At 37.3% G+C, this 130,923-nt stretch overlaps 9 protein-coding genes, 1 non-coding gene and 2 pseudogenes across 15 annotated transcripts; 5 read left to right on the plus strand and 7 right to left on the minus strand.

Annotated features, from left to right (window-relative positions):
- Positions 1-14,703: 14,703 nt before the first annotated feature.
- LOC103934545 (cyclin-D2-1-like) lies at positions 14,704-17,414 on the minus strand. Its single transcript, XM_009344296.3, has 6 exons — positions 16,951-17,414; positions 16,404-16,490; positions 16,191-16,289; positions 15,847-16,048; positions 15,622-15,752; positions 14,704-15,297 (listed from the first exon to the last, which is right to left on the minus strand). The coding sequence occupies exons 1-6, from the start codon at positions 17,248-17,250 to the stop codon at positions 15,058-15,060; spliced, it is 1,059 nt and encodes a 352-aa protein (XP_009342571.2). The 5' UTR covers positions 17,251-17,414; the 3' UTR covers positions 14,704-15,057.
- Positions 17,415-27,148: 9,734 nt separating this feature from the next.
- LOC103934544 (protein CutA, chloroplastic) lies at positions 27,149-30,044 on the plus strand. Its single transcript, XM_009344295.3, has 6 exons — positions 27,149-27,357; positions 27,440-27,552; positions 28,302-28,364; positions 29,178-29,209; positions 29,408-29,502; positions 29,742-30,044. Exons 1-6 carry the CDS (start codon positions 27,164-27,166, stop codon positions 29,821-29,823), a joined length of 579 nt encoding a protein of 192 aa, XP_009342570.2. The 5' UTR covers positions 27,149-27,163; the 3' UTR covers positions 29,824-30,044.
- Positions 30,045-34,657: 4,613 nt separating this feature from the next.
- Positions 34,658-37,352, minus strand: LOC103962739 (chaperone protein DnaJ). The gene is made up of 5 exons (XM_009375510.3): positions 37,123-37,352; positions 36,944-37,021; positions 36,743-36,818; positions 35,204-35,277; positions 34,658-35,095 (listed from the first exon to the last, which is right to left on the minus strand). The coding sequence occupies exons 1-5, from the start codon at positions 37,243-37,245 to the stop codon at positions 35,024-35,026; spliced, it is 423 nt and encodes a 140-aa protein (XP_009373785.1). The 5' UTR covers positions 37,246-37,352; the 3' UTR covers positions 34,658-35,023.
- A 14,800-nt stretch (positions 37,353-52,152) lies between these two features.
- Positions 52,153-58,443, plus strand: LOC103962764 (glucose-6-phosphate isomerase 1, chloroplastic). Its single transcript, XM_048583137.1, has 14 exons — positions 52,153-52,781; positions 52,905-53,027; positions 53,272-53,370; positions 53,785-53,868; positions 54,676-54,819; positions 54,903-54,968; positions 55,655-55,723; positions 55,838-55,945; positions 56,555-56,607; positions 56,689-56,827; positions 56,967-57,123; positions 57,325-57,403; positions 57,868-57,934; positions 58,037-58,443. Exons 1-14 carry the CDS (start codon positions 52,248-52,250, stop codon positions 58,169-58,171), a joined length of 1,857 nt encoding a protein of 618 aa, XP_048439094.1. The 5' UTR covers positions 52,153-52,247; the 3' UTR covers positions 58,172-58,443.
- Positions 58,444-62,744: 4,301 nt separating this feature from the next.
- Positions 62,745-72,438, plus strand: LOC103962778. The gene is made up of 23 exons (XM_009375553.3): positions 62,745-62,976; positions 63,066-63,135; positions 63,371-63,904; positions 64,224-64,447; positions 64,649-64,714; positions 64,811-64,945; positions 65,358-65,476; positions 65,560-65,865; positions 66,438-66,525; positions 66,602-66,707; positions 66,801-66,908; positions 67,623-67,786; positions 67,923-68,043; positions 68,168-68,392; positions 68,479-68,669; positions 69,474-69,641; positions 69,733-69,838; positions 70,031-70,168; positions 70,736-70,897; positions 70,988-71,188; positions 71,615-71,809; positions 71,897-71,968; positions 72,064-72,438. The coding sequence occupies exons 2-23, from the start codon at positions 63,088-63,090 to the stop codon at positions 72,214-72,216; spliced, it is 3,630 nt and encodes a 1,209-aa protein (XP_009373828.2). The 5' UTR covers positions 62,745-62,976; positions 63,066-63,087; the 3' UTR covers positions 72,217-72,438.
- A 449-nt stretch (positions 72,439-72,887) lies between these two features.
- On the minus strand, positions 72,888-75,253 carry LOC103934539 (phosphoribosylformylglycinamidine cyclo-ligase, chloroplastic/mitochondrial-like). Its single transcript, XM_009344288.3, has 8 exons — positions 74,778-75,253; positions 74,566-74,660; positions 74,377-74,478; positions 74,222-74,281; positions 73,795-73,967; positions 73,593-73,695; positions 73,332-73,490; positions 72,888-73,207 (listed from the first exon to the last, which is right to left on the minus strand). Exons 1-8 carry the CDS (start codon positions 75,121-75,123, stop codon positions 73,037-73,039), a joined length of 1,209 nt encoding a protein of 402 aa, XP_009342563.2. The 5' UTR covers positions 75,124-75,253; the 3' UTR covers positions 72,888-73,036.
- Positions 75,254-76,252: 999 nt separating this feature from the next.
- Positions 76,253-78,607, minus strand: LOC103962799 (annotated as a pseudogene).
- A 2,511-nt stretch (positions 78,608-81,118) lies between these two features.
- On the minus strand, positions 81,119-84,677 carry LOC103962825. 2 transcript variants are annotated; one of them, XM_009375598.3, is made up of 6 exons: positions 84,191-84,677; positions 83,455-83,545; positions 83,211-83,374; positions 81,937-81,964; positions 81,666-81,774; positions 81,119-81,456 (listed from the first exon to the last, which is right to left on the minus strand). In XM_009375598.3, exons 1-6 carry the CDS (start codon positions 84,482-84,484, stop codon positions 81,375-81,377), a joined length of 768 nt encoding a protein of 255 aa, XP_009373873.2. In that variant the 5' UTR covers positions 84,485-84,677; the 3' UTR covers positions 81,119-81,374. The 2 variants fall into 2 exon arrangements, with proteins under 2 accessions (XP_009373873.2, XP_009373880.2); XM_009375605.3 differs by having other exon boundaries at positions 83,211-83,371; positions 84,191-84,673.
- Positions 84,678-88,095: 3,418 nt separating this feature from the next.
- Positions 88,096-90,297, plus strand: LOC103934553 (annotated as a pseudogene).
- A 3,208-nt stretch (positions 90,298-93,505) lies between these two features.
- On the plus strand, positions 93,506-103,698 carry LOC103934536 (rho GTPase-activating protein REN1). 5 transcript variants are annotated; one of them, XM_048582943.1, is made up of 23 exons: positions 93,506-93,637; positions 94,048-94,136; positions 94,304-94,387; positions 94,850-94,963; positions 95,085-95,152; positions 95,242-95,320; positions 96,043-96,190; positions 96,709-96,828; positions 97,282-97,359; positions 97,709-97,764; positions 97,861-97,939; positions 98,857-98,941; positions 99,390-99,633; positions 99,894-100,100; positions 100,330-100,644; positions 100,828-100,883; positions 101,173-101,233; positions 101,358-101,441; positions 101,599-101,712; positions 101,801-101,970; positions 102,167-102,233; positions 102,599-102,763; positions 103,056-103,698. In XM_048582943.1, exons 2-23 carry the CDS (start codon positions 94,107-94,109, stop codon positions 103,389-103,391), a joined length of 2,760 nt encoding a protein of 919 aa, XP_048438900.1. In that variant the 5' UTR covers positions 93,506-93,637; positions 94,048-94,106; the 3' UTR covers positions 103,392-103,698. The 5 variants fall into 5 exon arrangements, with proteins under 5 accessions (XP_048438900.1, XP_048438901.1, XP_048438902.1 ...); XM_048582944.1 differs by lacking the exon at positions 93,506-93,637 and adding an exon at positions 93,657-93,877 and having other exon boundaries at positions 103,116-103,698; XM_048582945.1 differs by lacking the exon at positions 93,506-93,637 and adding an exon at positions 93,657-93,877 and having other exon boundaries at positions 103,008-103,077.
- A 544-nt stretch (positions 103,699-104,242) lies between these two features.
- Positions 104,243-105,531, minus strand: LOC103962858 (mitochondrial uncoupling protein 5-like). Its single transcript, XM_048583185.1, has one exon. The coding sequence runs from the start codon at positions 105,302-105,304 to the stop codon at positions 104,351-104,353; it is 954 nt and encodes a 317-aa protein (XP_048439142.1). The 5' UTR covers positions 105,305-105,531; the 3' UTR covers positions 104,243-104,350.
- A 14,409-nt stretch (positions 105,532-119,940) lies between these two features.
- Positions 119,941-120,022, minus strand: TRNAS-GCU. Its single transcript has one exon. It is a non-coding gene; the product is annotated as a tRNA-Ser (tRNA).
- Positions 120,023-130,923: the final 10,901 nt, after the last annotated feature.

Raw genomic sequence — 130,923 nt, forward strand, 5'->3', positions numbered from 1 at the left:
CTAGAGAAACCCCAAGAAAATATGATGATAGATACAAATCCCTTCCCAGATGCCCTAATAAACCTGATCAATCTGAATTGGGCTGAGAAATGGAAGGTTACCTAGGAAGTGAAAGGAGAAAGAAAACAAGTTGCAAGACCTATAAAAGGAGTTAGAGGGTTGCTCGACAGACCACAAGCAGCTATGGTTAGGGGAGTAGTTTTATACAATAAGTGCTAATGTGAATGTGAGTTGGAGGTGCCAGCATAAAAAACAATCATTAATCAAGAGTTAATAAATAAAAAATAATAAAAAAGAACAAGATGCCCGCAGAAGTGTTATGCGGGCAGTAGAGAAGGAAACCTCCAAGAATGTATTCCAAAGGTTGGGTGGAGACTCTGAACCTAGAGGCTTATCTAAGATATTCATGAACTATGAAGTCTCTGAATAAGCTGAGGATAAGGAAGTCAAGATGCTAAAATGGGTAGAAGTTAGACCACCCCAACCAAGTTATCATAGCAGTTCAAGGCAATGATGGAGAAAAAAAGTCCAGGAACTCAATTCCCCCAGTTACTAAGAAGGATTTAGCCCGACTTGGTCGTAAGTGGTATATAGTGGGAAAGATAGCAATCCTGTTAGAGAAATGGGAGCATCTATGATCAAGAGGTTCCAAAGGTAGCATAGGGCTCATATGAACTCATTAAAGATCTCCACCATTTCATAAGCCTCCGAAAATGTCAAGTTTGAAAATGCTACGCAAGGTGGACAGTTCTAATAGAGGAGTAATAAAAAGATAGAGAGGGCTAATTATAAGATGGAGGGAAAATGAGATCATGTACCTCAGAATCCCCATCCAGGAAAATACAGAGTGCTGAGAAGAGCTCAAGAAAATGTAGTGATGATGCCTACACCAGGTTGGAGGCTAGAACTTCTTTGTTTTGAGACTATCTCCCCTGATAGGGGGGATACCCCTACCTCTACTGAAAGATACACCTTGTCAAATGCCCAGACAATTACTCAACTTTGACACAGTAGAGGAAGATATGCCTGAGTTAATGTTGCCAGAACATGCACAGGCATGGATGAATGAGTTTGTATGTCAAATTGGAGGAAATAAAGACAAAGCACTTGGACCCAACAACTTCCACGTACACATGACTTATGTTTTATCTGCCATGTTTTACGCCGAACCAGATTAACCTACCACGATGGAGGGTGATTACTTGGTGACAGAACCAATGATGACACTTATTAGTGTTAATGAAGCTGAAAGGGAAGGAGAAACAGGCATGACATATTTGCCCGAACCCACAAGGAAGGAGCCTGAGAAGATATATTCAGACCAAATAGTGTTCAAAAGACCAAGCTTGGCCTTGGCCAACCATTTCAAACCCATATATGTAACTGCTTATTTGGAAGAAGTACCATTCAAAAGGGTTTTGATAGATGGTGGAGCAGTGGTCAATGTTCTCCCAATCAAACAAATGAAGAAATTGTGTAAAAGTGAGGAGGACCTTATCCCTAATGACCTTACAGTTTCCAATTTTTCTGGAACTATCACCATAACCTATGGGATATTGCCCTTAGAGGTTGACTTGGGGTCCAAGCAAATTATGTTAGCTTTCTTTGTGGTGGATATTAGCTCTACTTATGGAACATTTCTTGGTAGAGAATGGATCCATCAAAGTCTGTATATACTGTCCACTCTACACCAACAAGTTGATGTCTACCACGAGTCCAGATGCGAGAAACTAGGATTTTGGGAGATGGTGCAGGCCAAGTCACGACCATTTCTCCCCACAACCAATGTTGCAGAGGCGAACTTCTACAACACCAGTATTGGGATATTGCAGTGTTTAGAAGCTAATGAGAACGGTCGCCCGATAGGTGACGACCCAAAAGCTTCTAGAACAATAATTGTCTCTCACTCAGGAAGAATAGGATAGGCCTTATATTGTCTCAGCTCCCCAACACCAATGATGTTAGAGAAAATGAAGAAAAACCAAGTAGTTGTACTCAGGTCCTTAATCAAAAGACTATTAGTGTATAAGAAAGAGAGAGAAAAAAAGAAGTAAGAGAGAGCTCGGCCAGAGAAGAAGCAGAGTGGGAGAAAGAGGTTTCTAGCAGCCAGAACAAAGTAGAAAAAGAGTTTTTTGGAGTGGAGATAGAAGCAGCCATACATATGGCTGAGTGTATATATATAACTTGGACTAGCCAGATTATGTGCCCTAGAGTCCAGAATCAGTTGAATTTTTATGCAGAGCCTGATAAGCCAGCACCAGAGGTACAAAACCCTTTAGAAACCATTAATTGGGAACTGAGGAGGATCCAAGGCCCATACAACTCAGTGGCTTATTAAAAGCTGGTGTTCAGCAAAGATAGTGAGCCTTTTGCATAAGTTTAAAGATTATTTTGCTTGGCATTGCACTGAGATGCCATGTTTAGATTCCACCTTAGTAGAACACAGAATGCCTATTAAGAAGGGATATAAACATGTGAAGCAAGCTTCCAGAAGAATGTCAAATGAGATAGAAGAGATTGCGAGGGTGATGAAAGCTGGATTTATTAGGCCTGCCAAATATGTTTTGGCCAACATTGCACCCGTATTAAAAACTATAACTAATGCAGTTCGATGTTGTGCTGACTATAGAAACATTAATGAAGCCACGCCTAAAGATGAATACCCTTTGCCCATGGCTGACCTATCCATAGATGCAGTTGCAAAACACAAAGTTTTATCTTTCATGGATGGGAATGTTGGTTCTAATCAGATAAAAATGACTAAAAAAGATATACATAAGACAGCTTTTAGGTGCCCAGGACATGTAGGAGTGTATGAATATATAGTCATGCCATTCGGGCTCAAAAATGATAGTGCAACCTATCAGAAAGCAATAAATGTTATTTTTCATGACTTAATAGACCATAGCATGGAAGTGTACATTGATAACATTGTGGTGAAGTCTAAAACTGAAGAGCAACATTTAGAAGACCTCAGACAAGCCTTAGCAAGAATGAGGACCCATAAGTTGAAAATGAATCCTAAAAAATGTGCTTTTGGGGTAAGATCAGGTAACTTTTTGGGATTCCTTGTTCATCAAAGAAAGGTGGAGGTAGACAAAAACAAAGCTTGGGCAATAATGGAGTCAACATCCTCTACCAACAAAGTGCAGTTGCAAAGGTAAGATCAACTTCTTAAGGAGATTTATTGCTAACTTGAGGGGGGCAAGATTCAACCGTTGACTCTCTATTAAGGTTGAAAAACCAGGAAGAATTCGAGTGGGGCCCACAACACCAGGAGGCTTTTAACAAAGTAAAGGCTTACTTGGCCTCTCCACTAATGCTCATGCCACCTTAGAGAATGAAACCTTTAAAGCTTTATAGTTCTGCCTCTAAAAAGTCAATAGGAAGCTTATTAGTGCAAAACAATGAAGGTAGGAAAGAGCAAGCAATATACTACCTCAGTAGAATCCTTATTGAGGTAGAAACAAGATATACCCCAGTGGAGAAGCTATGTTTAGCTTTGTATTTCACTACCTGTAAGTTAAGGCATTACATGTTGCCTTACCATATCCATATCATTGCCAAGATTGATGTGATCAAATATATGCTGTCAAAACCAATGCTAAATGGGAGAATTGAAAAATGGATTTTAGCACTTTCAGAGTTCAATTTTCAATATGTGCTTCATATAGCAATAAAAGAGCAAGCAATTACAGATTTCTTGACCGAGCACCAAAAATCTCAGGATGAACTCGCCAACATTCCAGGCACTTGGAAGGTGGCCAGCATTTGGATCCCACCAAGTAGTACTCTCTCAAGCAAGGAGGAATGGATTCAGCAAAAGGTAAAGAGAATAAGCAACCTCTGGATCACTCATTGGAGGTTGTATTTTGATGGATCTTGTACTCAACATGTTGCTAGGGCCGGGATTGTCATTATTGATCCCAAGGGTGTTCAACACTGTTATTCATTCCTTCTAGATTATCAAGATACCACCAACAATTGGGTAGAGTATGAAGCATTAATAATCGACTTGGAAATCCTAATAGAGTTGGGGGTAACTGAAGTTAAGGTGTTTGGTGACTCAGAGTTAGTAATCAATCAATTAAATAGAGACTACAAGTGCAGACACATCATTATGGCTGGTTATTATTTAGTAGTTACTCAACTGTTGAGTTATTGGACTACTGACATTTCAATCAATCATATTCCTAGATAATCAAATTTGATTTCCAATGAGATGGCACAAATGGCTTCTAGAGCACCAATCCTAGAAAGAAGGTTTGAGGTGGATGTGGAGGTACAAAGGAGAAATCTCTCTTCTATCTTTGAAAGAAGGTTCAGCCTAGATATAATAACCAAAGAACCTGAGATAGAAGACTGGAGAACACCCATCATTCAGTACTTGAATGATCCTTCTTTCCCCACAAGTAATAAGATTAGGCAGCAAGCAACCAAGTTTGTCATGTGGGATAAAGCACACCAAGCTGGAACCAAGATGAGGTGGTTGTTGAGAATATATGGCTACTTCTGGCCCGACATAGAATAAGATTGTAAAGCTTATACCCAAGGCTGTGAGAAATGTCAAAGACATAAGCCCCTCCAACATGTACATTCAGTACCTTTGAATCTAGTAGTGAACCCTTGGCCTTTTAGAGGTGGGCAATGGATTTCATCGGGCAAATTTATCCAACTTCTAGCAAGGGGCATACCTTTATAATTGTGGCAACAAACTATTTTACCAAGTGGGTAGAAGCTTTGGATGTAGCCCGAATTGAAGCCTTAAACAAAATTCAAGAAGGGACAAAGGTTGTTGCTTGAGCTTATAACAAGAAAGTAAAGTTGAAAACCTTCAAGGAAGGAGAATTAGTGTGGAAGATAATTATGCCCTTGGGAGCTTAAGTGAGAGGTTTTAGGAAGTGGAGTGCTACTTAGGAAGGTCTTTTCATCGTTAACCAAGTATTAGACAGAGGAGGTTATTACTTGATTGATTTAGAATGGAACTTGGAAGAGCATCCTGTCAATACGAAGTTTTTAAAGAAGTATCACCCAATTCTGTGGGATGTTAAAGACTGTTATATTGAGGATGCTTGAATCATGGCAAAAGTATTGGGTACTTATTACTTGGGGTTTGTAAAAGTAAATGGATAAGTCACAGTGCAGAAAAATGATCTTTTATTTCATGAATAGGGAAAATTACAAAACTCTAACCCAAGAAGTCTACATCCCTAACTAGTGCAACTATCCTAGAGTGATAGTCTTCATGGTAGTGAAAATTCGGCCAGGTTCCTCAAGGACCATGTTGCTGTTAGCTAGTTGGGCCTCAGAATCCTTCACTTCTCAATTGACTCTCTTCACCTCTTCGATCATTTGGTATAATTTGCTCGAGAGGGTCATTTGCTTGGCTTTTAAGGCTAAGAGCTGCTCCTCTAACTTTTGAATCTCAAAGGCTACCACTATGATCCTGTCCTCCATGGCCGATACCTCATCCACTAGCTGCTTCAGAAAGGCTGAAGTTCTAGAGTGTTTCTCCTTATAGCACATGAGTCTGTTGAACCCCCTCTCTACCCACTGGCGTTAATCCATCAGCGCCCGCAGGTTCTCAAAGAAGTTGAGAAATGACTCGTACTGGACCTTTGATACTTGTTGAGCCTTGTACAGCTCAGTCAAGGCCTTCTTAGCATCTTGGAATCCCTTAAGGCTGAATGAGGCATTATAATCCCTTTGCACCCTTTCACTAAAGATCTAGCACTGATCTTGAAGATGTTAGGGCTCGAAAGGGTGCCTTAGAAACCTTAGCTTAGTCCAGATTTACCCGAACTCTCTGACAAGCTCGAGCAAAAAGGTCGTTGCAAAAATGGATGTAAGGGGTAGAGGCATTACTCCAACACCTCCAGAAGCAGCAGCTGAGGAGATAGCTTCAGATAAAATTGAGGGAGAATGCCTAGAGGTGGAAGTAGCAGAAAAAATGATCTTTTTCGGCCGAGGGATAGGGATCCCTATAACCCCAAAAGCCTAGAGAGGCGTAGAAAGAGCTGTTTTGCAAGCCACATGCGGAGGAGACATGCCTGAACCATCACCAAGAGCCTATTTAGCCAAGATAAAGTGAATTCGGTGGATGGTTTGCAATTAAAATTAAAGAAAAACAGAGAAAAGAAAAAATGGTATACCTGAGTTGAGCTTGGAGCTTTAGAAAGAAGTGGAGGTAGTGATGTGGCCTTGGATGGTTGAGGAAGGTTAACCTTGCTTGCTAAAAGGGGAGGAAAGTTGCCCGAGCCCTCACCAGAAGCCTGTTTTACAGGGAAAAAACGAAGTTAGAATCTCAGTTCATACTTAAACTAAAGAAAAGACAAAAGTAAGAATACTTCTATACCTGTGATGGAACTTAAGTACGAGGAGAAGGCACATTTGTGGTTGCAGTGGCCTTGGAAGAAGCTGGTAGGCTAGCCCAAGAAACAGCCTGAGGAGCCCTCAGGCTAGTCGTATATGAAACCACAGGGATCTCAAAGACTATGGGCTCCCCAAAGTTAGTTGGTGGCTAACGAGTGGCTTCATGCACTGGAGAAGACTGACACAAGAAATGCACAGGTTCTATGTTAGTAAAGAAACTTGAAAGAAAGATGAAAAGAAGATAATAAGAAAAAGAATGTTATTGAGCACTGTCATCTTCCACTTAGTGTAGCATCTCCCTAGTCTTTGGGTTAAACTGGGAAGTGGGAGTCACTACCATAGGAGAAAGGAGAGTAAAAGAGGTAGGGATTGAACTTTGCCCGACTGCAAGGACATATGTTCTAGCCTTTGACTACAAAGAAAGGAAAATGACTGTTAATCTTAAAACCTGAGAATTCACAACTTAACCAAGAATGGGGAAGAAGTATACCTTTGAGGGCTTGGCCCGAGGAGGAGAAAGTTGTGATGCTCGGGTTGGAGGAGATGAAGCCTTGGGCTGAGCAGTCTCTTCACCTATAGTATCCTGTTTCAAAACACAAGTTAAGAATCAGTGTAAGCATTAAAGAAAATGAATTTGAAGAATAGCTAAAGACTTAGAGAATGAGAGTTATACCTTCAACTCCTCGAGAATGGTATCAAGGACTACCTTGTCCTCGGGTTGGATTTTGGCGCCCGACTACCCTTCTTTGGGAATGGGGGCAGGCTTTTTGGTTACTGAAAGCCTTGGTTACAAGAAAAAAAGAGAGAGTGAGTTCATGCCTCGAGAAGGATGAGAACTGTAACTGAAGGAAAAAGACTAAGACTAGAAGTACTTACTACAAGATTTCTGCTTCTTTCTGCCCACTTCAGCTGAAGGAGCAGTGGAGGATTTAGAGGCCTTGGAGGTTTATGAGCTGGTCTTCTTCCTTGTATAAGTCGCTCTCGAGCTAGGCAGAGCAAACCGAGGCTGAGGTCGCTCATTGGGCTTGGACTCGAAAGACCCCACCATTGTCGCTTTATCCTTCAAGGTGCCCGAGTCTCCTCTTCAGGCTCAGCCTCTTCCTCAAAATCCCTAAATAGCTCGGAGATGTCCCCAGCATCTCTGGCAGCATGGCTGGACCCAACCTCTTGCCTCGCAACCTCTTGGAGAACAAGTGCATCTACAGCTTCCTCTTCGGACCCGACATCCACTTCTTCAGTGTTGCCTTGGGTTACAAAGTTATAAAAATCAAAATAAGTGTTAATAAGTGACAATTCATAAGGGCAATACTAAGAGAAGTAAGAAAAGAAGCAAAAGGCAATAAGAATACCTATTAGAAAGAGGCGGTCATGGGCATCTCTGATGTCCCCTTCATACTTCTTCGACCACTTGGCCTCCCACCAAGTGGCAAATGATGAAGTGTACTCAAAGTTCAACGCCACAGGCTTGTGGATGATGCGGCTCATCACTTCCAGGTTGCATCGAGCTGTCCAAAATGTTACATCAGAAGGAAAGCGGAAGTGGTAGGAGGTTCCATAGTGCATGAAATCAAAGAAAATCACTGAATGGCTTGTCTGAACCCAGTTGTCAACCTTAGAAGTTGGGGTGGTAGACCTCTAGCCCACGCTCATATCCTGTGCGATCGTTGCGCACTCCTCATGCCAGATCTCTTTGTTGGAAGTAACTGATGAACTTTTCCTTGCAAAGGCTGTTAGCATTTTCTCCATGGATATCTCCACATAATAGAGGCACTCCATTCCAAATCTGCCCGAGTTTGACAAACTCTAAAGAAGTAAAGGCAGGCAAATGTCTAGTGGTTGATGGGAGACGCCTAGGCCAAAATGGGAGCAGGAGCCACTCCTTTGGGGAACTCCAAGTTAGGTGCCCGAAACTCAGGGAAGTACCATTAAAGCCATAACTGGACCATCCAGGTTAGCCTATTGAGATTGATCTCGAACGGTTCACCTTTGGTCATTTCATATAAGAAGTGGTAAAGGCGTATAAGGAGGAATGGCCTTGTGGCCACATCATCGAAGGAATGGCCCTGTGGCCACATCATCGAATGAATGGAAGGCTTCCACCAAGGGATCCACTCCAGCTTCACTCTTTTGGATTTGTTGGGGAAGACGTGCTTGTGAGCTAGTACATAAGAAAGTACATGTGTTGTTGATCCCTATTGGTAGTGGCAGAAGGCAGGCTGAAAATACTATTAGCAAATAAGATAAAACTCTTGAATGACGTCCCATAGCTCTTGAAAGTTGAAGGATTGTACTTCAACCAAATGATAAAGTCAGATGTGCCTAAGTCTTTAATGGTCGGACAAGAAGGCGAAAAAAAATTGTAAGGTACTTCCACGCATCTGCCTGAGAGCCTTAGCTCGAAGACTTGGGCTATGTTAAGGATTATTGGAGACATGTGACCGTTCGAAAGTCAAACGTATTGGTCCCAGTGTTCCAGAAAATAAGAGCTAAGGTCATGAACTAAGGCTTAGCAATCACTGTGACCTTGAAAAGCATAATGAGCTCATAAATTCCATTGCTCATCCACTTCTTCTTCTATATAGGCTTGAGCTCGTCTACCCATTATGACCAGGCCTCATCTTTCATCAATGGGAAACCTCTACAATGAGTTGACCATTTGGAGGCTGAAATGCTAGCTTCGGCAGAGTATGGGTTGGGGCTGAACCAATTTAAAGTGGGCATGTTGTTCTCCACCGCAATTGGGACCTTGGTGGTCCAGGCAGGTCCCAAAGAATGAATATCTCCTTCTTCAAAGAAAATGGAAGAGTTTAGGCTTGCCCGAATGTGATAAAGGTCGTTGAGTCAGCGACGCATGGTGGCAATGCCCTCATTAAACTCACATGCAGGGTGAGTTTTAGGTGTCATTGATGATCTCTGGGTAAGAATTGAAGAAATCGAGGATGGAAAGCAAATTAAAGCTGCGAAGGGAAGAGAATTATGGAAAATCTGGGAATTCTGGAAACTCGAAGAATAAAAATTGCTAAGGTATTTGACCGAGAGGTTTAAGTGGAGGTTATATAGTAATCAGTTAGTTAACATTGGAAATCGTGGGTTATTGCAAAGGTTTATACGAAAACGGTTGTTTAAGTGGAGCAAGTCCCGAGTAAAAGTAGGCGGCTGATGTTTAATCATTATTAATGTCTCGGTTTGCAAACTGAACAATGATTAAAAGGGGCACTGTTTGATTTGATATTTAAACATTGGGCCTTGTATAAGGGAAAGCCCAAAGGCGCCAAAACAAATTGAACTTGCCTGAAGCCCAGCATTGAAGCCTGAAACAAATTGAAGCCTTATCAGCCAAGGCATAGGCCATGTGCCTATGATTAAAGTGACAAATGACAGAGACCAGCTCACTACCAACCAAAAAGCACTTTCTGATGGCACAAACGTGTAAATACAAGATAACTCACTGCCTTCCAAGAGCTTTCGAACAAGAACAAAGCCTAGACAGTCGGGCCAAATCGCCTATAAAAGGAGAAAGAGACAATAGAGAAAGGACACTCAACCAATCAAACAAACAACATACAAACTCTGCTTTCAAGCCAGATTTGCATCCAGAAAGCTGAAACTTACCTAGATTCAATCCTTTTAGCAATAATGCCCTTAGAAAAGTCATTTTTTGTCTAGAGTAAAAGCTCTGTTACCTTCCCTAGTGTTGTGGTATCGATCTCCTCTTGTAAAACCTGTTTTCCCTTTTTAGCATACAACCTCTGTAAACTCAAAGAGAAGTGGCTGCAAGAAGTTCAATCTTGCAAGATGAAATCTTGCCCGAGTCTCATTGTTTGTACTTTAGTTTAGTAGATCTATTACTTCATGTACTTTTCATCGTATATTCAAGTTATTTCTAGCTGTTTTCTACCTAGTAGTCCTATGTGCAATCGAATCTGGTTAATTTAATAAGCTTCTTTCCATTAAGAACTAACTGGAATCAAGGAAATGGGTTAAAGGGCCCTGAACTCCCTTCATTTCGAACATACAAGATTATGAACTAAAAGTCCTTGTTCACAAGGCAAGAAAAAGAACTCGATGCAAACTTAACCCCTCTGTGACAATCCTTTAATAACAAGAAGTTTAAGTAACTTGGAGCGCAAGTAATTGACTTAAAACACACTTGTTCTACATTTGTTACACTGAGATAGTAGTGGCACGCCTAGCACATTGTTAGTTTTGATTGCGAGCCTCAAGGCCTACACCTAAGACCCCCACAAATGCACCTTTCAAACTTATCTTGCAGCACATCAAGCAACAAGAGCTTGCTCGACTACTAGACCCAAAGTGCCATCCACCCTTGGGGAGCTGTGCGAGGCCATCCATCTTTGCCTCGAACACCTTCAATAGTAAATTATTATTGAATTTTTTGTCTAATCAATGAACTTAATTTTTTGAACTGCTCAACAGTTTGTGTGAAGCAACAATAGCAGTCGCACGCTACTTTTCAGACACCCCAAGATTCTATGATGTGTCCATTCCGGCCTTGAACAAATAAATTGATGAGGTTGAAAACGTACATTACACAAACCATTTATGTTATCAACCTAATACTCAAACGAATTCATGAGACATAAGTTCCCATTCTACCAAAAAACCAAAGAATGAGACACCATATTCTTCTCTAAAACAAAAAATCGACAATACTGAGTTGGCTCAAGTGGTGAGAGAAGATGGAAAAATGAGTGACAAATTTTGTACGACAACAATTTTGGACTGATGAGCCCGAGACGCTGGATTTGACAGGGCATATATGAATGATGGGCTTCAGCCCAAAACTAGGCCCTATGGTGCCACACTAAAACTTGGGCCAATCCACCAAGCTCATAAATTTATGGGACCAAATAACAGGGACATAATGGTAATTTAAGTAGCCAGATCAGATGGTCACCACCCACCGCCATCCTCTTGAAATCAAACCACAACCAGTCCCTCCCTTTCTCCCGCTATTTAAGTTCCACCGCCATTTCCAGCTCACGTCCACCTCTGAGCGCCGCCGCGAGAGAGAGAGGTAGCCACCGGGAGCTTCCTATTCTTCGATCGATGGAGGTCAGTATGCAGATTAAGTTCATCGGATTTACAATATGAATCGAACTAATGGGAAAGAAATTTTCAATTCAATCGAAAGATTTCATTCCAGAAAAATAAATAAATAAATAAAAAATTAGGGAAACGAAATTGATGCGAGCATCATATGCGTGCTCGGATTCATCCGATTCAGTGCGGAATTCAATTGTATCGATACTGGAGGAATTGGCATTAATAGGAAAATCAAATTTTAATATGTTCGTGTAAATACTCTCTTCTGTGATCTATCTTTTGATTATATGTATAGGATGCCCTACATGATTATTCTTAGGTTCCAAAGCCCAAATATGTGTAGTATAGGCCAAAAGATTTTAAGAACCCCAGATATATTTTTGAGAATAGGGAAAGGCTAGTATCAGTCAGCATTTGCTCGGACTCGCGTGCTCATGTGCTACTAATTCAATAAATACGTGATATTTTTTGATTGGGTCAAATAAAAAAATGAGTATATATGGTACTCACTAATGAATACCTAAGTATTATCCTATTAACTTTAGGATTATCTTTAACTTTATTGCTTTTGTTTTCGTTTAGTAAGTCTTTAACTTGCTTTCACATGGATAAATCGATTATATAGTGAACTGAATTATTTCGAAATTTATGTACAAAAGTTCATTTGCTATGATTCATTCTCTGTGCCAATTCACTGTACTTGTTAACGATTTCATGGCCTAATATTCTTTTATTTATTCATTTGCACGTCTTAGTAACAATCTTTTCTTTTAAGAAAAATTCACAAGTTGAGCTATGGTCTGATTGTCGATAAGAACTTTAATGTCTCGGAGCCTTATACCCCTCTTTCTCTTCTTAAATTTTCACATATGTCATGAGTAGTGTACCTCTTTTTTTTTATCTATCTATATATCTCTTCACATGTCTATTATCTCTGTACATGTGACTTATCATAGACAAGCTCCTTTCCTGAAAGGATGACTTTTGACCCACTACTTTAAGGCTATAAGCCCCATGACCCCTCTCAGCCTGCTCTTTTATGTGATAGTTTATCAGAAGTGACAATTCAGCCCGCTCCTTGTTCCTTGAGTTTCTTGACAAATCATTGTTTATCACCGGCCTGTTGCAGCTTCATGAAACTGGAAAAATCACTTTGGGTTGGGAATTTGGACCTTAGGTTAAATCTCTCATTTGCCACCTGGTTGGTGGGGTAAAGCACTACTGTGAATGGTCATGTATTTTCTCTTTACCAAATGTTTAGGATAACTCATTTTTTCTTTAATCAATGCCTACATCTCACCTGAGAAGTTTCTCCCAGAAAAGTCACAAATTGACATTAGATATTTTTGCTGTTCTGCATCATTTCGAACTGTCTTTTCATCTTAAATGGTTGTCCGAGCCATTGACCCATCCCAGTATAAATGACCTACTTACATCTTCTGTACATCACAGTAGCATATTTCAAATCTATCACACGTCGTGATCTGTATTAACTTCTTCACATAGTGTTACATTATTAATAAAGGACATCGTCATTTTGACTTTTCTATATCATGTAAGTGGTTCTCGGTTTCATTGATCACTCAAATGTTTTGACATTGGTAATTGTTTGAGTGTGGCTTGTTGACTATGGCTTTTAGGGTTTGATTTGGAGGGACTGTTCCCTTAGAGGAATCCGGATTTTTTATGGATCCTCTTTGTCAGGATCTTAGAAATTCGTGAATCGTATCCATTCATCATACATCGTGCAGTTGAAAATTATTTTAAATATTTTTATTTAAAATTAAATACAAACAAAAATTGATCGTACGATATACGATGAACGAACACGATTTACGAATCTCCATAATCCTCACTAGAAAGGATCCGGAGAGGATCTGTTGGCCTTTACAGGATTCTCTGGTATTAGTGTTGTAAAAGATTCTATAAACAAATAAAAATGGAATTGCTTAGTGGATAACAAATGTTTCTTCTCACTTAATTGATCACTACTATCTTATTCTTTTTTCTTTCTTTTTTCTTTTTTTGTCAATCAAGTACCATCTTAATTAGTGTGACTTTTATTTCTTATGTTAATATTGATTGTACTTAAACCTCTTGATTATCACCCTCATAATGCAATATTTATTGATTTGATTTACCACCATCTTGTTTAATTGAAACCCTAGCCGACTTACCATAATACAATTGATTCTCTATGGAGAATATTCCACCAATTTCCTTAGTAAAACTTGATGTGCCTTTGAGGATTGTCAGTAAAATTAACTTTGCAAAATCTGGATGCACATGACATTATTCCTGCAGTTTTTGTTGATTAAGCTTTCTGTTGTTGTGATAAACTATTCCTTTGGGAGTTGTCACGTGTCATCTATGTAAAAAATTAGGCACTTCCCACTCTAGGTCTTATTGTCGTATGGAAAATTTATTACGTTAGCAAATTACATGATAAGTGTTGTAGATACAAAATGATTCAATCTCGTTTGTAGACTGATTATCAATACGTATTTATGGTAATTTTTAGTATACACTAGTTGGGTTTCATAATTTTTTGTTGTAGTCACTGTTATTGCTACTTTTTGATTCCTCCTTTTGAGCACTATTGCTTTTGCTTTTGAGTCACAGGACCATTCCTGAAAGTGGCCAAGCTTATTCTCATTTGCATATAGGGCACCTTAATGTATCTTTAAACCAGACAACTACATAAAATACATTGTATACTTAGACGACAATCAAACGGTTGATGCATGTAGAATTTAATGTAGACGTTAATGTATTTTTAGTTATTTCCGGTTGTGTATCCCATAAACACATGGCGATAAACATAGAAGAAGAAAACATACAACCAAGACATAGTCCCTTGGGCTTTACAAATTAGGGCACGAATAAATGTCACTGAAGGGTAATAAACGTAAGTGTTGCTTTTGGATAGCATGTTGAGTCTGCAAGTAGATGGACAAACAAGGTGTAGGTGGAGAAATAAAATAGGTGCTTCAGCTTGTTCTGACAGAGATATCACCGTCTCTTGTGTTAAATTTTTCATGGTAGGCTGTTGGGGGCAGGATTAAGATATTCAATATCGTCTTCCCAAAGTTCCCCTCCCCGTATCAACAAAGCAAAATTGCAGACACCCCCATCACCCCCACGGTCCGATTCGACAAACAGTCAAACACAAACAGGTCACTGCACAAAGTTTCCCCACTACCCCTCACAAATTATTAAACTAATCTTACTTGCATGTAATCAAAATTAATTAAGACTGCCAAAGACACTTAAGAACATATATAAATATTCCTGCAATCATATATTACTTTTCAGATTTCCTGTTTTTGTTCTCTTGTAACCAAATAAATTAACAGAACTCCAAACCCTAAACACAAACTGTATCTCACAAAACCGAACACGGCTTAAGAGTGCGAAAATCGCCACCCTTTTTTCTCAGTTTCTCCGCTCGGGAGTCTCTGGCTGCTAAGAAGTCTAATATTTAACAGCTGGAGAGGTTTTTCCTTTTCCTCATGCCATTCCTCCTCTCCCATCATTTTCCACATTTTTTTTCTTTAAAAAAACTTGATAAAACACACCAAAATCCTACTTATGTAACAAAGTGACACATTTAGGTCTCTACAACTCCACCTCAGAGGGTCTGTTTAGCTTCCTTCTTTTAGAATCTGAGCTATCGTGGAAGGAATTTGCACATGACCCAACTGTGGTTTCATCACTTTTATAGCTGAAGCATCCGGCATCCAATACCCCTATTGGACTCTGGGGCACGCTCTGGGCTGACCCGCTAGCTTCCCTCATGGGGGCCCCACTCATCAATGCCATATCATGAATCATATTTACACACTTTGCCACTCTCTCCTGCAAAACCAAGCCAAAATATAAACAGTCAATACAGTTGTAACATGTCTAGTTTAATCATATTACATTTGTATTGTTTGTAGAATTTAATCTCAAATTGCTATTGACACTTTAAAAAAATCGTTCGCACTTTTTTTTATCCCTTAGATGTTCGGGATGCAAGATAACTTTTTTAAAGTACTAATTCCGTATATTGCTATTGTAATTTGCAATCAACTCAAAATGATAAGAGCAAAAGCAAAAATCATCATCATCATTTATCTCTTTCTCTCTCTCTCTTTTTTATGGGACTTGGACCACCAACCAAACCAAATTATGATATACCTTTACTAAGTGTACATGTTGAATGAGCATAGAGATTGCTTTCTCATTGTCTAATGTTTTGGCCTCTCCCGCCACAGAAATTGCTACTGCCGCTGCCACCTCTGAAGGCCTGTATTCCAACAAGTCAATTCCTGCATTCAATTCCCACCGAACATTAAGCTGCTTTTTCACCATGATTGGTACAATTTCAGACACATGTTATGACTTGTAGCACAAGAACAGTACCCTTGGCAGTGGTCACAATCAGGTGCGATGATCTCAAGATTGAAGCTTTGAGATTGGTTTGATCATCATTGATCATGAGAAGGAAAGAATCTATGAATGTGAAAGGGGTAACTGCTTGCATTCTCCATCTTAATGTGCTCAACACCAAAAGCTCCATCCTTTGAATTGTTCTTGCCTCAAACACAAATTTTGACTCTGCCACCTGTTTCGAAAAAACTCACATCTTTAGGACATCCTCAAACACATAATTCAAGACCCGGTTCAAATTCCGTCACAGAAAACTCAAGAATGATCAAAGTAAAAAGACTTGAGTATACAGAGGATGTGAGAGGTTGGATCCAAACCTGTAAATCAAGAGAGAGTGGGACATCAATCTCCTCCATTTTTGCAGCAAGGGACAAGCATGCCACAGCCAACAATTGCATGGTCCAAGCCTTGCCATTCTGCAGATGGTTTATGCAGAAATAACAGATGCAAAATCAGCAATGGAAGGACTTGGATGCAATTAAACACACAATCTGTAAGTCGTGTTTTCGATTTATTGATCAAAGACTTACAGGAAATTCATAGGCAGAAAGGAACCGATCCAAGTAGTTTATGGATAGGTATTGACACAGAGGTCCAAAACTAAAATGTGCATTTGCCTGATTAGCCAAAAAACACAATGTTAGCAAGATTTATTAAGAAGTTAATTAATCAGAGAAAATATAATCAGACTTTTCCGCTTTTTCTGGGTTGGTCTTTGACTCTTTGGCATGTTCAGCTTACAACAGGGGAAAGTGTAAAAACATAAATCCAATTTTTCTGTTTCCCATAAAGCAAACCAGAATAGATTCTCCACCATACCAAACCAAAAACAACCCCAAACCCATTTTTCATAAAACTCCCCAAACATAAAAAAATAAAATAAAATAAAAATAAAAATAAATCAATTTAAGGTGAAAAAAAAAAGACATAAAATTTGTCTCTGAATCCATTAACCAAACGAAAAGAAAAGCTCTTTCTGATTGGAGAAATGCAACAACCATCAAATTAAAAAGAACCCCAAAAACAAAGAAAAATTGAAAAAAAGAAAGAAAGAAAGAAAGAGAGTAAATAAATGACCTTTCCAATCCAATCAACAGCCTGTTGTCTAGCAGCAAGGTCCAAGTCCCCACTTTGCAACCTCACCAAGTAATCAGATGCAGGCAAGTGCTGAAATTCCTTTTCTACCATTGAACTCAAATACTCATCACTCTGACTCTGCAATGGCAGACCTTCCTCACCATCATCCCAAAACCCTCCCTTTGGACTGTTGTTTCGATGATTTCTATGAACCTCCTCAGACCCAAAATCGTCATTATCAAAAATGTTTTCCTCTGCGCAGAGCAGGCTTGAAAACGCGCAGTCAAAACTGGGTGCCATTGCAAAAACAACAACAAACTCTCTCTCCTCACTTTCTCTCACTAGGAATTCCAAAGTTTCATCAACTATGAAACAAAAATGAATAAAGACTCAAACTTTGTTTTTGGTTTTATATATTTAGTATGTGTACATATTTATTTTCTGAGTTTTTTTTTTCAGATTTCTGGGAACGATGACGATTGAGCTTTTAGGAATCAAAGAATAGAAAACGAAGAAGAAGAACAAATATGATGAAGGAAAGAAAATAAAACCCAATAAAATGAATAGTGTATTTGGAGTGAAGTCTCTCTCTCTCTCTCTCCCCCTCTCTCTCAAGGTTGGCTGAAAAGACTGCAGCTTGAGAGCAGCTTATGAAGGAATGAGTGGGTCTTTCTAGGGCAGATAGAGAGAGATGAGAGGGAGAGAGAAAGGGCACCAATAGGGAATCAGAAGAAAACGAGATTGAGAAAATATACACAGCTGGAGACCAGAAGGGTAATTGCCAGATTTTGTGTGATAGAGAGAGAGAGAGAGAGAGAGAGAGAAATTGTGTTGAGGGTGTGCATGGCAAGAACATTTACTAGAATTTTAATTTTGGATATTTTCCATCTCAATGATAAATCGATTAATAAATTCGCTTAACCACCATATGCCATGGCTACCTACTCTCTTTTATCTCCTTGTTCTCCCGGCCCCCCTTTTTTCTCAAAAAAAATAAAATTAATATTCACGTAATTCAATTTTTTTGTTCTCCTAAATGTGAATTAGTTTGTTTAATGTCAATTTTTATGACATTGTACCAATATTGTTTTTCTTATTTTAGGTTTGTTAATATTGAAAAAAAAATCTCAACCATATGTGCTTTTTTTCTAAATTTCTTTATATAATTTTTACTTGCATTGTATCAATTATCATTAGTTATGTTGTTTCGAACATTTGTTCGGTAGGTAACATTCTAATATGAGACAACGTTGCAGTACGAGATACTCGTGTACCAAATATTCAGATAAAAAGCAATTTAATTAATAATCAAAATTAACAATCTTGCAGCATACCATTTATAGTGTTAAACTGTTGACAACGCGCATGAGTTATGTCAGTTTAGTTATTTTTTTAATTTATAAAAATTGTTTTTGTTTTTCTTGTGAAGAAAAAAGAATAATTACTTTTAGGAAATTCACCAAAAAGACACAAATAAAAAGACAATTTTGGGCTAGTAATAAGGCTCAACCAACAAGGGTAGAAATGTAAATGCGGATGATGAAGACGGAGCAATGGGGTATGAGGATGTCTTTTCGCTCCCATTGTGACGCGTGTACTCTGGTACTAGCAGGGACCTGTGTATGAAAAAGCACTTTTGAAATAGAACCGTATGACTGATACGTACTCTTATGAAAAGCAAGTATATCCTGATGATATACGTTTCCAACCATAATTTTTTAATATCTTATCATTTTTACCTTTGAGTTTTTCACTAAACTAGAATCATAACAACCTTGTGAGTTGTAAAATCAACGTAACAACATCACACATCACGGGGAAAAGATTGCACTCTGATGATTTTACAATTGTCAGCAAAGAAGCACTGCTACGAATCATCTTCAATAAATGTCTAGCTTCCTTCTCATGGTGCTTTAATATGCACACAAACCAAAAGAAAAACAAAAACCAACCTTAACCTGAACAATAGTCATCACTTAAAGATCTAAGTTTGATAGCCGTCACAAAGGCTCTTCTCAACAGAGTAAGAGAGCAACCACAATCACGAACACTGTTATCGCCCCCAAACAAAAAGAGCTATCATAACTAGGAGAAAAAAAACACGAAAGAAAATAGAGTTTTTAACTCATATAATAATATGCTAACGAATCTTTGTTAGGAAAATATTGACATTTGCTCAGCACTCAAATATGTCCTTCGACAACGATGTGTTGTTAAGTAATGCATATGATTGTGGTTGATAAGATAAATTCTTTTACTCTTTTAGAGAAGCCATCCATTTTAAACAAACAATAGAGTGAAAATCTAATAAATTCCTGAACAAAAATATATTAAAAAAATAAATTTGATAAGACAGAAAATAATTGAAATTATGGCATGTTTAGTTTTGCCTAATCAAACAAAAGTTAACAATAAAATCTAAATTTAGTATAAATGAAAATGGCTTCTTATAACAATTTTTTAATAATAAAAAAACGGCTAACAAAATTTTATTAATAATAAAGACAAAAACAAGGGAGCAATGAAAATATTATAAATAAGTTGAAGTTTGGAAGTGCTGGTAGTATCATAATTAAGTTAAAGTTTGGTTGTACTTGCAACTATTTCTTCATAAATTATCGGTTATGAAGAAATAGTTGTTGGAGCCACCAAACTTTAACTTATTACGATACAATCATTGAGCTCAAAATTCAACTTATTTACAATCCTGCAACGGCTTCTTTGTTCTTATGATTCAAGAAAATTCATTACGTGTTTTTGAGAACAAAATATTTGTACAATTTTTTCATTAGTTTTCTATAAAGATTAACCATGTTTTAAATTTCATTGATACCAAACCTAAAAGAACTACACAGAGACAGAGATTAATATTTTTCATTTGGTTAAAAATCTTAAACTAATTGGTTGCCCATGCTTATCCGATTGGGGAATACATTCAAGCAGCGAATGTTATCGTGGAAATGACCAAATTAAGAACAACATAACATGCTTTTGGCCATAAAAATCAAAGAGAAGAAGGAAAACACTCGAGTCTGATATAATTCGTGCCCTAAATAACAAGAAATGGTGTTGCGTTTACCGATTTGCCCGTTGCCTCCATACATATCCACCAATTTGATAAGTATTATGATTAAATCTTACAAAGCAAAGAATTTTTCTTTTGCGGTTTGATCGTAATTCGGTCATATGTGTGTGATTAGGTTACATGTTACATCAGTTTTGTTTTCTTTGACCACATAGTTCAAAGAAATGGTGGTACCACTAATTGTTCACTTTTAATTTAACGGCAAATGACTATTTGATTTTTGTTGTTGTATATTTCTCTCAACAATTGAATTGAAATCGAACGGTGAATGATCATTTCTTTAGACCATAGAACCTAAGAAAATGAGACTTCATGTTATATATAGAAGTACATAACAAAGTGTATGCTTTAAGGTATATTATTAACAAATAAAACACGAATTATAATATATATATATATATATATATATATTAGTAACATCACATAACAGAGTTTCAGATCATTTCTAACCACCAAGGGAATGTAGATATACTCACTTGTAGTAGCCATTTTATTCAGCCTAAAAACGTAATGTAAACCGGCAAAGAATACATACATATATATTCCCAGTTATTACGCTTTTACCTGCATGCAAATCATGCCCATCGTTACCGTACGCACCAAAAGCTATGTTGGAAAAAAAATAAACAAAAGGGTTGTCTTTATAGTGACCAAAAAATCCCGAAAAGAGATGTGCTTTTGCTTTTTTTTCCCACTTTTAGGAGCGTTATTTACTTTTTGGAATGTGTCAAATTCTGGATTATCTATAAGTACAATTTTTCCATAACATTCAGCAATAATGACTGCTAATCCTGTTAGATTAAGACAGTTAATTAGGAAACTTACCAGGTAGTCCAATGAGTGCATATATATAATGACAAATTCAGAGAAGGAAAAAAAAAGAATTTAGATTCAACTGAGTCAATAAGCCTAGCTACATGAAGTTACCAAATATGCTATTAATCCCTCAGTCAATGTAACATTATATCTTTCTCCTTGATTAAAACTTGGGGGACATAAATCATGAAAATTTAAAACTTTAGGGTTAAAAAGTTGGTCCATTTTCTATGGTCCTTCACTCAGATGCTTCTCGACTAGGTCTTGATATTGAATTTGTGCAGAATGTATGGTTTTGGACTTTGGTTACTGCAGCATGGTTGAAACTCGAAATTCAAGCTTTCAGTTTCTTCAGGTACAATTCAAAGTATTATTTAGGGTAGTTTCTTTCTCTTCCTATAATTTTTTATATTTATAACATGCATATTATATGGATTTTGAATGCAATACATATTGTTGTGTGATGTACTAATAACATCACTAAATTTATAAAATCACCTAACAGGAACAATGTTTGGCGACTTAAAGATGAGTAGGAACTCTTACTCAAAACTCATCGTGTTCAAATCACAAAGTTTTGTACTTATGATCAGAACCGATCACATTATGAATGACTGTAAAGATTATTTTTGCATAAAATGAATTTAAACTAAGGTCGTTTAATCAATCAATTCTAGCAAATATATAGACGGTTCAAAATGCTTTAACCAACTCTGTTCATTTGTGTTTATGCAATTTGACGACTAAACAACTTTAGTTTTGATATTCTTGTAAAGACGATATTTATAGAGTAATTTATAATATGAACGGTTCTAATTATAAACACGAAGTTCTATAAATCGTTGACGAACAATTTTGATTAAGAACTCCTACTTTCTTTTTAAGTAGCCAAGTATTATTTACCTGACGATATAACAATTACACTTGATAAAATTCATCAAATTGATGGGACTTAGTGGTACAAATTATGCTTAAGAAAATTATATTTCAGTCAAACTATATATTATGTAGTTTGTCACTGCATGGCATAAATTTTTGCACTTGGTTGAATTTTCCTCAAACCATTTGATTCCAAGGGACAAGGCCAAGACACTTAATGATGACAAATGTTATGTAATATATGCAGGCAAGTCCATAAACTATCATTTCATGACTTAAAAAAAATTAGTACTTAAATGGGCTCCCATTTGTTTGATTATTTTGACCATGATGAAGACTATCAAATTCAAAACGCATTGGTAAAAATTCTAATTAGGGTTCTTGACCACTTATTAGGGTAACTAAGTGTTTTAACCTTGGATACTTGTTCCTTGGATTCAATATTAAGACATGCCTACATATAATAGATCCAAAAGAGACTTTAATCTTTAGGGACACAAATTTCTAACCCTTTTTTCTCCTCCTGCGTCTGGCTTCTTTGAAATGCTCCTTTTTCTACTATTTGGAATTCACCTTTTCTCCTTTCACAGTTTCACACTCAGTTTCGTCTTTTCCTTTTTTTATTGAACCCTAATTTTAAACACTTGTTCCATGTCAGATCTTTTGCTAATATCAAAGACAATATCCATCTTTATTTCAATAAGAGATGGGGACTCAGGACCAAGTGAGGGAGGAGTCAGCAGGCCCCCTCTTCCTCCTCCTAAGACCTTTTCTTTTCGTATATATGTATGAATATGAGAGAGAGAGAGAGAGAGAGAGAGAGAGAGGGTCTTCTTCTTGGTTGAGATCCGAGCTATACAGAGTGTCACTCAGACCACTACGTTTTTTAAACTCGTGCATTCGGTTTATATATACACATGTATAGTTATTCTTTTTCACTGCTAGAAGTTCAGAGACGGAGAACAATGACTCATTGAACCTATGGATATATTTATTCACCTTTATGACTCTTTAACTCTTTAAGCATGCATGCATGCATGGCAAATTCATGGGAAGGGATGGAGATAGAATCGTTGTTTATAAACAATAGTATTCATGTTCCGTCTTTAATTTGAATCATTGTTTATAAACAAATGTAATTGACTAATTAAGTAGTTCTAAGTATAAGTGAGAATCTACCTTGTAACTGATTGTATATCATTATGTACTTTATACGACGAGAAAGATAATCGAGAGATAATTAAAAATCTCCTATAATACTCTGATTACTAATTAATTATCTTAATTTTGTGACAATTAACCTTGTAAACTAGTCGTGTATCTCTTTATGTCTTGAGTAAATATGGAAATTGACACAGATAGGTATACAACCGAAAATAATAGTAATCTTCCATCAAACTCGGCATAAAATTGCATTTAGTCGAGCTAGGTGCTAAACGTTGAACTTAACCTAAGCCCTTGAGATTCACCACTTCATTGATTAATTTAACTTGCAAGTTACATCCTTTGACCGACAAAACCAACTGGAAAGAGTTTTCTAACAAAACCTAAGTGTGAAAGTAAGCTGAAATTTATTAACTAAATGTAAGAACACAAAAAATGAGAAGAAAAAAAAAAGCTGAAAAAACCAGAAGGCTAACATTGAGTTGATAACCTTTTGATTTTGGTCATACGAATCCAAGCCATGTGCAGAAGCAGCAGCAACGCCGTGGTCCGCCATCCATCGAATCCAGAACATCCGCCGTGTCTTCCGTGGCCAGAGCCATCGATTAAAAACAAGAATTCTACGTGGCAAAGGATCGGGGTCCACGCGTCCTCCCTTTTCGTGCCTCTCGTGCAATTCTATCTTATCTTTTGAATTTTTCATTTGGCCCCCATTAGCAATAACATTCTAAATAAATCATTTTCTGAACTAGAATGAGCTGGCAGGCAAGCCTCACTCTCTCTTTAAACTCATATGGGCTATATGGACTTTTGCAGATATTTAAAACGATCATATTTTTTTTCACCAGGTTAGCTGATCACACAGTGAGATGGTTGATACCCACACAAGCATCACGTTGAATACGCATTTGAGAGATATTCATGGTTTACTTAAGTAAGTCTATAAACTCGGATTTCGCTTAGAACTCAAATTTTTGGATCCCTTCCATAAAGTGAGGGCTAAGAATATTGAAATCTCATTTTGATTGAATTAGTATTTCTGGACGTCGTACGAGTTCAAAATAATTAACTAATAAATCAACCGTTATGTTATGTGGTCAACCAATGTCGTCACAAAATTACGGTTGCTTCAACATTTTCATAAGGTGCATTGCTTCGCTTTATATGTCTTGGGGACTCTTGTTTTCTAGGTTGGGGCCATATGTTTGGGAGAAGGGAAAATGGTTGAATTGGGAATCCCAGTACATGATTTGTGTTAGGTAATTCATATGCACTCTCACTGTCTAAATGTGGAGATGCCAAAAATCATTTAACAAAATGTCATAGCATGCAACAAAACCTCACACTTCTTGATGAAGTAGTACCTCTTATTACTGCTCCTTGCTAGGACCAGTTAACCACTTTTTGTAGTATTCACACTTGTTTATTTAGTCATGTCTTTGTTTGGCTTGTCATCACATCTTTTCATTTTTAATCCTTTATACATATTATATAAATTTTTATAGGACTTTACTGGTTGTAATTGGGGTATTTTTTGTTGAAAAATATTAATATTTAGGATTCTTTTATTGTTTGGATGTTAGGCTCAACCCGTTAGAATTAAGTTTTCGTTTAAAGGTTAGGGTTTAGTTTATTATAAAAGTTCAATTTGAAGCCTAATTAGATTATAAATAACTGCTATTACATTGCTTAAGAACAAGCACTATGGAAATGATTTTAGTAGGTGTTAGAGAAAATCAATATTTTTGTGAGTTGTGTAAAACAAGCAGTATGTATCCCACAAAGAGAAAAGAAAACAATACCGAATTATGGTCAATATCTTCAACCTTTGATTCAAGATAGGCATGGATAAAAGAAACCTGCAAAATTTGATTCCACGGGATCCCATTTCCAAGGGTATATATGTAAACATTGAAATTTCGGTGAAATAAATGTTGACCAACGCATTAAAATTTCGATGAACTAGAGCATATGTGGCATGCGCCATGTGTCTCACAAATTGTACACACGGTGCATGACTCAACAAAATCGAACGAATCATCAAGAGGACATGTGTCAGAAAGGGATTATTTGATGTTAATATAAATTAAACAAATTAATTAATTTAAATGAATTGACTTATTTATTTTATATTTATTTAAATCAAATATTAATTGATGGAGTAAAGTCACAAATCACGAACCAACACACAAATCAAGTCATGGTTGTTTCGTAGGCAAAGCTTTGAAAGTCTATAAATAGGAGGCTCCAAGAGAAAGAAAAGGGTTTCAAAAATCATTTCACGTCCAGATGCTGAAGCTTTGAAATTTTAAAGCTCTTAAGCATCCACATTCCCAAACTCACACCATCAAACACTCTGAAGAATTCAGAAAGCCCTCTACGTTCTTCACCAAAACCCTTGAAGAATCATCAACCACCACCACACGTGCCAGTTCTTGATTCGCTACAGACCAAATCCTTGAGGCAATCGTTCATCCAAGATCAAGTTATCGCGACTCTTAGATTAACAACCCCAACATCACACATCTACACATTTAGGAGATTGAATCAGATGATCAAGTTGTAAAGAGATTATAACCCTAAATTACATTAATACAAATATTGTTTGTACACGTGTTCTCTTGTCATTTGTTGCAGGATTTTCGTGTTTACAATATACTTTGTTGCAACTTGCAGGAATTGGTAGTCAGTTTCTTTGCATTTGTATCAAAAGTAACCTCACCTTCCATTAGTTTTTTTTGATATCGTAGTTTCTCCCAATATCTCATGTAATTGTTGAAAACGATTTACAATTGCTAATAGAATCATTATGCTTTCAATGCCGATTATATATTTTTTTGCAAGGGACTTGGAGATACATAATTTATTCTTATTTCCATGCAATAGATGTGTGCTTGTTAAATAATTTAATTAATCCTTCATCCTGAACATGTGCTAAATGGTCATCCCATTCTCACCTGCATATAAATGTAATGAAATTATCATGAAGTTGAGAGACGTGCATGGGCAATAAAACCAATGCAGGGGGCTGGTGGAGCCATCCTCATCACTACTTTTGACCTTTCTTGCCTGTTTCTCACAGAACATGAAGGAGAGTTGTTGAGAAGAAAACATGGAAGTGTCAGGCATGACCCAAAATATGCTTAATTCATATAATTGACCACATTGGCTACACACAACTCATAAATGGTAAAAATTGTAAAATAATAGGATCGAAAACTAATGTCGTGACTAGTGAGATTGTTGATCACAACGTGGTGTGAAAGATACGAGTCGGGAAGTGAGAATATGTTGAAATGAATCCATTCTTATACAGATAGTATTGAGGCGTGACAACAAACAACAAGTCACAAAATCTGGCGGATTCCATCCAAGCTCTGTGTCTGCCAGATCGGAATCATAATCACAAGTATTGTCGTTCTGACATTGATTTAAAAGAACGAACGAAACGACAATCGTTAAGAGCCGCAAGTTGGTGTTGTATAGCATAAATGAATATGCGTCTAACATCAAAGTCTATGACAAGATATTCCAAATTAGGCGATCTCTTGAGCAACCCTGGCCACCAAGAACGGCAAACATAAAGACGCAGCTTCAGTTGGCTCAAATCAGCAAACGCATGCAGCTGACGAGCCTTCATTAAAAACAAGAGTACTAATCAAAGAGAAATTAAAGCAGAAATTAAATATTTGCTTATGCAAAACATGATAATTTTTATGCTTGGCCCAAAAGAAATCTGTTTCCTCATGGCCCAATATGTTAAGCTAATTTCAATTACAAAGCACGCTTGGCCCAAATAGAAATCGTCTTCCTCTTGGCCCAATAGAAATCCCGTTATGTCCAACTGTCCAAATCCAAGGAGTTTTTATATGAGAATTGCTTTATAATAATTAACAAGATCAATTGACATGAATTGAAGTTTAGGACAACTTACCAAAAATAAGAACGAAACTTATAGGGGTGTGCTATATATACACTCCTATTTATTTATCATACACCTCTTATTAATTTTTTTTTTATCTACATTAATTCATTCGATCAAACGATAAAAAATTTAAAAATATGTGAAAAATAAAGAAAAGCACGTGGATATCACACCTCAACTTATATTTAGAATTGCATATCTGTTGGAATCACTCTGACCCCCCAAAAAAAAAAATGCTGTTGGGATCATGTTATCCCGGGTTAGAGCATCAAGAAACGAATCCCAAACAGGCTGAATGATGACGCGCAACAAAACTATAGATACCCACCTGTTGCTTCTCACAAATGGCTTCTACACTCTTCTGCAGACCCAAAGCCCTTCGAACCATCTCCTCCTCCGTCACGTTACGACGCCGTCTTCCCCTGGTGGGAGCATTCTGCGTAGTCACCTTGGGCATCTCCAACCTCCTTCCCACTCTCTCCTTCTCCGCCTTCAGAACCGGCACTGCTCTCTCTCTCCCTTTTGCCCCTCTCTTGAGGTAAACACCGCCCCCTTCTTCACCTTCGTTATCCGATTGTTTTTTTTGTAATTTCATTGTTTACTGTGCTGTTGGTTTGTAGATCAAGGTTTGGCAGCCAATCAGCAGCCGTTCATTCTGTGAGGATGGAAGGGAGTAGCAGTGCCACTGTTCCAAGTATTGTTGTTTATGTGACTGTGCCCAGCAGAGAAGTAGGTTGGTATTTTATTGATAGAATGATTGATGGGTTTTCTTTGATTAGCATTTTTTTATTTGGGTTTGTTTTCTTTTTCGAAAAGTTATACGATTTTTCATCGTTAGGTGCTTGATAATTGAGGAACAAGATGAATGTATGGTTGAATTTTTGTGTGAAATGATGATGAGTTAAGTGTAATCTGCATGGTAACTTCGTCTATGAGCATTCTTTGGCGATTAGGCGATTTTCATGGCATTTCTAGTGAATGGATATCTGCAAGTTTGGGGACAATGTGGCAGCATCTTCCACGGGAAGGCGCATAAAATTGGATACACCAATGTGATTCAGTATTTAAAAACCATCCTGCTAACTCTACAATGTGCGAATTTTAGGTCATTAGAATTCAACTAGAACATGTTATAATGCTGCTTACAAGTAACAAGTACTTAAATTTGTGCCAATTGGATGTTCTTGCGTTTGAAATTTGTTTTTGCTTTCCGGTAGATTGGATATATGAAGAAAGCATGTGTGATATATTTGGTCGACACTCGAATAATAAACAATGCACATGGGTCACACCTTAGTCTTCCCATTTTTTCTTTGAGATATACAGTAGGTTCTCTTAGCCCTTTACTCAATCTTATGTGTTGCGCACTTTTCTCATAGCTTCGAAATTTAATAAATCCCAAGCTTTTGTTTAAGGGTTGGAAGACTGTAGCTGAAACTACCTTATGTATTTGATCTTTTATGACATACTATCTTTCTGCAGGAAAGAAGTTGGCTGAAAGCTTAGTCAGAGAACAACTTGCAGCCTGTGTTAACCTAGTGCCAGGTATATTACTTCATATTAATCCTTACATTATGCTTGGATATTGTTTTGTCTACTGCTTTTGTTGTCGGCCAATTGAAGTCATCCATAAATATTCCAAAGAGCAAGGGCTGTCAAGTTTACATTTGCTTGTTCTGACTGAACTCTTTTCTGGGAAAGCAAAATGATAATGGAAAGACTGAACACAAATTTTACAAGTTGATACTTGAGTTTTTTTATAAGCCTGAATGATCGTAATTTTCGGGTTAATGCCAACCATCTGACTTGGAGTTACCCCAAAGTTTTGGATCAGTTTGCAGCCTGTCAACAGAATAGAATAATTCAGCAGATAAGATTATTTGTCCGTCTGTAATGGTATTACATTAGTAAGAATATAGGCCAAACATCTTTTTCTTGTACCATCTGCTAAAACATGATTGTGGAACTTAGTTCGTAGTGAGAGCTTATACCTTATTTATCAGCCCCCGCCCCCACCCACTTTTTTCTTCTCTTATATGTTTTTCTGTTACTGCTGATCAAGATTACAATGTGTGGACTTTTAAGTATTTATTGCCTTGGTTAATCGCTTAGTATAGGAAGAACATTGATGTTTGTTGGGATTTCCCAAGCTCTGTACTTCTTAACATGCATGCTATCACTTGAACTGTTAATATGAGTCTTTTTAAATAAATTTCTCATGTCGTCCCTTCTATTGATATTACATTTTAATCTTGAATTGACAACCGAACTTATGAATTTCCTCATTAACATTGTGGCATACTACTTGCATCAATGTTGTATTTCTTGTCTGATTCATGTTGAATATTGTGAATGCAGGCATTGAGTCCGTCTATCAGTGGAAAGGAGAGGTACCGATCACATTTCCCAAGATAGCCTGGATTATCGCATGATCATAGGGAAGGGTGCAGAGATACCCCTAATAACCCTTCCACTTTGGATAGTTAACATGCTATTTTGTTTCATTGAAAATTGTATATTTTCATAAGCAAGCACGAGATATGCAAAATATATGTGTTTTTATTTCACCCTTTCTTATTGGTGGATAGGTCCAGACAGATTCTGAAGAACTTCTTATAATCAAGACAAGGCAATCCCTTTTTGAAGCTCTGACAGCGCATGTCAAGGCAAACCATCCATACGAGTAAGCCCAAAGATTTTACTGAATAATTTTCATATAACTTCGTTGCAAGCTGAAAGTTCCAAATAAATAGAAGATTGTGGTAGCCACAAAAATACTCTACGTAACTGATTGACAAGATCATATGCCGAACCCCTCTCCAAGGATTATTGCCGCAAATTCCACCTATTCAGAATGTTTCTACATTCCATAATCCCTTCTACTAGGACTGACTTCTCTTTTCTTGTTTTCTCTTTTATCAGTGTTCCGGAAGTTATCGCCTTACCCATCAACGCAGGCAGTCTCCCGTACTTAGAATGGATCAAAAACAGCACAAGGGACTGACTCAAAGCACGTTCGAGTGTTTGAAGTAGGCAAGCAGATGTTTCTATTGTGTTTGATTATGTGCAGGTATGTGTGCAAGTATCCCAAATAAAACAAGCTGTATATCAGCTTCCTAGTGTTACGGTTGTAATCGAGAATTACTATCGCCGCCGGGTTTGCTGTTGGTCAGTTTCTAAGATAATATGTGGACTCTATAGTTAAATAACTTAAGTTTACTTCTACATGGCATTGTGTGATTCTTCTTGGTTTTTCTTGGTGTCGATTTCTCCCAGCATGCAATTCTCAAGGTGTTCTGATGTAAGTAAAATATTCCACTATCATGTTTAGCCTTGGAAACAAGAGTCGAGCGGCCTGATCGAAGTCAAAAGGTTTTAGAGATCGACTTTTGAGATGGGGGTACGATGCATGTTTTTTGACATGGAATTGGTGAATGATAAAAGGGAGTGAAAATGAAAACGAAAACTGAAATTGCTTTTAGAGAAATTTTTTAAAACTGTATTTTTTTTGTCCGAAAACAGTTTTCATCTTTGTGAAAACCAAAAATTGAAATCAGTTACCGACTTACCAAACAAATTCTTTGTGAAAACTTAAAACAAAATGGTTACCAAATCATCCCCTTAAGAGTCTCTCTTCGTTCAAGTTTGGTAACTATATTTTTTTTTTTTTTAAAAAAAAGAATACTTAGAGCATCCTCTTTAGTCCAAAAAATTGGCACGCATTAGTTTTGTGAAAAAAAAAAAAAAAGACTTATTATATTAACACTCCACAAATTGTTGACTAAACCGCATACACTTAATACACCCTACATTTGCTTTTTCAATTAAAAATTATCTTAATACACTACATATACTTCTCTATAATACCCTCACACCTCACATTCTTAATATACACCTTATATTTTCTACATACATCCCACATTTCTCAAATCTTATAGCACTCATTTTTAATTTTCAAGGACTAAATCTAAACATTTGAACGTTTAGCTTGCCGAATGATTTCAAAAATATTTAGATTCATTTGAACATTTTTCAATAATAATAATAACGATTTCAAAGCTACCATGTTGTTTCCATTTTCTTGTGCATATTTTGGTCGAACCAAGTGTCACATCCCGGCCCGGGGCGAATCACTTCCCGGGCCCGCTTCACCACCGTAACACGATATTGTCCGCTTTGGGCTTACCATTCCCTTACGGTTTTGTTTTTGGGAACTCACGAGCAACTTCCCAGTGGGTCACCCATCATGGGATTGCTCTAGCCCCCTTCTCGCTTAACTTCGGAGTTCCTACAGAACCCGAAGCCAGTGAGCTCCCAAAAGGCCTCATGCTAGGTAGGGATGAGAATATACATATAAGGATCACTCCCCTAGGCGATGTGGGATCTTACAATCCACCCCCCTTAAGGGCCCGACGTCTTCGTCGGCACACCACAGCCAGGGTTAGGCTTTGATACCAATTTGTCACATCCCGGCCCGGGGGGAATCACTTCCCTGGCCTGCTTCATTACCGTAGCACAATATTGTCCGCTTTGGGCTTACCATTCCCTTACAGTTTTATTTTTGGGAACTCACAAGCAACTTCCCAGTGGGTCACTCATCATGGGATTGCTCTAGCCCCCTTCTCGCTTAACTTCGGAGTTCCTACAGAACCCGAAGCCAGTGAGTTCCCAAAATACCTCGTGCTAGGTAGGGATGAGAATATACATATAAGGATCACTCCCCTGGACGATGTGGGATCTTACACTAAGTCACTTGCAAGAAAGCATCTTAGTATAGTGCAAGAAATCACCTTATGCATGCCATTGACTCACTTTGCAATCAGTTCGGAGGCCATGGCTTTTGAATTATGAGATTCATAAGTGCTAAGTCTTGAATTATGAGATTGAGTAGAACTTCGGGGGCCATAGCTATTGCCCTCACTTTGCAATCAGTTCATGATCTCCCAGAAGGACATGGCCATACTGTAGTCACTGCAACCACTGCCTAGTTGAAAATCATCATTAAAAATGATTTGGAGTGCGAGGGGTTTTGATAGTTTAAGAGAATAAATAATACATTAAAAGTGATTTGGGGTGTATTTAGAATTTTTTTTTTTTAAAACCTAATAAGGTCAAAATTGTCATTGCATGGTGGGGTAAATAAGTTCTTTAATATTAAATTTTAATATGAGGTGCATTCAACATTTTGTGGGATGCTAATATAAAAAGTCAAAAAATATTAATAAATTTTGTCCTCCCGAAATTGCAACAATTAGTGAACTATAGCAAAGTTAAATTGCGAAAATCAAAACTACGTGAATTATAGCGAAGTTTCGGCCCATGTTTCTTAATCCATGTGATGCGGTATCAAAGTATCCGATTAATCCAATGAAAATAAATTTTTTTATAGCATGTCGTCCTTGATTATCTCATCCATAATCCAAATTCAGATCTAACAAAGCATCTGATGAATCGTTTCTGTAAAGAGAAGAGAGAGGAGAAGGCCAAGGAAATTTCCCATGAAAACGACGAGCTTCAGCATAAAGTCCGATACAGTTGGTTACACTGCTTTGGTTATTGCTGCTGTAGGACTGGGAAAGTGAATGAGTCTGTAGGGTTGCTCAAAGAGATGAAAGAGAGAGGGTGCAAAGCTGAAACCGCGACTTTCAACGCGATAATTGGAGGGTTGTGCAGAGATGGTAGAACTTGCCTATAAAAACTGGCTTGAGACAAAAAGATGCAAACTGCCCAAGACATTTTATTTTCGTTGTGGGACTGTTGGATTGTAACATTCCATCACACTACAATTATTCAACTGACTTGATAATGTGTGCACACATAATATTAATCAACTTCCAACCTATAGGTTTGCCCCTTTCACAAAGATTAGAAGAGATTCTCTTTTGTAACCAATGCATAGTCTCAATGGCATCACTCGTCCATTAAATTTTTGCCATATGTTTAAAAATTACACAGACTATCCAATAGATGTTTGTCATGTGATGTTAGTAGTTACATGAGAGTATCTTTTGAAGACAAGGCCTAATTACATGGTATAATCAAACTTTAATATCAACTATATAAGAAATTATTAAGAACTTGTCGCTAAGAATTAGCTTATAAGGAAAGAGCACCACTATCTTATAATTAAGAACTTGTCACTAAAAACCAGCTTATAAGGAATAATTAAAAACTTGTCACTAAAAAAATCGAAAAATTTGGAAATATAGCCATTCTGAAGAGCATTCTCGAAATATAGCCTAGTTTTTCCAATTCTTATAAAACTAACCAAAATTGCTTAATTACCCTTAGACTAAAACTCTCTCTCTCTTCCTCCCAATATTGTGATTTTTTTAACTCTATACCTCATCTCTATTGTTGAACCACCAGGGTTGAGGCACCACCACAATACTCTGTTAGCTTTACTCAAAAGCAATTAAACCAAGAGATCAGCACATCACTGAGCTCCACTTTTTGCTTACCACAAAACCTGCAATTAAGGGCCTTCACCGCACGAGGAGTTTCATGATTGCTACCCGAGCTATAAACCACGCCAAGACATGCTATTTTTTCAACATGGGGCAATTGGATCCTAACATTCCCACACGTTTTAAAGGCCGCAGAAGCTTGAGTCTGTAGGATTGCTCAAAGAGATGAAAGAGAGATGGTCGAACTTGCCTATAAAAACTGGCTTGTGACAAAAAAGATGCAAACTGCCCAAGACATTTTATTTTCGTTGTGGGACTGTTGGATTGTAACATTCCATCACACTACAATTATTCAACTGACTTCATAATGTGCACGCACATAATATTAATCCACATCCAACCTGTAGGTTTGCCCCTTTCACGAAGATTAGAAGAGATTCTCTCCTGTAACCAATGCATAGTCTCAGTGGCGTCACTCGTCCATTAAATTTTTGCCGCGTGTTTAAAAATTACACAGACTATCCAATAGATGTTTGTCATGTGAAATTAGTAGTTACATGATAGTATCTTTTGAAGACTATGCCTAATTACATGGTATAATCAAACTTTAATATCAACTATATAAGAAATTATCAAGAACTTGTCGCTAAAAACCAGCTTATAAGGAAAGAGAGCAGGAAAGAGAGCCACTATTAAGAACTTGTCACTAAAAACAAGCTTATGAGGAATAATTAAAAACTTGTCACTAAAAAAATTGAAAAATTTGGAAATATAGCCATTCTGAAGAGCACTTCTCGAAATATAGCCTAGTTTTTCCAATTCTTATGAAACTAACCAAAATTGCTTAATTGCCCTTAGACTAAAACTCTCTCTCTTCCTCCCAATATTGTGATTTTTTTAACTTTGTACCTCATCTCTATTGTTGAACCACCAGAGTTCAGGCACCACCACAGTACTCTGTTAGCTTTACTCAAAAGCAATTAAACCAAGAGATCAGCACATCACCGAGCTCCACTTTTTCCTTACCTCAAAACCTGCTAGTAAGGGCCTCCACCGCACGACGAGTTTCTTGATTGCTACCCGAGCTGTAATTGTCATTGAGCAAAGTAGTTTAATTCAATAATTGAAATGGAGATGAGAAGTTTAGAGAGGAGAAACACATAAGGAGAAGAGAAAGTTTTAGTCTAGGCAATTTTGTCTTTTGAACATCAATTTTGGTTAGTTTTACCGTAAACCCCAGCTTATAAGGAAAGAGTGCCCAAGATGTCATAAACCACGCCAAGGCATGCTATTTTTTCAACATGGGGCAATTGGATCCTAACATTCCCTCACGTTTTAAAGGCCGCACAAGCATGAGTTGGAACGACCGTCCAAGCACGGCACGTACCAAAACTAGATCCCTCAGATTTCCAATGAAATGAGAATAACAGATTAAAAAGCAAGACCATAAGTTCCATGTGCTCTCAAATGTCACCCACGTACATTTTTCAGTACCCAAAACAAACAAAAAAAGGTTTGTCTCGGGTTCTACCACCGAACAATTCCATAATTTGTGGATAAGCATCGAGGGCAAGAAGAAGATTATACAAATACAACTCTACAAGAACGATGGTAACATGTTGTTTCTCTATTTTATACACGAGCACATGATAGTAGCAACCTCAAAATACAACCAAAGCCACAGGTCCTTGTTTTCCACAAAGATGCCGCTTGCAGTGTCGGGCAAATATGTGCCATGCACGTTGTAAACCTTTTCCCGGCTTTAACGAAAAGGGTTCCTGTGCAGGTTGTTTTGTCTTACCAAATTGAAGTCCTTATCCCGAGGCCATTGCACGTCAATATAAGACCTTTGTAGCGGTTTAGATACTCCTGTGGTCAACAAACTGTAAGTTAGAAGGAAGAAAACCACGGAAGGAAATGTAATGTAGATGCAGAAAAAGAAACATATCTGATGGTACAGAAAGAGGGAATTCTTACAGTTATATTATAATCGTAGACGTAAAGCATCCCTTTTTTGTCATATTCTATTCTCTTCGCTGGATCACTCAAAACTGTTTAATAAAATCAAAACTCTTGGTCAGATTCAAATCATCTGCTAGACATTTCATTAGAGTTATATTATGGGTTCTCCAAGAAGCAAGAACCCATTTGTGGAACTACCAAAAAACGAAAAATAAATTGTACATACAAGCCAAGTGACATCTGAGTTCTCTTGGGGAATGTACCAAGGAGAAATAGATATATACATGTACAAGGAAAATTAAAAGGCATGAAGGCCTCACTTGGCTAAAATAAGTTTAATGTAAATCAGTTGAGTTACAATGTTCTTCTTCTGACTTTGTATGTTTTTCAGTGTAGCATATCCTATCCTCAAGCAGCATAGTCAATATGTTACCTTTGGGAAGCATGCCTTCCGAAGGTTAACAACTAACACACATATGGCTAACGGGAAACTCATATCTAGATAGTATTTCCCAGATACCTTTTCGTCAAGTTGGAAAAATTAATGGATGAACAATAACACAGAAGAACAAGCTGGCAAATTCGTTTTTGCAAAAATTTGCTTCCCTGCTGTAATTTTTTTGCAAGCCTTTCCAGTAATTCCCCATATTGTCCATGTTTCGTTTGATGTTTTGTCATCCAGAGGTCATTTCTAATTATACAGTAATTCAAGTACCCAATACCAACTTCACACTCCTTCAGCTTTCTAAAAACTCCAGATTATACTCGTATAATTGGTAATAAAACAATCATGCATCAAGCGGACATCTATTGGACTATTATCACTGTAGGGCTCAAAAACTACTTTCATACAGCCTCTGTCATAATATGTTTGGTGAGCCATGGAAAATTGATCAAACAAAGATGGATTCAATTAAATTACTGACAAATGTTGGTTTGAATCAACTACAGCATGAACTAGATAAGCCACAAGTCTACACCTCTAAATTAAATTGTCATATGAAATGCTTGCTGCAAGTGCCATGGCCAACCTTCCTCGAAATCTCATCTGGCCACAAAGTCAAAAGTCATCTGGACACACCAGAGACTAATCAAAGTAGCTACGAGGATGATGAGATAATGATTGAAACACCTGCTAAAAATGGTGGTGTGACTCAGGGAAGCTGGTGACACCTAATTTTTACAACAGAGTTCTCTAAGAATGGACCAGTAACAACTACCTAAATGGTCGACTGTTAGGTAGTTGCAGCAATCCACCAAACAAGAGATGTTTACACTCAACAACCCTCTTCACTAACATACAGTTCCGTAAAAAAAAACTTAACACCGCCCCAGACTTCCTAACCCAAAATTTAAACCCCACATCACAGTATCTGATAACAAAGTCTCTGATTACTCCGAAATCAAAACTATTGTGTCAATGTGCACACAAATTACTCCACTCAAGTAGTATGTTCTAGCTGAAATTTTGCAGCGAGAATCCGAAAACTCTAAGCAACCGTCGCTAGCTCAAAAGTACGGCAAAATGCAAAATGGCAAGAAAGTAAAATTGACCTTGGTAAGCTTCGTTTATCTCTTGGAACCTGGAGGTGGCACTGTCCTGGTCCTTGTGTTTATCCGGATGCCATTTCTGCACCCACAAATCACAAAGACGCAAACTTTAAACCATTTCAATCAGCAAAAAAAGGATCCCAAGTAATAAAAACACAAAAAAAAAAAAAAAAAAAAAAGTGTAAAATAATCGAAAATACAAACCAAGGCGAGGCGGATGTAGTTGGACCGAATGGCATCGTCATTGGCATCATAATCCACTTCCAATATCTTGTAGTAATCCTAAATACAGCAATAACCATGTAATTAAGTAAATTACCAGCTCAAAAATTCGAAAACAAATTATTAAGAAAACCCTAATTGTACGGGGGAAGGAAGAAGACCTTGGGTTTGGAGAGGTCGGAGAAGAAATCGAAATTGAGGTGGGAATCCTGGTCGGATTGTTGTTGTTGTTGTTGTTGGTCGGCGTCGGAGAAAATGGTGTCGTCCCACTCGTCCCACATCATGCTGGTGTTGTCGGTGTCTCGGTGAGAGAGAGAGAGATTTGAGCTGAGTTTTTGGGAGAAGGGAGAAATGGGGGAGAATAATGGTGTGAATTTAATTTGTGTGATGAATCTGAGGTGGTCCAGCTATTGCTTTTCCTCCCTGTCTGTTTATGGCGACAAGAGGCTGCGTGAATTGGTAAAAATGTTTATCTTTTATCCGTCTATGTAACCTCCTTGCCTCACTTTCCTTTCCGAGTTGCGGTCGCTCACCGTTTGATGTTAATTTAATCGTAAGTTCTAATTTAATAGTTAAGAGGAAAGTATAATTTTTTGAACTCTCTGGTCGAAGAGAACAAGTGTGTTATTTTTCCTTTATTTTATTTTTTTATTTTTATAACAAAAACTAATAAAAAAATTGTGAATAATACGGCATTACCATTGACCAAACCCAAAAAGGTGAATGGAGCTACAAATACTGGGATCCTTACTTTGACTTTATTTGAACAAAAAAAAATGTTGAACACTATTGTGGGTGTTCAAAATATCCAATTGAAAGATAATTTGATTGATTTTGTTGTTGGGTTGTGGATTGATAAGCACACCTATATTTTCTGAACCAGAAAAAGCCAAGTGTGGATTTTTCGGTAACTGATGGAGAAATATCTTTGAACTAGTTTGTCCATGTTTCTTGTCAAAACTTGAACCAGAAATATTTGGAGGAAAATAAAACTCAGTCCACAAAGTTAATAGAGAAAAGGAGAAATTAGGCTGTCTCCAATCGAAAGATCTAAAGGGTCAGAGGGTCGAAAATAACCTGAAAATCGTCTCCAACCGAGGGCTAGGCCAGAGGGCTCGTGGAATCTAAGGGGTCCCCACGGAATCTGAAAGGGTTGGAGGGCTGGCTGGCTGGCTAGCTCTTGTCAGAAAAATCATTATTTCTGTCGGTTATAACCGACAAGAATACATTTATATTATTTTATCCTTAAGCTAAAATTCAAATGCAACGGCCAGCTAACATCAGCTAGCCGTTGCATTTGATTTTTTTTTTTTTACAGTTTTATTATTATTTTTTATTTACAAAATTTTTCCTATAACTTCTATTTCAAAAAATTTGTTTCATTTTATTTTAAATTCTATTTTTTTTCCTATAACTTCTATTTCACAAAATTTGTTTCATATTTTTTTTAAATTATATTTTTTTCCTATAACTTCCAAAGCCATTATACAACATTAAATTAAATTAAGTAACATTAAACAATATAAAACAACATTAAATAACATTAACCAACATACAAATTATACAACATCAAAAAAACATTTAACAACATGAAACTTAAAGAATATTTTTAAAAACATTTAACAACATAAAACTTAAACGCCTATTCCATGCTTCTTTTGGCCCAAAGATGTGCAACAAGATCCTGTTGTAGGTACTTGTTTGTGGCACAAGAACGTATCATTCTATAGCCTCGTGTACTCATTTATAGAGATATTACCAGTTCTTGGATTGAAAGGCAAATTAGGCCCATCATATATTTTTGCACGAGCCCTTCTTGACCTATTTGGATCTTCTTGGTCGTCATCGGACTCTCTATCAATATATCCATCTCGCTCATCCTCCACTATCATATTGTGTAATATGATGCAAGACATCATGATGGAGTCCAAATTTTCTCGACTTCACCCTCTTGTCGATTCGCTAATGATCTTCCACCGTGCTTGTAGAATACCGAAAGCTCTCTTAACATCTTTCTGATATGCCTCTTGGTGTGAGGTAAACAACTTTTTTGCATCATTCCTAAGGTTTGGAATTGCTTGGACAAGTGTTGCCCACTTTGGGTAAAAGTCATCTGCTAAGTAATACCCCATATTGCATTGACGGTTGTTGATGTAGTAGTTAAGTTAAGGTGTTTTACCTTCTGTCAAGTTATTGAAGAAGGGTGAACGCCCAAGAACTGTAATGTCATTTTGGGATCCAAGGACTCCAAAGAAAGCATGCTAGATCCATGTGTCATATGAGGCAACTGCCTTTAACACAACAGTTGGCTTTCTCGACTTTCTGCTAAAGCCTCGTTGTCTTCCAATGGGACAATTCTTCCAATCCCAATGCACGTAATCTAATGATCCTATCATGCCCAGAAACCTACGGTATTCAGCTTTGCAAAAGAGCTGATTCAGATCTTCTTGATTTGGCTCGCAGAGCTACTCGTCTTTGTAAACCTGAACAATTGTATCACAGAATTGTTCAAGAGTATCAAGGCATGTAGACTCAAACATACCATAGGTTTCATCCATCGAATCAGCTAGGGAGTCATAGGCCATCATTCGGAGTGTAACATTAACCTTCTAATAAGGTGAGAAACCAGGGCGGCCTGCTCCATCCCGCTTCTATCGAAAGCATAGATTGACCTGCTGGATATCACGAAGTAAACGATCGAAAACATGACGCCTCGTACGGAAGCGACGTTTGAAATCTTCTTCTGTGACTGAGTTGGGGTTGAAGTAGTTGTTCATCAGATTAGCATGCGACATCGCTCTGTTTCATGGTTTGTAAGAGCGACCAGCAATAGAGCCACCCCATTGAGATTGTTCCTCAGTTGGTTGACACACCATGGCCACAACCATGGCTGCTGCTCTGTTTTGTTTGTTGCGCCTTACTTGAACTTTTTCATCAGACTCCTCATCTTCTCGTCTCATTTGCACCTTGTTAAAAATAGGCTTAGGTACCTATCCTTCATTTTGTTACTCCATTGATTAAAACCTTATTCATTTTTAATTTTTAATCAAGATCCTTGGTATTAATAACATCATTAATTATTTCAATAATAAAATATTTTCTATTTTTAATTCCTTTAGTGTTAAAAATGTTACAATTAGTATATTGTTGTAAAACTGACGGTGTGTGCAGTGGAATAAATAAATAAGACACAAAATTTATGAGGTTCCTCTATAGTCAATGTGATTGGAGTACGTCCTCGGGGCAGCAGTGGTGCTTTAATTATAATCTAGAATAATAAGATTACAAAGATAGCTATTTCTATTATCTCTTCTCTTCTTTCTCTCTTTTTTCTTCCTCTACCAGCCGTATGTCTATCTGTGTATATTTGTTCTCCTTCTTCTTACCCATTTTATAGACAAGGCTTTAGACAAAGTTGTTGTGGGATGAACAGTGGATTGGTAGTGGGATAGGTGGCCATCCACAATGAATGGCCTGTGAATTGCAACACTCCCCCTTGGATGACCATAAGTCTTCAATTAACTTGTTAAAATCTTGTTTTGTTTTGGATGCTCCCCCTGATGAGTATCTCCCCCTGATTTCAAATTCTTTAGGTTGATCATTGATCTTTCTGCTTTAGTCTCTTAGCGGGGAGAGTTGCCGAATAAGGTACTTTATTTGTTGTTAACTTTCCACATACTTTTTCTTGAACTAAGTTGTAGGACTTTCTGCTAGACTTGCACCAAAGGTCTGAATTTACTCCTTTTATCTGGAACGGAATTTGATTCAAGGGTGGTGGACACTTGATCTTGAACCGGACTTGTGATTTCTTCAAGATCTTTGGGACTTGTCCTTGAATGAAATGGAACCACGAACAGCTCCACATGACAAGTGATCTTCGGCTCCGTCGAGGATGAATCAGTTCGTGTTTTGTTGTGCTTGTCTCCACATGCTTCAATGTATCATTTTCGCTTGCCTTTATCTGTTCCCCTTGCAGAACTGGTATTTTCCCTATGCAGGTTTGACATATTCTCTTGCAGTATTTGTCCTCTGATGCAGGAGTGGAATGCAAACCTTGCATTTGAAAGGTCATTCAGAACATCACTTCTCAATGACTCATCATGCTTGGCAGCTCCAATCATCATATCAGCAGTTTGAAAATGAGTACTCAAGAGCAATGCTAGGTAAGCAATCAAGAAAGTTTCCAGGCAGTCAATTCCTGACTGAAAATTTGATTTCAAGTTCCGACTGATTGCTTTCTTTCTCCTTAGTCCTACAGGTGAGAATAAGGACAAAGAAAAGGACAAGGAAATTGCATGATATGAGATACTTTTGCTCTCGTCCCTGATGATATGAGATATTTTTGCTTTTCAATGACTTATTTAAAGAGGTATTCTTGGAGAGGAAGAAAACTGAGTATTTCAAGATGTTTTGTTGAAGATGCATTCTTGAAGAGGAAGAAGAGTTAGATATATTTGTAGGTCTACCTTGTTATGGAAGATAGAGGTCGACATATATAGGGATTTCCTAATAACTGGTAGCGGTGTTGTGCCTTTACTCTTGTTAGCAACTGTGGTGTAATTAGAACAGTAAGATTCACGCGTTTTCAACTTTATCAGAGATCTTTGACAAAGTTGCACGTGATATCTAAAAGATGAGATTGTGTCTGAGAAATGTTGACGAACTTTATCCTAAAAATTTGGCTTTTGAAATTCGAAGAACGGTGTCTCTTCGATTTTTGAACAAGTGGCCATGTTGCTTCTTCTTTTATAGAGGCATCAATTGTGCTCAAAATGTATGCTCGAAAAACTAATGCATGTAGAATTTTCCCTTTCTTGCACTTTTGAGATTTTATCTGACCTCCTTTTTCCTTCATCATTTCTAAAAATTGGCTTGTCCATCTAACATTTACTTAGATTTGAGTCTTAAGAGTGGTACAAATGAGCTGCGTCAGGATAATATATGGCTTCCGTCCTTCTTATCTTCTAATGGTTTTCTTACAGTTGGGGACTCTATGATGAAGAATGACTTAACCGCTACAGTGGTAGCTAGGAATCTTCTCACTCCCAAGGATAACAGAATCCTTTCAAACCGGTTTGATGAGTTGGCCGTTCAAGACTCCTTGGCTCTCAGTATTCAGTGTGCAGACTATGTTTCTAATATGGGCCAACGCCTACTTGCTTGAACTCACCAAGTTGAATCATTGATGGCTGATGTGGCAAGTCTTAAACAAGAAATTAGAGGGCTCAAGCACGAAAATAAAGTGTTACACATGCTTGCAAATAATTACTCGACGAGCATGAAAAGAAAGCTGGACCAACTACTGGAATCCGAAGGTCGAACTTAAAATGACAATCAGGTGTTCGAGTTTCTATTCCAAGGACACCCATTGTCTCAGCCGTCTGAAGTTTCACCAAGTACTGAGGCTCCAAATAATCAACCTCTGGTGCCTTCCCCTTCTGGAGTACTTCCGAGTACTGAGGCTTCACATAAGCAACCTTTGTGAAGGTTCCCTCCTATTTGTTTGTTTTAACTCATGTGTATGTAATTTCTCGGAGATATTAATATATAAACTTTATTTCATTCAATTTATTGTGTTAATACAATAAAGCATAAACTTCACTAAGATGTGGTACTTCTGGACCAAACATCCATTCATCTTTTCCTCATGAGGATGAATGATTTTTCTTAGTGTCTATATATTAATTAACCATTTGAGTGTTCAACCCATGATCTTCAATCCATATGATTCCTTAATACCATAAACATCATGGATAAAATTCGTGTTGGCATATTGTTCGATCTGCAGCTTGAGACAATATTTCTCTCAATGCTTTATAATCTCTCTTGACTCTTCAGGAGTTCCAATTTAATAATATCAAGAGATTTTAGTATGTTGCAACAATATCATAATGATAGTACTCACCAAGGTAATTCATATCATCCATTGGTATTGAATACATAATTTATGCTTTACCCTTCCAAGGCTTACTTCAAGCAATTTGAATCTTTAAAGGATTTTCTACATTTCATGACACATTCTCCTTTAAAATTTATATAAAGTAACCTGCTTCCACATATACTTGAGGGATTTACTTGTGGAGATACATTTAAAGCATCTCATAAAGTTTCGTGTAATATATAATTTTCCATTTAAATGGACAAGCTTCATAATGAGAAATCATGTTTCCAAGAGTGTATTACAATTTCAGGTTTCAACTAAGAACCTTGTGTCATATCATTTTAGTGTAGCTCACTGTATTACAAATGCCTTATGTAACCTTCTGGGTTCAACATCATTTGGCAATTTGTACAATAGGTTCATTTTCCACGTTCTTGGTAAAGTGATATGGAGTTGTCTTTCGTCATTTTTTGGCCAATAATTTTTCCTTTTGTTGACGAACAAAAGAACACAGCTCAATATCAACACAGCTCATTAATGAATTTAGTAACTACTTGTAAAAACCAAAATTACCATTGGTTATCATCAATCCGAGATCCCATATTCTCATGTGCATGCGTATGCATAAAATCTTTTCATTTCTTTTGAATATCCATTGCCTCTTCAAGGGCATTACACTATCTCTTTCAAGATAGTCATAATTTAGAGAATGTGGATCTTAACCTCCTTTGGAGCGTTATAGAGCTTGGATTATAATCTCCACTTCTGAGAGTTGAGTCATTGGAACCTATACGTCTATCATATTTCATGCATGAGATATCAAAATTCCCATGTCTGCGAATTGTCCTTTCTGGGACGTGTATCCATACGGCGACTGTCATACTTCCGACATGCAACAATTATGTTTCAAGAATGCAATAGTTCAGTAGTGTCATATTCTTCTTCTTTCGAATGACTGAACCTTCTGAATCTAAAGGTCTGCCACGCTTCAGGCGTGTAACAGATAAATCATTTGCTACCACATTATTTTGTCCAACAAAGACATCAATTCTTGTAGGCACATTTGTAGCAAGTATATTGATTTTATCACTTTCGTTGCATCATTCAATTATTCTTACTTCATTTTCTCATTGATTGCTTCGTGAATCAAAATAAGACAAATTCTCTTCGTTATTCTGGAACGGTCTTTTCTCATCATTCTTCTGGAATGATATTTTCTCATCGATCTTCTGGAACGATGTTATTTTCTCCCCCTAACGGCGGGAAACTATCGTATCAAAATTATAGTCTGTAAATTATGCGGTAAATATATCCCCAGTCAAGGGTTCCAAATATTGAATGATAAATGGTGAATCAAATCCAACATAAATTTCCAGTTTGTAGTGATGCCTTATTTTAGTACGTTGTGACAATACAACAGGTACATGGATAACACAACCAAAAACTCGTAAATGTGTAATGTTTGTCTAGTGTCCAAACACGAGTTGTACTGAGAAATATTGATGGTTGGCAACTGGTCTCAACTGAACTTAATAATGAATTATGTAAAATGGTATGTACCCATCTTGCAATTTCTTTTTCATGAGCAGAGCGGGAGTAATCAATTTCATCCGCTTAATAAATATTTTTGCTAAACCAATTTTGGGTATGGACATAAGGAACATGGCGTTTAACATCAATGCCCAACAATATGCAACAATCATCAAGACTTTGAGATGTAAAGTCTCCAGCAAATATGCATTATATCATCATTTACATACATCAAGGAACTTCTGGTCCTCATTTAATAGTATGTGGATTGAGACTCTTATGTCCCTTATTACACTTAAGTTGTGGCACTTCGACTCTTCATACTTTAGGTACTCATCAAGGAACTTCATGTCCGATCTTGAGGATCTAAGGACTTCATGCCTGATCTTTTTGCATGATGGAACTTCAAGTCCAATCATTTTATGTGATGAGGATCAAGAAATTTCAGGTTCTGATCTGATCAAGGAACTTTGGGTCCAATATGCACTCATCGTAACAAAAAAAAGTACAATAAATAAATTAAAGCAATAAACGGTAATTTCAGTCATGGTAAATAAATTACTTTTAAGTAAATAAAGCTTGTGACAAAGGCTTTGATTCAACACTATTCACATAAATATCAAAGCTTTAAAGCAAAAGGTAATAATTCTACCCACTATAAATAAATAGAACTTGTGATAGGGCTTTAAACCAACATCATGCACATAAATATGCCAAAACAGAAAATGCAATGATTAAGTCCTCATCTTTTGCTTTTTCTTTTTCTTGGTCTGCCACTTCTTTTGTTTCATTCTTTTTATTTTAATAATAATAATATTATTATTATTATTATTTCAATTCACAACTCTAAGTCCTTTTAGTTACTCAGGAAGTAATAATAACAATAAGTTTCAATTGTTGTTTCTCCTTCAGTGAATTTTGAAAAAGTCGAAACAGTTCCCATAAGTTTTGGAGTCAAGAGTGTCTGCAACTTATGAGAATATCAAACCATTAGATTTAGCTCAAATTTTAATATGATATGGATAAGAGGATACCGAACAACTTTCATGAAGAAATGATTTCGATTTGAGCTACTGAAATGGAGTTTTGGTACTCATAAGGTGCCTGTCCAGTTTTCTACGGAAATTGGAAACTGGTTTGGTATTTCAGGCATTTGCGATGATTACACCGTTTGGAATTTTCTGAAAATTTGATATGTTGTAGGTACTGGGCGTACAAACAACTTTGAAGAGGAAAGTATTTCAATCCAAGATCTGCAAGTTAGAGTTCCGATGCCGTTTACATGGTTGCTAGATTCTCTACGAATTTTGAGTCTGTACTCTTTTGCTTCTGCAAAGGATGATATACAGTCATACAACAACATATATATATTTGCTTCAGGAAAATCAATAGTACAAAGATTTTAAGATGAAATGAAAGTTTTTTCTTATCTATGAGATTCCAGGCAACATAGGTGAACAGGATTTGTGGCTTTGTGCTTTCCACTGACACGAGAGCTTCTCGTGCTGATAACGTGTTGTAAAATCGACGGTGTGTGCAGTGAAATAAATAAACAAGACACAAAATTTACAAGGTTCCTCTACAGTCAGTGTGACCGGAGTACGTCCTCGGGGCTGCAGTGGTGCTTTCATTATAATCTGGAATAATAAGATTACAAAGATAACTCTTTCTATTATCTCCTCTCTTCTTCCTCTCTTCTTTCTTCCTTTATCAGCTGTATGTCTATCTGTGTATATTTGCTCTCCTTCTTCTCATCCATTTTATAGACAATGCTTTAGACAAAGTTGTGGTGGGATGAACAATGGATTGGTAGTGGGATAGATGGTCATTCACAATGAATGGCCTGTGAATTACAACATATGTTTATATTTATGACTAAATTTTATATCATATATTTTTATTTTTAGTTTGTACCCATTTTTAATTTGCAAACATTTTTTAATTTGTACCAATTTTCTTTTCCGTATTAATTTGTACCCATATATTAATTTCTTTTTGTGCCCATATTTTAAAAAGTTTTATTTTTATTTGTGCCCATGTGTTTACCGTCATGTGACATTGTATAATTAATCAATGATAGAAAAATTACATATGGTATATTGATGTTTTATGGCTAAACTTTGTATCATATATTTATATTTTTAGTTTGTATCCACTTTTAATTTGCAACCTTTTTTTTTTTATTAAAATTTGTAGTATTTTCTTTTTAGTTTTAATTTGTACCCATGTATTAATTTCTTTTTACGCCCATATTTTTTAAAATTTCATTTGCACTGATAATTTTTTAATCTTTTATTTGTACCCTAATTTATTTATAATGTACCCATTATTCTTTATTAATGTACCACTTTGTTATATGTGAAATGTACCAATTTTTTAACACTATGGATACATTCTTTTGCCATTTATTATTTCTTATTGTTACATAGTTTTTATCCATTTATTCAATCAATATGTTTGAATTTTTTTTATTGTAGCCGTTTCTAATAGTATTATAATGAGGGATTTTAAACTTATAGGATTATAAATCTCATAAAATATCAAACAATTAATGTCAAAACTATAAAAATATAAATATTAATAGTAATATAATGAGGTGTATAAAGTCAAGGGACTTTGATCAAACTTTAAATACCATTAAGGTTTTACTCAAAGAGTGTTAGGGACTAGAGACCACATCCAAAGTACTCCTAAAGAAAATATCTATTTTTATTTTAAATTAGGCAAGATTTTATTTAAGCTTTGAGGAATACCACTAACGAGAGAGTAACACAAAATTTCTTATGGTCCTCTAGAATAAGACGTGTATTCAATTAAGATTTTTTTTCAAGGATTATAATGCTTTATACACATTCAGGACTATTAAATCAAAATTTTAAAAGTGTCTTTAAAAGTGACGTATTCAATTGATTTTTAAGAGAGTTCATAAAAATTTACAAAATCCAAGTTTATTCAATTATAATTTTAAAATAACTCGCAAAATTCAAGTGTATTAAGAGAGCCTATAAATTAAGAATTAGAATTTTACGAGAGTTTATAAGTTAGGAATTGATTTATGGAACTATTATTGGCAGTCTCAAGAGAAGATACCACCCCTACCTTCCTAATATGAACTAAAGGTATTGTGAAACCGCTTGAAGATCCAACAAGAAAGAAGTGAACAAAATAGCTTGACTGCCTCAGAGATTAAAGTTATGATCTTTACACCTTCATTTGTGGGATCAGATCAAATTGTGGGTCTAGAAAAAGGGCAAGCATGACTATCTAAGGCATGGCGCGAAGCAAGACCTATAAAAATTGATACCCAAATCTGCCTCAAATCAATATCCAAAGCTAACCTCATCAATACTTGTTACACAAATTCACTATAAACCGACTAGTCAACTTCCTTCTACTCCCAACCAATGGCGGACTAAGGCCCATTGAAGAAAATTATGGTATTATCTTAGGAAAGTAGTTTTGAAAGAACGCTCCCTTTGGTCAAAACGACAAACATTTATTTTCATTCATTCTATCAACCCAAGCAGTGTTTTAAAAATTGGCCTAGGCGCTCGGCGGTGGTGTTCCGATCCGATTCAAGCCAAAATGTTCAGAAAATTAAGGGGGATTTAAGTGGCCGCCTAGGCGCTAGGTGCTTTAGGCGGCTCTAGACAGCAGTCTAGGCATGTAAGGGGTGTGGACATTCAGCGAAAACATCAACTTGCCATCGAACAACTCGCATCAGTTTGCTTTGCTTACTATGAATCTTGAAACGATGTACACCAGTGGTTTAGATATCGACTGATAGGGTCGGATTTCAAACTTAATGAAGGCCAAAATCAACCAAAAGCAGAAAAATCAAAGCCAAATCACTGTCGACAGGCTAAGTTACAGACCTTCTCAAGGAAGAAGAAGTCTCTGAACTCCTCTATTTTTTTTTCCTAAGAGATGATGTTGTCTGAGTAGTAAGTAAAGTGAAATGTGTTTGGGGAAAAGTGAAGCAAGCATGTTTGGTGTTTATGTGGCATTAAATCCCTAATTCCTAGAATCCTAATGCTTTATAATTACAAAAAAAATTGAAAAAGAAAATTATTCCTAAAATCCTAATACCACGTAATCACACATAAAAGAGAACTGTTAATAAAAGTTATTCAAATACTCATAATATTTAGTATGTACTATAATTTGTAATTAAATATATGTAACATATATGTTTTTTAGTTCTTTATTTCTTAGATGAGTTATATATGGTTTTTAGTATAATGATATAACCTAATTTTTATACAAAATATATTATTTTTTTAAGTATAAGTGTGCACTTATTTATTTTTTATACAATAAATTTTCTTAAACCGCCTAATCCACCTAAACCCAAGGCTTCAACAAGTAGCTTCGCTTCTTCCCCATATCTGAATAGTGCGTAAGGGATATTTTCTTGCTGGTCGAGCCTATTTCTCTCAACTTCAGCGCAAGGAAATGAAATTGTTCCATGATATACTCCCTTAGGTAATTTAAAACATTCACATATATATGCAGTTAACGGAATAGCAGCAACCTTCCATTCTTCAGTGGACTAATATGCTTAGCCCATTAGGGTTGAGGTAGCGGTATGCTCACACAGTCTGTCACATCCCAGTCTAGACTCCGCCGTAGCACGATATTTTCCGCTTTAGGCCTCGACCACGCCCTCACGATTTTGTTTCTAGGAACTCACGCGAGAACTTCCTAGTGGATCACCCATCCTAGGAATGCTCTCGCCCGAACTCGCTTAAATTCGGAGTTTTGATGGAATTCAAAGCCAGTGAATTCCCAAAAGGCCTCGTGCTATATGGAGGTGGGCATGTACATATAAGGCACATCACCCCCTCTTTGTTGGTCGATGTGGGATGTTACAATCCACACCCTTAGAGGCCCGACATCCTCATCACATCCCAGTCTCGACTTTGTCGTAGCACGATAATGTTTGCTTTAGGCCCTGGTCACGCCCTTAAGGTTTTGTTTCTAGGAACTCACACGAGAACTTCCCAATAGGTCACCCATCCTAGGAATACTTTCGCCCGAACTCACTTAACTTTGGAGTTCCAATAGAATCCGAAGCTAGTGAGTTCCCAAAAAGCCTCGTGCTATATGGAGGTAGACATGTACATATAAGGCACATCACCCCCTCTCCGTTGGTTGATGTAGGATGTTACGATTTTTGGGATTCTGTCACGCCCCGAACCCGGGATAGGTAATTAAAACTCGAACCCGAATCCGAAACGTGAGTTAAAAGCTCAATAAATAAAAGGAAATTGACACGGGTTGGAGAAATAAACTCCTCTTATTAAAATAACTACAAAACCTTACAAGGTGTTCACAACCTCAGCTCGTCTATCACCTGTCTTGCCAAATAACACTTATCTTGCCAAATAACTCATCTGTAAAAGAATAGGTGAGAAGTGAGTAACAACCACCGTCGCTCAGTGAGTAGAATAAGTAATATGCCAGTCAAGCGATGCCTTTTTACACACTCTAGAAAATAGGATAATAATATCAAAGCTTTAACCACGTAATTTCATATCACATCATCCATTCACGTGTTCATTACATCCTTCATAAGTTGTAACTCACCACGTGACCTGGCCCTTCTGCCCTAATGTCCCTGTGTGTTGTTTACATTTATCCCTCAGATTAATGCAACACTAAAGTTCTCAAGCTCCATGAACATATCCAAATAATCCACATATCACCATATTAATTATTCCAAAAGCATTTCAACAAATCCAACATGCTTGACTTAAAATAGATAAAACCCACGATAGTTCGTGGTTTTCATTTATCAGAAAATAAGAATACTTTGAAACACATTACATAAACCACTCACCTTGATCGATAGCTAGAACCTCGGCAAGACAAGTATACAAAGAATCTCCACACAACAAACCCTAAACCCTATTCTTTCTTTACCCTTACTCTCATTCTCTACGTTGAGCCTTCGATGCATGCTCTGCATGTTTCCTTCTTTTTATGCTCCAAAAACAATGGTGCAAAGCTCCTATTTATACTAGGTGAAGACGGCAAAGATTAAGCCATTTAATTGGTTGGAAGTGTAATGCATGACAGCTAAACCTAGGTTTTTCGTAAAAATCCGACACCTCAAGCAATAAAGTGGTGACTCACCTTAGTATCTAATAGTTTTTGCTTAAAATTCATGAGTCACAGAGGCCGCGGGAATCCCTAGGATTGGTGCCCCTTGAATTGTCATCCACTTGGATTCCAACGCCTCAATCAATGATTAGGACTTGTTCTTGGGTTCAAGGGGAATCTATTAGTGTTGGTGGTCAAGGGAATAACCTTCAAAAACGGAGGATCGCCACCGCGGAATCCACGAACTCACCAAAGGAGTTCATCATGAAACTGGAGAAAAACCGAGTCGAGTTTGGGTGGAAATTGAAAAGGAGGGGTCAGTGAGTAGTGTGGTGGTGATGGGTGGTTTCATCTCGTCGAAAAATCGATGGAAATGACTTCGGAAATTTCTCCAAGGACCGGGTTGGAAGTCGGTCTCACGCAGGTCAAGGGGATCTGGGTGTTGGCTCCCCCTTCTCCCTTTTTTTTTATTTTTTCTCATTTCCCTCATTTCTTCCTCTCCTCCTTGGGCAACTCCCTCTCTCATTTCTTTCATTTCCTTCCCTTCTCCAATCATAGCCACACACGTGGCTTTTCTTTACCAGAATACTGCTCCAGCAAGCTGGAACCTTCTAGAAATTAATGGTCCAATGACCATTTTGCCTTTGTCTTTGCTCGTTTATAACTCCTTCGTTATAATTCCGATTTACAAATAGTTTTCATGTACGTGCTTATGGGATCGAGCTCTATCCAAATATGCCAAGAAATATGACGAAACATGGAAGGATAAAGTATGTCCCCGCATAATTCTATTTAACCAATTACGGGCATTTTCATCTTTTTAACTTATCAAAAAAATTATACGCCGTAAATAATAAATATAAATGCATCGTAACTCTGAATACAAATACAAAATACTTAATTTAATAATACTATTCAGGAACGAGATTTCACATTTCTCTTCATTTGAATTTCATAACCATCAGTTGATTTGTCTTCAACTTCCTCCACATAATCATAAAAATGAATAACTAAATCCTATATCTAAAAATACACTGGGTATTACATTTTTGAAGTAGCGAAATGATCAAATTACTCTTCCATGGTGTGCAATGTTTCCATTTAACGACAATCTGGATGAAATGAATAGAAAATAGAAGTCGAGGGAAATTAGCTAAAAAAAATTGTTTGAGTCCTTAACTCTCAACATAATGTTTTTTATTTAAGAATTAAAAAATCAAAAGTAGTTATCAAACAATGGAAACTGAAAACTCAATTGGAAACCAATAGACGAAAATGAAAAAAGACAAAATTACAAGAACTCAAGTGGAAACCTCCAGAATCTACAGGGCCCCTCAGTGCAATTTGGCCAAACAAAAGAACTCTTGGTTGATTCCACGCAGGATTTAAATAATCAACGGCACTGAAGCGGATGGATGCCTTTTGACCAAATTGTCCTTTCGAGACATCCGGTAGCCAGGTCCGCGCGCCGGCAAATGACCAAGAGCACAAAAGAGCGCGATGAATAGGAAACGCAAGATTATTCGCGGGCATTCCCGTAATAACACCACCAACGGAGGCCATTTCCGTCAACGAAATAATAAACCGCCAACTAATCAATGTGTGAACCATGTCAAACGCCGCCCGCTCACGCCTAAAATACATACTGAGAGAGAGAAAGGGCCAAAAAGCCTAACGCATTTCTCAACCGCGACTCCCGAGCACACATCCATGGTGTGACTGAGTGTGGGAGCACCAAAATCCTCAAAAGTTCCTCAATCGGCGATTCCAATGGCTTCAATCTCCGGCATTTACTCTGCTTCTCCGACGATCAAGCGCCAGCTGAAACCGGCGAGTTCGCTGCGGAATGACTCCGTTTCGGTTTCGGCAGCGTTTCCCGGCCGGGTCAAATCGGCCGATCGCGGCTTTGCTCTGTCGGTGGCTCGGGAGGTCTCGGCGGAGTTAGCGAACACCACCGATGGGGCTCCGAGTAAGAAGAAGGGGCTGGTGAAGGACCCACACGCGCTGTGGCGGAGGTACGTTGACTGGCTGTACCAGCACAAGGAGCTCGGGTTGTTTCTGGATGTGAGTCGGGTCGGGTTCACGGACGAGTTCGTTTCCGAAATGGAGCCCCGGTTCCAGGCGGCGTTCAAGGCCATGGAGGAGCTGGAGAAAGGCGCGATTGCTAATCCCGATGAGGGCCGCATGGTCGGCCATTACTGGCTTCGAAACCCAAAGCTCGCCCCCACCTCGTTCCTCAGGTTGCAGATTGAGAACACCCTCGAGGCACTTCTGAAGTTCTCGAACGACGTCGTCAGCGGTAAGGTCAGATTTTTGTGTTTTAATATCCGTTCGTTAATTGGTTAATCTGATTAGCTACTGATAATTTGATAAATAGATACGTTCGTATATGTAATTTGATGAAATGGGATTTGTTGGAAATTGCAGATTAAGCCGCCATCTTCGCCGGAAGGTCGGTTTACTCAGGTACTATCAGTTGGAATTGGAGGCTCAGCACTTGGACCACAGTTCGTTGCTGAGGCATTAGCTCCGGATAACCCTCCTCTTAAGGTACATTTATAAGTGCATTCTACTTTCTGCCCACATGCAAGCTTTTCTGTGACATTATAGGCTTCCCCTATCGAACCAAAATCGGTGTACCATATTTACATGCTTGAAGAATGCTAAGATTCGGTTCTGGTATGAAATATGCTAGCTACTGGGTGTAGTTCAATGCCAATCACTCTATCCCCTCCTATTTTGATCCTTTATATATTTGTGCAAATGATTATTTTTGTTTTTGTCTTGTTTGCAGATAAGATTTATTGACAATACCGATCCAGCAGGAATTGATCATCAGATTGCACAGCTTGGGCCCGAGCTGGCTTCAACACTTGTCATTGTGATTTCAAAGGTTTGAATACAAAATCTCTTTGCCCTTTTTCTGTTATTATGCATTAATTGTACTACACGTCCGGTGAAATAGGTGTGATGGTATGGTTTAAAAAACATATAATTAGTGATTGATAAACCTAAGAGAATATTTTTTACTTTACGCTATAACGAACAATTTTACTTCATCCACACTTTCCTGACAAAGCCACATGGACTGCAGTTTTTTTTTTTTCCAATGAGTTTCTAGTATCCCCAGATTTAAGAAAAATAAGCCTTTTTTGGTACCATAAATGTGAGAAACTAATACGAGAGGAGACACGATGTGTGCGTTCAGTGTACATTTCCATCTAATTTTGTATTCTAAATTCTTTGTCTTGATTATGTTGTAATCCAAGTTGCTGATATGATGTCAATTTCAAATTATTAATTTCAGAGTGGAGGTACTCCTGAAACTAGAAATGGGTTACTGGAAGTACAGAAGGCCTTCCGTGAGGCTGGCCTGAACTTTGCAAAACAGGTTTTGATCTCAGGTTTTTCTTTCTGCTTTATTAATTTTCTGACAGTCAACTTATCAAATGTTAAATCTCGTCATTATAGAAAACTAGAAATCTCTGATGGCGTTATTGGAGCTAGAGTTTTGGAGTAGGATATTAGGTTTATTAGGTTGTAGAAGGGGATGTTAAGCTCTATTTTATTTATTTATTATCATTTATGGTGTCCAACACTCTGGCTGACGAACATGCCACATGCATTAGGAAATTGCATTGATCATCTTCCTTTTCTATGATTTAAGAGGATGGGGAGCATAGGTACCTGTCATGGTATATTGATCCTATTGGCTGTATCTTCAAAAACCTTTCCTTGAAAACACTATTGTTTTGTTCTGATTTACCAGTTTTAGCCAACGATTCTCACAAATCCCTTGCAATTCCTTTTGTCTAAAGTGATGGTTAAGCCTCTAACCTCTTATTCTAATGAGTGCTTTGGACTATTAATCAAAAGGGCTTAGTTGTCTACACAACACCACCATTTGATGTTTAATTTCAATCAATTTTTATGGCTGGCTTCTTTTCATAATTTATAAGGAGTTTTAGAGCTATTAGGATTTCTCTGTTTGTCTGCATCAGATTCCCTATTTTAAAGGTGAGATAGAACCTCATTGATCGACCTTTCACCTCATATTTAGTGTTGGGCAGTGCTTGCTGCTATATGGTGATGTAACTTATAGTTTCATTTTTGCCAGTACTCTTATTTAGGTATTTCTTCTCTTATTGTAATCGTTTGTAATCGTCAACATGTCATGTATTGCTATGTGTATGTGTAGGGTGTTGCTATAACTCAAGAAAATTCATTATTGGACAACACTGCCAGAATTGAGGGATGGTTAGCTAGACTCCCCATGTTTGACTGGGTTGGTGGCAGAACATCTGAAATGTCTGCAGTTGGTCTTCTTCCGGCAGCACTGCAGGTTGGAGACCTTAAATTCAGGTTTTGATATGATCACCATTGATTTTTATCATGGGTAACTCTTATATAATTGATCCTCTTCAGGGGATTGATATTAAAGAAATGCTCGCTGGTGGACACTTGATGGATGAGGCAAACCGAACCACTGTGGTGAGCATCAGTTTGCTACCTCTGTTTTTTATCGTTGATTGGATATAGTGCTGCCTGGTTGGTCAGAGCGAATTTTCTGAATCACAATGTCAGTGGGGTTGTATATGATAGTTTACATATTGAAAAAATCATTTTATCTATTTTGATGGATAATTCTGCTGTTTTGCAAATTTTTCTATAATTTAACTTGATGTAATAGGAGTTGTGTAATATAGGTGTGAAACCTTTTTGGTTGGAAATTATTCCTTTACCTTGTAATGAAAAAAAATTACCCAGCTGGCAGTAAAAAAAAATAAAAATAGAAGTACTGGCTGAGCTGCACCTTTCAGAGAACCTTCAGTGAAGTCAATTCCAGTGTACTTACATGCCTTACACCACCGGCTCCTCAAATTTGATAGTTCTCTTTGGAAAAGTCATTGACTTACCTGCTCTGTTGCTGCTATCTTCTGTTACTCTCAGCAGTAAAGTTATTTCTTCTGTTTAGTTTTTGGTAATACAGTTAGTCGTTTTCCCCAACATTGAATGATTTTCCAGTCTGACCTCAAGTTGAACTCCATGAGAGTAAAACTGCATAACTAAGTGGGAAGTAATGAGTAATGACTAGTTATGTTGTTTGGCTAGTACTCCCCTAACCGAAATAGGAGTGGAAAACAAATAACCAATGTATTTCATGCTTTTTTGTTCAGCTTAGGAATAATCCGGCTGCGTTGCTTGCTTTATGCTGGTATTGGGCTTCTGATGGGGTGGGATCAAAGGTACCTTTTATTCGCTCTATTCTACTCCTTAAATACTGTCAAATTTTAGTGTGATCTCTTTATGATGTTTTTCATTTTGAAGTTTCTAAATGTTCGCTCTTCGCACTTTGTCAGGATATGGTTGTTCTTCCTTACAAGGATAGCCTATTATTATTTAGTCGGTATTTACAACAGCTGGTCATGGAATCTATTGGGAAGGAATTTGACCTTGATGGAAATCGGGTATGTGCAACAATCTGTATACCATTTTTTGTTCATTTACTTCTATTTTGAGTGGGAAAAAGGTGATCACCTGAAAACATTTAGTTCAGTTTCCAAGATAGACTTGGATTTTGCGATATTTTTAGATTTTGCCTTCTGCGGGTAGGTATTTGCACTTAAAAATTGGAGTCTAGTTTAGTTTTGACTTCCGTACCATGTTTTTGCCCTTGTATAAGTTCCCTAGGCGATCAGGCTTCAATGCCTCATCACTTAGACTGGTTCGCATATGTGATGTGTTTAGTGCTAGCATGGAATAATATGATATTTAAATGTGAACAAGCTTTGAATTTGTGTATGTAGCCTCGCAGATAGTGTCAAGCTTTTATTAAGTTCTGTAAGTCCTGCTCCTTGAATTTTGATCCCCTCATAATGTGTGTAGCTCCATTAGTTGATTACATAGGAATTTAGCATAGATTGCTTTCTGAACCCTCTTGATGATCAACATACTAGATTATTTAAGACTGTTCATACCCTAATTAGTAGTATCTGTTAGAGGTGCTCTAATGGTGGGTTATTTTTTGGGTCAATATTTTGTAATTGATGGTTTTAGTGCGCACCTTTCTTTCACAGGTGAATCAAGGACTTACTGTCTATGGAAATAAAGGGAGCACAGATCAGCATGCGTAAGTTTTCAATTTTCATTACTAAGTTGATCCATAAATTGATGTATACCATTTGTGAGCTTCATGAACCTGTTTCAACAGCTACATTCAACAACTAAGAGACGGCGTGCACAATTTCTTTGTGACATTCATTGAAGTACTACGTGATAGGCCACCAGGTCATGATTGGGAGCTTGAACCCGGCGTCACATGTGGTGACTACCTGTTCGGAATGCTGCAGGTTAGATTCATTATAAGTGACTACCTGTTGGGTGTCACTTCCTTTTATTTTTTTGTTTTATTAGCTATAACTGGTTTGCTACGTTTTTATTTCCTAGCATACATGCATCAATGTTAAGATTCTAAACTGAGTTTTGCAGGGAACAAGGTCAGCTCTTTATTCAAACGACCGGGAGTCAATTACGGTTACAGTGGAAGAAGTGACACCAAGATCTGTTGGCGCTCTCATAGCACTTTATGAGAGAGCGGTCGGGATATATGCTTCACTTGTCAACATTAACGCTTACCATCAACCTGGTAAATAACATGTTTTGACCATCCTTGGGTCTGGAAGTGAATGAGTAGAAATGAAAGGTTATTTGTTTTATTTAGTTTTTGTGCATTATGCATTTGTCCCCGATATAGGTAGTAACTGAGAACGTTCATTTGTTATTGATATGTGACGTGAGTTACCTTCTTTTGTCTCTGTTAATCCTCTGTATTTAATTGTTGTCTCAGGTGTTGAAGCTGGGAAAAAGGCAGCTGGAGAAGTATTAGCCCTTCAGAAGCGGGTTTTAGCAGTGCTCAATGAGGCCAGGTATGCCGTCAAATTATTAGAGATCAAGCTCATTCTATGCATAGGTTCTGAAATGAACACTTTCGCAATTCTCTGTTCATCGTCCTCGCATATGATTTGATATTTTCACTAAATTAAGGTACAAAACCAATTTTTTACATACATTTCCCAAATGAAGGAAAACTTCTGGAACTGTAACAACAGGATCATTATTTGAAAGATTCTTACAGAGAATCCAGATCAAGTAATTTTGTTATTTTACGAAATAAAAGAAGTGGCAATTTGCTGCGGAAATTTTTTTTCTGTCACATCCTTGTGAGAAAGGTCTTATCTGTTGCACTAATACGAAAATACCAACCTTGTCATTGATTGGAAAAGAAACAAAATCCGAATGAAGGACCACTTCTACCGTATGTCACATAAGCAATGTGACCAGGGTTGTCATTGTTTGTTTCTAATTCTCACCGCCACTATCTGTGTTTCAGCTGCAAGGATCCTGTCGAACCATTGACGCTTGAAGAAGTAGCTGACCGGTGCCACGCTACTGAAGATGTATTACCAGTTTCCCCTTTTCATATCCTCCTTTTTAACAGAAAAATTTGTTTCACTGTGCAGTTCATTTCTTTCACTAACGTTGTTACCTGGTTCCTTCAGATCGAAATGATCTACAAGATCGTCGCTCACGTGGCTGCCAATGACAGAGCAATTATCGCTGAAGGCGACTGCGGTTCGCCGCGAAGCATCAAAGTTTTCCTCGGGGAGTGTAATGTCGATGCGTTGTACGGTTAAGTTGTGTGCTTTCCTGTATTATGCATGTATTGGAAATTACACATCCGGAAAACTTCATCTTCTTCCCTTTGTATTTTGTCTTGTATTTTTTTTTTTTTTTTTTTTTTTTTTTTTTTGTTTTGAGAAGAAACTATAACAATTTATTTGGAATCGCAAATCTGGTCGAGTTAACCCGGAAATAAAATTCCATTTACGGCTTGTCGTTTTGAGCGTGTCACAAACGATGACGATGTAATATGGTGGTTTATTTCAGAATATTATACTTTAAATCATCCTCCTTTGTCAACATTTTCTGCACACTTTGTCAACATTTTCTGTACACTATCGGTTTTGGCACACTAATTGTGTTAGTGCTATATTCTAATGTTGATTTGACTTATAGTAATAATAATTGCACACATTCCAATAACTCAATTGTCTTAGTGCATTATTTTCACAAGAGGTTCTTATGTGAGACTGTCGGATGTGGTTGGTCATGGAAGAACATGATTCTATTTGGATTTTCTTTGTGAGGATCTTAAGGATCAATTCATCGTATTCATTTGTCAGTTATTATGTAATCAGAAATTATTTTGATTTTTTATTTAAATTTGAACATAAATAATATCTAACGAAAACTGGCTGCATAATATACGATAAATGATTAAGATGAATTGATTCCTAAGATCCTCATAAAGAGGATTTGGAGAGAATCCTCATTCGGTCATGGATGTGGTGGGAGGAGGTGTGACACAAAATGAGGGGTGAGTAGGAAAATTTTCTGGTGTCTAGTATCTGCAAGGACGCATGGTCCAAGCGTCCAACTCTGGAATTTCTTTACTTTCATACATTATTTTTAACGTCTCTTACAATTTTCTTTATTTTTGATTGTTGAATGAACAAATCAAATAAAAATAACAGACATAATTAAACAAAAGTGTGTAGAAAATTGAAAATAATGTGTGTTTGTCATTTTCCTAATCGAAAAGAGCACATGAAAGTTTTGTTGATGGAATGAAGGATTGAATATTCAAATGGTTTTTGTCCAGCACTAGAAAATGACAGACAGTCATAGTCAATAATCAAAACGAAAACTAATGAAAAATGTTTAAAAACTTTGAGTTTTAACGATAAAGACAAAATAAAACATAAAATAAATAGTATCAGAATTAACCTTTTAATATAAAAATATGATTTTTCGTTAAATTCAACAGTACCATAAGCTTTTCGTTAAAATTCTCATAATTCAAATCCAATTTGTCAATATCAGTCGGTCATTGTCCATCTCCAACTGTTGCCTGCTAATTATTTCCACTTTAAGTCAGCCAGCACACGCCTAATTAAGGCCTATTGTCTCCAATTATTTGAAAATTCTATTTGTGGAAGCCGACTGAAACTCTTAATTTTTAGTACTTTTCATATGAAGCGTTTTTTAATAAAAATATTTTTAAAAAAAATGCATTTATGAGTATAAATATTTTTTATATAACTATTTTCAAATGGTTCTAAACGCGTTTATGAGTACAAATATATTTTAGTTTTAGCCCTTTTTTTAGTTATTTGAAATAACTTTTTAGTCATTAAAAAAACAGTTTCAAACAAATTCTAAACTTTATTGTGGGACAAAGTTAATTTTCAGCGAAATTCCATCATGTGCATATAATTATTATGTCCTTGTAAGCAGAGAGAAAAATTTATTATGTTTTCAATTTTTTTGGTACATAAATATTCTCTAACCTTTCATAATGTAGTAGCATCTTTCATCGATCTTTTGATTTTTATAGTTATTGTACACTTTAAGAAAAAAAATATTAGCTGGTGACTTCACATTAAATGTATTGAAATTTTGAAACTCACTACTTTATAAAATAAAAATAAGCATCAGATTACTTGCACTCGGATTAGCCGATTAGGATTTAAAGATGCTACATCAATATGGTATCCAATATAATCAAAGATATAAGATTTGGAAAATGATTCATATATGAGATAAATCTTTACCTTGACGACCTAGAACCAAAAAGTCCTTCCTACTATTCGTTTTCTGTGTTTAGCTTCTGTGTATCACCAAAGATAATTGTCAAGTTAATCCAAAATACATATACGCATAATCTCTAAGAAGTCAATCTAGTGGCAAGCAAGTAAGTGTTTGAAACTTCCCACTTGAGTTCAAATTTCCGCAAATTCAAACATATCCATTTTTTGGAGACGCTGACACTAATTTGAAATGTTGTTTGACTTGAGAGCTAAAATTATGTTGTTGCCACATGTGATTCGAAAAGAAGATAGAGAGGGATGTAGCTACGATTTACTGTTGTGTCACGGCTCATGCGCATGATAATATTTCTTCCAAACTTGTTGACGTTGTTTCATATCGCCCCTACCCGTTTTTATGTTTGAGTACAATGTTTGGTAGGAGAGTGAGTTTTAGAGTTAGGCTTCTAGATGTGTACAGCTCATGTGCGTACGATGTCAGACAAAAAAGACAGAGAGGAACTAAAGGTTTTTGAGGGTGTTTGGTTGGCAGTGTGAGTAGCATGTGGCCGGTGGTTCCCACCCCATGCAGAAATAGCTTAAGGGTTAAGGCACTAAACCACCACTAATCTAGTAGATTTAGTCATTAAGCACTGGGTTGGTCAATTCCAATCTCAAGTGGTATAATTTTTTGTTTCAAATTAAAGTGCCCAGACCCCACCAATGACTTAACGGTTGCCCCAAAACAAGCCAAGTGAAGTCGGTCATCTGCTTTTCTGTAAATTACAGTTACATACACAAAAGTAATTTAACAAAGTTACAAATTCAGTGTTATAAGTTTTTTAATGTCAAGAGGTATTCTATATGAAATTGATCTAAATGATAAAGAGAAAGATTCAAACATAATTACATAAATGATAGCAAGTGATCATCTATTACATTGGTGGAGATGAGTTTTGCCCTCACGGTGTGGTTCGAACCCATTCGACTCTTTAATTTAATATTTAATCTAACAAATCTAACGTTTGACATAAGAAAAATATAGTTAATTTGGTTCAAGGGAAAGGGAGGAAAAAAGGTGGGAGATTGTCGATGTGAGGAGGGCTATAAGACTGTTTGATTTCACTATACCACTAACTTATTTATGTTGTTACAGTTAACTTGACTAAGCCTATAACCGCTACAATTAACATAATTTTTGTTTAGCTGCATGCCGCAAAATCACAATCACAATGTATGTATAAAAAAAAATATTAAAATCACAAAAATCTCTTGTCATGCATATCTTCTATATATAAAACCAGTAGGGCTTTTGAACAGTGGTTTTTGGGATCACAAGCTTCATAAAAAATAAGTGGATAGAAATGCCTTTCAAACAAAAAACTTCAAAAGCAGTCCAAAATAATACATCAAATGTGGCAGGGGTATTTTCATTATATAAACAATGTTTTTAATAAGTAACTTTTTCCTGTACAGTGTTTTTTTATATTATTATTTATAATTAGTACCTCACAATGCGTTAGTAATAATGTGATTCAATCAGTTTTTTATTAAATATTATTTTCTCTATTCTTAATGTAAATTCAATCGAATATGGATCGAAATTGAAAGACTAATTTTATTATGTTGATTGAGCTAGATTTATGAGGGATTTCTTCTCACATGGTCTAATATTATTAATTTAAAACGTGTAAATCGCACGTAGCATGCCGTGATTCAAAAAATACCTTCTCATACGTGCATAAAGGCTAGTAGAATTGTAATTTAACACTTAGAAAAATTGATTTCACCTAAAAAATAAGTATTTTTCATTGCCAATAAGTTACAAAAGATTTGCATGCAGTCTAATATCCTACGAAATACTGTATTAAATTCTACCTATGTGCCCTGCGTTCTAAACTTCCAATCCTCTTCATTTGTAATAGTTCCCTCGATAATAACAAAATTGAAAAGAAAATTACAAAAGAAGAAAAGTATGGCATGTGGGACCCCACTGCAGAACCAATCCATGTGAGTGGAAAATCTGGTTTAGCGCGAAATTAGGACCACCATCCTCTCCTGAGAATTCTCATGATTAAAGGATGTAGATCGTTTGATGAAAATCCAACGGTTACAAACAGAAGGATCTCTTTAAAGTTATAATAATTATAATCGTTGAATTTTTATCCAACGATCCATATTCCTTAATCATAAGGATCCTCATCCTTAGATTAAGAGAGGATCCTGATCCCGAAATTAGACCAAAAAAGCATGTTCCCATTACAACGTTCGGAATTTAGGAACATTATTATTATTTTTTTCGGCTGATATAAATAATTAAAAAAAAGCTAAAAAACAAAAGCTCCGCCACGTCGACTTCCCGTTACTTGTTGACGGCTACGTCGGAAAAGCATTTTATTTTCCATTAATAATCTAACGTTAGAACTTTTAATTAATTTAATAAACAACCTTTTTTGATGAAGATTAATTAATTACTTTTAATTAAATAATTAATTACAGAATCCAATTTATTTCCTTCTACGTCGCCGTTTTGGCTTCCAAATCCAAAATATTCTTGCCTATTCGACCGCGTACGAGATTCGTTGGGATTTTTGAAAATCTATAACAAAGAAAAGGAAAGCAGTAGACGAAATCCTAAATTAATTAAGAAGAGAAAATAGAAAGAAAGAAGTCAGAATATAGTTCACAGTGTGTGACAGATTTCCACACCCAGAAGAAACAGAGAGATCATTAAACAAGCACGTCTTCTGAAATAGCTTTTCGCAGAAGCACTTTTCTCTTCCAAAATCTCGCTGATTTTACTTCTTCTCTGAAATCCCTCTCTCTCATTTGGGTTTTCTGCATTGCCATATGTAAGTTGTTTGTGGGTGGTGGGAAGATTCTGGAGAAAAAAAGTTGTTTTTTTTTTTTTTAAATTTTTGGTTTGTGGGTTTTGAATCAGGTAAAGGAAGAATCCAGAAGAGATGTTCACTGAAGGACTTGATAGGAGCGCCCTTCGTTGGGTTAGAGAGGTTTGTGAAGATAAATCATACCCTCTTTCCTTTTCTTTTTTTTTTAAGTAAAAATAAATAAATAATAAAGTAGAGTTTGATTTATACTGTTGTTTGAGTGAATGCTGCTTCTTGTTCTAGTGTGTTTGGGAATTTAGGATCTGGGTTTGTGTTAATTTTGCATGTGCGCTTTAAAGTCAGAAAATTTGGTTCTGACTTCTGAAATTTGGATTTATGGGTTGTGTTGCTTAATCAGAAGGAGGAAGTTCCATTTTCGGGTTCTAATTTGCGGCCTAGGATTGATCCGATTATGCACATTCGCAATGGTAGTGGCGGCAGGGGGTTTGGACTCCCCCCTCCGTCTAAATTTAGAAGTGGACACTTGCCCTCCAATGCCATACCGGTTCGGACAATTCCAGCCGATGGGGATGAGAGTGGGTCTGCTTCTGATAATGACAGAACCACTGATTCAGAAGATGGAGTTTATGGAGGCAGGTACTCGCTGGATTCGTCACCGCAAGATGATAGGGTTCCCAGTGCCGCTGCTCATAGGTATGGGAAGCCGTCGCAAGGGCAGACCAATTATGGCAGTGATTATACTTACTCAGATGTCAGTTCCTCGATGGACACTGTTGTGGGGAGACAGAAACCTGTGGCAGAGAGATTGGTGAGGGGAGCGAGGAAGTATCCAGTTGCGCAGAATGGTTATACGGAGGACGAGTCATCTGATTCGGCTGCAAGCTCAGAGTTTTCTACTTCACGCAGGAACTTGGAAAGTGCTGCTGAAAAGGTTTGTGAATTTATATCTTTAATTGTATCTGGATTGTTGTTTGACATCCAAGACAGCATGCTATCACTCACACTCCTACTTGAGATTCTAAAGTTATGCTGACTAAATCATTGTTAGTTAATAACTGTTGGATAACATTTCCTTTTATTCACCCCTACTAAAAAGAGTTGGTAAAGCTAAAATTGGTAAGGCAAAAGTTTTATTTATGTATCGAGGGACTTTCTATCTAACAGACCAGCATTGCAGCAGAATAATGTTCAAGGTATCTAAATGGTGTACTACCGCACTGATACTCTTTCTGAACCTGTCCATTTTGCAGAATTTGCATTCCACAAAGCTGCAGAGTAAAAATTTTCCTGATGACGATGTTCCCAGTGCACCACCCTTTAGTGGTGCAACTCAGGAAATTAGACAAGATGATGAGAAAAGTCCTACTAGAGTGCATAGGACACCGCATGCTACTTCTCCATCTGAATTCAAAACAACCCCTGGTAAAAAGCAGGATGTTGTTACTGGAAATGGGAATCTTGAACAGTTTGCAAGGTATGCATATTACTGCAGTCCTATTTGGAAACAATGGCATGCATCTGTGCTTATGTTGGAAAGAAACATGAAACTTTTTGTTTCACAAACTTAAGTACTTGAAGCATGCTGCTATTTTACATTTCTCAGTCATACAGTTTGTCACATAAGTATGTTTTAGTTTCGGTAACTGGACCAACTTATGTCAATCTCTGTTCACAGAACTACAACTAGTTCCGAAGCTGCTGCGCCATCATGCTCAGCTCGGCTCCCAACATATTATGCAAGGTATCTCTAACCAATGCCATAATTGTTTTTTTAAGTTTAACCTTTGTTTCTGCCATCTAAAATGTATTGACTTTATGTGCCATAAACCAATATCAGTGCTCTAGGGCCATGGCATGGTGTCATTGCATATGATGCATGTGTGCGTTTGTGCCTTCATGCTTGGGCAATGGAATGCATGGAAGCTCCCATGTTCTTGGAAAATGAATGTGCTCTTCTACGAGATGCATTTAGGTGAGTCCATTCTCTTTATCACCTTATTCTCCTATCTTAAACTTAATTTAGACGGCTTTTCATGGCATTCTTATTAGACCGTGTATAATTACGTGTCTGTTGCCAGTTTCGTGTTCAAATCCTCGCATGAATTCATAGTCTAAAAAAAGTTATGCAACATAGCAAATTAATATAATTGAGTTTATGGTTTGACTAAGCCAGAAGTGAATTAGGTTACGATGGGTTTTGAGATAAAAAGTTTGAACCTTATGGGAGTTCAGTGATGTTGACATTGTTTCTGATCAGGCGATTAGTAAAATATTTAGTGTTGAAAGCTTAAACTAGTACAGTGAATGATGTGAAAAACTTCTTTACTTTTATCTTTTCCACCATTGACACTCCATCTCATTAAAACCTTGCTGTCAAACTGTAGTTTACGACAAGTGCTTTTACAATCAGAGGAAGAACTGTTGGCAAAGCAGACTTCAGAGCTTGCAAGTGAGAAAGCTGCTCCAAAACCAAAGAAAGTTGTTGGCAAAATGAAAGTGCAAGGTAGCATCTAACGCCTGTTTTTAAATTCTTACTATTCAAGTGCGTGGTTATGAGATCATTCTGAATTCTTTTTCATTGTACAGTGCGCAGAATTAAAATGGGCCTGGACCCACCTACCGGGTGCAGTATTTCGTCTATAAGGCCACCAGTAATCAAACTGGAATCCATTCGTTATCATCTCTCCAGCTTCCAGTCTACACTTGCCTCTGGATGGCAAGCCCTTCGAAATATTCGAGTTGCACCTCGGGTACCTGCAAATGGTTCTTTTTCACGTCAAAGCTTGGCATATGTGCATGCTGGTACTCAGTATATAAAACAGGTGTCTGGACTTTTGAAAACTGGTGTAACAAGTCTACGTGACAGTTCGTCCTCATATGAAGTTGTGCATGGTATGAGCATGGAAAATTCAACTCTCTCTCTCTCTCTCTACATTTTATTTTGAAATGCCCCTTGTACCACAAGGATTGATGATAAAATTTCGTTCATTCAACCTGCACCATCTTTTACAATAATCTCGATATCCCACTTCACACGGAAAGATCTATTGTCTTCAGGAGTATAATTGATAGTGTGCAACCTTTCGTACAACTTAGATGAAGGAAACCCATAGATATAGATATAGAAATATGCAATGAAACTCCACGCCCTAGTGCTTCCTGACAATTGGTGTACTCTAATCTGTATATCGAGACTATCTTAAAGCCTTGAAGGTTTATGTGCTTATTCTGTCATTAAATCATAGATTTAGTCTGTAAGTGTTTACTTTTAAACTGTGACTAGCATTTCTTGTATCCGTAACTTATGGCCGCTTATAAGGGTGCCTCATTTTGTTTCTTTTTTGCATGCTACAGTTTTCTGATAGTCTGCTGTGTTTGTACTTTGTAGTGTATATAACATAATTCTTTCCAAATGTCTTTCATGAATTACTGGAATGTTAACCTTCACTTTTAACTGGCATCAGAAACGTACTCTTGTTTGTTAAGACTGAAAAGTTCAACTGAAGAAGATGCTGTCAAGATGCAACCTGGATCCGGTGAAACTCATGTCTTGTATGCTCTCTTGTTCTTTTTTTACTAAGCAATATCTGCTTGAGAATGTTGAGAAGGGTACTGACACCTCTTACAGCTTTCCAGATAGTTTGGGAGATGATCTAATAGTTGAAGTCTTTGATTCGAAGGGAAAGCATTTTGGTAGAGTCATTGTTCAAGTGGCAACAGTTGTTGATGACCCAGTAATGCCTTCTTAATCCTTAGGGTGGTAGCTTTAGGATAAATAAAAGCTATAATGGTTCTGGCAGAAAGGCTAATTTTATTGTTGATTGCAGGCTGACAAGCAACGCTGGTTCTCTGTCTATCGTGAACCAGAACATGAACCTGTAGGAAAGATGCAGCTATCTACATATTATTCAACAAGTTCAGATGACAATCCCAAGGTGTTTATTTGTTACTTTAGTATCCTTAAAGATATATTAACCTTGTTTATTAAGAGTTTCTCCATTTGTTGTTTCATTTATGAATTAGTTTTTTTTGTAATCTAATACAATGGTAATCCTTAAGAAAAAAATTCTTAGTTTAATTGTCGTACAAGGTTAACTACACTTGTATCTTGACGGGTTCAAGAAGTGGATGTAGAAATGATCGTCTGATTGCTTTTTGTTATCAGGTGTTAGGATCTATAGATATATAGTATATATTTGGGATGACTGACAGGACCTTAGAAGAGAATCTCTTCAATTTTAGTTTTAACTGGTGTATAACAGTATTTAGCTCAAGGGTTTCTTCCAATAGCAAAATAATGTATACCCTCATTAAATATTGTGCTGTAATCTTCTAAAGATGAAGGAATGATAAGATTTGAATCTTTTCTTGAGTGATTTCTCGTATTATTCCTCAGCAATGTATATTAGCCACCATGTTCCAGTCCTGGGCCAAAAAAGGATAAGGAAAAATAAATAAATAAATAAAAACAAGAAAAGGGAAGAAAGTATATAGTTATTTATTTTATTATTATTTATAATTTGGACTTTAATATCGTACAAAGAATGATTATTAATCCATTAGCTGAATGTGGGAACATGGATAGTTCCATTATATACGATGTATTGCAAAATGCCTTTTGTGATATTGGTTTTGCTTTTGTGGTTCAGTGTGGCTCTGTTGCAGAAACAGTTGCATATGACCTTGTTTTAGAAGCTGCTATGAAGGTTCAGCATTTTCAACAAAGGAATCTAGTGGTGCAGGGTCCATGGAAATGGCTTTTAACTGAGTTTGCAACATATTATGGTGTTTCTGATGTATACACCAAGCTGAGGTAATGGAATGTTGTTGGATTGATAGCTTGTTTCTGTTAAAATGATATGCCCATGTGAATGATTGTTATAAGCCGCTTCTTTTTGTTCACTGATTCCATATCCGAGTCTTGCTTCTAATATGAACATCTTGATTAGGTATCTCTCTTATGTTATGGATGTAGCTACACCAACAGCTGATTGCCTCAACTTGGTGTACGATTTGCTAAGGCCTGTTTTGATGAAAGGCCATAACAAGAGCACGCTGAGTCACCAAGAGGTATTCTTGAATCATTGTTGCTTTTGATATTAACTTTTATGTTGTGGCATGCTTTTTGCTTATCGCATTTTACTTTCTTGTCATTTCTATCATAACAAAATGTCTAATACTTTTGTTTTCACAGAACCGAATCTTAGGAGAAACCAAGGATCAGATTCAACAAACTCTTGCTCTAGCTTTCGAGAATTACAAGTCCTTGGATGAGTCATCGCTTTCAGGAATTATGGAGGTCTTTCGACCTGCGACTGGGCATGCTGCACCTGCATTGGAGCCTGCTGTCAAACTTTACATGCTTCTTCATGATATCTTGTCTCCCGAAGCGCAGACTGCTTTATGCCACCATTTCCAGGTTTGAGAAATTTCCCTTTATTTAACAATGATTTGCGTGGGTGATATATCTGTTCTTTTCTCTAATTGTTTTAAGTGACTGGCCAGGTTGCTGCGAGAAAGAGATCACGGAGGCACTTAGCTGAGACAGATGAATATATTACCAGCAATAGCGATGGTATATTGCTTGATAGTTTGAGTATGGCGACTGCTTACCAGAAAATGAAATCTTTGTGCCTTAACATTAGGAATGAAATCCACACTGATATTGAGATCCATAATCAGCATATACTCCCCAGGTACACACGTGAAACCATCAAGTGATACTGTCTCAAATCTGATTTCATTTTTTTTTTTTTTTTTTGGCAAAATATTTGTCCATTAGAGGCACTATCTAGTATTTGTAAACAGTTGGCTTGTTTTATTGTTAGGAAATGAAATGATGATAAAAAGCTATCATTTGTGGTTACATTATTGAAAACCTACGCCAATTGATATTTTGACATATGGTGCTGAATCTTGTGTTGAGGTCTGACGTCTTATGTATATATGATCCTGTTCCTGTCAAACTATCTTTAGCAAAAATAATTATTTCATGTGCATAGGTGCTCTGAGGTGAAATTCTTATGCTATCTGCTATACACTAACGATCCATTGGTTTGACTGAATAGCTCAAAATAGATAAACACTTCCCCTATCTCTGGTCAATGGATCTTGCTATGGAATGTGAGAGGATGCCCCTTGAAAATTTAGGCCCTAGGTGAAAGGAAAACTAGAAATTACCCTTCGGATATTTTATATTTAGTATGAATAGTGTCAACTAAATCTCCATATTATTAAGAAGAGTTTTATTAGTCATTTTCCTCACATTTTGAGATGCAAAAACCACTGATTTAAGTCTTTGTTAACATTTTAATATATGCTTTAGTTTGTTTAATATTTCTTACGACATGGCTGATCATAGTTAAGATATTAATTTGACTTTCTTTGTGATTGTGAAAATATAGAAAAGCTGTATTGTTTACTCAAACCAGTGCAGTGGTTTGTTTGGCTGTTTGATGTTGGACAGATATAATTCTGATGCTTTATTTTTCATTACACAGTTTTGTAGACCTCCCACATCTGTCAGCATCAATATACAGCACAGACCTATGCAGTAGATTGCATGCTTTCCTCGTTGCTTGCCCCCCAACGGGTCCTTCATCCCCTGTAGGAGACCTTGTTATAGCCACATCAGATTTCCAAAGAGACCTTTCCAGTTGGAACATCGGGTAATGTTAATTTTGTTACTACTACTATTGTTAACACTTAATTATATTATTTGGTTTGCATTGTCCTAATTCATTTTCTTTGTTATCTCAGCTATATTAAAGCTGGCGTTGATGCAAAAGAATTGTTCCACCTCTATATTATGCTGTGGATTCAAAATAAGCGTGGGTCCTTGCTCGAAGCATGCAAATTAGACAAGGTACTTATGTTATTAAGTGTTATTGTGTATGAAATTTATCTCAAATGAGTCGGTACTCTTTTTGTGGTGGTTTATCAACAATTTTATACCTGCATCTTTGGAGGGCTATGCTAAACGATGCTTCTAAAGATATCCTCACTCATATAAACTGGTGTATGTTCAATAAGGTATCTAAAGATTATACACTTGCAGGTAAAATGGTCAGGAGTTAGGACACAGCATTCGACGACTCCTTTTGTGGATGAAATGTATGATCGTCTGAAAGCAACTTTGAGTGACTATGAGATCATCATTTCCAGATGGCCTGAATATGCCTGCATTCTGGAGAATGTAAGTTGGATTCCTCGTGTCGTCTTTGGTCTACTTTGGTTTTTCTCATCACCATCGTTCATTTTGAACTTATCCAACAATTTATTGTTGGACTTACACATATGTACCACATCCATGAATGTGGGATCCACCTTCTTCCTTCATTTGCTTAATTAATTAATCTTTTTCCTACTTTAAACATGATGGTTAAAGAATAGAATACAGAGCTATTTGTTTTGCTTAAGGAATATGACATTTAGTGTTATAACAGTCTTGTTCATCCACATATTTTTGTATCCAGTTTATAAAATATAATCGTTTCCTTATTTTATAATTTTTATTTTGTTTTTGGTTTTTTGGAGGTTTACAATTTGAGTTTCTTGTCATCCGGTTATGGCTTCTTATTTTCTTGGCTTGCTTAGTTCAGAGTGAATCTCTCTTTACGCATATTTTTGTCTTTATATTCCACATTAGAATTTGAATCCAGAAAATTGTACTTGTGCGTTATGACGTTATCATATTGGAAATAGAAATAAATATGCATATATTAAGCTTGTTTGGTAATTTCAAGTATGTTTCAATACAAAGGCTATTGCTGATGTCGAGAAGGCGATCATAGAATCTCTAGACAAGCAGTATGCAGACATCCTGTCACCATTAAAGGAAAATTTGGCCCCAAAGAAATTTGGCCTCAAGTATGTTCAGAAGCTTGCCAAAAGGTCTGTGAGCGCCTATACAGTCCCTGAAGAGGTTAGTTGACTATTAGAACTTTGGGGTTATCTTCAAGTGTGTATTCAACGTTTTAAAAAATAAAACTAAAAATTGATGATTGCATTTCAGTTGGGAATTCTGTTGAATTCGTTGAAGAGAATGCTTGATGTCCTTCGTCCCCAAATCGAAGTTCAGTTCAAATCATGGGGTTCCTGCATTCCGGATGGTGGGAACACAGTTCCTGGAGAGCGTCTCAGTGAAGTCACTGTAATGTTGAGAGCCAAGTTCAAAAATTACATACAAGCAGTTGTTGAAAAACTTGCAGAGAATGTGAGTATCATTGTGGTTTGCACCTTTCTGTTTGAATTAGTTGTTGTGTGATAGTGTTACAAAATTAACGAGTATATGTTAAAAGAAAAAGAAAATGGCTCGGGAGATGATCTAAGTATAGATAAGATGGATATAAGGGTTAAACATGTTAATTGCCAATCTGTCATAATGTACAAAATGCCTAATTTGTCCATCAAAGAATAATTAAAGCGTGTATTAATTCATTTTCTGGTGTATAAAGATCTGAATTACTGGTATATTCGTGTAACGATCTGAATTACTTGACCAATAAAAAGAACTGCTAGGCTTCTGCACATGTTTGCAGTAAGCAACCACTATCTGCTTCCATTCACTACCTGTGTGGATGCTTAAAATTATTAAGTAGTGATTTTTGTCAAGTGTCACTGATTTTCATGTTTATTGCAGTCAAAGTTGCAGAGTGCTACAAAACTAAAGAAGATTCTGCAAGATTCAAAAGAAACCGTGGTAGAATCTGATGTGAGAAGTAGAATGCAGCTTCTGAAAGGCCAGCTGGCAACCACAGTTACTCACCTGCACACTGTGTTTGGGACTCACGTCTTCATTGCAATTTGTCGAGGTTATTGGGACCGAATGGGACAGGTAAATTCTTCAATCTGGCATTTCAAGAATTCGGGGCTCTGTGCTGATGCTTTTGCTCATCTAATGTTGGCTCTTTTTCTGTCGCAGGATGTTCTGAGTTTCTTAGAGAACCGAAAAGAAAATAAGTCGTGGTATAAGGGTTCTCGCATCGCTGTCTCTGTAAGTAGTGGTTGAAACCTTCCAACCTCGTTGCCTCTTTTTCTTCTTGGTATGGTTGTTTCCATTCTAATGTGCAACCTTTTTTGTATTTGCAGATTCTGGATGATACATTTGCATCACAGATGCAGCAGCTGTTGGGGAACACACTGCAGGAGAAGGACGTGCAGCCCCCTAGATCCATAATGGAAGTCCGGTCTATTCTTTGCAAGGATGCTGCCAATCCGAAGGACAATTCCTACTATTTTTAGGTGCAAGTGTATGAGGTGGGGAGACAGATTGCCTTTTTGAATCGACATGTATAAGCCGGGTGCTGCTTATTTTTGTAGAGGGAGCAAGCAACTCGGCTGCTCTTGAGTCACAAGAGAACTCAATGTTTCACATGTTTTTGCTCGAAAATATAGGATTGATAAACAATTTTTGTATTGACCAAATATTGGCTTCATAGATTTCCTTTTCACGATTTTATCCAACTATTTCTGAGTTTGTTCTTAGAAGTTACGATACCGATTTTGACATACCACTTTTGGCCTCTGCACTCCCGACGGAATTTTAGTGTGTTGAAATCAAGTTGAATCTTAGAAATCTGATCGGTAAAATCCTTGTGAAATGAGCAAGTCGTTAATCTTACAAGCAAGCAAATCCTGTAAATGGTGCTCATCGGTTGGCTTGCAAGCATCGACCAAAACAGGTTTCAGGACCTTTTTCCCGTACAACTACCGTTTCAATGCACACCAACACGAAAAACGCAAAGGCATATCAGCGCAGATGAGGTACTTTTTGTACATTGAACAGAAGATTCAGAATCAAAATTGGATCATTAGCGGTGAAAGCGATTATAGTTTAAGCACGTATTAGAAACGGATTAGAAAACGGACTTGATAACTTAAACAGAGCCCTGCCATCCTTAATGAACTCAAGCTTTCATGACAACTCTGACAAATCCCATTTAACTTGTGAACGTCAAGATTCAAGATACATAAACTGCAAAATCCATGCCGCACTTACATTACCTTGCATCTCACTTCGTCAAATAGGCTCAAAAGAGCATACATTAACTCGTATCTCATTTCAACTATAACTAACTCCTTCACCACGTACAACCTCACCAATGCGGTAAGCTTTATTAGCTCCATTTGCATCCTCAAGTATTCTATGGGCTGCCTCTCGACTCACAACAAGAACCATCCCAACACCCATGTTAAACGTTCGCAACATTTCAGCCTCTTCTATTCTTCCGGCCTAGGGTTAGAAATAAGGACAGTCAGAAAACTAGATTACGTAGTTTCAAGATGCCAGCTCAAAGCGATATATCTAACAAAAATTAGAATTCCAAAATTGATTGCTGGATGTAATATATTTATACCTCTTGGATCCATTTGAAAACAGCTGGGACTTCCCAAGAACCATTATAGATGACAGCGCCTAGGCCTTTCGGAAATACTCGAGGTATATTGTCCGTGAAACCACCCCCTGTGATGTGGGCTATCCCCTTTACGCCCCCCTTACTGATTATGTCAAGAACCTGTTATTGGTGCATGGAAAAAAAGAGGAGAGCGTTTTCAGCAACTAGCAAAACACAAGACAAGCACAAATGCAAAAGAATTGGAAGCGGGTTAGCATTCACCTGCTTAACGTATATCACAGTTGGGGCCATTAAAGCTTCACCTAACGTAATATCTTCCCCAGGCAGCTGATCCTTCAGAGAAAGACCACTGTGAGCCAGAACCCTGTAAAGATATACCAAAAGAATTCTTGAGGTTGATTGCTTCCGTTACATTTAGTATATGAAAACCACTACACACTAATGCTGTTTGAGCAGCACCAACCTTCTCACGAGAGAGAAACCATTAGAATGAACCCCACTGGAGGGTAAGCCAATGAGCACATCTCCAGCCACAATGTTTTTCCCATCAACCACTGCATCTTTTTTCACACTTCCAACAGCAAAACCACTGAGGTCATACTCACCATCTGCGTAAAAATCTGGCATCTCTGCAGTCTGAAAATATATGCAATTCAGTGAGCCCTCCATTAGCCAAAATATGTATAACAAGTGTACCAAATATAAGCACAAACACCATATATATACTAATTAACCGCAAGAAGACATGCTCGGCATATGCAATTCAGGGATCCATACCTTGTCAAAGTATTAATAAAGCGAGCGTGAAAGTAAAATGCTATACGTTCAAATTAACTGCAAAAAAAATGCTTGATATACATATTAACACAAGAATTGATTATTTAGCATACCTCTCCACCTAAAAGAACACAGTCAGATTGTTTGCAACCATCGACAATACCTTTTACAACCTAGAAAAAGGTAAAACAAACAAAAAACGTGAGTAAGCTTCAATTAGTGATATGTATTTACACAACCCAAGAAACTCAGGCACTGTGAGCTCTACCTTTTCAGCAAGATCAACATCGAGCCGGCTTGTAGCATAGTAATCAAGGAAAAATAACGGCTTAGCACCAGAAGTAACAATATCATTGACACTCATGGCAACCTGAGAATCGAAACTCATTTAGAGCAGCAGTTTTCAACGACACATTGTGTACCACATGACAATTCATTCGAACAAGATTAGCATTACCAAATCAATACCAATGGTGTCGTGAATTCCAGTATCGAAAGCAAGCTTAAGCTTCGTCCCGACGCCATCTGTGCCGGCAACAAGGTATTTATCATCTGCAATCACCACAAAACTTGATCAGCGCGAGTAATCAAAAGTTCAAACAAACAGTGCACAAAAATTTCATCACCCCAAGTACTAAAAAATTCAAACAGCTAGCATAATATTCGTACCGAAAGGAAAAAGACCCCCAAAACCTCCAATCCCAGGAGCCATTTTTTTAATTCGCCGAACAAGTTCCGAACCGGCGTCAATATCCACACCGGCGCCCTTATACGTCAGACCGACATTCCCGCTACCACTTTCTCCGGACTCGTTTTTTGAAGCCGAAAGCAAGTGGCTTTTCCGGGAAGTTTCGGCGGAGGAAGACATGGACAGGGGGGAGAAGGCAGCGGAGTGAGACCCAGGTGAGAGTCTGCAGAGTTGGGTTTGGGCGGGGTTGGCGTTGGAGAAGGAGGGTCTGGGCGAAGTGGGAAAGCAGCGAGAGAGCTGAGTGTTTGGTTTCAAGGAGGAGACCATGGCAACTGAACAGATGAGTCAGTGAATAGCTGAGTTTCTGCCGAGAGCGACGGAGCTCAAAAAGAGAGAGTGGCGGGAATAAAACGCGAGCTGAAGCTCCACCTAGGGTTGTTGCTGTTGTTTTGTTAATTCTCCCGTCAACAAAACAGCTTTTGACTTATGCCTTATTTACCTTTTTGCCCTTGTAAGTACATTGGATTTTGAAACTGTATGGTCGTCGCATATTTGTGTCTCCCTTTCTTCTTTGTCTTGGGCTTCATTTAAAATTGACTTACGTGTTAAAAGTTGATTTTTTTTTTTTTTATATATAACATTAAGATCTGGTACTTTACTTGAATACAACTTTTTAAATTCAAAAATAATTTTTAAGTTTTAGGCTTTAAAAACTTGTTTCGTAAGACTATTTTAAAAAACTGAACTAAAAAATATATTTTATTTTCTAAACCATAAAAAATGAGTTTTTAAACTTAAATTCAATCCTTTCATTTCTCTCACTCCTCCCCACTCACTCCAAATCTCTCTCTCTCTCTCTCCTCGTTTTTTTGCATTTCTCGTCTCTCTTTCAATATGTTGTCTTCATTCTCACGGTTCTTTCTCTCAATCCTCTTCCTCTCTATCTCGTCTGATCCTCTCTCTTCTTTCTCTTTCCTTCAATCATATCTTACTTTCTTTCCTCCTCTTTCCTCTTTCACCTTCTCCTGCGATCCTCTCTTTTTAGATCTCTTTATCTAGTTTAAGTCATAAAATTTAAAAATTTTAAATCAAGTTTTTGAGTCTTAGAGAAAATTGTTTTCAAGAAATGTTCTGAGAAATGATAAAAATTTTCAAGCAGGATACCAAACAAGTCCTTAATTTTTCAAAAATTGTGAAAGCGTACGTGTCACTTAGTTACTTCTTCATCTTAGTCCTAGTGCAAGTGTGGCTTCCGCATCAAATTATAAATAGATCTCTAACTTGTCAAGACATCAATTTACCAAAAGACTAGACAATCAATCAAACAAACAAAAGACATGAATTGAAATGATTTCAAACCATCGATGCAATGTTTGTGACTAATTTTGAAAATTACTTGAAACCTAAAAAGTCTAAAACGTAGTTGGCCCTACTTTTAACAATCACCATATCTCCTTCACCACTCTTCTACATCCCTAATTTTTCCTATGTATCTTCTATGCGTAAAACTAAACAGAAAGCACATTAAATATTACCATCAAAGAAACAGAAAGCGCGTTAACGTTGACTTTTTTTTTTTTTTAATCAAAGTGACAATAAAAACTGGAACAAGAAAAGTTGTGGTTCCGTCAAATCAAGTATACATAAGCCACCCCTTCATGACTGCTTACAACCTCACCAATGCGGTAAACATTCCTATCCTCCTCAAGTATCCTCTGGGATGCCTCCGGACTCGCAACAAGAACCATTCCAATTCCCATGTTAAAAGTCCGTCTCATCTCAGCCTCTTCTACTCTTCCGGCCTTCTGGATCCATTTGAAAATACATGGGACTTCCCATGAGTCTTTATAAATGTCCGCTCCTAGGCCTTTCGGGAACACTCGAGGTATATTTTCTGTGAAACCACCCCCTGTGATATGAGCTACTCCTTTCACACCTCCCTTGCTTATTAGGTCAAGGACCTGCATGTATTGGTGTAAAGCAATAGTAAGTTAACAAAGAGTTCAATGATGGGAGCATTTGCACTTCGATTTTCAGCAGCTAGTTATTTAGTTACACACAAACATGTATCTGCATAGTATAATAATGGGTTTGATCGATGTTGACCCTACCTGCTTAACATATATCACAGTCGGGACCATCAAAGCTTCGCCAAATGTAATACCTTCTCCACCAGGCAGTTGGTCCTTGAGAGAAGCCCCAGCATCAGCCAGAACCTGTAACAATATGAATGCAACAGTAGTAAGGTAGGACTATTTTGTAATGAGTCAGCGAGTCAACCGACCGGCCAGCGAGACAAAATTTAATCGCATACTGCAAGCTACTTGCCATAGACTACAATAGTGTCGTTGCTAACAAAAACTGAAAGTTAATTTTTTTTTTTTTTTTTTTCTAATTTGTAATAGGCTGAAGCACCAACCTTCTCACAAGAGAGAAACCATTGGAATGAACCCCACTGGACGGCAGGCCAATGATGACATCTCCGGGAACAATGTTTTTCCCATCAATGATCGAATCCTTTTTCACAGCTCCAACAGCAGAGCCACCCAGGTCATACTCCCCGTCTTTGTAAAAGCCCGGCATCTCTGCAGTCTAAAAACGTCCGCAGTTATCAGCAAGACGTGTATACCTTATAAAAAAGTTTGTATAAATTAAGGATTGCAAACATTAAGATTTATTCTTCATGTTCGGAAGGATTTAATCTCCAGCTCAAAGAGTCACAGGGCAATTAATGGCGCAATTCAAAAAGACTAGTTAGTTACGAATACCTCTCCGCCCGAAAGTTTACAGCTGCAGCCGGATTGTTGGCAACCATCGCGAATACCTTGTATAACCTAAACGACAGTGCAGAGGAAGAAACTTGGAATAAGCGATAGTGCAGTTAGTGGGCATACACACTGTCTGTGAACTGTACCTTAACAGCGATGTCGACATCAAGGCGGCCTGTAGCAAAGTAATCCTGGAAAGGCTTCGCCCCACAAGTAACGATATCATTGACATTCATGGCAACCTGAGAGTCGAACGGACGAACAAAGGAACAAACAAACGAAGATATAATGATTATAGTCGAGATATTGCAAAAGCAATTATCAATTGAAAACAATATGTATATTAGAAACAGGTGGTAGATTACCAAATCAATGCCAATGGTATCATGAATTCCAGTCTCAAATGCAAGCTTAAGTTTAGTTCCAACGCCATCTGTCCCGTGAACAAGGCATATATCATCTGTTCAACATCATCACCATACAATTAAAATTACAAACAGCATACGAATAAAAATCAAACATTAATTAATTAGTTAATTATATACATTGATTAATCATACTTACCGCCAAGTATCTCATCGTGGACAATGCCCCCCAAAGGATCCAATTTCAGGAGCCATGGCTTTAATTTTATCAACAAGCGCCGTTCCAGCATCTATATCTACACCAGCATCCTTGTACGTCAGGCCTCCTCCTCCGGCGGCCTCCTGCTCCGGAGAAAAGACGCGCCTGCTCTGCGAAATTTTTCCAGCTGATGATGATGATGATGAAGACAGAGAGATAAACCCAACTGACGATGGCGGCAGTCTACGTAGATGGGCTCCGGAGTAAGAGGATCTTAGCCAAGATGTTTGGGAGGCGCTGATCATGCCGTTGGCAGCCATTGTAAATTTGTAAGAGGGAGGACGACGATTGTCTGGGACGGAGGGAGCAGAGGTCGCACTCTCCTGATATCACACGAATGACAAACGCTAATAATACACTCCTAAAGTGACTAAATTGAGTTGGACTCGCTAGTCCCATCCGTAGGGGCGCCGACACGACACAAACTAACTTTTCGATTTTCGGGTGGGATCGTCCGAATAAAAATGCGGCAAATCCAATTTCTTTTGTAATATTTTATGCACATTTGACAACAACCGTCCAAACAAATATAATTGAATAAATACTCAATTCTTTTTTGTCCCTTTCCTTATGCTTTTATGATTGATACTTCTCTCATTAGGTTAAATAATAAAGAATATTACATTAGACGGTAGTTCTCACTTTATTACTTTCAAATATTATAAATTGGCACTTTGATACCTATAGTTTTATTCGTCTCACTTTCATACTTAAAGTTACGATTTGTTTCTAAAATCATAATTTTGTTGGTTTAGTTATTAAGTCCTTCATTAAACAATGACATGGCAAGCCTTTGGCCCCACCAAAAATTTAAAATTAGTCAAAAATCAAAACCATTTTTTATTACTAAAGAAACATAAATATTGAAAAGTTAAAAAATAAAATACAACAAAAAAACATGCTCTCTATCACTCCCATCTCCACCCGTGTAACCTCCTGCACATCGTTGACTATCAAATGTAATCCTGGATTGATGATTGTTTATGCAAGGGTTAAACTTTAGTGAATGTGAATATTTCATTATTTACGATTAGTTACATTTATCATTTAAGATGAGGAATGAGTTGAAATTCGACCTTAGACCTAACTTGGTGAAAACGAAAAAAGGTGGACATCATCTATGTAACCAAGTAGGCTTGAGCAGGGCGATCCTCCTTTTACACCCAAGTTTGAAGCTCCCTCTTAATCGTTTAGAATTTAGAGTGGGGGAATAATCCATCACAAGGGTTCAACAATGAAAATTTTGTGACCGATGAAATCACTTGTGCACATTAGACCAGAACATTACGCATTAAAAATGCAAATGAGAATTGTTACCAAATAGAAGAAGAAGAAGATGCAAACCTGAACAAAGATATACGAAGAGATCCGGACCTCTGGAGTTTGAAGCGTCGATCATCAAAAAAGTTGTCTGTTTCAAACAAATAATTGATGATCAATACTAATTTTAATACATAATCAGGCATAACATACCAGCCCTCGCCCTAAACGCGTAATATGACAATGATCAAAGCAACCACATGGTGTAAATCGGATAAGTGTATGGTTAACTAGGTGATGATATAGTCTTAAAGAATAATGTTCATCATCCATGACACAAAACACTTCCAACCACATTCTGTCATCAACGGAATCTACTGCAACTTGTACTTGGTAAAATTTAACCTCATCGGCATCAACTGCCTCCAACATCAGTTCATAATAACGTTGATAATAATATCCCGGGGAACACCACAACTCTTTCCTCATGCGCCGGCAGGTTGCCTTCAACACGCTCGAAATCTGCAGTTGGGCATTCTAGAAGAGAATGCCAAACCATTAGATGTAAACATTTAAGCCATTAGTTTGCAAAACCATTAATAAAGTCTCTAAATCTTAAGCTACAAAAATAATGGCCATTATATTCTTACAAGCGATATTCTAATCGAAGTTACACTAATGCCCTACGCATAACGGCGGTTAGTTTTAATACACGTACATGAGATTCAGATATTGATGATATGAGTTTATGCATACCTTAAGTAGGTTAGGAGGTCATGACCGGACTTCATAAACCATTGAATTCATTAGTAATGAACCATTGAATTCATAAACAGAGAATATCCGTTTAGTCAGCTCCGCAATGGAGGCTATTGAGTGTATGACCGGACTTCTGAAGTATGCGTATTCCGATCCGCCTTACTCTAGCCCGGGTAAATCATGGTCCTACACGTATCTTTGCCATAGAAGTTTCATAATGGGAATTGTTCAATTTCTTAATCTTCATTTGAAGATCGTCCGTACAAAATATCATTCAAATCAGAGATTGTTAAGTCACCCAAATGTATCAAATAAATCAACAGTGTATGTACCAAGTTACGTATTCATGATAAACAACTGATTGAATTGATAGGCACAATATTCACAATAGGCTAACCATAATAATTGATTCGAATTCCCCTTTGGCAGAGGTCGAACCTAAGACCTCTCACTTATAAGTGAAATTGGCAGAGGTCGAACCTAAGACCTCTCACTTATAAGTGAAATGGAATACCATAGGATTGTAAAATTGGCTAAACTAATACATTTATATGACTAAACGGTGTCCGATTCAAAATCTATGAGGCCGGGTGGCGTGACGCACGTAGTTCTCCCCTGAACAAGCAATGTTTATGTTCAGTAGGTAGCTACATAACAATGAGATTGAAAATGAGAAAGGCTTTCCTTTATGTTTCTATGATTCTTGTGTGTTAAGATTGTTGGACAAAGACTAGTCCAAATTGCTTGAGTAAGAGAATTCCTTACCAATACCAAATGCCAACACGTTTGGAGAAACGTGCATTCGGTACGTTAGACGTTTTTGCTTAATTTCAAAATCCGAGATAGAACGCAACAGATCTTGAATTTTCCTATGCGAAAAGTTAGCCTAATGCGATTGAAAACATCATTGGTGACATTATGCACAAGTAAATAAATACCTAAAATGTCCGACACATGTTCAATGCTGTGTTACATAAATTTGAACTGCACTCTTCAATCGGAAGCAAATATTTACAGGATTAAAATCATCAAGGAATCACGCCATTCGGTATCATGAAAAGAATGCCAGTAACGTTACGCACTTTTTGAAACACGAAGCTGCGTTGGAAGTACACAAAGTACTAAATACAAGAAGCAAATCCTGCTTTTCCCGGCAGCAGAGACAAATTAGATAAACTTTGATATAACTTCACACGATGTCCAGAAGGCTTTCGTGGCAACCCTTATGATCACAGGGTTTTGGTATATCCTGTAAATAACGAAAAGAGAGGGTCAAATAAGAGAATTCAAATTAAGACCGAGACAACGATTTCTGTATAAAGTTACACAAGTAAAAAGTTCGGTAAGTAAACAAATCGTTTGAGCATGAGAGTAATCCGCAACATGCTGCATGATGAAGGTGAGAAATTCCAAAACCATCAGATTAGGTGAGAATGGGTTGAAGTAAGAGTAACCTACCCAATGGCAGTTGCCCCCCACGATGCTACATTATAGATAACTTTACTTCCATCCCATGCCTTCCGAAGCTTTCCCTTCTTCGTTTTCACTGAGAATGTTTTGCAAAGGGCTACACAAGAAATAGGATATGTAAGATTCCATTTGTAAAATGCGGACACCAAATCTAATCAAATAAAGCACAAAATGCATATGGCACTACCTGATTTGAAGCTAGAGTTTTTTTATTCTGCTTAAATTTAAGAAGTAATTTAAAAACAGATATTAGACTCACCTTCCTGAAGTTGATTAGGGGTCAATTCCTGCAAATCAAACAGCAACCAATTCAAAAGAGTGGATACCTCTAACCAATCCAATTTGGCATATGAAACATGCCCAATTGACAAAAAAGAGGCTACATATGCACAATTTAAAAATCTGCCTGAATACTGTTTTGACAATCATAGAACGAAGATATTGACATGTCAATTCGACAAGTTAAAAATTCTGACACTAGTGCTAAAGCGTGATGGTTCATTACTAATGAATTCAATGGTTTGACCTCCTAACCTACTTGCATTGATCCACACGGTCAATGATATGTGGAAATACTAGCAGCAATAAAAGATGGAAACTACAAATGCAGTGACAGCCAAATCTCTTAGGTATGTCATGTCATTAGGTTATATATCGCACACCAACCTACTTTATAAAAGACTACTAGATGGACTAAAAAGAAAAGTTCCACAAACTGTCAATAAGCAAGCTATTCTGTATGGTACTCCTAAGAGAAAAAAACCATTCTTTTAAAGGATGATGATGAGCTTTAAAGCAAAAGCAAGAGATCCATATCCACCTCACAGAGATGAGAATTTTAAGATGAAAATGATAGGAGTAATCAGAAAGGATCAATTTAAAAGACTACTTGGTATAAACAGATTGTGAGTGGAACCAATTAAGTGCAAATAACAAGAAGCTACGCCTACGGCTATGTATTAGCAACACATATGTAAAGCCAGAATAATGCTAAGATGTCTTATGTGTGATGAGAATAAAAATGTAAAAATCTACATAGAGAAACATTGGGAGTGGCATCTCAGAGTGATAACTCATAAGACAAAAGAAACTGGCTACCGCATAGATGCACCCTAACAAAAAGGAAGAATAGTTGAAGTAAATGTAAAAGATCAAAAGGCCAACCAAGACTAACATGGATCAAGTAATAACAAAGTTAAGAACATACTGCATGCCCAAGTATCGGCCATACAGGTCAATGCCAAATACTAGACTAGGATGAAACTAGGACCAACAGTGGGACCAAAATTTTCAATTAGCATTATGCATGTTTAACCCTAGCATATCCACAAAGCAGGATAAATAATCAATCCCCGTGTTTCTTTTTCTTCATTCTCTTTGTAAAAACTAAGATGGATATACTATTCCGCTAGACAGTCATATAGGTTGAATTTTCTCAGTATGTCAATCATAGTGTTTTTTTTGGGCAGTGCGTGAATCATAGTTCCGATAGTATAAAATCAAATGAAGTAGCTGGGCAGAGTTTGAAGATACCTTAGTCTGTTTAAGGGACAATAGGTATGCAGCCATAAAGCACGCAATACCCTCTACTATATCTTCTTGCCTAACAAGAACATAATCTTCTTCACCAGAGTTGCTATCCTCATCTTCCCATAGATCATTCTCACTAACCAGATCCCAAGAATTACCTTCTTCTGCTGCCATACAATTAACAGTTTAGCATGTACACCATATAGAGAACTCGATCTCCAAAATGCAACTATCTTTGGATGCATACCAGGTATATTTTGGGAAGCTGATGCTTGTGCACTTTCTAGCTTTTGGAGGAAGTCGGGGCATTCAACTCTCGATTTAAGAAGGTCGCATAACTGCATCAAGATGCAAAATGTGTCTGCTTCAGAATATGTAAAGTTTGCATAATAAAGAGTAACCGTCCCCCTTATTGGGAAAAAAAAAAATCAATAGCAAAAGCAAAATTAATGATACAAGGTTTCAGAATGGACTAGACAACTTTTGCGGACCACACCAATTTCTTCAGTGAAGATATCATAACACACAAAAAGATTGGATCAAGGACTCAGACGTCCGCTGCATCATGCCAGATTATGTATCGTTTGGCACATTTATTGTTTACAGAACTAATCAAAGCAATTAAGTCGTTCATGAAAAGCTACATCCTTTGACCTTATACGAAATAACTGTCCACACCGACACCGTTATCAAACTCGACAATCGCCAGTAACCATAGTAATCAAGTCCGAAGCTTGCAATTAACTCAAAATTAACTACAGATTGTACCAGAAGCAGCTCGATTGCCAATTTTATTCAATATTTATGCCAATTTTCAAAATCAACTGAATCTCAATTTCACACTCCAAACTAATTTGTTAAATTTCAAGCTATATATATACAATTTATCCCCAAAACCCCAAATTTCAACCCAAATCAATTCCCAAAACCTCCCAATTCCCACACAAAATCCTAAATTCATCAAAATCATCAACAATCCATACCTCATCGGCCTCGCAATCAGCCCGTGAACTAGTCGATCCCCGGCCCTGTCGGCGCTCGTCGTCAACGGCCGAACCACGAGAACTGTTATCGTCATCGTCTTCTTCGCCATCATCTCCACCATCCTCCTCGTCAGCACCCCCAGTTGTACCGAGCGACTCGAGCGCTCTCTGGCACTGCTCGAGCACCGCCTGCAGAGTCTTCCTCTTCACGCGGAGCTGATCCTTCTGCGAATCCACTCTCCTCAATTTCGCGTCGGCCGAGGGTTTCGAGCCGGAGACGACCTCGACCTCCATGGCTGCAAGCTTCGTAATAATTAAGATCCTGCGGCAGTTCTTCGATCGCTGACGAGGTCGGAAGGAAGAAGATATGGGAGTTTGGATCCGAAGATATTGTCGGGGTCGGCAGTTGCTGTTGCAAATTGCAATGCAACAACATGCGATTGATTAAAAGATTAAGGGGTTTTGTATTTTGTTTTCTTCTGGTGTTTTTCTGTCTTTTAAAATAGTTTATTATATATATATATATTTTTTTTGTGGGATATGGTTTTCGAAGAGGAAGGGGGATACAATTTTGTATTACATATATATACCAATACGCGACGTACTTTAATAATAAAAAAATAATTTACATGAATTTTTATTCTCTCTAATATCAGAAAATCAGAAAAGTACTTTGGTAGAAACAAAGCAGATCCTCTCCTAATGCGGACATTACGAATTTTACAAACCAAATAATATCAGCTGCTCGCTTAAAATAGTACGGCTGAGATCAGTCTTCTTCTTTAACTTTCTCATCTCTCTTTCTCCTCAACATCCTTACCTTCTTTTCGACAAAGCAGTACCGAATAGAAAGAAAGAAGAAAAAAATGGGAGGGGTTGAAGGTCGGGGAAATATGCAGTGGGAATTGGGTCGGGGAAAGTGAGTGATGGTAGGAGAATTGGATCCTCTCGGATCTCCTCACTGGGATCTCCGAGATCAATTAATACAAATTGTTCGTCAAAAATCGTTTAGCTACAATTTTTTTGTTTTTTATATCTTCAACAGTAAAGCAACCTCGTTTTGCATGAAAAATATAAAAAAGAAAAAACTGTGGCCACACGATTTTTTATAAACATTTTTTATTAATTGATCCGCTGGATCTCTAGAAAGAATCTAATTCCGATGGTAGGGAGGTCCACAGGATCCGAATGGTTCAAATATGGAGAGGATATGTTCCTATAGTGGTGTATAGGTAAATTTTTTAATTTACGTATATTTTTATTTTATTATTATAATATATTTTTGTTACCGTAACAATATATCCGTAAATTCATGACATGTAGAATCATTCATGAGGAGGAGGACTAATGCTAAAGGCTGCGTTTGGTTCCGTGGAAGGGAATACATCCCACTCACACGAAATGACGGAATGGTTCATTTGTTTTATCAAATAATATTTATTTTCCGGAGGTTTATGTTTGTCAAGTTACATGTCCTTGATGAGGTGAGCTGGAATATCGTTGGTGATTAAAATATTGTAAAGTTGTATTTGGACACCTAATCAAATGTTTGGCAAATCTTGCTCAACCACAAGCTGGTGGTGTAGACTAAACTTGTATGAGTTTAAATAAAATTTCCACATATGCATTGCTTGTACCTGACAAGAAGGCTTCATCAAATACTTCCACATTTGCCCGAAGACCTTATGCGACCATTTCTCTAGTTCTACATGCTCAAGGACGAGTGTTGCAGTCAATATTATTATAGGAATGTGATTGTGTGAACTAGATGTAGGAGTCCTATAGGATTTAGAAGATTTTTTTCTTGTATGATTTGTATTATCTGGAGAGCAAGAAAAGTTCATCATGATTAGTATAAATAAAAGCAAGACCAAAGGGAAATCAATCAAGTTAAACAATTGAACCCATTCTCTCATCTCTCTATGCCGTCCCTTTCTTTTCCTTCACCAAAGTATATATTATTTACTATAGCAACACGGAATTTAAATTTTCTCATTTTGGCCTTACACACTAGACCAAAAAACGAAGTGTGATACTAATAAAATAAGAATCGAACTCCTACAATTGGTCGAAAAATCTAAGTATTATAAGAGTGATTCTTATTTTGGAGTTCAATATATTGACGTATGAGTGTGATATTTATACAATAAATAATAAGAGAGAAAAAGAAAATAGGTAGTCAATCATAAAAAATAAAAAAAAATAAAAAGTAGATGGGTCCTCATTTAATATATAAAATCTCGAATCAAACTCACATCAGTGTGATAATAATGCAACACAAATCAGAAATACGGTATCTAATTCTCATATATAAATATCACACTCACTTTAACAAGTGTAAAAGACCTAAAAGGCAAAAATGCAACTTAGACTAGTGCACTGAATTAAATTCTCCATTTCCCCATAAAAGTACAATTACGAAATGTTTCCTCGGGCCACTGCATTCTCAACGTTTTTGGGTTCATCGTAATGAAGGAACTTTACTTGAGGCAATGGAATGGACTTGCATGGTTTATACCAAACCGGATCCCCTTCGGACCCAAAGAAATTGAGTTTAAGAATCAAATAATTCGGACCATTAAAATTTGATCTAACAATTATAATTATTATCACTTTAGAGGGTCTCTTGTTTGTAGTCGTTGAATCAAATTTCAATGGCTTTGATTATTTGATGAGTAGGCTCAGTTCTCTTGAGTTTGTAGGGGATCCGGTTCCGTTTACACCTAATCCCAATAAATTTTGGTAGTTTTTTTGGTAACAACAATTTTGGTAGTTCATTTCTTACTTCCCCTTTAAGAGAGAGGTTACGCAAACTCTTTCAAAAGTGACTATTTTTTAATTCTATGTCACTTCATGTTTCTTACACAGTATTTTAAAATGTTAGCACAAAAATCAATGCAAATTATTGTAGGAGTTTGAGACCCTCTTGTTCCACATTGGGCAACAGTATTTTTTCACTAGCCTTTATTTAGGCTTATTCCTTATTCTTAATAATTAGAACTTGGACCATTTGGAAATGAATTGAAGGCTTAGGCCTTATGGTTGTGTGGATTAGGCTTGAATATAATATAGCCTAAATACAATTAATATTATTTAATCAAGACAGGGCACTTGGGGCCTTGGAATTTAAAATTAATTAGATTCATTAATTTTAAATTTTCGGATTAAGTTTTTTAATTAATTTATTAATTAAAAATATTTTGATCAAAAGACACAGCTATTAGAAAGAGTTGTGTACTTTCAAATACACTAAACAGGTATTTGAAAGGGTGTGAAATAGCCTATATATTTCCAATCACAGTATCCAAGTGAGATTATCTTTTCTTCCTCTTTTTCTTCCGTACGAAATTTCTAGAGAGTAAGCACACAAAGCAAATTCGTTAGAATTCTAGAATTCAGTGCGGGTTGTAGAATTAGGTAGTTGAATCCTGATCGAGCAGACGTTGTAGAACCACAAGCACAAGAGTGGGACGAAAATACTGTTCAAAGGACATAGCTTTTATGCTAGCCTCTATCTTATGTGATCAAGTTAGTATCATTAATATTCTTATATTAGTTTCTGTATTTATTGTATAATTTCATTCTACACATCAAGTATTTTTGGTTAATAAAATATTAGAATTTCAAGTTCTGTTTATTTCTGTTATTTTTTGTCTATTTCTGAATTGTTCTCCAACAATTATGAGGTGACAAGAGTCCTAATTTGAAAAGTCTTGTAAGCATTTCTCTCCTCTATAAATATAGAATCCATTTGCTACTGTTTCATCATCCAATAGTTTTCAATTCTGTCGCAAAACTTGTTGAGTCAATCTTAATGGGGTTCCTCCTATCCAGATTCTTTGTTTTTCTCACTTTCTCTATATATCTCTTACTAATGAGAGCTCAAATGTTGCATGCAGCTCTCAATGGTGGGAAGTCATGTTGCTGCCTTACCTGTACCACCACCTCAACTTTACTGGAACTCCGTCCTTCCAAACACACCAATGCCGAAATCTCTCAGCCAACTCGTCCAGCCCGGTTAGTACATATATTTGCCGTTTGCACAAATTTTCATTTTCGCTCTTGCAACATTTTTAATTTTGTTGCAACTTCGTCATGTTAATTCAATTTTGTTCAACTTTAGCATGTAAAGCAAATTGGTATGTATTTCCATTCTTTTTCGCGCACACCTTTTCGTTTGAAAATTTCATTTCATTTTTTTCTGGTTTTTCTTAAAAAGAGCTTAGGGTAAAGTTTGAAAAATGTTTGACTCCCTGCTGAGTGCTGGTTGCTGCATATCTAACTTGTTTTTGATTTATGATGCGAAAATTTCCGCAGACTTCATTAGTGTTGGCAAAAGGGGAGTTATCCTTACAACCAAGTTCAAAAGGAAGAGAACTGGGTTTATTCAAAAGATGCAGATGAGAACGCTCTTAAATACTTAAAAGGTGCAGATGAGAACGCTCCGTTTAGATACACAAATGGTGCATATGGGAATCCTCCATTTAAATACTCAAAGGATGCATCTGAAAATGTAACCCGAACAATTTTCTTCTTGGAGAAGTCCTTCATCTTGGCACGACAATGAATTACCTCTTAGCAGGAAATTCTTCAAGTACCATAGGCCCGACCCAGGCCCAGTGCGGGCAGGGCGACCGTCCGGGACCCAAAAAAATTGGGGGCACCAAAATTATTAGGATGATATATTTATATATGTTTTTATAAGAGTATAAATTTATAAAATTTGGTTTAGTGACAAAGAAATTTAACTAGAACTGGTGATTTTGTTGTTTAAAATGAATGAGGATGTCTTAGGTTCAAAACACCATGTGTGCTTATTTACATTCTAATTTTTACAAATTTCTTTTCATAACAGTATAAATTTATAAAATTTGGCTAAATGATCAAGAAGTTTAATTAGAAGCAATGATTTTTGTTGGTTAAAATTAACGAGAGGTTCTAAATTCGAAATGCTATGTGAATGTTTATTTTTTTCAATTTTTACAAATATTTGTTTGGTTGTTAATTTATTTACTAGCTAGTAGCTATATGGGTTGCTATTTTTAAATATCCGTTCCAATTCAAGTCTAATCTTCAGCAAAGAGTAATGAGTAGACTAAATTTTTAGACCAAATTTGCAAATAATATTACGTGTCATCAAAAGGTTTAATTTAGTGTTCATTCATTACTTATACATATCCTTAAAGACTCAAAAACATTAATTTTTTTTTTAGTCTTATATTGACGAGGTTAGTAAATAAGAAAAAAATAACTCACGATTTATACAAAAACACTTTAAAAGTTCAAATGGAAAACAAAACTCATAATCTATCTACTTGAAAGCCCGAAGTTTTTTAGTTTCCTTCTCTTGATACAAAATAAATTAATTATTCCGTGTTTCTAAATTATTGAGTTTGAAGTTTTTTTTTCTAAATATAATTTTATCGATGTCTTACATGTGAAAACAAATATTTTTTTATATGAAATGAGAGCACATTTTTTTACGTCGCCCCAGGTCTCAAAAATCTCTGGACCGGCCTACTACCTTTCTTGTCCCCCAAATTTGTAGAGTTAATCCTTTTCAGCTCAAGCAAACTGCTAGAAATTCTCAACAAGTTCTCAGTGAAATCGGAGTTTGAGGCAGCGGATATGATAAACAATACTATTCAAGATTGTGAACTTCAAGGCGCGAGAAATGAAGCAAAACAGTGTGCCACCTTGTTAGAGTCGATGATTGACTTTGCCACCTCCACGTTGGGAAAAAATGCTCTGGCAATCGTGACGGAGGTGGACAAAAAAGGATCTGACCTGATATAGAAGTACATTATAACAACTCCTGGAGTGAAAGAGCTGGCAGGCAAAAAAATTATAGTGTGCCATAAGATGAGCTATTCGTATGCCGTCTTCTATTGCCATGCAATTGAAAAAAAAGGGCTTATATGGTGCCGCTGCAAGGAACTGATGGGATGAGAGCTAAAGCAGTAGTAGACTGCCATGAAGACACATCTGAATGGAACCCTAATCATTATGCCTTCAAAGAGCTCAAAGTTGAGCCAGGAACCGTTCCCATCTACCATTTTCTTAAAGTCGAGGATGTCATTTGGGTTCCAAACCAAAAACCTACTTGAGTTGAATCCATCGATCGGTTCTTGTACCTGATCCATCACTCAGCCCGTAAAAGCTACTAGGCCTTTATATGTCCTCTAGTAATAAAAGTAATTCAACAAGATGGTCAGTTAGTTGTTCATATATGAGACTACTTACTGTCGTAACACACGCACACGCACAGTTATTCACTAGGAACGCAAAATTCCTCTTATAAAGACACCAAAGGAAACAGTAGTAGAGTTGAAATAAATCGATCGTGAGAAAATTAAGATTTTCAATAAGCAAGGGACTGTGATAAGAGGAAGTCTAGAGGACCTTTGAAATACTAAGACCTTCTAACAATATTCTTAAGAGTTCCAGATTTCATAATTTGGAAATTAATGGACCATTAGTAACACCAACCCCTTGGTGTATAATTATAAACAAACACTTAAAAGATTCATTTGGAGAAAGAAAAAAAAAATCCAATTATAACTGTATATATAGTCTTTGTATAAAAAATAAAAAAGCATAGGCATGTTTCTATTCATGCTGGTTTGGAACTTTTGTAGGTGTGGTTTGGACAATATTGTGTAAAACCAAAACTACTTTCCCCACAACTCGCAAAAGTTTACTACAAAATCAGCTTAGTGCCTTGCTCTAGAGGAGAGAAAATTAGGTGAATTCCGAAGTTATTATTGTTAAAAGACTGAAATAGTGAATTACAATAAACAGAATCATTTATGTGCACTTGGGAAGAAAATGGTAGGTGGTTTAGGCACGTCGCGGGCCAATTTTTGTATGTGTGGCCAAGGAATGTGCTAGTGTTAAGAAGTCATTTGTAAATCTTATGTTTATTTCTTTGTAACGATCACGTCGCGTGCTGAAAACACCACCCAACTTCCTATGGAAGACACAGCTGCAGTACTTGATCATTCTTAACATTCCGATTCTCCCACAATCTTATGGAGCTGGAGGAGGAGGAGGAGACATGCAGTGGGACAAGGTCTCTCACATAAAAAACATCCAAATTTTAATTAATGGTAAGTCTTATGTTTATCACTCCCCAATTTGGATAAGTGTGTAAAAGGAGATATTGATAATTGATCATAATGTACTTGTGTGCACTCCCCAATTTGGAGTCTCTTTTTGAATGATGATGCTCGGACTTCTTTACGTGCCAATTGATTACAAATTTACAACCACGAGCAGAAAGGGGGCACTCATGGCAATGGCTTCTGCTAGATGAAAGGATTCATTTATTATTTCTAAGACTAATTTCACGTTACACCCTTTTGATTTGGGTTCCAGATTTTTTTCCTTCGTATCTCCCTCCCCTCCAGTGCCCTTCTTCCATCCACAACCATTCATAATATTTCCAAACTCATTCGATGGTCAAGATTATGCTACATCATCAACCCTCCCCCCACAAGGTGTAAAATGTAGTTAACATCGAATCAATATATATCATCAATGTTTATTTGTTGTGTTGTTGATATTAAATTAGTAAGTTATTGATATTATTGTAAATGATATTTTTCTTTACAGTATTAGAAGAGATCCTAAATTCGGACGTAGGTTTTTGTTTGTAAAAAAAGGCACACAGTGGATTTTGCATCAAAGCATGCGGTTTTACCGCTCATCAGGGCTTTTGGACTTAGTGGTGTGGGCAATTGCCAAAATCAGCGCAAACATTTATTTGTCTTTCAAAGTTGCGCACTGGCGCCTCTAATTTGGAGTCACTTTTCCAACTCACAAGTGACAATGACACAAACGCACCAACATATTTATAGTTAAAAGAGCTTTAACAATTTCTTTTTCTATCTTAAATATAATGTTATGCGATGATATAACACAATCTAATAAGGAACTAATATTTTTTTAGATCTTTATCACCAATGGTTTATGAAACTATCAAACTCATCATTTTGGTATTTCACTTTTAAAATCAATGAATGTCATCTTTCCCTGATATTTACTACCGTAGATTAACAAACTGATCTACTTTAGTAAATGTCTACTTTGGTAAGTGTCAGAGACGGCATCGATTGATTTTGAAAGTAAGAGACCAAAATGATGAGTTTGATTAATCTGAGGGACCATTAGTGATAAAAACCCTATTTTTTCCCTCAAAAAATAAGTAACTAATATGGATGCGGTACAAATGAATTTGCAAATTAAATTTGGAGACTAAATTTGCAAACTAAATGATATGTCATTCATAGGAATAAACATGTTTATCAATGTTTAAATAATAAACCAATTATCAACTTCTATGTCCTTTAGTTTCCAACATTTGTCTACAAAATTAGTCTCTTTAGCATTTACTCACAAGTTAAATATAAGATATCACTTTAATCGGAATTACATAAGAAGAAGAATTAATTTGTCATCAATGTGTGATAGGGTACCTTTTAAATTCAGAAAGTAACCATATATATGAATTAACATGTATGTCAACAAAATTAAGTGGTTAGCTTAAATAAAATTCGAGTCATTAAATCAAGTTTGACTATTGAGACTTATCGGCTCGTACCAGAACTGTCCCCATTCTTCAAATGTTGCTTACCCACATTCCAATGTTGTCCGGGCATGTTAGTCATCTTTCAATATATTATTAGTTTGTTCAAATCTAGTTAATTTCGATATTTTCAATAAAGAATTTATAGTTCAGTTAGTTAACCTAATTATTTTTTTTTGCATTTGCAGTCATGAGTTCAAATCCTCTGTCACCCAATAGTGCTAGTATAAAAAGAAACAGACATGTTTTGAACTAGACTATGAATTTCCCAGCAAAGAAAAATAGTAAGAACAACAAACTTTTGAAACAATATTTATTTTCTTGATTTTCTTGCTATTAATAAAGAAAAATAGTATAAAGAAAAATAGTCACAAGTTAAATATAAGATATCACTTTTGAAACAATATTTATTTTCTTTATTAATTAGCAAGGAAATGTTAGTAACATTCTAACTTGAATCGTTTCATTTTACTTTCTTGATTCTCATTGCTTAAAGATTAACTCCGCAAAAGTTTAACCAAATCAAACCGTTAACCGTTAATTCACATTCCCGAAAATGTTAAGACAGACAGTTCGGACAACAACGTGTTTTAACAAGTTGGCAATGTGACATGATTAAGGGAAATACGATGCCACGTGTCGGCACCGTGAAAACCTTAAAAACGGGGGAATGATACCAAGTTAGAGAGAGAGAGAGAGAGAGAGAGAGAGGGAGGGAGAGAGGAGGATTGGTGAAATACCAAAAGAGGGCCTGCACGTTTTTCCCTCCAACACGTTGGAAGGAAGAAAGACCAGGAATCGGTGTACAACTGCCCCGTTCTCTTTGGGCTCGTGATTGACCACCCACCACCACACCCCAGGTTTCTTTCTGTTTCTGTTTCTGTGTCTGTGTCTCTTTCTGTTTCTGTTGGGAACAACAACACAACAATCTCTCCCCCCCCCCTCTCTCTCTCTCTCTCTCTCTCTCTCTAATCTAATCTCTCAGGAAAAACAAAAAAAAAAAAAAAAAAAAAAATCAGAAGAAAAAGAAAGAGATTCCATCGTCTCCTTTCTCTTTCCAATCCAACAACAACAACCCGCATTTCGATTTTCCATACAAGGTACTTTATTTTTTTTGTGATTTTGGTGAATTGGGTTTTTTCTTATTTGTAAAATGGATTCTGGGTTTGATTGTTTGATGAGAAATGGTGTTGCTTTTGTGGGGTTGTGTTGGTTTTGGTTTCTGGGTTTGATCGTTTGGATTACATTGTTGAGTTTTTGATCAATGCAGGCACCGGTGGTGCTGATCCGTGTGGGATATGATTCTGTGACTCTGGAATCCCTCAGAGGATGACTAACCGAATCACCGATGCGCCTCAGGTATATACCGCTTTCCTTTTTCTAATAGCTTCACTCTACAGGAATCCACATAGATATTGCACATGCATGTTAATTGTTAGGCAAATTGACTAGGGCAGACTCAATCTGAATGTACATAAATTGTGGCGTGGTGAAAAGGAAATTTATCGGATTGTTGTGTGTTTCAGGGAGAAGGCGATGCTCCTCCTCCTCCTCCCCCATCTAGTGGCCCTGGTCCACCTGAATCTCAGCCTTCTCGTGGTGGCAACACGGTAATGTCATCATTTTATTTTCAATCATAACTTCATCGTGGCTGAATATGTTTACATAAATCTAATATTCATTTTCATCATTCAACAATACCATGTTCGGCCCCTGTGCTTGGCAGATCCTGTTAATTTAGCTCGTAGGAAACATATATTTCTTGCGGCTACAATGTCAAGGACAAAGTTCTGTAAAAAGGAATAACAACATATGATTGCAAATTGCAATGCCAGAGAATTGTAGCTTTTTTTTATGTTGTTGCAACCTAAGCTTTTCAACTGACAATTAGAATAGAACTATACCATTTGCAAAAAGACAAACGCACTCGAGACTCTAGTGCTCGTGAGTAATTTATATGCAAGAGGGTGAAATAATGTCCTATGCTATTCATTGCCATGTAATATCTTGTTTGTTATCTCTTGGTTAACCAAAGTAAAACTATGCACTCTGAAGTATAAGCTGTTTTGCAGATTTTCAAGAGTGGGCCGTTGTTTATATCATCCAAAGGAATTGGATGGACGTCCTGGAAGAAAAGATGGTTTATCTTAACCCGCACTTCACTCGTTTTCTTCAGAAGTGATCCAGTAAGTAATTCTTTTCTGCTAAATAGTGTGTATGTGCTCGCATCTGTTCTTCTTGTAGACAATATTACTCTCTCTCTCCCTCTCTCCGAATGTTTCATTTACAATTATTCTACGTTGCCAGAGTGCTGCTCTAAAGGGGAGTGAAGTGAATTTGACCCTGGGTGGTATTGACCTCAACAATTCAGGCAGGTTGGCTTGTAATTCGAATTATAATGATCTGCTGTTCTGCTCTTGTATTACTGCTAACCTCACGTCATTTAATTGTACAATTTTTCTAGTGTGGTTGTCAAAGCAGACAAGAAACTCTTGACAGTGCTCTTTCCAGATGGCCGTGATGGACGAGCCTTCACACTTAAGGTGTGCTTTCCTTTTTATCCCGATTAGTTTGCTTGGTTGAAAACTTGAAATGCTCCTTTTTCCTTGGTTGAATTTTTAGATTTACAACTGCTTTTTCCGAAATAAGAAAGTTAATTTTAGCAAGTCACAACAGTTTCTATTTATAACATCCTCATAAAAGAATATATTCAACTGACTCAGAAAACAAATTCCTCACATAAATCTGCTGTTTGCTCATGGATAAAGATGATCCATCAGTAAAATCTTCTGTGTTCGTTGTCCTGTATTCTTTGCATGATAAAATTGTCTTCCTATAAGGGTGATGAATTATTGTTTTGATGGTATTTTGAATACAATTTTTTCCGTACATTCCTTTTAAATAAGGTAAATGTTCGTTGATTAATTGACTTTAGGTCTTATTTGGTGTCATCGTATTCTATCATAACCACATTTCAAGCTTGTTGGGACACTGCATTAGTTGTGTGGCCAAGTCAGGACTTTATGAGGCACTACTTGTTAGGGACACAACATTGGTTGTGTGGAAATTCCATGAGACCATTTCATAGAAGTTTATTGATGTACTCTTTTTCTATAAAAGAAAAATGCGTTTATTTCCATGGAAAACATTGGGAAGTTGGTTAAAAACAAAGTTTTGTAAGAAATCCTTTCGACCAAAAGTTATATATGGACGATGTTGATCTTTCTATCTTCTGCTGACTTGTTTTTTATTACCTCTTCTGCAGGCTGAAACTTTGGAGGATCTACATGAGTGGAAGACTGCACTTGAAAATGCGTTGTCACAATCCCCAAGTGGTGGCGCTCATGCTATGGGGCAAAATGGAATCTTAGGGAATGATAAGACTGAGGCAGTTGATGGTTCTGCGGATCAGTGTATGCTCTTCTTACAGTGTCTCTCAAGACATAGTGTTTAATACTGCACATATTTATGCCATCCAGTGTGCATTTTTCTTACAGCTGTTCCCATAGTCTCATTAAACCAGTATTTGGTGTTAAATCATACATTACCTAATCGTCTATTATATCTCCTTTATGTGGTATACCAGAAACGAAACTTTTTACTTTGTAAGAAAAATGGAGAAAACTTTAGTATATTTATTTAACTTAGAGTTCAAGCGCAAAACAATATGGTAAGATAGCAAAAGTAGTCAAGTATTGATGTAACTTCAAGCCATTTTACAAATTCAATTAGACAGTTAAAAATACAAAGAGACGAGTTGTGCTTTTATATGTAGAAAGTTTCGCCACTATCAGATTGTTTAGCTAGTATCTGTAAGACAAGTTTTCTTATGATCGGGTCTTGCATTGGATTTTTTATTTTTTTTCAACTTTTTCTTGCTATCCTTGTACCACCTCATTGAAATATTGTTGTTGTCTGTTTTTCTTTACAGCGAAGGATAAGAAGCCAGTGAAATCTACAGTCATTGGAGTGCCTGTTCTGCTGGCCTTGGAAGATGTTGATGGAGCTCCGTCCTTCTTGGAAAAAGCCCTTAGGTTTGTAGAAGAATATGGTGGGTTCTTCGTATCTCGCTATCAGTTGTCATTTCAACTTACCTTGGTGGTCTAATAATATACATATATACAATCCGTTGCACCCACCCCCAGTTCTTGTAGTAGATTGGCTTTTCGCGTGCTTTTGGGAACGTTTTTGATGCTTGCACCGTCTGAGAAACCTTAGTTGACAGCTAGTCTTCTGTTTGATGTTACATTTTAATGCATATCCGTTGCATAATTTTTGGTCCTCCCCGGACTCAGTTGCTTAGTTCAACTGGAAACTTTTTTATACGATATATTGGATACGGTTCTATTCAGCAGTGCTATGATCGTATGATCTATTATTATTATTGGTTTTGATTCGAGTATGAGCAATCTTAAGTCTGTATGACCTCTTCCATTATTGGTTTTGAAATAGATTAATGTCTTTTCTTGTTCGAAATATGTATCTGATCATTTGAAACAAATAGGAGTCAAAGTAGAAGGGATCTTACGACAAGCTGCAGATGTTGAAGATGTGGAGAGTCGAATAAGAGAGTATGAACAGGGTTAGTGTTACTTTCATTTTTAATAACATTTGGTGTTCGTCACCATTTTTTCAAAGTTATATATTTATCGTTCAATGGAGCTGTTATGGACCATTTATATATACAGTCACCTTCTATTGAGGTATCCCTCAAGTAAGGTTATGAATTATATATCTCCGAATTTTTTCAATGATCCAAATTTTGTATTTTTATTCAGGATTGGCTGTTTTAAATTAATTTCTAGAATCTAAATTCATTTTATCACTGGTGGCTTGTGGAGCTGTATAAATGGAAAAAAAAAAAAAAAATTTCTAAAAACTGATCTTTTTCGATATCTATAATATTTTTGGGTTGTATTTTTATGTATCAGGGAAAACTGAGTTTTCTTCTGAGGAGGATGCACATGTTATTGCTGATTGTGTCAAGGTATCTATTTTGACAATAAATGTTGATTTCTTCGTGTAGATTATAGAATGTTCTGAAAGTTGGTTTTATATTTTCTTTCTTGATGCAAATTTCCAGTACGTCCTCCGGGCGTTGCCATCTTCCCCGGTCCCTGCATCTTGTTGTAATGCACTACTAGATGCCTTTCGTAAATCTGGTACGGTACATCTGATTTAAACTATATCATCTGTTTCTTAGTACTTTTTCAGTTAATTTTATGATATTTATTGTGTCATAAGGTTGGGCTAAAAAACTATCACATAGAACCGCTGATTCTTTTAACAGTCTTGTAATATCAGTTTATAATTTATAATATGCATGGGTGTTGTCATTTGTTTTAAATAGAATTATTCTTGTTGTTCTGATACCGGAAAATAAGATATATATGTATATAAAGTTTTACGTACGTATGCTGTCATGCTATCTATCTATTAGGGCGAACTCAATGAAGCCTCATTTACCTTGATCTACATTCTTTCTTGGCCTGGCTTTATGTTTGAAGTCAATCAGTAGAGTTTCTATTTTCTAACAGGGAAAACAAAGAAAAGAGAAATCGAGCTTGAAAAGCACGATGTTACTGGAGAGTTTTTCCTGGATTTTTTTGTTTTTGTTTTGTGAATTTGGAGTGGTGAGTAATGGTGAAAGTTATTTGAAACCTAGTGAGGGTTCAGTGAGCGCTTGTTGGGTTAATGTTTTGTTATTGCCAAACCATTGACCCTACTTGCTCAAGGAAGGTCCATTTTCCCACATCTGAAAGTAATAGAGAGATCTTTTTCTAGTTAGACTTCTGTCAATGGAATGAACGAACCATCCCTTCCTATTTGGTTGTCGTCTCAGATATAGAAAGATAAATTGGAGATCCTTGTTTACACAAAAGTTCCCAGAGTTTGACTTAAGTTATGCCTAAATGTCAATGGGTTTTTCTTGAGAGGGGAGGTTTTAAATTTTCAACCGTTCCAGTTTGGCCTTTAAGTCTGTGCGTGCCATCTTCTACTCAAGATTTGTTGTATAAGACTACAGTGTTATATTAGTATTACTGTTCTACTTTCTTAATACAAATTTCCCATTGATTAGGTAATGATCGTGGTGGTAGAGTCAATGCTATGCGCACAACAATATGTGATACATTCCCGGAGCCAAATCGCCATCTATTGCAAAGGTTATTTTATGTTACTTCATTATTTCTGAGTTTTGGTTTCGTTCATTTTTTCTATGAGTGTGTTTTGCGCGTGCAGTTGATCTAAAGCTTTGATACCTTTTTCCATGTTTGATTGAATAGATTATTGCTTTCGTTTGTTAATAATTTGACCTTTAGATTTGTTTTCCTCGTTTCTTTAAGTATCAGGCGTTCTCTTAAAAGAAGTTTAAACATGCTTGTGCGGTGCCAAATTATTGTGCTAGCAAAGATTACTAGAAATAGTTATCTTTTTAGCAAGATTCCTAGCGGTAGTTATGCCATTTGCTTGCATAAACTTCAGTTATCTTTGGAAACCAGTTTTGGGAGGTTTCCTTTTTGTTCCCAGTATTATCTCGCTCGCTTTACTATCTTGCATTCATATAATGCCCGGTTATAATTTTTCAAATTTAATTTGTATTTTTCCGTTCAGAATTCTTTTGATGATGCAAAGTGTGGCTGCTCAGAAAGCTGTGAACCGGATGAGCTGCTCAGCTGTTGCAGCTTGTATGGCTCCCTTGCTTCTTCGTCCACTCTTAGCTGGGGATTGTGAAGTTGACAATGATATTGATGTGGGGGGTGATGGTTCTGTTCAACTATTGCAAGCAGCTGCTGCCGCTAATCATGCTCAAGCAATTGTTATAACTTTGTTGGAGGAGTATAATCACATATTTGGGGTACGCTCCAAGAAGCCTTTTACCTTATACCATTACTTTAATGATAACACTTTCTACTTTGCGCTGGTCTGGTTTTAAGCTATGAAGATTTTCTATTCATAATGTTGTTCTTCAAAAAAGATTTTCGACTAGCTCACTCTAGAGTCGCGAATTATTTCACATGAATAGTTGGGACTCCGGATTTCTGTATAGTTATGATGTTGAGAATATTTCATAATTTGGAAGTTGAACCAAGTCGGTTTTTCTCCATGTGTTTGCAGGAAGGTGGTCCCCTGTCCCAGGAACTATACAGTGACACAGAAGATAGTGAAAGTGAGACCGAGGGGGCAACCGATGATGACGATTACTATGAAGATGATGAAACTGATGCAGAAACAGGGGATGAAGACGTGGAAATTGTTTCTGATGGAGATGGAACGTGCAGTGAGAGTGGTCAATCTGAAGACAAGGATCGGCATGATGATAAGGCTCGTTACTATACTCCATGAATTTTCTACATCAAACTATACATTCAGTGTGATGATTAAAAGTCCTACATGCTTAGTCCTTCAATATATTAGTGCAAGACCTTGTCGTTGAGATTTGGTGCTTTCAAGTGCCAGTCATTAGCATTCTGGTTTTTGTTCATGTCTTACTGTTTGTTTCCGTTGCCAGAAAAACTTGGAGATTCATGTATAACATATTCACTGTTTGCAGGATGATGACGGTTTAAGACTAGGTGTGAAGTCTCCTCATGGAGGCAATGATGGCAAAGCTCATGAGAAATTGTCATCAAGCTCAATTAAAGTTTTGCAGCCTCAACATGCTGTAGAGAGCAGTAAGAATGAACTGAGTTTAAGTAAAACCAATGCGCTAGAGCAGGCTAATGAGTCGTCTGTAGTAGAAGAGGTTTCTAGAGAAATAAGTTCACTGAACCAGCCACCCGCTCCATCCCCATCCATCCAAAAATCTTCAACTATATCCAATGAACCTGAGCATGGCAGGAATCGTACTGGTTGGGGACGTACCGCTGTAAGTCTATGTTCACTGGATTGGTGATACAGTCTTTTGCTTATTAGGCCTTTCATCATTATTTATACCTTCCTAGATTATGTTATCCAGGAACGGACTTTGAATTTTCCCATAAACTGTTTCCATTCAGAGAGTTTTTGTTAATTGTGTTTCTTTTTTCTTTTGATGGGTGGTGGGATTCGGGTCCAGGCAAAGAGGAACCTTTCCATGGAGTCCATTGACTACGGCCTTGAGGAAGAGTAAGTGATGCATATTTCATCTCTGTAGAGTTTCTTTCCCTCATAGAGATTTGCCTATAATCTTTTTCGCTTGAATCTTGTATCTTGTTTAATGTCAGTAGATGCCCTGTATTGCACGCTTCATACATACAGGCACACGCACGCACATGAGCTTGCATCAGTAGTATATTTTTCCCAAGTGTATCAGTGTTTTACTTACTCAAGATCAGCCATTAGTATATTTTTTTATGAAGCTTCTCTTCAGGTCATGCGGTTTGTTCTAACATCTAATTTTTCCTCCTATATGAAGGGCTGAAATCCAGAAGCTCGAGATGACTAAATCTGAGTTAGAAAACAGAATTGCAGAAGAGGTATCTCACTTTCCAATTACCTTGTATCTTCGTCAAAAATAAAATAAAAAATAAAAAAAATAAAAAAAACCTTGTATCAAGTTGTTTGGAATTTGTGATACTTAGTTGTTAGTTTCCTTTACAGGCTGAAGCGAATGCTGCTCTACAAGCAAGTCTGGAGAGACAGAAGACGGCCTTGCATGAGCGTCGCCTAGCTCTCGAGCAAGATGTAAATTCCATACTGAGAGAACAAATTTTCTTATTAGCAAAACATGATTCTACAACCGTAGAATATAATGCTTGTTCGATTATTATTTAATGGTTATCAAGTGATTAGCCAAGAAGGGTGAAGCTAATACTGATATTGGGCATTAACATACTTGTAGGTGGCAAGACTACAGGAACAGTTACTGAAGGAGAAGGATTTAACAGCAGCTCTTGAAGCAGGACTAAAAGGGAAGGGGGGACGTGTGCCCAATTTAGCCACAGTTGATGAAAAAGTTAGTATTGATTGTGCGCTTAAACTGGTATGGCCTAAGAGCTTTTTATCATGCACCAAATGATTTAACTTGCATATGTGCTATATAGACAAGGGCAGATCTTACTGAAATAGCTCAGGCTGAGGAGAATGTTGCCAACTTGAACAAGAAGGTTGATGATCTTGGCATGCAGCTTAATCAACTGCGTGATCGAAACCATGGCCCTATGGCTGATGCTTCCATTTCATCCAGAAATAGTCGCGATCATCAAGCAAAACTGTGAGATCTTTAGTTATTTCATGATGCTTTCTTGTTAGATCATTCATCTATTTTTGTCAAGGATAGTTCGTGATCTGTGGTTATAATAATTAATGCTTAGAAGTTTTCGAATGCAAGTTACATGAAGATGCAGACATAGCCATCCATTGATAACTCATTTGCACTTTCTTTTTCCCCTTTTCTGTGTCATTTTTAGGTACACGACAGATAGACAGGACAGTGAAACCATAGTCCCTTCACATTCAGAATCGTCAAGAAGCAAGGTAATTTATTTTGACATTTGAGATATCGACATGAACAAATGTCGTGATTAACTTAATTTTTGTACTATTTGGTCTTGAAACTTGTCCAATTATGTTTTAAGCTAAACTGAGCCTTTAGAAGCAGATGTGGGCATAGTCACAGTGGCTAGAGCAGAAGTGGTCCCGCCTATGCACCCGAGTTATTCCCTCTCGGCACTTTGGATTAGTTCAAAGTAGAATATCTTTTTGCATTAAAAAAAAAAAAAAAAAAAAGGAAATTAAGCTTTAGAAACCTTGTAGGATGAACTTAACAAGCAGTTCGTGCTAAAGTGTATTCGTTAAAAGTCATAAATTTGTTCGAACTAATATCTGGGCATGTTGAACAGGATACTCATCAAGATGGAACGGAAAATGTGAATGAAAAGAAGATAGATGCAGCAAACAAAAGCAACTCCCGGTCTGTTGGGCTGCCTGCTGATTCATCTGCAGTAGAGCCAGTGGTAGCCAAGCCTACTGCTTCAACGAACTCCAAGAAAGGTGGTGGGGGTGAGGTAAGATTGGTCACATTAGTTCTGATTCAATAGGAATTTTAACCAATAGACTACCATCAAATTGAAGATTCAATTTCCACATTGCACGTATGCATTCCGTCTTTCATTTTGATGATGTTGATTACTATTATGGATTGGATACTTTGATTAATGGGGAAGGATTACAACGCCGATTGAATAAACTAGAAAACGTTTATGTTTATACTTGTTGCTTTATTCTGAGCTGATTTCTTTCTGTGATTAGATAGAAAGGTAGAAATGGTTACATACCTCTTTGCCTGTGGCATAACAGGGAGGTAATTCCACAACTTCAGCAATAACGAAGTTGACATCGCGACTGAATTTTTTGAAGGAGCGGCGGAGCCAAATAGCAAATGAGCTTCAAGGCCATGGTCCTGCTCAAAATTTGGATAAAAGTCAGTCGCTCCAATACATGTCAGAGAAACCGGAAAAACTTAGGAAAGCGGAGAGTCATTCAGAGAGAGGAGGAAAGAGATCGGAAAGCCAACAGCAGCAGCATAGCCTGGACAGAGGAAAATCGGAGAGCCATTTGTCTGTTACCGTGGAGAAAGGTCGAGTTGTAGAGAGTAGTAAACAGAAAACTTCTCCGAGGACGGACACCAGATGATAACTAATGTTTTACAAGTTGCGTTAAGGCTGAGGAGGGATGTGTGTACAGATGAAGCATTTCCTTGAAGTAAAACTGATTTATCTGCAACCCCAAATTGTTCATTTATGCTGCCAGGCACTCACACAGCACAAATTGCTCAGTTATTTGGGTGCGTTGTACTTGTACGGATGAATGAATATGTAATTTTCTGCAAAACAATTTTAGTTTTTGGGTCTCATTGTTGAACTTAATATCAAATGATTTTACGAACAAAGTTCGTTATTCATACCAAAAAAGTCATCATGCAATCGCACTGTTGAAACACCGTTATGAAGTGTGAATAACAACTCACTTAAGAAAAGCTCATTTCTACACAAATTTCTTTACACTCTGTTTGGATGAGGAAATTTGTGATTACTAAGAAATTTCAAAATTACGGAAATTGAAATCATGGATTTTATTTTTTAGAATTTGTGAATTATCGTGTTTGGTTAACCCAAAAAAACAATAGAATTTAAATACAAAATTTGCTATTTTTAAACTCGCTCATAAAAATTAGAAAATAACATCTATTTACATTTTAAATAGTTATTTGGACAGGGTGATACAAATGATCAAAACCATGTTAATAAAGTTGTAATAGAATTTTTTTTCCACACTAAACTTTTTATTTTGGATGGACATAAAATTTTCACCGTATTCAGATATCATTATGCACAGATTTTTAGTTATTTAACTTATTTTTAATTCAAGGATCAAATATCCAATAACCTCAAAACGCTTCTTTCTTGCTAATCGGGTGTCGGATTATTTGCATGGCGAAAAAATTACTTAAATTATAAATCAATTTAACCCATAAAAATAATCAATAGCCAAATTCCAAAGGTAAAATTTCATTAATCAATAATAATAGCCATAGTCGAAAATAATAATAATATTATTATTTTTCATCATGGTAATTGTTGGGACTCCGACTCTCAATAGTCCTTAAGCACCTTCCTGATCTGCTCAAGGGTCACAAACAGCACCACAGTGAACGGCCCCTGCCTCGAAATCGTAGGGATGAAGCCCTTGTAAAGGGCCATGGGCCCCTCCGCCCTCACGGTCTTTAGGGCACAGTCGAGGGCCCCAGTGTAGGGCGGGTCCCGCCCAGCCTCCACCTTCATGTTCATAACCCTCGTCTTAATCACGTCGATCGGATTCGAGGCCACGGACGCCACAAACCCCGCCGCGAAACTCGCCGTCACGTGCGTCCCAAGGCCGTCCTTCATCAAGTGCCTATCTAGAATCGCCTCCTTGATCTGGTCGTACGACGCCAGCTGCGACGCCGTCACGATCATAGCGCGGTTCACCGTAAGGCTAGACCCGCGCCACAGACTAAGAACTCCTTCGCTCCTCGCCATCTTGGCAATCGCGTCGATCACGTTCTTGTAGTCGCGACCGCCGGCCTGCATCCTGACCATGGCCACATCGGCGGGGTTGCCGACGGCGGCTCCGACTCCACCGGCGACAAGCCCGGCGAAAATTTTGCGGGCCAGTGGCAGGTTCCCGGAGTTCGGGTCGGCCCATTTGACTTTCAAAATTTCATAGAGGCCCATTCGGGTGGTGGAGTACAGAGTCTGGCGGAGAACTGTTGCTGAGACTCCCGAGAACAATGCCTTAACGCCTTCGGTCTGAAAAATTTTGACTCCGACCGAGATTGGACCGGCACGTACGGCGGCCGGTGGGGGCGGCGGGGAAACAAGGGTGGCGGAATGGGAATTAAAAGCAAAAGCGGGGCGGAGATTGTGGATGGGCTGGGGGGCGGCGGCGCGAGCGGGGTTGCTTTCGCCCTGGAGCTGCATACGGACCTTGATAAGATCCAGCGGGTGGGTGGAGCAGCCAGCGACAATGGAAGCGACGCCTCCCTCGACAAATCCTTTGATACCCATTTTCCAATCGAATCAAAGGTCGAATCTTTTGGGGTTTTTTCCCCTTTTTCTGGGATCGTCTGTTAAAAAATGAATGAAAGAATAAAAAAAAATAGGATCAAAATTGAATGGATGGGTTTAGGAGGACCAATTAGGGTTCATATCACTGGAGATTAAGAGGTGGGAGTGGAGGGCAAAGGCAATGGAGGAGGAGTGAGGGACGTTGGGCCTCTGAGACATATGCTGGAAGTAAGTAGCAATGTGTCTGAATGGTTGAGTTGGAGGGTGAGGGAGTTGGGGGTGTACTTATATAGTGGGAAACGGAGAGGAGTACCAAGAAGGAAAGGAAGTGAGGAAGGAGGGGGGAAGGAGATGGGCGAGATGCGCCGTGGCTAGTAAAATTTGGTGGGAGTCATAGCACGCGTTTCGGTTGATTGATGGCTGGGACCCTTTTGGTTTGTGCTGCTGCCCTAGTTCTAGTAAAACATTCAAACTGCCAAAAATACCCTTCTCTTCTTCCAACTTTTAAAAATAACTATTTAATTAAAAGATTGAAAAGAAACAACTGCATCCCAGCTATGGAAGTTATTGGCCTTTTTGGAATTTTATTGGGTATTAAATAAGCTTGACTTCTAAGCATGACAAAGGGTCAAGCCAAATGGTAGCCCTAGGACAGCCGTCGGTCTGTGCCTCCCAACTTTTTGGGGCACCGGGTCTCCCAACCTTTGAAAATTTGACACGTCATTTTTAATTTGAAATACTGAAAGTTCCTTGTCTTCTGGACGAGCTCTCAATGCATGTACCGCCGCGTTGGACTTTTATTTTATTCTTTATATTCTCGGTTTATTAATTCATTTATACTTGCATATGGAAAGCTTTGAGATTAAAATCATAATATGATTCTTTTATGAAATAAAAAATATAACGTAGGTGCTCCCGAATTCTTTCAATATATTAATATTAATACAATTTATTATGTTGATTCCTAAGTTAGTACCTTCCTATATAATACTCTGCGTATTATATTACGCATGCACACTTATTTTAAATGATTATAAGTATGTCGACCCAAGTTCAATTAATTCTCCATATTCTAAGGGAGGTGTAGTAAAATGATCATAGATATATCCACAATGCAAATTAGGGTCTCGGGTCAAATGATTACTTTGCATTATTGCTATTTATGAGTTTTTACATGACAAGTATATATAAGAACTCTTTGTTGATCGTAGTTTAGTGGTTCAATGACCTTTTGAGCACATATGGGTTTGTCTTAGTGTTTAACACTAATTACTTGAGACAAGTCATACTCATAATTGAGTTGACATAACACAGACTAACCTTTAATTGATTGTTAATACCTAATTGACAATCCTATAGTTAGAAACCATTAAGGCATGAACATAAGAGAAAAGTCTCATTGATCTTTCTACCTTAGATCACTTGAGTTAACGCATGGTCCTTTCCGACCCCAACAGACCTAGAGTAACATAAGCCCAAAAGAAAGTCAAGGCCCAATGGGCATGAAATTGTGAAGCTGAGCGCTTTAGGAGGTCTATGGCCCTCGAGTGTCTTGTCAAAAATCAAGTTGAGAACTTCCTAAGAAAGTGCCTTCCGAGCACCAATGGGAATGTTGGTCACTAACAGCTTTAAGGCACGAGGACCTAAAAACAGAAGGGGCATGCCTAGTCAACCATCAACTCTAAGCCACGTGGCGGTTAGACAAAGGAACACAAGTGCAAAAAGGCTGATAGGTAAGGCGCTCAGTACAAGGTCCCACCAACTCCAGGGCCAAGCAAGGCGCTCGGCTGCTCCATCCCAGAAAAATACACAAGTGGACCTGCTTTAGTGTCCCTTAGTTGCCACGTGTCGAGCAAAGAACGGAGGGATACTAGCAGGTCTAGCGTGTGGATTCAGCACATTAAATGAAAGGAAGTGATGGACTCAAACCTAAAGGTTGAAGGTTGAGATGAAGGCTATATAAGGAAGATGAGTACTCCTTAAAATGGGCCGGACGAATTAAGATAAAAATTGTACTATTCTAGCGCTTTATTATAGGTAACCGCTATTTGTAACCTTGTTACCAATTTTTACAAGAAACTCAATGGTTGTAGCCTAGTTTTGAGGAGTGAACCACTTAAATCCTGTGTTTATTATCATTTGTTTGCAAAGCCTAAGTCTATCATGGACAAACACTTGATTCATTCAACTTTTGTTAGCCTCACCATTTTGAGCGTTAACAACTTATCTTTTAGGTTAATTACATTCGTTGAACTATGTTGATTATACACATAATTTGGAAGAAACCAAAATACATTTCGGATTCCACAATGTCGCATCCATGGTCACATAAGTATATCAAGTAGGTGGATAATATCAACCATATCCCTTATGATGAGTAGCAAACATAAATACACAACGCACAACATTTGTACGTTGACGTTTTGGGAGATGAACGAATACAACGTGGCCAAACACTTCAGGAGGAAATGTCGTAATGGAAGGCAAGGGCCCAAGACTTGATAAATATTTTATTGGTGTCAGACTTGTATATTATTTTTTCATATGCCCAATGTGAGGTCCTATTTTCTAACACACCACTTTTAGTGGCCTCACATAGGGTCAAAAGGGAAACCGATTCCCACATCAAGAACTGGTCAAGTCATTATCATTGAGATAACGCCAATCTTTTTGGGAGCCCAGTTGGTCAGTATTCAGTCATTGGAGCTAATGTTAATATTTTTTAAGGCACAGTCATCTCGGTTAGTATTCAGTCACTAGAGCTAACACCAATATGATCTAGTCGTTCAATCAGTATTAAGCTGGAGCTAGCACAACTTTTCGAAATCCCAACTTAAGGAAGCAGATTCAAGCCCAGTAACTTGGGCCCAAGACATGTCAAGAGAATAACTTGCTTTGATACCATGATAAACTTTTTGTGTAACATCCCACATCGCCCAGGGAAGTGAATCTTGTAAGCCTTATATGTATATTCCCATCTCTACCTAGCACGAGGCCTTTCGCGAACTCGCTTAACTTTGGGGCCCAGGCCCCCACCACATCCCATGCTCGACTTCACCGTAGCAAGATATTGTCCGCTTTGGGCCCCGACCACGCCCTCACGGTTTTGTTTCTGGAAACTCACATGAGAACTTCCTAGTGGGTCACCCATCATGGGATTACTCTCGTGCGAACTCGCTTAACTTCGGAGTTCAATTGGAACCTGAAGCCAGTGAGCTTCCAAAAAGCCTCGTGCTATGTAGAGATGGGAATATACATATAAGGCTTACATGATCCACCCCCCTGGGCGATGTGGGATGTTACTGATGCGAGAATTACTTGACACTCAAATTTTACCCTCGTTTGACAATTGTAGTAGAATGGATAAGTGAGGGATCGTTCTAGACCGGGGATTAGGAGGGCTTGCTAAAACCTTCTAAAATGACTTAAAAACGTAAAAACAATATAAAACACTAAACTAGACTCAAAGAATGTGAAACTAAACGTTAAAACACTACGACAAACCAAAAGAATCAAAATGCTTTAAAAACACAAACTAAATTGATTCCTAACTATATTGAACATTAAAGCAAAAGGGGGATTGAGGTTTGACGAAAATTGAAATAACGAAACAAGTTAATAACTAGACAGAATGTAATTGATGAAATAAGATGGTTGGTGAATTAGCTAGAGGTTCTTTCTCCACACATGATATTTATGCATATGAATCAATTTCCAATTATTCCTTCATTGAATTATGAACGACAATGCCCCAAATTAACCGTGACATCACTAGTTAACCCTCAGATTTTCCTTATATTATTGGATTGGATGGCATCATTCGACAACCCAAAATATTCTCAAAAGTTCCCTACATGTCATCATAATAAAGATACAATCGAAGATCATTAAGAATAATGAAAACCATAAGCATTGACAAAGCATTTGCAACTATGACATCATGTTACTCATGCTAAGAATTAAACTTAACGCGATCGTGACAAGCGACCTTCACTACTTTCAAGTATAAGTTAGTAACGATTATGTGAAACCTTCTTAAACTTTAGCCACATATTCATGCATGCTAATTAAGTGTCGACCCTCAATCAACAAACACAAATAAGTTAATCATCAAATAGTTAAGCCAATTGCATTCACGAATCAAGAGTTCATAACCGGAATTCATCAATTCATATTACATAAATAATAATGGTATTGAAATCACCCCTAGCCAAAAAGGGTTTAGTTCCTCATAACTTTGAAATCAAAGAAACACCTAAACATTCCAACAACTCAAACTTGAATTGTATGAACGTTTAGGCACTCTTCTCTTCCATTCCTCATATTACAAAACAAAGAGAATTGAATTTAAACATTGAAATCAAAGAAACGCGTAAACATTCCAACAACTCAAACGTGAATTGTATGAACGTTTAGGCCCTCTTATCTTCCTCTTTATTGTGGCACAAGGACTAAGGGATGTTGTTGGTGTGTTGAATGGATTGGGGGATTATGGAAATGGAAGAAATGGAGGAGAAATGGAAGGGAAATGGAGAGAAACTCACGGCTAGGGAGAAAGGAATGTGTTTGTGGTGTGTTGTTGTGTTGTGAATGAGATGAGATTTGAATGAATGAATGCAAGGGTATTTATAGGAGGAATGGAGATGTATATGGCTATTTGTTTAAGGTGTTTGTGGTTGCAATGATGAAGAATTGCATGTGGAAATAAAAGGGAAAATGTGGTGAAATGATGAAGTAGGAAGGTGGAAATGCATGTGAGATGTTGGAAAGGAAATGGGAATATGAGTAGGCCATGGCATGAGAGTTGTTTTGTTGGTGTAAATGTGCCATGGTTGCAATGATGAAGAATAAAGGGTGCATGTGGGGTGGAATTGAATGAATGCAAAGTGAATGAATAATGAAATGAGTTAAAGAGGGAGAATGTGGTGAAATGATGAAGTAGGAAGGTGGAAATGCATGTGAGATGTTTGTGGAATAAAGAATGAATGGTGGAAATGTGAGTGAATGATGTGCATGTGTGTGAATGCATGTGTTGATTTAAAGAATAGGTATGCATGTGAATTAGTTTGGAAAGAGGTGGGTGTGCATGTGAGATGAAATGCATATGTTTGAAATGTGTAGATGATTATGAGTATGATAAGTGATAAATGAATGATATGTGGTGAGTGATAAGTGAATGGAAATGATAAGTGATAAGTGAATGGAAGTGATAAGTGAAAGGTTTGATAAGTGATAAATGAATGATATGTGGTGATAAATGAATGATATGTGGTGAGTGATAAGTAAATGGAAGTGATAAGTGATAAATGGACTAGTTTAAAGGGCTAGGGTTTAAGTACATAGAATGGGCCTAAAATAGGTTGGTTTGCATGGCATAATATGTTTGATTGGGCTAGAGGTTTTCCATGGCTCAAAGGATTTGTTTGATTGGGCTAGGCCCTTTGTTTGATGTCCCCAAAGAGCATACAAGGCTTCAATTTCGTCCATCCTCTTTGCTCCATGATTAAGTTATCCAATCCATGCCCAAAAGTGCCCCAAATAGCCTCAAAATGCACTTTCTTGCTCCCTAAGCCCTTAGAACCTGAAAACACATAAAAGAAGCATAAAGGACTAAAATAACTATGAATTACCAACATAGATGCACGAAAACAAGCTAAGTAAGTCGCCTAAATATGCTCCTATCAGTTACATTTTGGGCCTCAACCACCAACATCTCCAATATTGTCCCAACTTAACCACATATTATTAGGTGTTGGGTTTTATTACAAAATGCCTCAATGATATTAGGGACGAAAACTCTCATACATTAATTGTATATTTATTTTAGGGAATTATTATCGACACTCCAAAATCCTCATTTTGCACTTCAAACTTTCTATATTTAGAAATAAAATACACTTATGAGGAATGAAAAATGAAATTTTTGAAATTGCAATAACACTTTCTTTATTTTATGGGTAAAGTACACAAAACTACCTCAACTATTGATCAAACCATAATATCATACTTCATCTTTAAAACATTGCAATGTCATACATTATCTTACGAATTTATTGCATTGTCAAACCTTCGTTGGTTTGTTTGTTAATTTCCCTGTTAAATGATGATGTGGTTTGCACTGAATCCCACTCCCTCTCTAGGAGCTTCGCGTTGTTTTATGAAACACGTGGATTATCTCATAGGATGACACATGTATATTACATTAAAAAATTTAAAAATTAAAGTTCATTTTTCCCATAAATTGTGCAATTCAATCCTAACCGTGGGACCCAGATCTTCTCCTGAACATGTACTGCAGAGCCTCAAAACCAATTTGGTCGTGGCAATTACATGCATATCTTATGGGACAAGGATTGTCTGCCCTCCCACTTTCGGTGCCCTCACGTGCCCTCTTGTTTTGTATGGTTGCGGTTAAGCCACGTTAACATTTTATATTGTTTTTTTTTATAGAGATAATAAAACAAAAATGAATAGTAATATAAAATGTTGACGTGACTTAACCGTGACCACACAAACAAGAGGGCACGAGAGGACACCGAAAGTGGGAGGGCAGACAATCATTGTCCTATCTTATGACTGATAACAAATTTTCCTTTTATAATGGGGTTTCACATCAAAAAGTATGTATCTCTCTCTTCTATCTCAATTTCACCAATATCCCTTGATCTTAATAATGGGGTTTCACATCAAATTTTTTTTCTTTTAATAGAAAAGTTAACATAAATATAACATTGCAACAAATTCGTAAATTAATGTATGACATTGTAACGAATTCATAAGTTGATATATGACATTGTCATGTTTAAAAATGAGATGTGAGTATGTTGGAAAATCCAAAGTTGAAGTGTTAAAATGTAATATACCCTTATTTTACTATATGACTGACATGAGATTCTATTCTTCGACAATAATTATAATTTATCTGCAACAAATCTCAAATTAAAATACTAGACGTATTGTCATAAACATGCAACAATATAATTTTTTTGTATTCCAAATAATTTATTCACAAAACGTTTTATAAAACGTTATTACAAAAAGTGCGACTTTCATACTCATTTGCTCTTCTTGGTCAACCAAAATTGTATTAGTTTGATTCGTGATTTTCAAATATGGGGAATGCTTGGCCCATTAATATGCGGCGAATCGTTTGGTCCGTCCATGGCCTCTAGAAGTGTTTGGTGCGAAGTTGAACAAATGATCGCACTTGTTCACATTAGATTCTACCATTGACATCACAAAGTTGAAACTCTCTTAGCTCATTCATCTCCACCTAGTTACTTTTCAATTTTCAATTCTTACTTAACTTTCTCAGAAAAGTCGACGTTCCACCAACGGCTCCAAATTATTTAGATTAATTGTTTCCTGCATGCATCACTCACCCAAACATAAAATATCTGATTCCGTGTTCACGACTTACGCCGCTAGAATTGTTCTGCCCATCTTCCAGTAGTTTTCATTCCCACTTGAGAGAGAATATTACACATATATTCAGACTGATAACTATAACATCGAAGAAAGTTGAGATTTCACCGTTAAATTAATTGGTTATGTGAAGAATAATTAAACTACTCATAAACATAAATAATGTTCCTTTCCGATGTGGAATTTAAACTCTCAATAGGCCCATTTTCTCATATGTGACAAATTTTCAAACCTAACACGTTACAATAAAAATTGAATGACGTGAAACACGTTTATTCATTAGAGTTCACACGTAAAATAACATATTCTAACACTACGAAAAAATTGAAATTTCACTAGAAAATCTCTTCGCAGCTAAAACTTTAAACTGGTATTAGTTTTACAATTTAGTTTCACTCACGATAAAAGTGTCGGAGGTTAAACTATTATGTGAAAATCAATATTCACAGAACTCTTCTTTTATCAGTCACTTGATCAACGTCATCCATATGGCATGCTTTATAATAAAAGTAGTAAGTGGGCAAACGACAGATCCACCCATGACCCAACATAACAAATATCAAGGATTTCAATTTCTGTGGTCAAACGCTTAATACGGGAATAAAAATCTCATTAGATTTTAGTGGACGTAATTGAAGCTTCGTTCGTATCACATGGCAAAGAAAGTTGAAGTTGGCAAAGAAAGTTGGCAGGGGAGGTAACAACCGAGGCAGGGTACCACTAATTCTCGACCTAATTTGGGATTTTCACAATGAATTGTTTAAAAATTGGGTTTCCGCTCTCCTCTTTAACCTTCTGCACAATTGATTTTTCTTTCATTTATTGTTAAAACAAATTTTATAACACGAGTACATTGTTATATTATTATTTTGTGTTATTGGTACAAGGTTACGTGGGAGCAACGAATATATTCTTTATATTATCATACAAAATGCTATGGTGTCCCGATGTCATCTAAATCATTCCTTTTTTAATTTTATTTTTTTATTTTTATGATTTAATATTCACTCGGATAGACAAACGAGAAAGACATAATTTAAATTTAAAATTTTTATTGGCTTATCTACGGCAATACTTTTCGGTGCTCAATTCCATTCTTACTTTGCCTCCTAAAACTTAAATTTTCTTGCTTTATATGTTGAAACTGAAATTGTGTCACTCCAGGACTTTAACAATTCCACTAAAAGACTGGTGTGACGTAAAATGGGACCCCCTTCTTGCTGATATGCATAGATAATAATTTTATTCATTCATAGTAATCATAATTATTCTTGACGAATTTCATATTTTGAAACCATTGCATGATGTCATCTATGCAATTGAAAGAAATATTAAACTCAATAGAGAGAATTACTAAAATTTTTGCAAACCCTAAAACTCAAGTAAGATGTGGGATAGAATAGAAACAAATGTTTTATAGTTAATAATAGAGTATTACAATCCTTTTTGTTCTTTATTCAATAAATTTAGGATTTGGAATGGCTAAATATATGAAATTCAAGAAGAATAGGGAATAACTATGCTAGGGCATAAGTGAAAGACAATTTTTTTTTTTAAATTAAAAGTAAATGATGGTTTTTAATTTAAATGTTACTGATTTGTGATAGGGTGGTGTTATCCACACACATTTTTTTACCTTCCACACACCCCACTCAATTTTTGGCCGTCAGATCGAATGAATTGAAGAATATCAAATCACATAAATTAACAGGGAATGTGTGGAAGGTAAAAAGGGTAGGTGAATAGTACCACCCTTTGTGATAAATAACCATTTAAAATATATACTTAATTTTGGGATGAGATCTGTTGGATGAAAAGTAGATAATGCTTGAATTTGTTTTAGTTGTTGAGAAGGGTTGCAAAGCAATAGATAGGTGTAATACTAATTTTTTTTTTTTTTTTTTAAGTCAGTGTAGGTCTAAGACTACTGTAGTCTTTAACTGCTTCCAAGTCCTCAACTACCTCCACCAGTGGTTGGATGATTCTTATTTGGGTTTAATTCTCTTCTAAGTAGTAATCCTTTATGCTAGATGATATATAGATATCTAGCCTATAAAGAGATTCGATTGAGTCCTAACAGTGGGATTCATAAAGGATCAGGTTGAGAAATGATTCAACTGAGTTCTAATTGAAGTAAAATTGTTACAGATCATAATGAGTTTTGATAAGATTCGAATTATTTCAAGAGTCAAGGCTTGTGGCTGATCAGATAAGGAATGAGTCTAATGCATAGGAAGACTAAGTTTCAGAATCCTAGTTCTAGTCGAAGTGACTGAAACCATGTGCATATTGGTTTTGGTTGGTGACAAGATAATGTTGAGAATATCCAAAGAAGCATCGAAGAAGTGTATTTTGTTAGGACTCTACTTCGGCATACTTGGTCATTACAAAACTCACTTTTATAAATAGAAGTGAGTGTGCAACGTGAAAATGACCTTCAACTTAACACATAAACGCTCTGCGTAAAACCTCGCTTTATGCAAGCCTTTCTCACACTCTTGAGAAATCACTAACTCATCTAACTTCGTCACCACTCCTTCAGTTTGGGGTAACATCATTGTGTTGACAATGTTGACAACCGGCGACATTTTTAGTTTGGATTAATAACATTGAAATCGTAGAATTAGGCGATCGAGAATTATATAATGTTTAGATTAATATCACTACTTCAAGTTTGGCTGATTATCTATCCAAGTCTTAGCTGGCAATGAGTTTTTGATTCTTGCACCGAACGAGGTCACTTCACTAGCTTCCAACCAAGTGAAGTGTTCTATGATTGGTCATTCCCAGGTGCATTTCAGAATTCGGCATTCTGATGGTTGAACAAAGTTTACTATCAAAACACTTATCTCTTTTGAGTATTTGTGTCCTTATAATCTGATATTGATTCGGCACCCATATATTTTCACAAATATGGTTAAGGTAGCTGAACCTGGTGCAGGAGATCCTGAACTTCGCAGTGACTAGCAACCTTGTCTTTAGGTTCTAGAGCCTAGAGCCCAAATCCAAGATGTGTTCCTTCCTTGTCTATCACTCGAGTACAAAAGTCAGCCTCGCATTTGACACCACCACCACCACATACATTCTACTCGTCGAATGAGCTTCATCAGCGGTTGGCACACCTACAAACACTAAAAGATATAATTCGCTAATTAATTGCTCGGCCTACATGCTACATAGTCTTTATAATTTTTAGGGTCAACAGTTGTGTTAATTTTTGCCTGTTGAGGAAGAATATTTCCATCACAGGCCACTCTGTCATTGTCTGATTTCTGGTTGTCTGATCTCACTCGAAATTATATATTCACCCACTTTCTATTCTGCCTGAGAAAGGGAATATGTTTGATCGGTTTCATAAGTAACTATTATCCGCCTGACTTGGCTCGACTTGATGCAGCTCTACTTTACATTGATTGGCTTATTCTTGCTTGTTCTTCTCTTTTGACTTTTAGTATCTTTTTTTCCTACGCAAAAATAAATGCAGGCATATGGTTCCTCCTAATATAATTTACTAACATGCTTTTTCCACATGGAATACTATTTTAACAAGAATTGGATCCCACTTCGCCTCAATCAGCCTGTGAACGGCTTTATGAGAAATTTTATAATAAAATGGGACAATGTGTGATATATTTTGAGTTTTAAAGTGTTAAGACCAACTCCAACCCTTGGAGTAAGTCTCAACATTTCCCTTATATTCCCCTCCCATTTAATTCCAACCCTTGTGCTAAAATTGAGTTATGTGTTAAAACTAAAAAAAAAGCCAAATTCCACCCAAGATATAGGCCAAAATTAGTGATGGAGTCCACATGTGAGAGTGAGAAAGAGGAATTGAAGCTTACCCGCCAGGCAAGGACGCGTGTACACGTGGCATGCGCCAAGCCCAACAGGTCTTCTAACCCCCCTATGTGGCCATGTTGGCCACTTGTCGGCAACAAGAATGAGCCTAACAGCTCTTTTGCTTAATCCTAAGGCACAAATTCAAATGGACCAACGGTCCATATTCATATGTGTGTTTGTTTGTTTTATTTATATTTATAATTTCATTGAATCCAATGATTGGTATTTAATATGATCGAATCCAATAGTATAAAAAGAGATCTAATGACCCAAATTTAAATCCAACAACTAAAATAATTAAAAAAATTATTTAACTTAAAATTAGTGATATTGAATATCGAAATCTAAATATTTTAAGGTTAAAATGTTCATAAAATTAAATTAGGATAGGGTACATAATTCTTTTTAAAAAAATTTAGTTAAAAATAAAATTAGCCTAAATTTATTCTTTTAAGAACTTTGGGCTAAAAAATTTAACTCAGAAGGGTTGGAGGAGAAAAATTATTTTTGGGTTGAAACCTAAATTTTTTGAGCCAAAAATGATAGGTTTTACTCCAAGGGTTGATCTAATAAGAATGAAATCGAGTTTTATTTGTAGTAAACAAGTCTTTTTAATTTTTAAGTTTTAAACGTGGTTCACATTTTTGTTGTTATTGTTGTAGGCCTATTAGCTCAGTCGGTTAGAGCATTGTGCTGATACATGTTGTAGGCTTCTGGATCAGGTTTTCTCTTTTGGATGGGCCTCTCTTCGGTAGACCTTGGGCCCGTGGTAAGGCTTGCCGCCCTTTCCCAAGGCGATGACGGGATCTCTGTCGGTTATGGCTGCTAGAAGTTATTTCATACGTTTCAGGAGCGACGTTCAAGCTAGTAGGTCGAGCTTGATGATTCTTCATCAAAAGCTAGTTCTGCTTTTCAATGGGAAGTAGAACAGATATCAAATTTGAAAAGTTGGATAACTTTTGTGCCCTATATTGTTGCTGCAGGACAATATTGGTGGCATTGAAGGTTGAATAGGTATTCTTCAGGAGATCCTGTTCGATTAAGTCCTTGTTACAGAACTTAAGTAGTGATTAGATTCTACAAACTTCAGAGTTGTATTCATTCACAAACTTAAAGTCTTGGAAGCGTAAATGTTGTAAGTCGTGTCTTGCTTTAGGTAAGAAGATGTCTTTCTGGTGATCAATCTGATCCGCAGTGTAAGCCAGAGGGTACGGGGATCCTCCTCTTCGTGGTACTTGATTTGCAATGCATCATGGATGTGTCTTCAGATGAAGATCATAGCAGTAGCTTTCTGAGCTTCATTGAGAGGTGCATTATCGGTTGGTTCCTCAATGGTAGCTCTAAGACTCTTTGCAGTAAGATGGAGCTTCACGTGTTGAACCCACTTCAGGTAGTTTCTTCCGGAGACTTCCAGAGCGGTGAAATCAAGATTATTCAAGTTCGACATGTCCCTAAACAAAGGGTACAAAAACGTGGTTAGTCATATGGAAAGCCATAGACATATATTGTAGAACAGTCGGGTTTTATAGACATATATTGGTTTAATTTATGCATGAAAGCTATAGGTTTCATGTGGTAAGTTTTGAATGAAAACTTCGGGTTTCAAAGGCCTTAAATTCGAAACTACAGGCTTGATTTAGTTATGAACTTTTAGTTCATATAGGGGTACTTGCAAGAACACATAATACAATATACAATAAAGTGTGGTGGGTTTGTGGATTGCATTAGGAACCCAAGCATGAGTGCTTTAGGACTACAAAAGATAGTCAACGGTTCAAAGAAAACGAATAAATTTGTTGAATCGTTAATGCCAAAAAGTGAGCTTCATGTCAATAATTTTGGATTAACTGTCAGATTAGTGGACTGTTGATCACTTTAATTAATTCAATAAATTGAGACCATTCGAGGTCGATCGTAGAAGGAAAATTAATTATAACATGCGGGTTAAAATTATTTAAAATTCCAAAAATTAGTATTGAATTCGAAAAACCATAGCCCAAACACAGTGGGCATAGGTGCTGTGAGTAGGGCAAAGCCCTAAAGAGTTTATTAGGCTCAGGTGGCTGCTAAGAGCAGCCTAAATCATGGTTGCAGGCCATCGGCAGATCTGGGTAAGCCCAGCCGTAAAGGCTGGCATTTTATGTGGGCCGGGTCAGACGCACGGGGCAAGCCCAAAGGCTTGCGGGTGTGCAAGGAACCGCAGCTGGGTTTCGAGCCTTGGACCTCAGGGACAAGCCCAACTCCATGGGCTAGCTGATGGCGTGGGCCGTAGCTAAATCTAAGCCCAGCTGCTGGCGTGGGTCGAGACTAAAAACCAGTCCAGCAAGCCAATGAGGCTGTTGCAGAAGGGCTGCGGCTTCAGGCCCATGTTAGGGACAAACCCAGCATGCTTCTGGCATGCGGGTTGAGTTGGGTTTGGACTAGGGCTCCAGGCCCGTGTGGTAGCCAATCCAGGCCGAGGCCTGGTTGAGTTCCGAGAGAAACAGTAAGCCTAGAGGGCTGCGTGCTGGTCTAAGGCGTCGGAGACGCTGTCCCAAGGTCTGCCGCCACACGATTGGGCTTCAGGCCATCACACTGGTGCTATGGCGGTGCCGCAAAAATCCCAGATTTTTGTTTTGTTTTGTTTTCGAATTTTAGGGTTAAAAATCCTAATTGCTTCTATATTAATTTTAATTCTTTGACTCACAATTCCACATAGGATAAATGCGTAATGCATGAACAATTATATATATTGACAAAATATATGAACATATATGCGATATATATAATTGGAAGGAAATTATAAATATAAGGGGTTCATGTATAATGGGAATGTTTTCATCCTTCAAGGTTTTTTTCAAATATCTTAATTTATTTTAGAAGAACCTGATTGATAGAAAACAATTGAAAGCCTTTGAATTTGTGGAAGATAGCCTCCTCCTAAGATCCCTCACTTCCTTAGCTTCTGACAGACTGAATTGTATAAAGGACAGAGAGGGAGAGGGGGCTAGTGGCAACAAGAGAGAAGAGAGATTTAATTCTGAGGTATGTGTTGTATCACCGCCTTATGTTTTTATTTATAGTGGTAGGATATGTAGAATCCTTACTCTTTTAGGATTACATATTTAAAAAAATAATTAACTCCTACTAAGAATAAACTAATTATTTCTAAATATTCTATGATTTACACCATTACGTTTCTAATATGATAGGAGGACAACAGTTATTTATATATCACTTGTCGCGCATAAAATCTCTACAACATCTATGGGGTCAAGCAGTCAGTCGAACAGAGAATCTGTGGGGTCAAGCAGTCGAACCGCACGCTAAATTGGCGGATTTTCTTTGTGTGGGACCAAGCTCAGGAAAAAAAGATATAAAAAAAAATGACACGACGCCTGAGAGATTCGAACTCTCGCGGGGAAACCCCATGTACTTAGCAGGCACACGCCTTAACCACTCGGCCAAAGCGTCACTTATTGGTCTGTGGTGCTGCTTAATTATATATATTCAAAGAAATTATAGGACCTAACCAGCCGAAAAGCTTTTAGAAACCTAAATTCCAAAACTGTTCGTCGCTTTAGATGAAAAATGACAACACAATAAAGCAAAATAATTTACTTAAAAAAAGAAGAAATAGAGCAGAAGAAAATAGCAAATGGTTCATCTGGCCGACATGAAAACAACAAAAGAACGTCATGTGGGATTTTTTTTTTTTTGTTGAACAAACGATATTATCTACACTAAAAAATGAGTTAATAATAATATGGTTCAAATTCTCATTTGGCGATAATCGAACCTAAGACCTCTCACTTATAAATGAAAAGAAATACCACTAGACCGTAATATTAAATGACCATCTAAAGAAGGCTTTTGTTACCTCAAGTTATTTTAAGCCCGTCATAGATCCCCACATAACAAAGTTTTATGTTTTTTCGGGACCATTTCAACACAAGGACAACTTAAGTTATAACCTTTCAACAATAAATGATATTCTAACCACAAGCGGTTGGTCTAGTGGAAACCCAAAAAAGGTTTTTAACCCCTAATCCTAGGTTGAACTCCCACAAATGCTTTCATTAGGACCACTGACTCTGGTTAGACGTATCGTTTGACGCAGGTCCAAAGTAATGCTGCTTCATGTGTTACAAGATTTGCATAAGAGGTAATTAGTCTATCATCTGTGTGTGATGAAACCCCTCATATATTAAAAAAATGATATTCCATTTTAATTTGGTATTAAACTTGTCGTCCAACCTCTAGTGCTCAAATGGGTTTTGACACTCATGAAGTTGTCTCAGATTATATTATATGCCTATATCATGTAAGTTTTCTTTGTCATTTCGAATGATCCTTTTGCTAAGTATTAATGCGTGATACTATGAGGGGTATAATTAACTTGTCCATCTCAGGGTTATCTCTCTCATCATGTAACCTATCACAAGACATGGAAAATACTTAGATAAAAGGATAGTAGCTTAGTACTAAAGATAGTCACTTAGTACTAAAGTTTAATGATACTCATCTTCACCTTTAAATGAGAGGCCTTCAGTTCGTTTATCATCGAAGCTAAATTCGAAAAAAATTATTATGGTTAACTCATTATAAAATTTAGCCCACTCTCTCACCACTTATTGTAAATAGTATTCGTATGCATTCAACTAAAAGATAGTCAAACGATAACAAAAAAAGTCTTTCAAGTCTCGTTATGTGTGAGAAAGAGAGAATGCATACACCCTTCATCATGAGGTATAATTAGGAACCAGATCCCCTCCTGAGCAAAGGATCCGGCTCGTTGAAATTTGATCAAACGGTTACAAACAGAGAGCTCCTTTAAACGTCATAATAATTATAGCCGTTGGATTAAATTTCAACAGACCGTGTGATTTGCTTAGGAAGCTCAGCCTCTTAAGCTCATGAGGGAATCCGGCTGCTTATAATTAGGTGCGTAAAAGCAGGATTATCGATCTATGGCTAAGTGATGTCAATCCATAGTTAATTTCCATTTGCTACTGATAATATCAATTTGTAAGCAAATATCGGTCCAATCAAGTGCAGCCGACGACCCAACAAGCTCAGCAACTTGGGTTTAGTTGGTCTGATTCATCTCATAGAGCAATCACTCCACTGGAATTAATATTTCATAGTTTTCTAGTTGATTCGGTTCTTTGTGGATCTGTTAAAGAATGGTTCTTGCTGCTCCTTTAAAATCACCATTTGGCGTTTGACTTTATGTGCATGGTGGTGTGGCATTTGTGGCAAGAGAGGAATGATAGAATTTGGAAGGGGAAGCACGGGTCTCCAGCTGTGGTGGCTCAGCCTGCGGCAGCCTGGTTGCAGGAGTTCCAGGTCGCGGCGGAGCTCATAACTGCTGCTCACAAAAGGCGTCCTCGAGACGGGCTTAGGGATGGTGCTGCTGCGGTCCTGGAGGGGGTGGCGGAGGACTACGTACGGTTGAATGTGGATGGTGCGACCAAATTGCAGAATTAGGTGGGTGGGGTTGGGGCGGTTCTCCAGGATGGGCAGGGATCCTTTGTGGCAGCAGCGGCATGTTTCCTCCCTACGGTGTCGTCGGCCCTCCAAGCAGAAATGCTAGCGATCAAGCATGGTGTGGAGCTCGCCCATTAGCTTGGCTATCAGAAGGTTCTAGTTCAGAGTGACTCTTCCCAAGCAATTTCCATCATTAATACTTGTGTGGATCGTGCGTCGGCTATGGATTTGTTAGCGGGGGATGTCCTACACATTGCAGATTCGTTTACTGCTTCCAAATTTATTTCCATTTCCAGGATTAATAATAGTATTGCTCATTGTTTGGTAAAGGTGGCATTGCCCATTGAGACAAGACTAGTTTGGGTGTTGTTCTGGATCTCCTCATCCAAGATGCTTTGTAATTTTCTCAAGTTAATGATATTGTTTTCCTTTCAATAAAAAAAAAAAAATTAATGCGGTTTGTATAATTATGTTGGCCATGCAGCTTGCTTCTGAAGTTTTGAGTCACTTTTTTATTTTCTTTTTATCAAAGGTTACTTTATTAACACAACACAGCTAATTACACAAATTGAGGCCCAAATACAATAATCACACAAGCAAAAGAATGGACCCAAATGTCTAAAACAAAAAAGCACAGAAGCTAAACCTAATTGCTTCCTTCCAAAGACACCGCCGAAAGAAGATCTCTTACTCACGGAGAGAAAAGTGAAATAAGGGTTTGTCTGATATGTTATAAGTCACTGGTGTGACAGTAATTGTTTTGTTTTTGGTATTGACAACTATATGTTAATTCATAATTAATATTGGATCCCAATATTTATTTTAATAAGTATAAGATGTCACTAAACGAAATAGCCATGAGCTTTGGGTCACTGAGAAACTTCATGAAGTGAGTTGCAACTAGGCCTGGGCATCAATCTGGCCGAAGCCGAACTGACCAAGTCGGCCTATCTGTAGAGTAGTGGCCAGTTTGATTTGGTTTGGTTATAGTTTTGAGTGACCTATTTTTGCTAATTCATATGCAAGCAAATTGGCATCACCATACATACCGAACTTGAACATCCTCCAAATGATAAATTGACATCCTCAATTGAATCTAAAGATGCCGGCTTGGCCGCCCTCCCAACAACTGAATTGAAAGTTAACAGAGCTCTAATATTCAGAGAACTCGACCTTACAGACGAATGCGTGACATTTTTTGTCCCAGCCATAACTTGCATGGACACCCACATGCACAAGATCAACACAAGCAGTGTTATTGTCTTGCATACACGGCTAGTAGGCCTGTTCATCAGCAAAACCTCCATGCCTTTAGACAATTCTACAACTGTCGGTCGAAAATTTGTCAAGTCTTCAGCTTGAACATGGGTTTTACTCAACAAACGCAATATTAAAAAATCAACTAAAATCCTCTTGAATAATGGCTAGACCACCTGGATTATAAAAATTAATACCCAAATCGAAACTAGAGGAACAATATTTAACAGTGGTAGAGCCACATACAGACAAAGAGACATTGTACAACGCATATAATGTCTCTTTGGCGTGCATTGTACAATGTCTCTTTGGCTCTTTTTATCGAGGTTGGGTGCCCAAGGACAGAAGTGGGGTGCCAAAACAACCCATGTGTGTAAGGGCCATCAAAGCTACAACTATATATAAAAACTGATATATCTCCCCAACCCAATCCAATAAATGTCTAAGTTGAAGTTGGGCTGGGTTAGGGCAGGGTTTTAACTAAAAAAAAAAAAAACCCGCTTGATCAGGTTCGTGTTGGATATGAATAAGGTGGGTTGGTCCAACCTAAATTGCACCCCTAGTGTGAACTTGTTGACCCTAAAAACTACCAAGCCTATGTGGCGCGCAGGTCGAGTAATTAATAAGCTAACTACGTTATTTGGTTGTGTGCGGGGTGTGCCAGCTCGTCGGCTGAAGAGTAAAATGTGTTGATGTTGCGTTGTGCGCGCTATTGATTTCTTGATCTTGCGACTGTGGCAGAGGAAGGAACACATCTCGGCCTTCGGGTTCTAGAACCTGAAGACAAGGTTGTTAGTCTTGCGAAGTTCAATATCAAATTCGGCTTTCAATGTGCCGAATGTAATAACTTGTAACACCTTACTTCACCGAGAAGGCTAATGAGATGACCTCTACCAATAAGGATTCGAAAATCCTTCCAACCGAGACTTGGATAGATAACCAGTCGGCCTCGACGCAGTGTTGTTTATCCAAATTGAAGGTGCTCCGCGCTCGGCTGATTATACGGCAACAGTGTTGTTTATCCAAACTAAAGATGTTCGCTAGTTGCCTTCATAATGCTGTTTATCCAAACTGAAGATGTGTCGGCGGGAAAAAGAAAATAAAAATCTCAAGGTTGTTGAGAGGTTTCACGTAGAGTGAGAGTTTGCGCAGGGCAGTTTGTGCGTTGAATTGGAGGCCCCTCACTTGTTGCAACGCACCTTGTATTTACAGCATTCATATCTTCTACTGGGCACGGCCAGATAATTTTGTAGAGTCCAACTACAACTCTAATTTGCGGAACTGAACTTGATCTGCATCAGAAACCAAGGCATATCCTTCAAATTGATCCGTGGAATTTGTTCCTTAACTTTTCAAACCTAATCAAAGTTAGGCTTATCATATCTCATAAGAAGCCTAGCCCACCTAGGATTCTTATCATCAAAACTCCATCAGTAGCTTTTAAACCCATCTGACAACATCCATCACCATGCAAAAGGGCATAGTCTACCTAGGTTCCTTATCTCATCATTATCCAAGACCATGATTTTTAGATCATCAAATCCCATATGCTGATCTCCACTCCAAGCTATTTCAATCTACATGTCCACTGCCAGACATCCAAATCAATTTGAACTGCACTACTTGCTTCATTATCTGACGCGGTGCATATCCCAATATTCCACCATCATTCAAATTAACTGGGATTTAGACCAATATTAGGTTTCAATAATTTAATATATTACTAAGAGATAATATAATGATTAAAATCACAATATTATTTCTCAATAATAACTAAAAATCATTTCAACCACTTTGTCATTCAATGGTCTAAAATCCTACTCATTCAACGACCTTGATTACTTGGGCCGATAGTGTAAAATCGGGTCCAAACATTGCCCCCCAGTTTCCTTAATTTTTTGCTCATAAGCCGAATAGTTAATGAAATTAATTGTTTGTAGCCAAGAAAATCCCGTCGTATCGCTGAAAAAGAAACTTTGTTTCTTGGCAATAACATGTATGTTTTACCAACGCTGTGGTCTTCCTCGACTGCCACAATTCTATACAAGGCTTGGCGACTTTGCCAGAAAAGCCTTGTAATTACTTCGACCATCCAACTCATACGATTGAAATGCAAATGGAGTCGAGACAAACTGGGCCGAGAAAAACCTGATTCTTGATAGCTTGGCCTGTCATCCATCATGAATATTGCAATCACTTTTTCTGAAACAATCACATGTGAATAGCCCGGCCAAGTTTGGCCTGTCATTCAGCCATCCATTCCTCAACATTATATATATATATATCCATAAAACCAAGGCCATAAAAAACAAAATCAAATCTTGGCCTATTGGCCTATTTTGTCCAACTTGGAATGATGTTGTCGGCCATGCATAGTTCTATCACATTTTATTCTTTTCTAACTCCCAGCTCCACCAAATAGTCTCTGCTAAACTCATCAAATAACATCCTTGTGAAGAAATTCAAGAAAAACCAAAGCAAGTGTCTCTATTGAGATTCAAGGCCGTGCAAACCCACCAAATGACAAATCCAACTTCATCGAATTTCTTCCTGATCACTCTCAGCCTTTGAGATCCACTGGCTTGCTTGCTTACTCTCGGCCTAAAAGCCCGAAAGTTTTTTGTTTTTTTTGTTTTTGTTTTTTTGTAACCACACGGCAGATGCCATACAAGTAATATATGTTGCCACGTCCATTTGCCCTCACCACCGATTTTTTGTACGAGATCAGGTATGGTCAAAGAAATTTACCACAAATCTACTGAAGAAGTCTATCACCAAAGCTATGGTCAAAGAAATATATGATCAAGGACAAAATCCTCCCGAGGACTTAGGTGATGCAAACCACCAAATTGATTTACGCCGACTTCGACCAAAGCTTATATATGCTCTGATATTTGCATGAATATGCCTCATGCCTAGCTCTGCAACTTCCACTTAGATAGCCTTTTACTATAGACGTGCCATGTTATGGAAAAGAGCCCATGATTTTACCACGATAACTTGTGCCAATCACCAGCTCATGCTCGCCGAGCTCAGCAAAAAATTGGCATATAAGACCTGGAATCTGCCAACGCCTATATGGCCGAAGTTTCATGAGGTCACTTCAGCAAAAAGTTGGCATATATATGTGTGTATGTGTGTGTGTGTGTGTATTTGACAATAAAAGTGGTCTTGTCTTGATTGATCAACGGTGCCACATGGGATGTTCCTTGGCCCAATATATAAGACCTATATATCACCTGTTGTTGACATGTATTCTAACATAACTTGGAAGCAAATCATGATTCCTCACGTCAAACATGTCCATAGGCTGAAGCCTACTGCTTCTTTTGTCTTAATCACATAACATCCTCATATTACTATTTCACCCTTATCCCATGCATGGATTAATTACATGAAATTAATCCAGTATAGCTACATTGCTGCGTGAGCCTGCCATCACCCATATACCGAATATCCCCAATTAATTTGAATCGTGGGACAAAGATTTATGCACTGAGCAGCAAGTTTACCAAGCAGCTATTTTAATTCACTCATTCTCAGCGAAATAATTTTTTACCGCAGAAATATACCACATGTGCCCCACTTATTCACCTTTTTTTTTAAATTTTTTTTAGACGAAAATAAAAGTGGCCAAACTATAATTAGGAGGAGGCCAATGATGCTTTATTCCAAGCTGAGATCTTTTTACATCAAAATTCTCAATTTGATTTCGCTCTAGGCCGTATAAAAAATCATCTCCAAACACTTTTGACTTGGCGAAATATTTTTCATTATCAGCCGCCGAATGTGTTGGACAAGTATTAAACCCCCCAGGCATAATTACTTTGTTAATTTCGGCTTTTAACTCAAATAATGTGGCCGAACAGGATTTCTCCATCTCGGCTTTTGTCACCAATAATGGCGTAGCTTCGGTGTCTAAGACCATGTCTCGACCATATTCGACATTGGAGAATTCTGATGAATCATTTTCTAAGTAGATTTTTGGCTCAGAGACTTGAACTTTTTCTTCTAGGCCTACCACACTTTCAGTCTCAATTGAAAAAACAGGTGGCCCAGGTTCTTCTCGGTCGTCTCAACAATTTTCTGAGGTTGAAGCGAAAAATTGCCCCCCGGTTTTTGATCCAACCATTCTTCAAATGGAATTGATTTGAACCCAAGACAAAAAGGCGTTTTCTTATCGAGCCACTCATAAAATCGAGCTTTATCTTCATTTAACCATTGATCTTATAAGCTGTGATGAACCTTCACCTTTATCATTTGAGAGAAAGATTTTTGCCTTTCTTCATGTGCTTCAAGGATCCAGTCAAGGAGTTTTTGTTGCTTCTCGACATTTTCCTTTAATAGGCACCAAATCTCACCCTGATTGAGATCTTGATATATCATGTGAACTTCGTAGTTTTAGCATTGGATCCCATTGGACGTGCAAAAATGTTGATCCTAAAAACTACCAAGCCTATGTGGCGTGCAAGCCGAGTAATTAATAAGCTAACCACGTCATTCGGTTGTGTGCAGGGTGTGCCAACTCATCGGCCGAGCTCGATCGAGGACTAAAATGTGTTGATGTTGCGTTGTGCGTGTTGCTGACTTCTTGATCTTGTGACTGCGGTCGAGGAAGGAACACGTCTCGGGCTTCAGGTTCTAGAGCCTGAAGACAAGGCTGCTAGTCTTGCAAAGTTCAATATTAAATTCAGCTTTCAATGTGCCGAATGTAGTAACCTGTAACACCTCACTTCGCCGAGAAGGCTAATGAGATGACCTCTGCCAATAAGGATTCGAAAATCCTTCTCGACTGAGACTTGGATAGATAACCAGTCGGCCTCAACGCAGTGTTGTTTATCCAAACTGAAGGTGCTCCGCGGTCGGTTGATTCTACGGCAACAATGCTGTTTATCCAAATTGAAGATGTTCGCTGGTTGCCTTCATAGTGCTGTTTATCCAAACTGAAGATGTGTTGGCAGGAAAAAGAAAATAAAAATCTCAAGGTTGTTGAGAGGTTTCGCGTAGAGTAAGAGTTTGCGCATGGCAGTTTGTGTGTTGAATTAGAGGCCCCTCACTTGTTGCAACGCACCTTGCATTTATAGCATTCATATCTTTTACTGGGCATGGCCAGATAATTTTGTAGAGTCCAACTACAACTCTAATTTGCGGAACTGAACTTGATCCGCATCAGAAACCAAGGCATATTCTTCGAATTGATCCGTGGAATTTGTTCCTTGACTTTTCAAACCTAATAAAAGTTATGAAGGAAGATTTGTGAAAAAAACATGTTCATTTAAGCAACATCAATAGCATGCAATTAACAATTAAAGGCGGAATCATGCTTGTATGCACTTAAAACAAAACATTTACCCATGAAATTCAAAGCCTAGTAGATAGGTGAACCAAGACTCAACTCAAAACAAAGTGAGTTGAGAAATCAATACCTTTGTAGATTCCTCTTTGCATAAGCAAAGGCTAATCACCCAAAGAGAGGGCCTTCATTCCTTGCATCTTAGATCCATGGATTTGGATGGATGAAAAGGTTTCTCCAAGTTCCCAAAATTGAGAACCTCTAAGTCTCCACACCAAGGTATATTGTAGAAGAAATGAGTGACCTAGAGAAAGTAAGATTGCTAGCTATTCCCCTCTAGATTGGCCTAAATTTTAGAGAGAAAGGAGAGCTTGTGTTCTCATCCTTTCCCCAAAAATAACCCTTAGTAAATTTTAGGCTATAAAGTCCTTTATATAGTCCCTTCAAATAAGTGACCTAATGGACCAAAAGCCCTATTCTTTTACACATGGCTAGCCTATAGGTTTATTGGGCTTTCAAGCCCTTTGTTTTATTCAAGTTGTCATACAACTTGAGTTAATGGGCTTGACATTCAAATCCCATTGGACCTTGCGGCCCAAAACTAACCCGAGGTCTTTTAACGAACTTATTCGTTTGATTAATAATCATATTAATTAATCCTTGCCATAAATAATTAAACCATTTAATTATTCTTACTCATCTCCGTTGAATCTTCAATCTCTACCTTACACGGTGTACGATCCATTAGGTTCCTTTTAGCGAGGCAGTGGGCGATTCAAACTCTTTCAAATCGATTGTGAATTGAAACTTACTTTCAATTCTCCCGTTAGTGATAATACACTTTTAGGGCTTCCACAAACCATGAGTGACACCTAGCAGCATATCATGGTTACCCAAGCTAATCAGAGGAGGTGGAGAACCTATTCAGTTTAGGATTACAAATGCAATACGGTCTTTCTCTAATACAATACTCTTGACCACATTGTTTGGTTTGATAGTTTATTCATGTCTACTATCCAATGTGAATCTTGTACTTATATGATTACCTTGAATGTGATCTGGAACGCATTCCAACATCTCATTCATACTCTGGCCAGAGATTCTAAATCATATCATAGAGTATTCTCCCTCAAACAGTTTGAAGGTTAGAGATCCCTTGTTGCGCATTCACTTGCCTCCATGGCTAAGTGGCTTAACCCCAACGATGCCGTGGACACCCTGATAGAGTGACTTTGACATAATCAAAGATTAAGGACCTAACCACAAGACAACTGTGATGCCTCAGGTCAAAAGACTAATTTGCATTATCCCAACCATGAGTTCTCATGTGACATGAATATGAGAACTCTTCGTTGATCGTGTTCAGTGAACTCATTCTCTATTGAGCACCTACGTACTTGTCTTGATGTCACACACACCAATGACTCGAGACTAGTCACTCTCCCTGAGAGAAGACATAGCACGTACTGATCTTAACGGACTGTCAATGCCCAATTGACAATCCTATGATCAGGAACGTTTAGGATGTGTCAACGAAAGAATGGTCTCATGAATCTAACTTCTTTAGATCGCATTCTTCCAATCACATATTCCTTGGACTTATCGTTTAAGCATATAACATTTATATTAGACGGCTCAAACAATAATCTTTGCCCTTTACATTTAAACTACATTAGTTTGAAATGAACTACATTAGTTTGAAATGTCCGTAAAGTATCATCATATGATTGGTTTTAGGGCACATTTCCAACAAGTTAGGCTTATCACATTTCATAAGAAGCCTAGCCCACCTAGGCTTCTTATCATCAAAACTCCATCAGTGGCTTTTAGACCCATCTGATAACATCCATCACCATGCAAAAGGGCCTAGTCTACCTAAGTTCCTTATCTCATCATTATCCAAGACCATGATTTTAAGATCATCAAATCCCATATGCTGATCTCCACTTCAAGCCATTTCAATCTACACGTCCACTGCCAGACATCCAAATCAATTTGAGCTGCACTGCTTGCTTCATTATCTGACGCTGTGCATATCCCAATATTCCACCATTATTCAAATTAATTGGGATTTAGACAAATATTACGTTTAAATAATTTAATATATTACTAAGAGATAATATAATGATTAAAATCACAATATTATTTCTCAATAATAACTAAAAATCATTTCAACCACTTTGTCATTCAATGGTCAAAAATCTTGCTCATTCATCGGTCTTGATTACTCGGCCCGATAGTGTAAAATCGGATACAAACAGAATTGTTCTTGAAGATTCCTTCCATGATCTCCCTAGATATATCTTGACAGTATAATTACTTGAAGCCAAATCGG

This window comes from the organism of the source record quoted next, unplaced genomic scaffold, assembly GCF_019419815.1.
Source record: "Pyrus x bretschneideri cultivar Hongxiangsu unplaced genomic scaffold, Pyrus_bretschneideri_v1 Contig2, whole genome shotgun sequence".
Taxonomy (NCBI): Eukaryota; Viridiplantae; Streptophyta; class Magnoliopsida; order Rosales; family Rosaceae; genus Pyrus; species Pyrus x bretschneideri.

Excerpts from the sequence above, each read along its gene's own strand:
- LOC103962739 (XM_009375510.3), bottom strand. The coding sequence starts at position 37,245 with ATGATGTGGGACGAGTGGGACGACACCATTTTCTCCGACGCCGACCAA. Across the intron at positions 36,819-36,943 it reads ACTACATCCGCCTCGCCTTG|AAATGGCATCCGGATAAACA; the intron begins GTTTGTATTTTC and ends TTGTGGGTGCAG. Across the intron at positions 35,278-36,742 it reads GATAAACGAAGCTTACCAAG|TTTTGAGTGATCCAGCGAAG; the intron begins GTCAATTTTACT and ends TTTATTAAACAG.
- LOC103962778 (XM_009375553.3), top strand. The coding sequence starts at position 63,088 with ATGTTCACTGAAGGACTTGATAGGAGCGCCCTTCGTTGGGTTAGAGAG. Across the intron at positions 68,393-68,478 it reads CTTTATGCCACCATTTCCAG|GTTGCTGCGAGAAAGAGATC; the intron begins GTTTGAGAAATT and ends GTGACTGGCCAG. Across the intron at positions 71,189-71,614 it reads TTGAAAAACTTGCAGAGAAT|TCAAAGTTGCAGAGTGCTAC; the intron begins GTGAGTATCATT and ends TGTTTATTGCAG.
- LOC103934539 (XM_009344288.3), bottom strand. The coding sequence starts at position 75,123 with ATGGTCTCCTCCTTGAAACCAAACACTCAGCTCTCTCGCTGCTTTCCC. Across the intron at positions 74,661-74,777 it reads TGGGGGTCTTTTTCCTTTCG|ATGATAAATACCTTGTTGCC; the intron begins GTACGAATATTA and ends TGGTGATTGCAG. Across the intron at positions 73,491-73,592 it reads CTGTGATATACGTTAAGCAG|GTTCTTGACATAATCAGTAA; the intron begins GTGAATGCTAAC and ends CACCAATAACAG.
- LOC103934544 (XM_009344295.3), top strand. The coding sequence starts at position 27,164 with ATGGCTTCTACACTCTTCTGCAGACCCAAAGCCCTTCGAACCATCTCC. Across the intron at positions 29,210-29,407 it reads TCTATCAGTGGAAAGGAGAG|GTCCAGACAGATTCTGAAGA; the intron begins GTACCGATCACA and ends ATTGGTGGATAG. Across the intron at positions 29,503-29,741 it reads AAGGCAAACCATCCATACGA|TGTTCCGGAAGTTATCGCCT; the intron begins GTAAGCCCAAAG and ends CTCTTTTATCAG.
- LOC103934545 (XM_009344296.3), bottom strand. The coding sequence starts at position 17,250 with ATGGCACCCAGTTTTGACTGCGCGTTTTCAAGCCTGCTCTGCGCAGAG. Across the intron at positions 16,491-16,950 it reads CTGTTGATTGGATTGGAAAG|GCAAATGCACATTTTAGTTT; the intron begins GTCATTTATTTA and ends TTGGCTAATCAG. Across the intron at positions 16,049-16,190 it reads CACTCTCTCTTGATTTACAG|GTGGCAGAGTCAAAATTTGT; the intron begins GTTTGGATCCAA and ends TTTTCGAAACAG.
- LOC103962825 (XM_009375598.3), bottom strand. The coding sequence starts at position 84,484 with ATGGAGGTCGAGGTCGTCTCCGGCTCGAAACCCTCGGCCGACGCGAAA. Across the intron at positions 81,965-83,210 it reads TGTCCCTTAAACAGACTAAG|GAATTGACCCCTAATCAACT; the intron begins GTATCTTCAAAC and ends TTTGATTTGCAG. Across the intron at positions 81,457-81,665 it reads TGGGGGGCAACTGCCATTGG|GATATACCAAAACCCTGTGA; the intron begins GTAGGTTACTCT and ends CGTTATTTACAG.
- LOC103934536 (XM_048582943.1), top strand. The coding sequence starts at position 94,107 with ATGACTAACCGAATCACCGATGCGCCTCAG. Across the intron at positions 94,964-95,084 it reads TTTTCTTCAGAAGTGATCCA|AGTGCTGCTCTAAAGGGGAG; the intron begins GTAAGTAATTCT and ends CTACGTTGCCAG. Across the intron at positions 101,713-101,800 it reads TAGCCACAGTTGATGAAAAA|ACAAGGGCAGATCTTACTGA; the intron begins GTTAGTATTGAT and ends TGTGCTATATAG.
- LOC103962764 (XM_048583137.1), top strand. The coding sequence starts at position 52,248 with ATGGCTTCAATCTCCGGCATTTACTCTGCTTCTCCGACGATCAAGCGC. Across the intron at positions 55,946-56,554 it reads TTGACCTTGATGGAAATCGG|GTGAATCAAGGACTTACTGT; the intron begins GTATGTGCAACA and ends TTTCTTTCACAG. Across the intron at positions 56,608-56,688 it reads GGGAGCACAGATCAGCATGC|CTACATTCAACAACTAAGAG; the intron begins GTAAGTTTTCAA and ends CTGTTTCAACAG.
- LOC103962858 (XM_048583185.1), bottom strand. The coding sequence starts at position 105,304 with ATGGGTATCAAAGGATTTGTCGAGGGAGGCGTCGCTTCCATTGTCGCT.